Source organism: Heterocephalus glaber, unplaced genomic scaffold, assembly GCF_053883595.1.
Source record: "Heterocephalus glaber isolate CG9 unplaced genomic scaffold, H.glaber_assembly_v1.0 deba00001497, whole genome shotgun sequence".
In the NCBI taxonomy this organism is placed as follows: Eukaryota; Metazoa; Chordata; class Mammalia; order Rodentia; family Bathyergidae; genus Heterocephalus; species Heterocephalus glaber.
Window position 1 is genome coordinate 4,523,380 of NW_028258320.1, and position 131,630 is coordinate 4,655,009.

Sequence of the window (131,630 nt, forward strand, 5' to 3'; positions counted from 1 at the left end):
GGCTACACAGAGACTTCAAGGCCAGCCCGGGCTACACAGTGAGACCTTGTCTCCAAAAGCAATTTTAAAAAATCTTATCCTAGGAGTTTAAGGGATGCTGGAGAACCAGCTGAAAGACAGGAAAGACACTGCAGCTCTCTGTCCCAGCACCCCTTCCGCCAAGCCCTTCCTGGAATGGGGCCAGACACAGTTCAGACCTCCCAAGTTGAGGGCCCATCCATGACCTCGCAGAGACCAGAACTTGCTCCTGAATTCAGCTCTCAAAGGTCACCTTCGGACACAAAAGCCCGTCTTGATTGAAGTAGACCTTTCACTGGAGTGACCAGGTCAGAGGTCAAGATGCTGCCAGCCTATGTTTTAAACAGGAATCTTGACCCCTACCTCGTGGTGTAAGCAAAATCGACTCCAGATGGGTCGTGGGGCCCAGTGTGGGCTGCTGAGCACTAAAGCTTCTTGTAGACAGTGTGGACTATCTTCACAATTTCAGGGTTGGCAGTGTTTTCTTGAAAAGAGAATACAAAAATCATTTAACCAGGAAAAGACAAAAATTGCCAAGTCGGCCCCTCCTCCAGGCAGTCCTCCACCGGCAGCCAAAATGACCCTTCAAAGACATGTTTGTGGACAGGCATGGTGGCGAACTCGTGTAGTTCCAGCACTCAGGAGCCTGAGGCAGGAGGATCACAGGCATCTGAGGCCAGCCTGAACTACACAGTGAGACCCTGTCTCTAAATAGATGAATAGATTACAAAGAGTTAAACAGCAGTATGAGAGAGGCTGGTGCCGCAGAGCAGCTCTCTGGGGAGGAAGCGGTGGACAGGGACGGCCGGGCCAGGGGAGTGTTCTGAGGAGCCACCCCCTGGGTGCTGCGTCTCATCTGGGTGTCATCACCCAAGGGCGCTCATGTGTGACATCAAGCCGTATGCACACTCACATCTCATGTGCCTGTCTATACCGACAGGGGCCGAGTATTCCCTATCTAAAATACTTAGAGCTGGGCATAGTGGCACACTACTGTTATCCCAGCACTCGGGAGGCTGAGGCAGGAGGACCACTGAAAGTTCATGGCCAGCCTGGCCTGAAAGACATAGCAAGACCCTGTCTCATAACAAAACAAAAAAAGTATGAAGGAGGAGGAGGAGAAAGAGGAGGAGCAGGAGCAGGATAAGCAGTGGGAGGAGGAGGAGGAGGGGAGGAAGTGGTGTGGACTTTGGGGCCGACTGGAGCAGCAGCAGCAAGTGTCCAGAGCGAAGAGGGCCCAGGTAGGGGCTCCTGGTGACCTCTGAACCTGCCTCCTATCCCCAGCATGGTGGCTTCCCCTTGGGTCCCAGCCACAGTGTCAGTGTGGCTGGCTGTGGCAGACACAGGACCGCACACAGGGACGAGGGCGCAGCTCTGCCTTCCCTCAGACGCAGGGCGCCCGGCTGAGCCTGAGCACCACACTGGCTGGTGGGAAGGGTGAGTGGAGCCCTACTCGGAAGCCGAAAGCCAGGATCGGAGGCTCCAGCACCCCCAGAGCAGGGCTGTCCCTACTGCCCTGCGCCGCCACCACCCCCACCCTGGCTGCAGACCCGGCCACCCCTGCCCTGCAGTGGGACTGCCCTGCCACCTGTCTCCTGCTGGCCATGTGTCCCCTCGCATCTGTGTCCCACTCAGCTTTTGTCTCTGGTCCCCAGCACAGAGGCAGTTCCCCCACCCCCGGGGGCTGGCTGAGGCAGGGACCTTGCATTGTGTGACAGTGACAGTCACAACTCACAGGCGAGGAGCCCTCCATGTAGCCCTGGGCATCGTTTTTCAACAGGCAGGGCCTGTGAGGGCTTCGGTGGCAGCCATGGTGCAGTCCTGAAGGTGCAGGAGCCTTGGGGACATGAGGATGCCACCACCCCAAAGCCCCAGCCTCCGGAAGTGGGGAGCAGTGACTCTGGAGGGTGAGCAGCTCCCAGGAGACCCTGGTCAGGGCCACCCTGAGGGGACCCACTGGCCACCAGGCTGAAGAGAAAGCATGGGGGGCACTAAAGCCCAGAGGCCAGGAGCCTCTCGACTCTATGCCCTCCTGGTCTCATGGGGAAGGGGGAAAAGCCCTTTCCTCTCCCGGATTAGGTTTTCTAAAGTTTGAAGCCAGATGTGGTGGCTCATGCCTGTAATCCCAGCATCCAGGAGGCTGAGGCAGGAGGACTGCAATGAATTGGAGGCTAGCCTGGGCAACACAGGGAGACCCTGTCTCAAAAATCAAAAATGTAAATTAAAAAAATCAAAAATGTAAATAAAGTTTGAGAGCCGCTGGCTGGGACATGGAGAGGGATCTTGGGCCCTGAGCTGTCTATAACCCTGTCCCTTCTGGCTGCCACATGAATCAAGAGGCCACAAACACCCAAGACACTGCACCTCCTCCCTGGAGGTCCAAGGCCCTAAAACTTAATGATCTTTCAGTGCTGCTCCCAGGGGGCTTTTATGGCCCCTGCAGGGACAGGGTTAGGGGAGGCTGTCCCCTCGCCCCGTGCCTCGCCGGTCCTGGGAGTGGTCTTGAGGTGGGTCCGAGCTGCCCAGTGCCTGAGGAGCAGCTATTGAGAACTGGGCTCCGTCAGTGGGCAGCAGACGGGGGAGGAGGGGAAGTGACAGGGAGGGGAGGGCCACTTGTGTGTCCTGGGGCCTGGCTTCTCCTCTGCAAGTCCACGTTTGTCTGCTGTTTTCTTCCTTCCTCCTCCATTCCCTTTCTTGCCCTCAACCTTCTCCTTCCTCCAGTTTGACCCCCTTTTTTCTTTCTTCCTTTCTTCCTTTCTTTCCTGGAGATTGAACTCAGAGCCTTCACATTGAGCTCCACCCTCAGCCCTATTTTTTATTCTTTTTTTTTTGGTACCAGGGATCGAACTCGGGACCTTGCACTTGCGAGGCAGGCATTAGAAGCACTAAACTAAATCCTTGGCCCTTTATTTTTCATTCTGAGACAGGATCTTGCTAAATTGCTAAATTGCCCAGGCTGGGTTTGAACTTTCGATCCTCCTGCCTCAGCCTCCCAGAGTGCTGGGATTACAGGCGTGTGCCCTTTTGCCCAGTCTTCAGTAGGTATGGGCAGCCCCTGCAACAAGCAAAACCTAAACAGCACCAACTGAACGACCACGATCGACCTACCAATCCCCACACACACTTGTCCCAAACACACACACATCGGTGCACACACTCACCTGTACTCAGACTCGTGTGCAAACACATACACTTACATTCACACCTAGGCAGACACATGTGTGTGTAGACATAGGCGCCTGTGCACGCCTCCCCCAGACACACACATGCACACACACACATCTTTTCTGCATTACCTCCCGAACAGTCTTTTTTCCCATCTCGAGTTCACTGTCGGTTTTGTCTCTTTCGCCCTCCCCCTCTGCTTCCTCTCAATTTATTCCAGCTGTGAAAACCTTTTTCCCATCTCCTTTGTCACCCCGGCAGATAGGTGAGTGGCAGGAGAGGAGTCCACTCGGCAGCCACCGTGGGTAATGGATGCCAGATGTCGAGCTGGCCCAGGCCCAGCCCCAAGCTGGGCTCCCACGCCAGCCCCTGCATCTGGCTGCGAACAGCAGGCGGCAGTCCAGGCCGGTCTAGAGGGACCAGGAGCCAGCAAAGGGGACATCGGCGGAGAGCAGTAGCGAGGAGGAGGTTTGTGTCTGCTGCTGTTCATAAATAAGTGTATTTGAGCCTGGCGTGGTGGCACATGCCTATAATCCCAGCACTTGGAAGGCTGAGGCAGGAGGATCACCACCAATCTGAGGCCAGCCTGGGCTACGTAGTGAGTTCAAGACCAGTCTGAACTGTATAGCAAGACCCTATCTCAAAAAACAACAAAAAACCCCAGTGTATATGGTAAAATACAAAGCAACAATGACAACACTCCAGAATTCTCCATGTCTGTTCTACCACTAGTAGCAGTGAAACCGGCCAACACGTGTGCAGTATTTTAGGTGCTTTCTGAGTGTCTGGACAGGGTGCATTCATTCCCTCCAGTAATTTTCACAATAACCCTGGGAAGGAGGGACTATAATTGTCCCTGATTCACAGCTGCAAAGAAGGACAGCTAGGGCATCACATGGGGCGTCCAGAAATAGTGAGACCAAGAGTCGAGCCCAGATGGTCTGACTCCACCGAGCACCTCAGGCTGTCGGAGATGACTAAAATCCTGAAGAGCCTAAAATGTAAAAAAAATGCCGAGGGCTGGGAATGTAGCTCAGCGGTGCAGTGTCTGCCTGGCAAGTGTGAGTCCCTGAGTTCAATTCCTGGTACAAAAAAAAAAAAATGCCAGGCTTGGTGACGCACACCCTTGATCCCACCTACTTGGGAGGCTGAGGCAGGAGGATCAAAACTTAGAAGCCAGCCTAGGCAATTTAGTGAAATTCTGTCTCACAATAGAAAATAAAGAGGGCTGGGGTATAACTCAGTGGTACAATTCTCAGTACCAATCAATCAATAAGAAATAAGGAAGGGAGGGAAAGAGGGAGGAAGTGGGGGAGCGCTCACCCGGCAGACAGACACGGGAGGGGTGCGCTCCAGCACCAGTGTGCCTGGGAGTCCACTCAGAGGTAGGCTGGCAGGCTGCGTGGACCGCTCTACTGCACACCAGACACTTATACCACGAAGGAACCCAGTGACAATCTCTGTCCTCAAGAATCAAGGGCCGGGGATTTAGTTCAGTGGCACTGCATTTGCCTCCCAATCGCAAGGTCCTGAGTTCGATGCCCGGTACCAAAAAACCAAAACCAAAACCAAAACCAAAACCAAAAGAATAAAACCAAAAAAGAAAAAGAACACAGAGCTAAAGGGCCAGTGAGTGTTACAGAGAGCTATCCTATTTTTTCGTTTGTTTGTTTTGTGACAGGGTCTCACAATATAATCCAGACTGGCCTTAAACTCAAGATCTTCCTGCCTCAGCCTCCTGAGTGCTGGAATTACAAGCTTGTGCCACCATGCTCGGCTTTGTTTTTTGTTTTTATTTGGTTTTTGGGATGGGGTCTGGCTATGTAGTTCAGTCTGACCTTGAACTCACTATGTAGCTGAGGTTGGCCTGGAACCCACAGTGATCCTCCTGCCTCAGCCTCCTGAGTGCTGGGATTACAGGCATCCAGCACCATGTCCTGCTTTGCAGTTTTTGCATATGGTGGCGAGGTGATATTTGGATAGATTCCTGGAGGAAGTTAGGGGAGGAGCCCTGTGGACAATCTGGGGTACGAATGTCGGGAATGTCGGCAGAGGGAGCTGTGAGTGGGCCAGGAGTGTGTTTGGCCAGCTGATTCGGCCCGAGTCCAGGGGCAAAAGAGAGAAGAACCCTATCAGAGACAGAGCACCTCAGACCCCATGGCTATGCTCAGTGGAGCTTCCCCCCTGGGAAACAGGGAGCGCTGGGGACGGGGGCTGACACCGGCCTGGTCCCCCAGCAGCTGTGGGGAAAGCAGCTGGTGAAGCTGGGACGGGTCAGGTAAGGCTGGGACAGGAGGGTTGCAAGTTCAAGGCCAGCCTGGGCTACACAGCAACACTCTGTCTCAAATAAATAAAAAATAAATCAATAAACTATAGCATTGAAATAAGATTTCCCTTGGTGATAGATGCTGTGTCCCCCTCCCCAGCCTTAAACTGCCCGGAAGTCGAGGCCTTGAGGGTTTCAGGAAGGCAGGGGTTGGCGACCTCTCCTTTCCAGCCTCTCGGTCCACAGGGAACCTTGGTGTCTGGAGCAGGATGGGGACAAGGACGGGAGGGGAAGAGGGCCCCTGCTCGCGCCAGGGAGGCCCGTGGCAGGCGGCAGGACCTCGGCCTGAAGCAGCCCTCAGGGTGCAGGCCTTGCCTGATGGATGGCTTCTGTCCTCCAGTTTATTAAACTCACCCTTTGGTTCAGCCCTGGATTTGCAAATGGCTTAATCAGCATTTGAGGCCTGGGGGATGAGGCCAGGATTTCAGGGGGTTACGGGGCGGGGGGGGGGGGGGGGGGGGACAGGAAGCCGAGCCCCGGTGGGCCAGGGACAGAGTCAGGTGTGCAGGTGGGCGGCTGGGGGGGTCCGGTTTCACAGAGGCGTTGGGGGCCCAAGGAAGTGCCAGTGCTCCCCACACTGGGGCTCACACAGGAACCCTGCCCGGCCGCAGTGGGGGCGTCAGGCACAGCACGGGGAGCAGCCAAGTTGGGAGGGTCCGGGGCAGGAGAGGTCATGCCTCTCACTCAGGTGTCCCCAATGGCAGGGGACAGAGGGACATGCAAGGCGTCACCACCACAGACAGCCCCCACTCTGTCTCACTTGTCACTTCTGTATACAGAAATCAGTTTCTGAGCTACATACCAAGAGCCCGTCTCAATAGATCAATTTATTTATTTATTTAAAAAAATAAAAATCAGCCCCTTCCCCAAAAACCCAGGGAGCCCCTTCCGGAGTGATCCTCCTGCCCCAGCCTAGCACAGCACTGGGATCACGCCAAGCCTGGTGGAGAGGGGACTGCCTGGCTCTCACCAATAAAGACCGTGCCCATGGTGACAGGGCCTGGCAAGTGGCCCCCACTGTCTGGGCTCCAACCGACCGTGGCTCCACACCTGGTGGTTGGCTGCCAACACAGTGGTATTCGGTTGGTGCTTGACAAGCTGCTCTGAGCTGAGGTGAAACTACACTTGCACGATGCCTCGAGCAGGCTGCGCAAACCCTCAGCCATCCGTCTCCAGGCCCCCGAGGTACTAAATGCCTTCCCTGATGTGAGACCCTCAGCCACCCTCTCGGGAACATGGCTGAGGTTCCCATTTCACAGATGGGAGCACAGGGTTAAGATGAGTTAGGCCCTTTCCTCGAAGTCAAACGGTGGCAGAGCCGGAATTTGAACCCAGGGCCCCTGGGTCCAACAGCCCAGCTTGCTCACAACTGTGCCTCCAGTCTCTTCAGCACGAGGAAGGGGTGGGTGTCACACTGGGGGAAGTGGCCCTTCCTCGGTCCTCCCCATCAGGCCACCAGCAAAATCAGTGGATCTCATTTAGTTTGTTTTTCAGTGCTGGGGACTGAACCCAGGGCCTCTACACTGAGCTACAACTCCAGCCCTTTTTAAATTTTGTAACAGGATCTAAGTCGCTAAGTGGCCCAGGCTGGGCTTGAACTTTTTATCCTCCTGCCTCAGCCTCCCATAGTGCAGGGATTGCAGGTGGGTCCTCTTCCCATAGCAACCCCCCAGGCGCCTGCTCGGCCTCCCCTCCTCCGCACACGCACGTGCTGGCCCCACGGAGCTGGGGCTCCTTGCAGGGGACCCTCAGAGGGTCCTCCCGGCCAGGGTCGCCTCCACCTCTCTCCCCAGCCCCAGGGCCACACGGCGTCCCCTCCGGAGTCTCCGAACTCCTTCGGCCGGCCCGAGGCCAGGTGGCAGAGGCGGCGCGACCTCCCTGTTCAGTCTGAGCCTCCCTGCTTCCCGCTTGCTGCCTCTGCTCCACTTCCTCCTCCTCCGCGGCTGTGTCCCCCCCCCCCCCGCCTTTGTCTCTCCTGGCTCCCGCGTTGGTGCCAAGCGCACGTGCGTCTTTACCCTTCTCCGCGCCGGCTGGGTCCTCTCTGCGCCTCTCCTCCCCCCAGCATCCCGCAGCCCTTCCCGCCACTGACTCCGGGGTCCCTCTCCTCGGCGGCGGCCGCATCGGGTATCCGCTCCTCGGGGCTGCACCGGGGGCTCCGGCGGAGACCCCGCTTTCCCCTCCCAGAGTTCACGGCCTTGTCAAACGGAGCTAATCTCCCGCAGGAGGAGAAAGCCTCGTTCACGCTGGGGGAAGGGGAGGTCTCGGCAGCCTGAAAACACCCGGCCCATAATACCCGCTTTGTTCTAGGCTGGTGGGAGGGGTGCGCGGCGGAATGAAAGAGGGGGATATTAAAGGAGCAGGTGAAAGGCGTGTGTCTCCCAGCCGCAGATAAGCGCTTACCCCTCCTAATCTGACTGAGCCCTATTATCTTCCAGACGCAGTCATTACTATTAATATTAAACACTCCCAGCCCAGCCAGCGCAACCTGCAGGCCGCCTTCCGGTCCAGCCCGAAGACCTTGCCCGCCCCTCCCCCGCCCCTCCCTCCTCCTCAGAGACTTCACCTCGCTGGGCCGGGCCGGCCCCCCAGACCCCAGGCCCCTTGAACTTCCCCCTGATCTTCAGCCCCTCAGTGATCAGACAGGACCAACCTGTTCCTCGCCGGTGGTCCCCTCCTCTCCTCGGCTTTATCTCCTCCGGGAACTTCTCTGCATCCGGGTCTCTTCCCTCCCCACCTCAGTGTAGCTTGGGACAGGAGGCAGAAGCAGGCAGGTCTATCCCCCCCCAATTTGGACACCTCACACGATTCAGTGTGGAATCCCGTGCCTCCGTCTACATACTGCGTGGCCATGGGCTTCCATCCTCAGAACCTGCTTCTCATGTCTAAAATGAGGGGAAGGCCAGGTATGGTGGCGCACAGCTGTAATCCCAGCACCCGGGAGGCTGAGGCAGGAGGACCACTCCAAGTTCAAGGCCAGCCTGGACTACATAGTAAGACCTTGTCTCAGGAAAACACATACATACATACGTACATAAATAAAATAGGGGCAAGACACAGTCCCTAGGACATGGGCTTGTTTAAAGAAGTATATGCATGAATAATGAATAAATGAGCTCTAGGACAAGCCCGATGCTTTTTTTTTCAGTACTTTTTTTTAACATAAGATATATTTATTATTTTTCTGACCAAAGTGCAATGATTTTTAAAATATTTTTAAATAAATAACTATGAAAAAAGTATTCCAGAAAATAAAATACAAATGGGCACTCTAACTCTTTTTATAATTTTACCCTAACCCTGTATTAGTTTAGGGAACAAACACAAAACCTGAATCGTTACTAATGTGAGAATCGAATCCTTTCAGCATAAATCTAGCACATGCATTTCAAGGTTCTGTTGCTACGAACTTTGTTGATCAGTTTAATCATGAATAACACCATATAACAGAGCATAAGGAACACAACATTAGATGTGACCCTTGTCCCACACCCTCAGATTACGTTTTAATAAAGCTGACAATTCTGTCAGACTCTGAGTCCCTTGTGCCCCCAACCCAAACCGTGAAAGCAGACTATGGCCTATCCTACAACTTTGCCCAAGCTGTAGAAGTTTTATCTTTCTCTAGGAAATGGTCAGTTATTTGATAAATATTAAAACATTGCTAGCAATCCATTTTCTGAGTTTGTTAACTAAAAATCTTATGCAAGGACTGACTACATAAAAAGTTCCTTTGAAATTTGGTCCACAAATTCACTTAACAGGTTAGAAATTTGAAACCTGTAAGAAAAGGAAGTGGGAATCCCTAACCCTAACATGTTGTAATTTACGTAGTTGTTTTGTTTTTGTTTTTCTTTTTTTGGTATGGGGGATCGAACTCAGGTCCTTGCACTTGTGCAGCAGGTGGCGAAACCACTGAGCTAAATCCCTGGCCCTTGTTTTGTTTTTGTGAGACAGGGTCTCACTATGCAGTTCAGGCTGGCCTTGAACTTATGTGTAGCCCAGACTGGCCTCGAACTCACATAGATCTTCCTGCCTCAGCCTCCCGAGTACTGGGATTACAGGTGTGGCCGTGCTGCCCAGCTCTCATGTTGTAATTACTACAGATTTTTTTTTTTGGTACTGGGGATCGAACTTGGGTCCTTGTGCTTTCAAGGCAGGCAGCGGCACCACTGAGCTAAAGCCCCAGCTGCTCAAGTTGTAATTACTAAAGGGATATAATATGCATACTAAAAATTTTTGCTCACAGAAGGCACAAACTATAAAAGGGATAGTCTTTTTAATAAAAACAAAGAACTACCTGAAACCTTTGTTTGGTGAGCACCGTAATAATTAAGATGAAGTTAAACCTAAATTCATTGTCTACTCCTGTGACCAAAAGAATAAAATAAAATAAAAAATTTAATGTCTGACTATGTATTTTCTAGGCATTAATTGAGATGTAATTTTGAAAGATTAAAACTGCCTTAAAAAGGGGTTGGATAACAGCTATCAAAGCAATATTCAAGCATGATTTCAAGGATGCTTTCAGGTTTAGTTAGCCTTCTTTATCAAAAATCTTCACAACTTCATCAAACACTTCATCAACAGATTTAGATGCATCTATTTTCTTGACTTTCTCCATTTCTTCATATAAGTCAATAATTGGCTTTGTTGACTAAAGATAAATCCGAATCCTCTTTTCCAAGCTCTCTGTTATCATCACTTCTACCACTACTTTTCCCCCTCTCAAGACATAGTTCAATACAGCTCTCATTATTTCAGTCAAAAAAAAGAACAAAAGATACATCTGCTTTCCCATCCATGGTCTTGTTCCAGCCTTGAAGGTTGTCTTGACTTCTTGGAACCCATCAATCAAGAATTTATTCTTCTGAGCATTGGCAGCCATTGTTTGATCCATTTCCCTCTTTAATAAACTGATAGTTATCTCAACTGGCACAATCTTCCCTTCTTTAATGTACTTTTCAGTGAGTTTGCCATACTGTGACTCTGGGTTCTTCCTTCCATCACGAAGACGTTCTCCTGCAGAAAGGTGTGTGCAGCCATATTTCTCCAGGATGCGGTGCATTGGGTTCCCTTGCCAGCGAGCGGCGGGACCACCGAGGATGAACACGACCAGTGGCTTCTTGAGGCTAGGAACACAGAGAAGCAGCCAGCAGGTCAGCAGCGGGGAGCTCGGGCCCAGGCCTTGCAGTAGCCTGCAGCAGCAGCAGCTCAGCGTACACTGTGTCTGACAGCCCGCGGAAAGGGGCCGGCCGAGCGGGCTGCCCTCAGGACTTTTTTTTTCCAGGAGCACTCTACCACTGAGCTTTTTATTTTTCATTTGTATTTATCTTTAATTTAATCTACTTCATTTATTTTTGCAGTACTGGGAATTGAACCCAGGGCCTTTGCACTGAGCTACATCCCCAACCTTTATTTATTTATTTATTTATTTATGGTACTGGGGATCTAACTCAGGACTTTGTGCTTTTGAGGCAGGCACGATGCCACTGAGCTAAATCCCCAGCCCCCTTTTTATTTATTTTTAATTTTAAGACAGGATCTCTAAATCAATAAATTACCCAGGCTCGAACGTGTGATCCTCCTGCTTCAGCCTCCCAGAGTGGTGGGTTGTAGGTGTGCAGCACCACACCAACTTATTTTTTGAGACAGGGTATCACTAAGTTGCTCAGATTGCCCTCGAACTTTCCATCCTCCTGCCTCAGCCTCCTGAGTAGGCAAGATTACAGACATTTTAATGGTCCAATAAACAGTGATGCTAACAGTTTTTACCTAGGCCAAAAGCAGCCCCCTGGCAGCTGCCTGTCCTCTCCTCCTGCATTAAGCTGTCCCTGGGTGGACTTCCAGGTCCTGGGGCTCTGGGAGGACAGGACAACAACCCCTTCTCTGCACAGTGGCTGGCCTAAAGTCACAGCTGAAAAACAGCAGAGCAAGACTTCAGGCTGCAGCTTTTAGCCCCCCAACCCAAGTTACCTTTATTTCCTGGTGCATCTCAAACTTTCCAACCCCTGCTCCATCCCTGCATGGATATCCTTGGAATCAGAGTAGCAGGAACAAATACACAGGGGGGCTCAGTAAGGAAAATGCCCTGCTGCAAGGCCAAAGGCTTCTGACCTCTTTTCTTTTCTGTGGTACTGAGGATGGCACCCAAGGCCTCACACATGGCAACCAAGTGCTCAATCACTGAGCCCAGGCATCTGGTGTATTACCTTAGAAGCTATGAAATTTGAATTTTCCAAGTACAGCCAGGTGTGTTATAAAAAAAAAAATCTTCCCTGAGCCAGGCATGATGGCACTGGTAATCCCAGTGCTCAGGAGACTGAGGCAGGAGAATTGCCATGAGTTTGAGGCCAGCATGAACTACATAGTGAGACCCAGTCTCAAAAAAAGAAAAACCTTTCCTCAGAATCTCAGACTAGAGTTGAAGCTGAACTAAGTTAATTCCGTTGCCTCCTCTGCCTTCTGAGGGTACAGGGCTTGTTGTCTGTGGCCCTGTGGCCCTGTCTACTCCTGGGGACTCTCCTACCCCTTTCCTTTGCAGAAAGGCTGCTCCCTCAGGCTATGGAGCTGCCAATCACAGCTCCTCAGCTCCTCCCACCTCAGCCAGCCCTAGCCAATCATCACACATGAATTTCACCTGATTTGCCCAAGAGGCAGTCACATGACCCAAGGTCTGCCAATAGAGTCCTTCCCTAGGATTTTGTAGGTGGAAGATTCCGGGCCTGGCAAGCACACTCTTTCCTCTGAGATTTGAGCATGAGTTGATTCCATGCCTCTATCCAGCTCTTCCTGCACCCATAGCTCACACCAAAAGCCCTGACCACCCCTTTCCTCTTCCCACTGCCCACTACACTTGAGAGGAAGCTTAGCTACAGGAGGGAGAAAACGAAAGTGTTATCACAACCCAAACCAGCCCAGATATGGCTGAGATCGAGAAAGAATGTGCCAAGCGGCAAGATGCAAGCTTGTGACCCTGGCACTCAGAAGGCTGAGACAGGACCACCTCACGTTCAAGCTCAGCCTGGACAATTTAGGGACTAAGACCCTATCTCAAAATAAAAAGAGCTGGGGACATGGCTTGGTGTGAAGGTCCTGTGTTCAAGCCCCAGTACAGCCAGAAACACACACAACTATGTGTTGATTAGACAAATCGTGAGTACCGAAAGGGTGACTAGCTGAATAGTCAAAATTTAGATCCTGAATCTGTCCTCGGCCCCTAAAATGTCCCATGTTGGCAGATATCAGTTCTGCCTGTGCCTGACCTAGGGTGAGGAGCTGGCTCAGGCAGAGAGGGTCATGAAGCAGAGTAACAACAGAGCACACCCATCCCCCAGCGGTGGGCCCTTCGCTGTGTGAGGGCTCTGTCCCAGCACCGCACAGCACTGTGAGGTGGATGGGCCAAGGTTACCTGCCCCAGTTAGAGCTCTGTCACACTTGCAATGCTGGGACCCCCTCCTGGCTGGGGCCACTGCGGTACAGCGTGGTGTAGGCACAAGCAGGAGGGTCCAAGATGCAGACATCTTCCCCACCTCCTAACATTCATGCCTACAGCCTCCATTGGTCTTTCTAAGTTTATTTTTAGCTTTTTGAGACAGGGTCTCACTATGTAGCTCGGGCTGGCCTTGAACTTACTATGTAGCACAGGCCAGCCTTAAACTCACGGTGATCCTCCTGCCTCAGCCTCCTGAGGGCTGGGATCACAGGTGTGTGCCACCACACCCCACTCCTCCATTGGTTTTGCATCCTCCATTTTTTTCATCTGTTTGTTTTTTGGAGACAGGGTCTTGCCGTGTAGCTCAGGCTAGTCTTGATCTCACAGCCATCCTCCTGCCCCAGCCTCCTGAGTTACAGGTGTGCACCACCGTGCCTGGTCCACCATCTTTCTTGATGTCGATACAGCCCAGTGAGGGGTTGCTAGAAGCAGGGGATGCCCGGAGTCCACCAGCAAGGCGACTCGGAGCACACAATAGCCCATTGTGCCCGTTCCCGTGTCCCCTCCTCTCCGACTCACGAAGCACACAGTGTCCTGCTTCCCTGCCCCCAGGACCTGGCTCCGGCTCAGGTGCCACCCCAACCAGGCCCACGCACAGGTACTGCCAAGCCCTCTGCCCCCGAGCCCCGGGCCTGGCAACAGGGCACCAGCTTGGAGACTCCGGCATCTTTTGTCCCACCTCCATCCCTTCTCCCCTAACCTAGGAGCTTCCTCTTGGCTCTCAGAAGCTTCTGGTACCCTGGACATGGCTCCTGCGGACAGCAAGTGGTGCCTTGGTGACCCTGACAGCCTCTAGGAGCGGATCCTTCGTCAGCAGCTTCCGAGGTGGGGACGTCATTTGCGGGAGGCAGGCTCGGCTGCGTGTCAGGGAGGTGACAAAAGCTGCCTTTCTGTCCCCTCTGCATCTGTGTGCTCCTGAGGTGGGGAGAAGACACACCCTGCCCCTCGCTGGAGACGGAAGACCCATATTTGGCTCTCGGTTCAGCTGGGGGACTGTTCCTTCTTTCCCAGAGGTCAGAAGTCAAGAGTCAGGGCCCCTCCAGCCTTCAGGGACAGATGGAAAGGCCTGGCCCTGGGCCTGCACAGAGGAGGAAGGGACAGAGGAAGGCGGCCAAGGGCAGCAAGAAGAAAGAACGGAGGAGCAGACTGCACCCCCAAGGCTGCAAAGAAGCAGGTCCAGCCTCCTCTCTTTGCCTACGGGGAGACCGAGGCCCAGAGAGGGGCTGCATCTTGCCCAAGGACACACAGCAATTTGAGACTCAGCCCAAACCGGAGTCAGAGAACAAGACTCGAGGCCGGAAGACCATCCGTGGCTATCTACTGAGCTGCAGAAACAAGGGGGCGCTTCCTGGGTCCTGCCCTGCTTGGCTTCCAGAGATGGGAGTGGGAAGATCAGCCATTGCTGCCCGGCCAGGTGGAGCCAGGTGCTGAGGAGAGGTGATAGCACTCTCTGGAGGCTGCGGTGACATCTCTCCAGCCGCCCTTTCTGTCTGGTCTTGGAACGCACTGTGGGCCTTTCCGTGGCCCTGGCACATCTGAGGGCAGGCACGGTCCTTCATCATCTTAAGGCCCCATGCCTGGCACACGTGGCAGGTGCTTAAGGACGGCTCTGGAATGAGGGTAGAGCACGCCTGTAATCCCAGCTGTTTGGAGGCTGAGGCAAGAGGATCATTTCGAATCCAGCTAGCCCACCCAATGGGTGTTGGAACGAGAACAAGTGCTGTGGAAGGTCTGCCACCTTCACTGTCCCAGCCAGGAGGGGCTGTGCCTGGGGCTCCAGATCACCAGAGACCTGGGTGGCCTCCGCAGGGGGAAGACGGGGAGGGGAGGGGGAGGGGAGGGGAGGGAGTGCCGGGCAGGAAGTGTCCACGGGCCAGCCCTGCTCTGGCAGCTGCCCCACTGGGCCCGGGCCCAGGGGTTTATTGACTAATCCTCAATCATCCACTAGCCTGATTTATTCTCTCGACGCCTACAAGCTCACAAGATACCATTGTTTGCACACACTGCTGGCCCTGGCCACTTCCGCTGGGCACCGTGACCCTCCTCTGCCCTCTCCTGGGCCTAGGGTCAAGCTGGTTGGCCACCAGGCAGTGCCAGGTAGGTGGCTGGCCACACTTGCTCAACTCTGGGAGAAGGCGGAGGCCTCAAGGACTCTGCTCCCAGGAGCGGGGCGGGGCGGGGCTGGCCCAGGAGGGGGCGGCGCCCAGGTCCTCCCTGACCCCAGTGGGCGGGCGGTTGGTAAAAAGTCCCTTTCTTCTTGAATGGTCTTTCCCCCCATCCAGGGCCCTGGGAGGCTGCGCGGAGGGGGAGGACCGGGCGGGCAGGGCCGGCTCAGGCCTGGTGACACTTAACTCCCGGTCTGGCCTGGGCTGGCGCTCGAAAGCAGCTAAATTAGCAAAACAGAAGTCAACTGCCGATTGCCTCGTTGGAGGATTAAGTGTGATAAATGGAGCGTTTGTTCGCTCTCTGCTCCAGATGTTGTGTCTAAGTGAGAGGGTTTTTTCCAAAAAAAAAAAAAAATAAAAGTTTTTTACATTCTTGGCTCGGGGCCCATATATATTTTGGATACTGCTGGGAGTATATAATATCATTGGAAAATGATGCGGTCTGCTAACCTTTTAAATAACATTTCCTCCCTCCTCTGTTTTCTAATAGTTTGTTTTTCTTTCCATGTTTGCCTTTTATTGGGGGAAATTTTTTTTGGAAATTAATGAGGCTCAAATTTTTGGAGACCAAAATAGAGAGAAAGAGAGGGGTGCAGAGTGGAGGAGGGGCGTGGGGTGAGCCCTGCCCCCGGGTCTCTTCGGGGCGCTCCTGCGCGGCCCTGTTTCTTTTCGGTCCCCAGCTTCGCCCCGTCGGGGCGGGAAGAACCTGCCGTCCGCTGCCCGCTGCCCCCGCAGCAACCGGCCCGGCGGGAGGGGCCCGGGCGCCTCCTTCCCCAGCGCAACCTACGGAATCCGGCAGGAATTCGGGCCTCCCAGATTTAAGAAAACAAACAAAGGAAAGATTGTCAGAGCCGGGCCTCCGCTGCCCCGCGCTCCTGGCCCGGCTGGGCCCCGGGTGGTCCGGGCCCCGGTGCGAACCTGGTGCCCCGGGTGGGGGCCCGACGCACGTGGGCAGGGAGGTACGGGGTGCCTCCTCCGCGCAGTCACCCGGCCTGGCTCGGCTTCTCTGGGTCTAGGAAGAATTATCTATCCAAGCCGCGGGAATGCGGGGAGAGGATGCCTTGCCCCAAAAGAGAAGGAGGACACCCGGAGAGCAGCAGTGTTGTTTTCTCCCGGTCTCTCTCTGTCTCTCCCCTGTGCCCCTCTCGGGTAGTATTTTCTTGGAGAGAGGGGGTTGAGACAGGTTCCTGCTATGTAGCCCAGGCTGGCTTCCAAATCTCAGGGATCCTCCTGCCCTGGCCTCCCAAGAGCTGGGACTACAGGCTTGTGCCACCACGCCCAGCCTTCTGTGCTGGGGCTTGAACCCAGGCCCTTCTCAATGAGCTCCATCCCTAGCCCTTTATTTTTTATTTTGAGACAGGGTCTGACTCAGTTGCCCAGCCTGGGCTTGAACTTCTCATCCTCCTGCCTCGGCCTCCGAGGCTGGGACTCCAGGCTTCTCTCCCTGTCGTGGCTCTGCTCAGTTTGATTCTTCTCAGTGTTTCTGGCGCGCTCCGTCTCCCCCGCCCCCCCTTCCCCCGCCCTCTTCTCCTCCCCCTCCCTGGGCCGCCGGAGCTGGGCCTCGCCGGGCCTCGCCGGGCCTCGCCGCGGACCCCGCACCCCAATTAGCGCCGGGCTGGCCTCGCGCCGCTCGGCCCGGCCGGTTGTTTAGTCTGCGCGGCGGGGCGCGCGGCGGCCGCACATCTGGAGCCGCGGCCAGACTGAGCTGCTGGCGGCGGGCCGGGTGCGTGCGCGTTTTGAACTCTGGGATTTGCTGACAAGTTAAGAAGTCAGAAAGTCAGCGGCGGCGGGAACTGGGAAGGTGCGGGGGACGTCCCCAGCCATCCGCCTTCCGCCGCTGCGGCTGCCGGTACTGTAGCCCAGGCTGCTGGCTTTCGCCACCCGCTCCCGCTCCGCCCCGGCCCTCGCCCGCTTCTCCCGCTTCATTAACGGAGTGGCTGGGTGGGCCCCGTACTGGAACCTCGAGGGGCCTCCCTACCGCCCGCTCCCACGCCTGGGGGGCGCGCGGGGGCCGAGACTGCAGCTCACAGCCCAGGGCCAGGGGCCAGCTCTCTCTGGACTCTAAGAGGACTCTGGCCCAGTTCCAGGCTCCCCTGGGGCTGGTCCAGACTGATGTGCACTGGCACACTGTCCCAGTTCCTCCGGTTTTTAAAAACAAGCATTTGGCTGGGCGTGGTGTGCACGCCTGTAATCCCAGCACTCCAGCAGAGGCTGAGGCGGGAGGATCTCGAGAGTCCGAGGCCAGCCTGGTTTACATAGTGAGTTCAAGGACAACCTGGACTACACAGTGAGACCCTGAATCAGAAAAGCAAAAGAAAAACAGAAAAGAAAAGAAAGAGAAAAAAGAAAGACCTGGGCTCCTGCTTTTCACCACAACCCCAAGATTCGAACAAAATTTTGATTTTCATTTTCACACCTGAAAACCGAGGCCCGCACTGTGCTGAAACTGAGCTCAGGTTTTAAGCTCCTGTCCCAATGCTATTTCGCAGTTTCTTCTTCTTTTTTATTTTTATATTTTTAGACAGGTTCTTGATATGTAGCCCAGGCTGGCCTAGAACTTACTGGGATCCTCCTGCCTTAGTTTCCGGAGTGCTAGGTTACAGGTGTGTGCCACCACACCTGGCCCTTTCTGTTGCTTACTCAATTTGATCCGGTGTTTTCTGTGGAAAACGAACTCAGATCCTGCCTTCAGCCCCTGGGAATGGTGACTGTGTTGGGCCTTTCAGATGTTTGCCACAAGCGAGGAGGCACTGTAGTGCGCTGTGCACCCAGCCTCCTGGAAACTCAGCCAGACGGATCTAACCCAGATCCCCCACTTATTAATAAGGCGCAGGAGTGGGAAGATAAATACCCAGCCTTGGAGCTCCATGGCCAACCCTGTGGGGTGTTCTCACCTCGTCTTAGTCACTCTTATCACTGGGGCACAATACCCGACACCCACAGCTTAAAGGACCACAGGTTTATGTTGGCTCACGGTTTCAGTCCGCGGTTGATTGGCTCCAAGGTAGGACAACACAACTGAGGGCCCAGCGGAAGAGAGCTGCTCACCTCATGGTGCACAGGAAACAGTGATGGGAAGTGCTGGGGAGGAAGACAACCCCTTCCAGGCCATGCCCCCGTGACCTGCCCCTTCCAACCTGGCCACGCCTCCTGACAGTGAATTAAACCCCCATCATCCAATCACCTTGCAGAGGTTTCGCCTATGGACACGAGGCCCTGGGCGCCTCAGTGAGCTCACATTCCCCGGGGTAACTCTCTGGGCACCCCCTCTCCACAGTCCTGTCCCTCGCCTTCCCACCTCCCTGCTCTGTACCCCCTCTCCGGCTTCTGGAGTGCCCCATAACTGCCTGCACTTAAATTCTCTGTTCAGGGTCAGTTTTCAGGGGAGTGCAAACCAGGATGGGTGCGCACGCGCATGTCCACACACACACAGGTGCGCGTCTGTGAACAGATGGCGCCGACAGCGACCCCCACAAGCCATGCGGACACTTGGCGCTCTCAGCTGTGCTCCTCCCTTTGCTGAGCAGTCAACACCAACTGCATGTAACCCTGAATATGGGAGGAGGGGTGCAGCCTCCCACCCCAAGCAAAGGCCTGTCTCACCGCTGCGCCCCAGAGCGGGACACAGAGGCTGGGCCCGCGCCCCCTTTCCGGCCAAGGACCCGCACCCCTGTCACCCCGCTTCCAAGAATTCCATGCAGTGCAGAGCCTGCAGCAGAGGGGCGGAGGCCCGTGGGCCATCTGGGCCCTTGTTTGGCAATGTTTGTGCTTGCAACAAACCTGATAGACGGAGATTTATCGCCGTTTTCATTAGCTGGGCTGGGTGGGTTTGCTGCCCCCCTCCCCGCATCCATGCACCCACTGCAGAGCTGCAGATTTACAGGGGGGAGGGGAGGGAGGGCCGAGCTGAGCAAGGTGTGGCCGGAGCAGCGGGGAGGGAGCCCTGGCACCGAGAGGGGACCCACGGGGGGCCGGGGTGTGGGTCCCTGTGGGGCTTAGGGCGGAGGTGAATGATGCCTAGAGCAAAACCACACACTCGCCCACTCTTAGTCCCTGTGACCGAGAAGCTGGTGCTTCTAATATTTATTTATTTATGGTACGGGTTGTTGTTTTGTTTTTATTGTTTTACTTTGAGGCAGGGTCTCCCTCAGTCCCTAAGTTGCCCGGGCTGGTCTAGTACTTGCAGTCCTCCCGCCTCAGCCTCTGTCCTAGTTCTGTCACTTGGTGCTGAGAAGCCCTGATGGAGTTGCTCAACCTCTCTGTACCCTGCTCTTCTCCCCTAGGAAACAGCAGTGCTCCAGGTTCACTAGAAGGGCGGAATAGAGCTTGCTGGATCCTGTCCTGCCCCTGTCGTCCTGCCGTGAAAGGTCCTTAAGAACTAACAAGTAAATCTTGGCAAGACCCACAGGAAGGAGAGGCCACACACCCCCGGGCCCAGCCTAACCGAGGGTGGCCCTCTGGGAGGGGCTCTGAACGTAGGAGGAGGGAAGCCAGGCTTCTTCCCTGCAGGCCCTTGAGCTGCCCTCACCTTGGTTTAAGGGTTCCTTCCAGCCAGGCCTGGTGGCGCACGCCTGTCATCCCAGCACTCTGAGAGGCTGAGGCAGGAGGATCCCAAGTCCACAACCAGCCTGGGCAATTTAGTGACTCTTTGCAAAACCTTGTTCCAAAAACCAAAAAGAAGTTCCAAGGTGCTGTCACAGGAGGGTAGCAGAGATGCTACACCCAACTCCGCTGCGTGCCGGGCCAGGCAGCTGGGCACAGGACACAGCCTTGAAGGCAGCTGTGAGGGCCAAGGAGCTAACTGCCTGCTGCTGAGCACAGAATCCCCCGACTGGAGCGGGGCCTGCACCAGGCACCTGCCAGCTCCTCACCTGGACACCCGGCTCAGCCTTCTGCCGTGCCCAACTGATCCCCCAGGTCACCCGGTGTCCACAGCTCACTATCAGGCCGGGACCGGACGCTTTCTGGTTGGGTGGAAATTAGCAAGGCCCAGGTGGGGGAGGTGGACAGGCGAGAATGAAGCTACAATCCCGGCCCTGGAGTTTTCCACTCAACTCGCCGGACCGGGAAGAAAGGTACAGGGGAGGCCTGCATTCCATGTGTCTAAATATTTAAAAGTTATAAATCAAGGGAACACGGTTACCTAAAATATGTTCTATTCTCCTCGACGGACGCAAATTCCTTCCAAGGACTGGAGAGGCCCGGCTGCTATAGGGAGCCCAGCTGCCGCGCACGGCCCCAGCCCCAGCCCCAGCCCCAGCCCCTGCCTGCCTCCTCCTTTCCCGTCTCCAGTTTAGTTTGGTTTGGTTTGGGTTGGGGTTTTTTGAGACAGGGTCTCACTATGTAGCCCAGGTTGGCCTAGAACCCTAAGGGATCCTCCTGCCTCAGCCTCCTGAGTGCTGAGATGACAGGCGTGTGCCATCATGCCTGGCCCCATCCCCAGCTTTGAACCGAAAAGGGCATTGGGAGCACCATGCGGACCTCATTCTGCCCACCCAGCTTGGACCCTCGGAGCCGCAGCCCAGCGGAGGCTGCTCCGGCAAGCACCACAGACTCCTTGCCCAGGAGGAGGCCCGAGGTGACCAAAGTGGGCCCACTCTTTGCCCTGTTGTCCAACCCTTGTCCTCTCAGCCAGCATCAGGACAGCCGGGGACTTCCTTTTCCGAACAGGCCACCGAAGCTCCTGGGCCATGCTCAGCTGTCCCCCGGCACCAGAGCAGCTTCCCCACTGACCTGCAGCCCCCACCTCACCCCTGTCCCAGCCAGAGACCTTTCTCCAGCCCAGGGGGCCAGACGTGCCAGGCGGGGTACCCAGCACAGGCCCCTGTGTGCACAGACGCTCCAAGCCACAGACACTGGCCCTGGTGCTGCCCTCCAGGCCCCTCTGGCCTCTGCCCCACAGACCCTAGGCTCCGCATGATGTTCTGATGGCACAGCATGGTGCCACACTCCTGTCATCCCAACACTCGGGAGGCTGAGGCAGGAGGGTCATGGCAAGTTCAAGACCAGACTGTCTCAAAAAACCAAAGCATAAAAAATAAAATAAGAACCAAGATGGACTATGTAAAGGTACAAATTTCCAATGATGAATGTCATTATATTGTAGACCTAAAATGTACTGATAAAATTAATAAAAATAAAATAAATTTTAAAATTTAAAAAGCTCTAATCAGTTCACACTGCTCCCAACCCCTGACATGCAAAGCACTGCACTTGCCTCCTCTGCCTACTCTCTCACCTGCCTGGACTAATCCCTCCTCCTTTTTTGAGGGGGTGCTTGGTTGGTTTGTTGTGGTGTGGGAGATTGAACCCACGGCCATCACACTGAGCTATGTCCCAAGCTATGATTTTTTTTTTTTTTTTTTGAGACAGGGTCTCACCATGTAGCCCAGGCTGGCCTCAAACTCACATGATCCTCCTGCTTCAGCTTCCCGAGTGCTGAGATGCGACCACATCTTGAGAAAAGAAAAGATGTTTATTCCTTCCCTTCACCCTCTCCCCAGTGTCACCAGTGGCTCCCACCTCATTATAGAATCCAAACATCTTGGGAGGCCTCTGGCACCCTTGTGATCTTCCCCCTGCCCCCGCCCCCGGCCTGATTCCTCTCCTCCCCTCACTTGCTGTGTCCCTCTAGCCTCCTTGTGCCTCCCTGAACACATAGCACCCCTGCCTCAGGACCTTTGCACAAGCCGTCTACTCCACCCATTGCCTCTCCCCGCTGCTTGGTTTTCCTTCACACACTCATCTCTACCTGGTGGATTATACCCCTCTTTGCCGATGAGTTTCTGCTCATTTTTCCTTCCATCTTTTTTTTTTCCTTCGGTTCTGGGATGGAATTAGGACCTTGTGCCTGCTAGGCAAGTGCTCTACCACTGAGCTCTGCCCCAGTCCATCTCTCCTTGGGAGTGAGGACTCCATCTTTCTCCTGGCTCTGGAGTCTAAGGCTGAGAACAGGGAGTGGACAGGAATCTGACAAAGGAGTCCTCTGGCTCCCTGCTCCGGGAGACCTTGTCACCCAGGAGGAGTGGGTGTGGCTCCTCCATGGCCCCAAAAGGACAGATGGCAAGGAAGTGGGGGGCACAGAGAGGAGCTGAGGGGGACAGGGGATGCATCAAAGAAGGGCTCCAAGGCTGGGAAGAGGTGACCCAGCTGCCTTACACCAGAGAGAAGAACCCCGTGCAGTTAGGAAGAACCTGGAAGTCACAGGGCTAGAGCCGACCTTGGGGTTGGAGGCCCCTCCTGGCCAGCACGCAAGAGCCCAGGGGGATGGGGCCAGCTCTGAGTCAGGCTCTGCTCCTCCATTACTCAGCCAACTTCCTTTTGCTTTTTTTCTTCCTTTCCTTTTTTTTTTTTTTTTTTTTTGGTACCAGGGATCGAACTCGGGTTCTTGCGCTTGCACAGCAGGTGGCAAAACCACTGCGCTAAATCCCCGGCCCTCTTTTTTTTTTTTTAAAGTAGGGATTGAATCCAGTGCCTTCACACTGACCTACATCCCCAGCCTTTTTCTCCTTTTTAAAATTTTTTATTATGAGATAAGTTGTAAATCCCCTAGACTGGGCTTGATTTTTCAATCTTCCTGCCTCAGCCTCCCAGAGTGCTGGGATTAAAGGTGTAGTCTCTTGTGTTTGTTTGTTTGTTTGTATTGTTTTTTGAGACAGGGTCTCACCTTGTAGTTGAGGCTGGCCTTGAACTCACTGGGTAGCTCAGGCTGACATCAAACTCATAAAATGATCCTCCTGCCTCAGCCTCAGGAGTGCTAGGATTAGAGATGTGCCTCACCATGCCCACTAGTTTAGTCACTCTTGGCCCAACCACCCCGGAGGATGCTGGGATTTGAGGGAGAACTGTCTGGGAAGGGTTAGATGGGAGGGATTCCCTGGGGTGTGGGACTGGGGAGCAGGCAGGGAGATCAGCGGCCCTGTCCAAGGGGGGCACAGGATTGAAGGCCCCTTTGGGAATCGCGGAGGAAGGCCTGGGACCCAGGGGCAGAATCCCTCCAGCCTCCCCTCCGGCCCCCACCCCCAGGCTTTACTGGGGTCAGTTGAAGCCGGAAGTGGCTTTTAAGCAATTAGTGGCTAGTGGCAAGAGAGCCGGGCACTTGTGCGCTTCTAATTGTTTCAACAGCCCTTGAAGGGCGGGAGCCTGAGCTCTTCACATGCCAGAGAGGTGTGGGAAGCCGGGCCCCTGCTTCTCTCCCCGGCCACCCCCTCCATCTTCTGGGGCTGGGGGAGGGTCGAACGGGGGCCGAAGGGTCCCCCTCCCTGGGCTCTGTGCCCCTGTGTCCCCTCCCCTGCTCTCCCAATAGTCCCCAAGGAGCCCTTGCATCTAATGCAGCGGGGACAAACAGGGCTGGCATGGAGACTGAGCCCCTCAGCAGGCTCCAAGTACTTCGAGTCCACTGGGCCAGAAGGCACCACAACCACCAGGGCCCTGACGTAAGGAGCCCTGGGGATGGGAAGGGGGCACCGACCTGCCCCAGAGGTGCCAGGAGGCCGAGCAGGGGGAGCAGAGCCAGAGCAGGAGGGGAGCCGCAGCCCTCTCAGCCATTTTGTACACTGGATTTCAGTGTAAATTAAGTTTATCCAGCACTGTCCCCTCCGTAAAGGACAGGAGTAGGTGGCTACTGGGTTCCCTTCCATCCTAACCTCAGGGCTTCTCCTAATAGTGTACAATGGCTTCTTTCTCTGCTGAAAAGGACAGAGAAGAAAAAACGGCCAGAGCACCGCTTGCCAGTGGCCCCTCTGGAAATGCCGTCAAGGTCTGATGTCCTAGGGGCTCCTGCCCCTAGACCAAACTGGCCTACACTGATGGCCGGGCCTGAAGGGTTATCAGTAAGCACTTCCTGTCACTGGGTGTGGTGACACATGCCTGTGAACCCAGCACTTGGGAGGCTGAAGCAGGAGGATTGCCATCAGTTTGGGACCAGCCTGAGCTACATAGTGAGTTCAAGGCCAGCATGAACTACACAGCAAGAGAGTTCAGTTGTGGCCAGCACACACTGGTTTGGTCAGAGGGTGGGGCCTGGTCTCCCAAGCCTGGAAGAGGACAGCAGTCTACCTCACAGCCTGGAGCTGCCCAGCCAGGCCAGGCCATGGGTGGAGTCTCTCTAGGAGTGTCAGCAGGAACAGACAGGTAAATCAAAGAATGAATGGACAAACACCAAGCCACTGCCAAGTAGCGCCTGCCTCTTGGCCGGGTAACTTTTTTTTTTTTTTGGTACCCGAGAGTGAACTCAGGACCTTGCGCTTGAGAGGCAGGCACCGGAACCACTAAGCTAAATCCCTACCCTTGGTGGGGTAACTTTGAAAGCTGTTGTCACCATGTTTACTTTGATGTCAATGAAGCATCTTAAAGCCAAAGTTGCTCAGTGGAAGAGAAGATTTTGGAAACCCAATGTCGCTGAGTAAAGGATAACACAGAAAGATATGGGTACAAGACAGTCATCCATGGAGCTCAGCCCCGCCTGGGTGACTCCAGTGCTCCCAGCCACCCCTCAATCCCCCCCAAACCCCCCAGCCCAGGCCCTGGTTCCTCCCGGCCAGGGGAAGGCATTTGGCAGGAGCCCCAGAGGGTGTCAGGCTGTGCCATCCCCATGGGGTGTGGCCGAGATGGCAAACACAGGCAGGGAGAGCCTTCCGCCTGGGCCTCTGCAAACAGCAAGGAGTGGAAATTCCTCCTGTCCTTCTGTCCCCACCTGCCACGTGGCACTTCACAAACAACAGGAGGCAGAACCCACGGAGGCCCTGCTGCTGTGACACTGGCATCGGCCCTGCCGAGCCCCTGCCTCTGGGAGGTCCGGGGACACCCAGGACCCAGGACACCCCTCCGATCTCTCCTGGGGGAGCTTCCATCCAAGAGAACACAGGGAGGTTTGAGACCAGCCCCTTGGGCCCCAGTTCCTGGGTTACTTAGAGCTGGCACAGCTCAGGCTTCTGGAGCTCAGCGGAATCTCCCTTGTCTGAAAAGCACAACACACCCCAAGGGTCGGGAATGGACATCAGCCCAGGATGCCACTGAGAGTTCAAACCCCCCTCCAGCCCCCTCTCGGTCCCAGGCAAGAGACAGACACCTCAGTGCCTCAGACATCCTTAGACGTCCGCATACAGCATCTCGAAGCTTGGGGAGGAGGTTAAATGAGATAATGGTGTAAATCACCCACCCCAGGCTCCACGGCTCAGAGACATGAGTTCCTTGTCATTCACCTCATTGAACCTAAGACTGTAAGATGCATTCATTATTACTATTAGTGGTACCTAGGGCCTTCACACTGAGCTGCATCCCCAGGCCTCCCCTCTTTTATGAGTCAGGGACTTGATGAATTGCCCAGCCTTGGTTTAAACTTGAGATGCTCCTGCCTCAGCCTCTCAGAGTGCTAGAATGCTTCATTATTGTATTATTGTTGCTATGATTAATGTTATTACCATTATTTTACATCCCACTAAGCTCCTGCTGTGAAGTGGCTGGGACAGCCCTGGGATGTTGGAACACTGGACCATAGGGAAGACAGAGGAAGCAGAAAAGTTGACCCACGCCAAATGCTCCCCACTCTGTGTGCATCTAAGAAGCCAGCCGAACTGGGCATGGTGGCACATGCCTTTTATCTCAGCACTCGGGAGGCTGAGGCTCAAGGATTGACATGAGTTCCAGGCCAGCTTGGGCTACATAGTGAGATCCTGTCTTAAAAGAAACAAACAGACAAACAAACAAACAACAACAACAACAAAAATCAAAGGAAAGAAAAAAAAGAAACAAGAATCCAGCGGCCAGGATGCATCTCAAGTAAGTCACATCCCAGGGGCAGGCTCTGAAGTCTCTCGGTGCCTTAATTTCCCCACATGCAAAGCTGAAAGAACTATACTACCCATTTCTGGGGCCTGGTGTTTTGTTGTTAATTTTGTTTTTGTTTTGACTTTTTTTTTTGAGACAGGGTCTCTCTATGTAGTTCAGGTTGACCTTGAACTCACTATGTAGTCCAGGTTTGCCTTGAACTCAAGGCAATCCTCCTGACTCAGCCAACTGAGTGCTATGATTACAGCCATGCACCACTTCACCTGGCTGGGGCCTGGTATATTAAATGAATTAATTCATGTCAGCAATTTCAAACAAGGCCCACAGAAAGCTTAAGTCCAATGGACTCTTGACTTACGAACTTAATTCGTTCCTGAGGGCTGGTTGCAACCCAGGTTGGTCAATGAAGGCTCAGGCTCCTCTACACAGCCTTCAAAGTCTCTCTCCTGTATCAGGCAGATCTCAGTGTCCTTAGAGAGACACTGGCCCAGGATTTCTCAATGAACCCCACATAGAAAAGGATGCTGTCATGTTCCTTCCAGAACTCTTTAAGGGTTAAATCTGTATTAGACCATCTGGAAGCACAAGCGGCTGGCATTTGGGTGGTAACTCAAGACTTTGTTCATAAATTAAAACTAAAATTCTGGTCATAGCCCAAGTTGTTTGTATGTCAAGCCAGTCATAACTCGAGGGTCCACTGTAAATGCTAGCTGGGCATGTTGGCAAGCACCTGTAATCACCTGAGCAGTGACTCAGGAGGCTGAGGCAGGAGGATCACAGTGAGTTCAAAGCTAGCTTGGGTTACATAGTGAGATCAAGGCCAGCCTGTAGTTATCCATAGTGAGCTCTAGGGCTGGGGACTTAGCTCAGTGGTGCTGCTGTCTGCCTCAAGAGTGCAAGGTCCCGAGTTCGATCCCCAGTACCAAAAAAATAAATAAATAAAGTAACATAGTGAGCCCTATCTCAAAGAAAAGTTAACAATCCCTGGTCCCTGTACCCCAGGTCCCACATTCACTAGGTGCTTCCTTTGGGTGGGCAGGGCAAAGAAGGAACAGGTAGACAGTCCCAAGTGACTGTGCCCTGCCTGGTGGCCCTGGGAGAAGCTGTTCTGGTCTCTCCAGGACTGGAAGCTCCAGAGCAGGCTCCCCTGTGCCTGTGTCCAAAGTCCAGGGCATGCTCCCTCCCTGCCAGCCCCTCCCGAGCTGCAGTGGGTGCAGCCACACCCGGACCTTCTGGGCTGGAGTGGACAGGAACGGAGCCTCGGGCCTCCACCTGCCCCTTTCCCTTTCTCGCTTTTGCTGGGTTCTTTTTCATAGAGATTCCTCTGTGCTGCTCCTCTCTCAAGCCCCCGAGGACAAACCCAGTCTGGGCCAGAGAAACCCCAGGCCCGAAGGTCCTCGGCCCCAGTGCCTGGCAGCAGAAAGCCAGGGCTTTTAGGCAAGGAATGATTCAGTAAATCTCTCCTATCAGCAGAAACCTTTGAAAGAGTTTGTTTAAAGGCCGGAGAGATAAACAGCAAGGAGAAGTGTTTGTTTAAGATGTGTGTTCTGTGTGTCCACTCGGGCTGGATTGACATCTGCAGGGAGGGAGCCCCACTGGGCCGAGGGGGCTCCAGGGGCGCCGGCGGGTGTGGACTCGGCCTGAGGAGGGGAGCTGGGCCACACCTACCGGGTTGGGAGCAGAGCAAGGGGCTGTAGGCTGCAGACGGGGAGGGGACGGGGCCCCTACTGCATGGGAGAGCAGGGCACCAGGAGGATCTACCAGACGAAGTGCAGGTGGAAAGCCAGGCCGCTCCACCCTGGCACCACCACACCATCCAGGCTCAGAGCAGGGTGAGCTCGGGGGGCCCTGAACCCACTGGGCTCAGCAGCCCTTGATGCCAGGTTTGCACGTTAGCATTGCCAACTCTGCGACCTTGAGCCACCTAACTCGGAACTACAAGGAGCTATCCTAGCGCTTTTCTACTGTGAAAACAACAAGCCAGGTGTGGGGATTGAGGATTGTAATCCCAGCCCTGTGGGAGGCTGAAGCAGGAGGATCCAAAGTTTGAGCACAACCTGAGTAACTTAGCAACCCATGGAGACCCTTTCTCAAAATCAGAAAAAATTTTTATAAAACATCTGGGGATGCAACTTAGTAGGAAGGCCCTGGGTTCAATTCCCAGTATCATATGCACACACAGTGCAAGCCTTGCCAGGCCTGGTGGTACACACCTGTGATCCCAGCACTCGGGAAGGTAAGGCAAGAGGATCGCTCAAAGTTCAAGGCCAGCCTAGGCTACATAGTTCAAGACCAGCCTGCAATACATAGCGAGACCAAACCACACCAAAGACAAAACCAAAAACATGCCTGCCTCTGACGGTGAGTCAGGGAGAACCACTAGAGTTGCTGCTGGCATCCCTCAGGCAGCTTCGAGGGCCTTCAGGGAGGAGGCAGGACTCCTGAGTCTCCTCGCAGTTCCACCTGCTGCCCAGAAGAGAGCTCTGGCGATGGAGACCAGAGGCCGGGGAATGCAGCCCAGATGGGGCTCAGGCAGCCAATGCACCTGGAAGTCCCCGTGGGGAGCAGGCACCTGGGCTGCCATCCCAGCTCTGCCCCTCTGGCCCAGAGACTTGAAGCTTCTCAGGTCTCTCTCTCCTCTCCAGCAGCAGAAATAATAAATCCCTCTCACTGGCTGGGTGGGTGGGAGGATGGAAGGACAGAGGGCATTTGTGTCTGGAATGTACTAGATGCTCAATAAATGCTGGCTGTGCCTGCTGCCCTCTCTTGCCCTTTGGGGCTCTGTTTCAGCTCCTCCTTGGGGACTGAGCCAGACAGAGATAGGCCAGCCGGGTCCCAGAATCCCAGGAGACCATGTGCGACAGCTGAGCTGTCTTCAGGCAGCCAGAGGACCAGCTCATGGGATATTTGAGCAAAGGATGCACAAGGCAGATAGGAATATCAGAGAAACAGATTCTCTTTCTTCTTTCTTTCTTTCTTTCTTTTGGGGGGGGGTGGGTGCCGGGGATCAAACTCAGGACCTTGCACTTGCAAGGCAGGTGCTGCACCACTGAGCTAAATCTCTTGGCCCTTTTTCTTTCTTTTTTGAAGACAGGGTCTTATTATGTAGCCCAGGCCAGCCTCCAACTCATTGCAGTCCTCCTGCCTCAGCCTCCTGAGTGCATTACCACATCTGGCTCTTTTTATTCTTTGTTTTTGAAGACAGATTTTCCCCCATGCTCAGAAATTTCCAGTGGTCAGTGTTGTTTCAGTGCTGCTTGAGGGAGCCGAAGTCTGGGCGGGGACTCCTACTCTGGGAGGAGTCTCGCCCTGCTGGTGCCCGGGACCCCGTGCAGCCTAGAGATTCTGGGCTCCTTCCCAGGCTCTGAAGTCCACTGAACTCTCGTCCAGTACTTGGTGGAAGCCCGCCCGGCCTGTGTCCTTCAGTGCCCTCCCACATGACGGAGCGGAGCAGCACATCTGAGAGATAAGACTGTGCTAAATTTGGAAACGGTCACAGATTAGCATTCGAGTCCTGCCAGGCAACCAGGTGCAGGTAAACAGGGTCTGAGAGGCATCCACTCAAAGGCAGGAGGGACAGGACTTTCTGACACCAAGGGGCGGGTGTGCTGGGGACACAGGCCCTCCGGTTTCTCAAATCCTCCCTTATACCGTCCAAGTCTTACCTGACATGGGATTAACTTTTTTTGAGTCAGGGTCTCATTATGTAGTCCAGGCTGGTCTTGAACTCACTATGTAGACCAGTCTGGCCTCTAACTCGAAGAGAGCAATCCTCCTGCCTCAGCCTTCCAAGTGCTGGGATTAAAGGTACGGGCCACCACGCCCTGCCTATGGGATTGACTTTAGCTGTATCCATGGCTCAAAACTGTACAGGGCTGGGGTGCCACCTTGGCCCGTCCTCACCAGCAGCTGAGGTGCCGGGCACTGGGACCTTCTGCTCCGCCTGCCCCTCCTCGCCGAGGGGAGCCTGGGCCTGGCAGCTGTGAGCCACACTTCTTTTCAAAAGCCTCCATATCTCCTTTCCCTCCTCCCCCTCCCCCCAAAAAGGAGGACGCCCCTTCTGTTGCGTACACAGCCTGTAATTTCGCTGTCAAATTGCAGCCAGGAGGTCAGTGTTGTGACTGACTGTGTAAGGATCGCTCCCTTAGGGTAATTACACTCAATTCCCCCCTGAAGGACAGCTCGCTCTGGATGGTGCTCAAGAAACCACTTCCCCATGCAGGGATGCCTGATTTCCGAGCGGGTGACACTGGCAGGCAGGCCAGCTCCCGGGGTGAAGACGCAGCGTGGACCCCAGACACAGGCTGAACCTCCGGCGCCAACGGGAGAGGGGCCACCCTGGTGCTGGGGTCCCAGGGCACAGACTGGTCAGGAGCAGCTGTCCCCTGGCCACGCCTTGAATCGGAAAAATGCATCCAGCCGTGGAGGAGAGCCCGGTGTAGTTCCTCTCTTTGTTTCCCAGGTTGGCTTAGAGTTCCTGTCGCCTGCCCTGCACTGTACCAAGTGCCCAAGGGGGGCCTGAGATGGGGCAGATGCCCCCTCTAGAAAGAGCTGGACAGAGCAGGTGTGGTGGCTCACGAACGCCTGTGATCCTAGCACTTGGGAGGCTGAGGCAGGAGGATCCCTGTGAGTTCAAGGCCAGGCTGGGCCACATAGTGAGTTGAAGGCCAGCCTGAAGTGTATAGCGAGAGCCTGTCTCAAAAAGGAAGTGCCAATAAAAAATAGAATAGAAAAAAGGAAGTGGGTGAAACAAAGCCCTCAATGTGCACAGTGAATTCCGATCCAAGCCCCCCTCCATCTTCAGCCTCCGTCCTTGTTCCCTTCAACCCAGAGGCCCCAAAGGTGGCAGGGACAGGTCCCCCCTTCCAGGGTTTGCCCCCACTGTGCCCATCCTGGGGAGGCCCTGGTGAGAGTCGGGGAGTCACTTGCCCACAACAAACAGTTAAAAGCAAGAAAGCGGGTCTGGCGGTATCGATGCACTTTGATAACAATAAACTCCGCTTTTAATTTATGCTAATGTGCAGGGTTGTGGTGACAGTAAGAACTAAATTACAGAGTGGCTTTCGAGCTGGTAATTATCCCTCCATTTTTCGCTGCTCTGGAAGATGGACACACAATTATGCTCTCGTGCTGTATATTAATACACATTCTTGACATCTTCAGCGGACCTGGAGCTGTCATTGAGCTTTTTGTCTCCTTTAATTGAAAATTAATGGTTACTGGGTTGCCACGGAAACAGAGGCCACGGACGCCAGTGGTGCTGCTGTCTCACCAAGGGACTGGCGGCGTCGGGAGTCCGGAATGACCTTGAAAGTTAAAAGAAAAAAAACTTAAAAAAGAAAGGGAGAGGAGGGGAGAGGAAGACAGGAGGGTGGTGGGGGAGTGTGGGTCAGAGCCAGAGAGAGATGGAGAAGAGAGGGAGCAGTCAGTAGGGAAGAGGAGAGAAAGAAAGCAGAAGAGATGAAAAATAAAAAAGAAGAGAAAATTCAGGCGGCTGGGAGAGCAGATGGCTGAGAGGAAGAGACTAAATTAGTTAAGTTTTACCTATCCGGGCTTGCTTCCCCCTCTCTCTCCCTCTCAATAAGAATACTGAAAATCGGGTGCTGGGACTCAGCCCCCGAGTCTGGGATTCTGCGCATCCCTATTCGCCCTGGAAGAGGAGGCAGAGCGTCCTGGGTGCCGCCAGAGGCGGCAGGCAGAGCAGGGGCAGGACCAAGAGCTGCCAAAGGGCTCTCACTTTGCAGGGGCCAAGTGGCTGTGCTGTGGAAATAAGAGTCAGCGGGAAACAGTGGCCCACATCTGTGATCCCAGTACTTGGGGAGGCTGAGGCAGGAGGCTCAGAAGTTGGAGCTCAGCCTGGATAACGTAACAACTCAGGGAGACCCCCTGTCAAAATAAAAAAAATTAAAAAGGCCTGGGGATGAAGCCCAGTGCAAAGGCCCTGGGTCTGATCCTGGTGCCATGAAAGGAAGGAAGGAAGGAGGGGCCAGGGATTTAGCTCAGTGGTGCCTCAGTGCAAGGTCCTGAGTTCAATCTCCAGCACCAGAAAAAAAAAAAAAGAATAGGGAAGGAAGGAAAGGAGAAAGAAAGGGAGGGTGGGAGGGAGGAAGGAAAGAATAGAGAAAAAGAAAGAAACAGGCTAGAGAGGGGCTGCCACAAGGAAGGCCCCACCCCTCCCGCAGCGTGGAGCACGTGACAGTGAGATAGCCCTGTCTCCCAGGCCTTCGGCTTGAAGACACAACTCCAGGACTCAAGAGTCCAAGGCAGGGCTCGGAGGAGGAGGAGAGGAGAGTCCGGCAAGGGAGAAAGGGCTGGCTTCCCCGGAACATTCGAAATACAGGGTGCAGGGACTTCCCCAATGCCCAGTGGCTCTGGCCTGGGCTGCTGTCTCCTAGGAGACACCTGGGGCAGTGGGGACCCCCACCCCTGAGCTGGAAGGTGGGCTCCTCCCCCCCAGCCCCGTGCACACACTCCAGAAATGCGGTCAAATCAACAATCACGGTATGCAGGGAGTGGGACCAGGCCAAACGGGGGCCACAAAGATGAACGGATGCAGAGCGGCCCTGCCTAGGAAGGGCAGACCAGGCTTGGTAGACAGACACTCCGAGCATGGCAGAGCTGGGGGCCTCTGATTTCCCCTTGGGCTGTCCACTGTGGGGCTGTTTATCAGAGCAAAATCTAGAACAGTCTGAATCCTGAATAATTAAGATTGAGCCAGCATGGTGGCACATACCTATAATCCCAGCACTTTGGAGGCGGAGGCAGGAGGATCGCCTCAAGGTCCAGGGCAGCCTGGGCTAATAAGTGAAACTCTGTCTCAAAAAGAAAAAAAAATTAAAGATTGGTAAGTGATAAGCTTTATAATAGACCCCAAAGAAGGAGCACTACACAGTCATTTTATTTTATTTCATTTTATTTATTTTTGCTTTGTTTTCTTTTGGAGACAGGGTCTCACTATGTAGTCCAGGCTGGCCTGAAACTCAAAGTGATCCTCCTGCCTCAGCCTCCCAAGTGCTGGGATCACAGGTGTGTGTCACCACACCTGGTGGTACAGTCATTTTAAATTATATTGGAGAGGAATATTTAATGGTTGGATATTTTATCTTATCATGCTACAAAATCATGACAGATCCATGATCCCACAAGCCTGTTTCTAAATTTTTTAAATGCTATGTGCAGAAAAACAAAACAAAAAAACCGCTATGTACATTATGTGAGTTATACTATAATAAAGAGTTAAATGTAAGTGTGTGTAACTGTGAGTGTGTATGAGCCTGCGTGCAAGGTTGAACTTTGGAAAAACTAGAAGATGTAAGAAAATCTGACCATGGTTAACTCAGCATGATGTGACCGATCTTTATTTTCTTTTTGGTGCTTTTTCAGTATCTTCCAAATTTTCTACAATAAATATATTTAAAAATTAATAAATATAACTTTGATTAACAGAATAAAGGGCAAGGTATTTTTAAAACCCACTTCTCTTATAGGGCCTGGTAGTGCATGCCTGTAATCCTACCACTCAGGAGGCTGAGGCAGGAGGATCATCTTGAGTTTGAGGCCAACCTGGGCTACATAGTGAGTTCAAGGACAGCCTGGACTACATAGCGAGGCCCTGTCTCAAATAACAACAAAACTACTAAAATTCACTTCTCTAAAGATCAGTACCCTCGAGATGAAATTCCCAGCAAGGTGCTCCCCACTTCGCCAAGCCTGGACCCTGTGCTGGGCCGACACATGCCTCCGGGAAGCAAGCCAGGTGGACCTGGCCCCCAGTCCAAGACCCTCACCCCCATGCTCTCCCACTCCCACCCCAGGTGTTAGAGATGGAGGCTGCAGGCTGGGCAGGTGAGCGGGCCTTGGGACCCCTTGTCTCCAGTGCACTTCTAGGGACACCCTGCTCCCTTCAGCCACAGGAGGGCGGGCCAGGGAGGGGCTGCCCATGCGCCACCACGCCCAGCGACTAAGCCCTATTTTAGGAAGCAGCCCATGATAAACAGCTGTCTATCTTTTCACCAGACACCATGGTGCACACCTGTAATCCCAGCACTCAAGAGGCTGAGGCAGGATGATCCCCACAAATTGGAGGCCAGACAGAGCACATAGTGAATTCAAGGTCGCCCTGAACTACCTAGGGAGACCCCGTCTCTGACGGGGAGGGCCATGGCATTTGCCCCCTGGCTGACAGGGACAGGGAGGGGAAGGGTCCTGCTCGGCTGCACCAGCCTGCCCTTGTTCTTCCATCCGTCCATCCTTCTCTGCTCCCCGCCCTGCCCTCCTTCCCAGCGAGGGAACAAACAGCAGACAGAAGGCTGCACTGTGGTGGCAGCAAGGGACTCAGGAGCCGTCTTCGTCCCGGCTTCCCTGATCCCGACCTTAATCCTCGCTCGGCATCCTGTCAGCGCGGCTCCGGCTGACATTGCTGCGGGCGCCTTCTCAGCAGCCTCGCCTCAGATCTGCCTCCTCAGGGACCACTGAAGGCTGCTCCGCCACAGCCCACTTCTCACTGCCCTGGAGCAAAGCCTGGCTCCCAGGCGCAGAGCGGGAGGGGCAGTGCCAGGGGGGGTTGCCCCAGGGCTGGTGGAGGAGGTCAAGTCTCCTGCAGCCGACTGGGGGGGGGCAGGCGAAACTGAGGCCAGAGCCCCCGGCACTGCAGCTGCTCAGCTTGGCTGAGAGGAAGCAGAGGCTCGGGAGCTCACAGTGCTTCGGCAGAGGGTTTGTGAGACAGAGACCACACAGGCCCTGTCGTGTGGCCAGGGCACTCCTGCTCACCTGTGGGGGCCCTGGGAGCTGGTGGCCCAGCCCGGTGCCTGGCTCTCCTGAGCCCTCTTCTCTCCTTGGGTTTGAGTTTTTGTTTGATAGGAGCTCACTAAGGACCCCAAACTGGCTTTGAACTCACTGTATTCTCCTGCCTCAGCCTCCCAAATTCTGGGATTACAGGTGTACACCACCTTCCCTGGCTTTGTTGTTCTTCTGACCAATTCGTTTCTGCTCTGGTGGAGTCAGAGTCCCGTCCTTGTGGGGGGCGGGGGCCTCGGGGGCCCTGTTGTCTCCTGTCTTTGGGAGACCCCAAATCTCAGGAATTCCCTGTGCCTGGACACCCCTGGAGAGAGAGCCTGGGGTCCAGTCTCTAGGGCTCTCCGAATCTCACATTCATTGTTTTTTTCATAGCTGAGGATTGAAGCCAGGTCCTTCCCACTCAGCTACATCCCCGTCCTTTTTATTTAGAGACAGGGTCTCACTAAGTTCCTAAGTTGCTCAGGCTGGGTTGAACTTGCAATCCTCCTGCCTCAGCCTCCCAGAGTGCTGAGATCACACCCATGCACCACCTCACCTGACTAACACATTAAAGTGGAAACAACCTCCTTGGTACTTTCTCTCTCTTACCCTGGGTTCACGCTGCATGCTCTTCTGCTTGCTGGGCAGACAGAGCTTAAAGTCCTTGTGTTGGGACTGAGGCAGCTGCTCTGCATTTGGGGAGACTCCATGGGATGCTGCCTACAAGAAAGCCAGAGCCCAGGGGTGGGAGTCTGCCCCCCACCCTGATCCCACCTCACCTGTATGCAGCTGGCAGAGTAGGGATTTCCGCTCCCACCTTCTGTAGTGGACTCTGCATCCCTCAAAGGCGGATCAGCCCTGCTGGGGACCCGGCAGGCCACTGGGGCTCAGGTCAAAGGAAGGCACAGTTGCCTCCCTCCCCTGGGCAACAGGATGCCCACTTGGTGTAAGCTGGGGGAGGGGTTACCCCAACACTGTGATGGTCACCTCCCCCACATTGCAACTTCCCACCCTGGGCTCCCATAGCCTTCCTGAGAGTCAGGCCAGCCAGTGGCACACAGAGGAGGCATCTGGGAAGGATGGGGAGAAGATGGCAAAGAGAGAAGGATGCGGGTGATGTGCTCACTGGACCCTGAAGTTGCCTCTACCACTGGCTAGCAGAGCACGGCCAGCCCTCACTGAGAGGACCTCAGAGGGACCACAGAGAACGCTGGGCCAGAGAACCTGAGGCTGGCCTTTTTACATTCTTGTTTTGCTTTTGAATTTGCTTTGTATGTATTTCAGGCCAGCCTTGAACTCACTGTGTAGCCCAGGCTGGCCTCAAACTCACAGGATCCTCCTGCATCAGCCTCCCGAGTGCTGGGATTATGGTCATGCACCACCACGCCCAGCTTTTTATTCTTGTTTTGTACAGTGATCCCCTTTGCATCCTCCCCTGTAACAGGTGCAGGCTACCTAGGAAGCCCCTGTCCCAAGCGTCCTCAGGCGGCCCAGCCTCAAGCTGTCTGGCTCTTGAAACAGGCCCATCTGTCTGAGGTTTCTGAACCAGCGGGGAGGGGCCGTACCCCAGCTCCTTCCAGCCGCTGGAGCTGGAGCGGGAGAACCCTGATGTCTGCCCAGGGAGTGTCGGGGAGGCGGAGTCGAGCACCAGGTCCCGAAGCTCCCACGGGCAGGGGGCCAGAACCCCAAGCCCCAGCGCCCTGCCCCACCCCTCCAGCCACCGTCCGGAAAAAATAAACGATTTCCTGCAAGCAGTTCTGAAACAGCCTGTGAGTCCGAAGAAGTGACGTTACATAAATAGAAGCCGCAGAGGGGAAAAGCCTGTTTTCTCTTTCATTATTTATCACTCTCTAACCATCCCCAGCTGTGTGCGTAAACAGGCGCATTGGCCCATAATGAGGAACAGACCGGGGCCAGCCGGGCTGCCGGAGAGGCGTGGCGCTGAGTGTACGCTGAGTGTGCGCTGAGTGTGCGCCTGTCTGCCCCCCGACAGGCGAGTGTGTGGGGCTGAGGGAGGCTGTGGTGGACACCAGGCAGCGCCGCCAGGTGGAACAGAGCTCTGCAGCACGGGTGTCGGAGAGGAGGTGTTGGGGACAGGATGTGTGTGGGAGGGGCCCCCATGAGCCAAGCACCAGGCTGCGAAGGCCCCTGACTGTAAGACCAGGAGACCCCCGGTGAGGAGTGTGACGCTGGCACCGTGCAGGTGGGCGTGGCTTGGTGACTGTGGGCTGGGCCGGTCTGGGTCACCGCAGGATGGTACACGCATGAGGGGTCCCAGGGTCATAGGTGGTGTCACGGGTGGAAATCTACACCCCACAACCAGATACATACACGTGTAGTCCTAATGCTCAGCACCTCAGAATACAATCTTGTGCAGGGCGTGGTGGTGCACGCCTATCATCCCAGCACTCAGGGAGGCTGAGGCAGGAGGATCAATGTGAATTCAACCCAGCAGAGGATACATAGTACCAAAACTATGAGATATGACCCTAGGAGTGTGTAAATCTGTGTGTGAGACAGGAAGATGTGGCCATGTTTGTATGCATGTGCCAGTACACACGTCCTCGGTCCTCTGTGCCATCCTCCTGGGAAGGAACCAGTGTAGCTCCTTCACGCCTGGCTGCCTCTGCCCACCCCAGAGCCCTTCCTGACCTTGGGCAGCACTGCTGGAGGCCAGGTCAGCTCTGGAGCAGGGCTCTCCCCGGCCTGGCCAACAGGACAAAGGAGTGCTCCTCAGAGTGCCAGAGGAGGCCAGGCCTGAAGCCTGGATGCAGCATTGCTGGGTATTCTTGCCTGAAACAGTGCCCCTCATTTTTTGTTTGTTTGTTTGTTTTTTGTTTTTTGAGACAGGGTCTCACTATGTAGCCCAGGCTGGCCTCAAACTCATGGCAATCCTCCTGCCTCAGCCTCCAGAGTGCTAGGATTACAGGCATGCACCACCACACCCAGCAGGAGCATAAACTTTGAACCCCCATTAAGCAAAATGCTATCCCTTCCCCAGAGTTCTATTCTTCCTGTTAGTCAAACTGTGTTACAAAATATCAGACTCAGGCCGGGGATTTGGCTCAGTGGTTCCAGCACCTGCCTCAAAAGCGCAAGCTCCCGAGTTCAATCCCCGGTACCAAAAAAAAAAAATCAGACTCAATTATTACTGTAACTTCATCAATAAAACCATCATGGACATTTGCTTCCTCTTGTGTCTTGCAAATCCCTACATTACATCCTCCATTCTGCCTCTTGGCCTGGGGAGTCTAAAATCTTTCCTATGCATCCTATGCAGAAAATATGTGCTGCTCTCTGCCTCTGCTCCTCACGGGCCACCGCTGCCACATAAACCAAGGGGTGTGGCTGCGTCACACAGCTCCACCTACAGACACAGGGCCACCTGGTGCCGAGCCTGAGCCCCGGTGGAGCATAGGCAGCCTTGGCCTTGGGGATGTTTGGACTGGGTGAGGAAATCCTTAAGGTCCAGGTGTTTGGCAGAATAGTTCTCTGGGTGAAGGGGCAGGTCATGGGTCTGAAGCTGAAGGGATGCCTCCAAGGATGCCAGAACGAAGGAAGCCCACCTGAGAAAGCCTGCCCATCCCCACTGTTCGCAGCATCCGACTGGGTCCATGCAGTAGGTGGGCGCACATCCCCATGGCTTCCACACTCTGGCCCAGGCCATGATCTCTGATCCCCAAGACCCTGGTTCCTCTCAGTCTCTGCTTTCTGGCTTCGCCCACATTGGCCTGGTCCTTTCCTCTGCAGTCTCCTCTACTGTTGACCCCTCTCCTCCAGGGCCAGGACCTTTTGAAGCTGCTAGGCAGCAAGAAGGCCCCAGAGCCAGGCCCTGGAGGCCAAGGAGAACCACCTGTGCCCAGGCCCGGTGCCAAGCACTCTGTATGCAGAACCTGTCCCTGCCCCCACAGCACCAAGGGGTGCTCCTGGTGGTGTCACTATGCCTCTCCCGACCCCAGTGCCTGCTTTTCCTCCCTGAGCTTCCACAGGGCACCTTCTGGGGCAGCCCAACCCCTGTAATGACAGGAACTGGCATATAAATTCCCCACTCCTGGCTAGGGTGCAGCTCAGGGTAGAGAGCTTCCTAGCATGCATGAGGCCCGGTGACACCCCAGCATGAAATAAAAACCTTCTCTCAACTTAGTTCTCCTCTGTAGGGGCTGATGTACCCCTGGCACAGTCCTCTTCAGATGCAGCATTCAAGTGGCAAGAATGATTTCCCAGCCCAGGAAAGGGGAGCTTTTGGGGCAGGGGGTGTTGAATCCAGGGCCTTTGCCATGATAGCAGTGACTCCTCTCTCTCTCTCTCTCTCTCTCTCTCTCTCTCTCTCTCTCTCTCTCTCTCTCTCTCTCTCTCTCACTGTTGTGGGGAGCAGAGTTAGCCATACAATGTTTTTGGTGAACAGCCGACCATACGCAGTTGGTACTATTCCCACTGTAACTCTACTGTGGCCTCGAACTTCCTCCTTCATATCCCACTTCACCCCCAGTGCCACTGGATGGAACGCCAAGCCCCAGCACCCCAAGTTCCAGGGGAAAGACTGCTGCCCTGGCTGGGTGCGGTTCAGGAGGAGAAGGGAGCCAGGAGGAAGGAGGAGAGGAACAGACAGGGCATGATTGGAGGGGCAGGGTGGCCCAGGGAGCACCAGAACTCTCCTGTCACACTTTCTATCCAGGTCACACTCCCCTCTTCCTCCAAGATTTGGTTCTTGAAGATATTCTATGACCCCTAGCTGACACCTGCAGGTCCCCAACTTGTCCTAAGCTGTCAGGGGATTTTTATTTAACTATGCTCAACATCAAATTACAATCAAATCAAATCAGATCAACATGCATTTATTATGCATCTACCATGAGAAAAAGCAAGCTGGATATGAGGGGAAACCACAGCAAGACTGGAACCAGGGTCCCTAACTACAGGACTTGATGATCTCACTAGGGAAAGGAAACAGAACTAGCTAAACAGTCCATACTATGTGTTCAAAGTTACTAGGTGCTTCAGAAATAAGTCAGGCAATGACACGATAACAGTAACACACATGGGTAAGGGAGATAGGAGCTGCCCAGGCCACAGGAAACAATTCCAGGGGCCACAGTGTATCTGCTGCCTACAATGTATCCAGTGCCTACAATTTATGCAGTATATAGTGTATCCAATTCCTACAATGTATCTAGTACCTAGTGTAACCAGTACTTATAATGTATCCAATGGCTATAATGTATCCATGATCTACAGTGTATCCAGTTCTTACAGTGTATCCAATGCCTATAATGTATCCAGTGACTACAGTGTATCCAGTATATACAATGTATCCATTGCCTAAATGTATCCATGATCTACAGTGTAGCCAGTGCCTGTACTAAGAACCCTGCAGAAGCCATGCCCCCCAAGCTGTATGCCAGACCCTTACACAGTTGAAGGCCAGGCTCCTTGCTTCAAGATTTCAGGCTATAGGGCCAGGGATTTAGCTTAGTGGTTCTGCCCCCTGCCCCACAAGCTGAAGGACCAGAGTTCAATCCCTGGTACCAAAAAAAAAGATTTCAGGCTATAAATGACAGAACTGGGATTTATTTATTTATTGTACTGGGGATCAAACTCAGGACCTTGTGCTTGTGAGGCAGGTGGCAGCACCACTGAGCTAAATCCTCAGCCCAGAACTGGGATTTAAATCCAAGAGCCTTCACAAGGGAGGAAGATGTGGGATAGCTCACCACACGAGGAAGAACTAAGCCATATGTGGTGGTGTGTACTTATAGTCCCAGCTATTCAGGAGGCTGAGATAGGAGGATCATTTGAGCTGGGAACTTCAAGGCCAGCCTGGGAGATGTAGTGAGAGCCCTGTCTAAAAAAAAAAAAAGAAAAAAAGAAAGAAGAGGAGGGAGGGAACAACAACTAAATAAATAGGAAGAGGTTCTTTTTTCTGTCCCTGCTCCTTGGCTTTTCTGCACCCCAACCCACCTCCTCCACCCACGAACAATGGGAGGTGTAGGGGGTTCTGGGTCTACGCCTCCCCCCCCCCCCGCCCCAAGCCCTATCCTAGCTGTGTCTTCCTCTTTCCCTTCTTGAGAGATTTCATTCGACCCCAAGATGCTGTGTTCTAATTAAGGGAAAACTGCTCACTGCCTGTCAAGTCCTTGTTCATTTCCTGGTCTTTAATGACTGATTTTCTACCAATCAGCCCGAAGCCTCCATGCCCTGCACTGCATACAAAGCCAGAGTCTCCAAGTCCCTGAAAGTGATTCCAAACATCTCCCAGGGCCTGGGCATCCCACCAGCCTGGCACTAGATAGGGGAACCCAACCTGCCTGGTTCTGCAGGACTCTCCTTGCAGCCCCAAGGACAGATCCCACTGGACCAGGGTCCTTTACTTGGGGCAATATGGTAAATTGATAAGCACCCCAGGGTGGGAGGCCCCTTAAAAAGGGGTGAGCAGAAAGCTGCCTTCAAGGGTCCTGGCAGTTCCTTAAGATATCAGCCCTCCCTGAAATATTTCTTTATGAAGCCATCATTATGTTGGGGAAGGGAAAGGGCTGTTCCTCCCATTCCTCCCCTCCTCCACTCAGCACAGACCCTGGGTCTCAGAGTCAGGAAGACTGGGGAGCAGGGTAGATGGAAAGGGGAGAAGATTCCAGGGAGGAGGGACATGCAGGTGGGAAGGAGGGGAGGAAACTAGCCCAAGCAGGAGGCAAAGGGGGTTCACAAAAGGAAGCCCACTGCAGAGACCAGAGCGGCTGCCAGTGCTCATACAATCTAGGCCTCCATCCTCAGGAGGCAGAGTAGGAAATAGGGGTTTGAAGAGGGTGGACTATGCCGGCAGCCTCTTAAATAAATGACCTGGAGATGCAGTACCTGTAACAAACCTGAACTCATCTGGCAACAGGAAGTTGAGTAAAACACAAGGAGCAAAAGGACAGCTTTTACTTTTTTTTCCTTGCTGGACTGGGCCTGGGACCCAGGGCCTCAGGCACATGGGTAGAGCTCTACCCCTGAGCCACACCACCCAGTCCTTGCTTAGCATTTAAAGATGCCCAGGTGGTACTCAGTGATTAAGATTACAAAACTCACTTGGGAAGGCCAACATTAGAAAAGGAGGGAAAAGGTGGAGAAGGCACAGGATGGATATGGAAGGGGCTTCAACTGTCTCAGTGGTTTTTACATGTCTGTCGGTTTGTTGGGGATGAGGTCTCACTATGTACTTAAGGCTGGACTTGAACTCACTATAAAACCCAAATTGGCCTCAAACTCGAGGTGATCCTCCCGCCTCAGCCTCCCAAGTGCTGGGATTACAGGTGTGCACACCACCCCTGGTTGGTTTTTACATTTTTTTAAACAGAGGTGCACAACTCCTAAGTATACACACAACTTAATTAATCTTCACAAAGTGAGCACGCACATGTAACCAACTCCCAAACTGAGAAAAGACATTCTCAGACCCCCGAGAAACCTCTGCCAGCCACTCCCACACCGGAAAGGCCACTCTGTGGAGTTCTAACGCCATCCATCCACTCCACTGGTTTGTACGTTTCAGTCAGTGGAATCAACGTTCTCTTGTGTGTCTGGCTTTTACATGAGATGCCACTTTCTAAGATTCCTGCATGTCACCCAGCATGGCAATGGTCTGCGCACTCTCAGCACCAAGCACCTGTACCCATTGCTATTGGCATAGTCTTAGGACTGCAGCTGCTGTGCTTTGTTAATAAAGTTTTATTCCTTAATAACTAAACAAAGATTGTGCTTTAAAAAAAAAGATTCAAGCATTCAAATGAATGGAAACAAACAAAATATCTGGGCAAGATGTGCTGGGCCAAGGGAATAGAAGACCAGTGTCTCTGGGTCTACATCCACCTTTACCACCATCTCCTCCTCCCAAGTGGTGCCAGGCCTGGTACCGGGAACCCCACTACCACCAAACAATGCCCAACTTCCTGCCTATGACAGGCAGGCAGCCAGCCTCGGGAAAGGGCATCTGTTTCCGAGCATGGAGACTTGGGAACAACCACTTCAAGTGCTGCCTCCTTGCTGAGTGACCTGAGGCAAGTTATCTGACCTCTCTGGGTCTCACCTGTAAAATGGGTAGAAAACTAAGGTGACAAAGTGATCTTGGACCTGGTACAAGCTTATTATTAAACAAATGGCAGCTGGGGATTTAGCTCAGTGGTTCTGCCACCTGCCTCAAAAGCAAAAGGTCCTGAGTTTGATCCCTGGTACCAGAACAATAAATAAACAAATGGCAACTTATGAGACATGATGGAAAAATACGATGAGTGTTTAAATTAAAACTATGGATTACAATGGGCCAGGGATTTAGCTCAGTGGTCTTGCTGCCTGCTATGCAAGTGCAAGGACCCAAGTTCGATCCCCAGTACCAAAAATAAATAAATAAAAATAAAAATATGTATTACAGTAAAAGACATGTTGCCATGAATCCTCAGGACGCCACCCCTGGCTTCAAACACACCCATCCCACCATGAAGTAGCTCTTTAGTCCTCTTTCTTGAGTGTCTTTAGTTGTGCTGTCCTGGTTACCTCGACTTACTGAATGGGTTCAAAACATTGACCTTTCATGGTCACTGGACTTTGGGGAAGAGTGAGAGACCACAGGGTACCCGATCCAGCCAATCAGGTGGATGAGGACACAGCATCACATTTTCACGGCCCACCTTTCTGTTGGATGGCACTCAGCAGCATTCACCTTTTTTTAAAAAAAAAAAAAAATCATACCTCATAAAGACACTCAAGAAAGTGACGAGATCTTTTTGTGCCTTAGTTCCTTCCTCTTTAAAAGAGAGCTAACAAGTCAGGCATGGCGACATACACCTGTAATCCTACCACGTGGGAGGCTGAAGCAGGAGGATTGCTGCCAAGTTCAAAGCCATAGCTATGAACATAGTAAGACCCTGCCTCAAAAACAACAATGACAATAAATAAGTTAAAAAACAAAACAGAGCTAACAGAACTATCTACCTCTTAGGCCTCTTGTGAAGACAAAATGAGTCAATGTGCCCCGCACTAGCTGTCATCTGATTCTTACTGCCACTGCCGTTGCTATGCCACTAGAAAGGTCACGGTGATATCCAAATAAATGGCACTGGGCTGGGGGTGTAGCTCAGTGGCAAATCATGTGTTTACCATCCTTGAAGCCCTGGGTTTGATCACTAGCACCACACAAAAAAGAACTGAAGGGCACCAGAAGTCCTCTTGAACTTCACACCTAGATGTGGGAAAGGGTCCCGAGGGATCTGAGTGTACCCATCATGCCTGCCCAAAACAGACCTGGCCCCGGGCAGGTGTCACCACATTATGACTACCTGCGGCTGCTGTATCAACAGAGAAAGGAGGGAAGGAGAGGGAGGAAGAGACCCCCGCCCCTGGCAAGACTTTCTCTTGGAAGACCCCCTCCCTCCCAGCAACCAGGCCTCAGTCCTCCTTGGAGCCTGGTGAGGCTGCCCTGTCCACCTGCCCCAGGTGGCTTGGGGCGAAGTGGGCTTTCAAGAGCCATTGTTTTCCGGCCCCCTTGGTCATGGGGACCTGGCATCCTTTGGAAGGGCCGAGGTGTCCTTCCTCTCCCCTTACCGGGTCTCTCCTGGGGGCTTCCCCTCCCCGGCCCAGCCCCGCTCCATTCCCACCCCCTTCATCCCCGCACCCCCCCCCCCGCCGGGCAGGGCGGTGTCCACAATGCTGAGTTATGTTTGCAAAACCATTTTGGCATCTGATGCCTTGACATGGCGCTCGGGTTTGCCCTGGTGGATCAGCAGCCCCGGGTTTCCTTCTCCGACTTGGATTCCCCCTAGCTCGGCGGGGGCGGAGCGCCCCCGGGCAGGGGTGGGGCAGGTCACAGAGCCCAGAGGGACCTTCCCACCCTTATCCGGCCAGCGACCCCCCCACGCACCATACGCTGGGAGGCGGGTGAGGCAGAACCCAGATCAGACGCTGACTCGGGACTTGGCGGCCCCCTCCCTGGCCACCTCCGAACCGGGCGCGCGCTGGACGGCAGTACCTCAGGGCTCCACAGGAAGGTGGGGTTGGCACAGCGTTCCCTGGAACCGCTCCGAGGCCGGACACCCTCTGAGGTCTCTCTGCAAAGCCCCTTTCAGATCCGTAGCCCCACGGCCCGTCCCACGTGCCGGTCTGTTCTCCCCTGAAGTTCGGTCCACGTGGTCTCCCCGCGGCCCGGCAGTGGACGTGCTGCGCCAGCTTCAGGCGGATTACGGTAGCGCGGAGTTGAGCCCCGCCTGCCCGCCGCTCGGCGCGCGCCCCGGCCCCACCCCCGCCCGCGCGCCGCCTTCGCACCGGCTCAGTCGCAGCCCGCGGAGTCCGGAGCCGGCCGCCCTGCAGCCCGGAGCGAGCGGCGGCGGCCGGGACGGAGCCCAGCGCGCGAGGAGGGCGCGGCGCGGTGGGGAGGAGCCAGGGCTGAGCCGGGGGCGGAGACGCCCGGGCCCCGGAGGCCGGAGCAGCACGGAGCTGGGGCGCGCGGAGCTCCCGCCGAGGCGCCCGCGATGGCCCGGCGCGGCTAGGGCGCGCGGCGCGGGAGGACGCCAGGGCGGCGGCGGGCAGGCGGGGACCCCAGCGAGCCCCATGCCCCGCGCGGGCTGAGCCGGGCCCGACAGGTAGGTGGCGGCGCGCGGAGACGCGTGGGGGCTGGGCCGGCGGCCGCTCCAACTCTGGCTGGCTCGCGGCGCACTTTGTGTTTGCAAACTGCCCCGCGCGGCCGGGCGGAGCAGCCGGGAGCCGCCGGGCCTGGGCCCGCCGCACTTTGTTCCAGCCGGGCCGGGCTGGGCGCGCTGAATCAGGGGACCCGCGAGTCCCCAGGGACCCCGGCCCCAGCCGCCAGGGAACAGGTGGGGGCCGCGGGGGGGCAGCGCGAGGCCGGGGGGTGCTGGAGAGGCCACCCGGGCCCGCCCTCGCCGCGACGCGGGCTCCGCCCCTCCCGGCCTCGCCGCCGGGAAGGGGGTGTAGGGGGCGCGACCGCCCCCCGCCCCCACCGCCCCGAGTCAGACAAAGAATGCGTCCTGGCCCAGACTTTCCAGAGCCGCGAAGTGAGGAAGTGGGCGCCCCGCTCCCGTTGCGGGACTCTCCGAAACGCGCCGGAGACTGGCGGGGGTGGGGTGGGGGAGGACCGCAGTGCCACCCGCGCGTCGCCGAGGTGAGAAGGAACTCGGGCTGAGGTCGAGCCCAGCCGTGCGGAGAGCGGTCCATCTCTTCCCTCGCCCCGCGTTCAGCGCCGACCCGGAGCGGAAAACTTCCTGGGGCCTTGGAGCGCCGGGAAACGGCCCCGTGGTTTTCGTGCGCCTGAGCGCGAGGGTGGGGACCGACCCAGGCGCCTCTTCGCGCCCCATCTGGGGAAACCTCGCGCCCTACTACATAGCAGGGGGCACGGAGGACAGCAGCGAAGTCTGATCTCACCAGGGAAGGGGTCCCCAAGTGATCCGGCAGGACCCCCGCCTCCGAGACCGGGGGCTCCGTGTCCCTCTCGCCCCAACACTTCTCGGACCCGCGCGCAGCCGCCGGCCCCCCGCCCCCCTCCAGCGTCCCGGCCGCGCGCTCTCTGCTCCGACGCTGAACAAACTTCCTCGCGCTGCGCCGGCCCGAGCCGCGGCGCTGGAATGCGGGGCGTCCCGGGAAAGGATCGTGTGATTTCGCGGGATGCGGATTCTGAGGCCAAGGCCCTGACACCGGTGGATTCTCTCTCTCTCCCATCTGGGGCGACCTTGGGGACTCCCCCGCGCCCCACTACTGACTCCAGGTTGGGAGAAAGAAAACGGGGGTTCCCGAGGTCCAAGCGTGCCCACTCCTCCTTTGCGCCCTGGGTCCCTCTCTCGTGCCAGCCCGGCCGGCGGATTTCCTTGCTCGCTGAGCACCTGGTATTCCAGGTGACTGGGGATCCCCGGGTGTACTTGCCGGTCGTCCGCAGCGCCCGAGGTGGGGGTATAGGGATGGGCCGAGGGGCTGAGGGGCAAACCCGAGTCGGAAGCTACCTTTCGTCGGGTTCCTGAGCAAGCCCAGGAGCATTTTGGCCAATGCGGGATTTTTACCCGGAGTTCAGCATCCCGCCCTGTTCAGAGTCTTCCTGAACGCCTCCCAACCTGAGTGTGTGGGGACTGGAACTGGGGCCCCGGGCCCTGCGGGAGACGAAGTAGCGTGTTCCACGGAGTGCCCCCTTGTCCCACGAAGAAGGAGCAGCCCCAGGGTCCTTGCAGCCGCAGCTGCGCCCTGCCGCCCAGCCTGTCCCCGAAGGTCACTTTCTCCTAAGAACCCAGATCCATAGCCCCCTGGCTTCCCTGCCCTGGTGGTCTTGGCATTTTGAGCCTGGGGGACCCTCGCCTGCCCCAGCGGAAAACCAGACCACTGTGGGGAAATAGCAGGCACCTTTTAAACAAAAAACAAAAAAAAAAAAAAACCTTGAGAAACTTTGTTTTGCCCCGGGGTTCTGGAGCTCTTTGTCACCTGTAGAGCTCTGTGTAGCTGTGGACACCCACGGAGCCCTTAGGTCTGGGTGTCCCCGAAGAGTGTGTTGGGGGCTGGGCGTTTGGGGCGGCTCCCCCACTCTCCCAGGCCCTCAGGGAGATCAGAATCTCTGCTCTCTGGCCCCTGCTTTACCTTGGGGCCAGCCTCCGTGCTAAATTGGGGGACTCCACGGGAATCTGCTGTCCTGGTAGTTAAGTGCTGGCCCCTTGGTAGGGTTTTCTGTCCTAGGCAGGCTTCCCAGAGTTGTGGAGTTGGGGAGCCCCTGAAAGAAAGTGAAAAGGCAAAGGCCTGATACCAGTAGAGAAATAGCAGGGCCAGGGCTGGCCGGGCCCATCATGCCCAGGCGCCTACCTGTTGGTTCTCTGGGTGGAGGTCCCCACCTCACACCCAACACCCCCACCCTGTTCCTCTGCTGCAGCTGCAGGCAGGTAGGCCCCTTCTTGCCAGGAAGCCCTGCAGGACCCCACTCCAAAGCCACCTCTTGCTTGGGGAGAGGAAAGCAGGACAGTGTGGGGGGTGGTATTACTGACCCAGTAATTCCCCAAGTGCTTGCTGAGCCCCGACTCTGCCTGGGCAGGTTACAGGCTGGGCTCTGGGGTACCTGAGTAAGAAAAGGTGGGGCAGGAGGGACACAAGTGGGAGCAGTGTTTCACAGAAGGGGGTGTAAGGTGCGGGGGGGGGGTCAGCTCTCCAGAGATCCCCTGCTCCGAAGCTGCCCTCCCTTCCCCATGTCTTAACCCTTCCCTGCCCCACTGCCTTCGCAATTTCTCGGGGGGTCTCTTGTCTCTACAGCCCCATGCCAAGCAGACATAACAGCTCTACCTTTCTCACAGCCCAAATTATGCAAAAGACTAATTCTCCCATCCAAAGGGCTCTCCATTTCACTACCCTGAGATCGCATCCCCGTCCCAGCTTCCCCAGGCCAGTGACTGTTTTTGTCAGGGGCACTGTGGTTCAATGGTGGCTGAAATGATTTCCTCCAGTTTGGTTCTGGAACTCTGGACCCAGGGCAAGGAAGCTGGGCCTCCTGCGCAGGGCAGAACCCCAATCAGAATGGAAAAGGCTTTGGAACTTGGCAGTAGAGATGGGTGTCTCCGGGGAACTTAATTAAGCTTCTCGAACCTCAATTTTCTCTGGTTGTAAAGTAGGTCAGTAATACGCAGCATAGAGCATCAGCTTGGGAGTTGAGCAGAAGGTAGAGCCCCATCCAGGGGGGCTTTTTAAAATGAGTAGTAGATGACCAGCACTGGTAGGCCACTTCTGGGGCTGAACACTGGAGAATTAGCCTCATTCTATGAGCTAGAAAATAAGCCCAGAGAGCAGAGGTGACTGTGGTTACACAGCTGCAGCAGAGCAGAGTTAGGACTAAAATGTGGGGTCCTGAGCCCAGTAACCATTAGGGCTCAGGCTCATACCTCTGCTTTGGGAGGGAGAGAGGAAACTCAGAGGAGGAGTGTCCCTTCATCTTGTCCTCTCTCCTCCATGCACCCCACAGTGTCCATAAGAATTTCCCAGAATGTAGAGGAGGATAAATGGCTGGGACCCCCTCTCCAAAGGGGGGGCCTTCTAGTGTCCAGAAACCAGAGCCCGCACACCCTTACACCCTTACACTCTCACACAAGAGATTGTGCAGCCAGTTTCAGACCAATTCCGGACCTGCCAGTGGATGAGTTTTGGTTTCTCCTCTGCCTTGTTTCCCTCCCACGGTCCTCCCTGGAAACACACACCTTCAACCACCGCGCATTCCACCAAGCCCCCCGAGCTGGGATCTCGGCAGGATTGCGCTCCCCTCCACCTCAGTTCCCTGACTGTAGGGGTCCTGGAGATGCTGTTCCTGGGTCCTCAGGACCCTGGACCCAGCACACTGGCCAGGCTGGGAAGCAGAGCTCTTGTACACAAGGTGCAAGTCTCGGAGGCCCACGGGGTGTTAGGAGCCGAGAGATCAGGGGGCCCCCGCAGTGTTGCTGGAGCAGGCCTGGGCCTTCCTTTGCCTTGGTCCCTGGTTCCAGGACTCTCCCGGGAACCAGCATCTTTTCTTGGCTCTTTTCCTCGGTAGAAGCCCTGTACCTTCTTTGCAGCCAATCCCAGCTGCTCTGCCCACTTCCGGGGCCCCTCCTCCAAAACAGGGTCCCCGGACTTGGTTCTGGTGGCACTGCACCTGGGCTACCAGAGAGGAGCAGAGAGTGCAGAGTATGACCCCGGGGACCGGAAGTGACCCAGAACTCTGACTGGCAGGGGAGGATGGAATGATGTCCACTTGAGGGAAGGGTGTCCCAGGGAAAGGGGCCAGGGACTCCTATTTGCACCTCCTCGTTCCCCAGACAATGGAGCACCTACTGTGGGGCAGCTGGAGGGACCCAGAGAGAAGTCAGATAAGAGGTGGCTCAGTTTCAGTTTGAAATGAGGGCTCCCAGGGCTACACAGTTCCCAGCTCCCCATTTCTAGAGGGCTTCTAGGAGCCCACATGTCTAGGGGACCCAGGCCTAAAGGAAATGCTGCAAAAGAGGGGAGCAATGTCTTTCCTCCTGCCACTCAGGGCTGCCGGAAGGCAACAGTGTGGCTGAGGAGAAGTTGTGAGGGAAGAGGAACATCAAGACAGTGGGGAGCCAGACGGAGACCAGCCAGGAGCAGGGGCTCTAAACATGGGGAGCTGAGCCCAGGGCTTCTCCAGGCCTCCCCGTCTCTGGATCAGAGCCAGAGGCCTCCACAGTGAGGCTGCATTTCCCCTGGCAAACCTTCCTTCTCAAAGCCGCAGGATTTCCCCAGAGAGCCAGGGCTACCTGCCACCTCCCCATCTGCGCAGGTTGCTGACAGCCCCTTGATGCTGAGGACCCAGCCTGGGGATGCTTTTGGCCCTCACTAGAGGACGGAGAAAATGTCAGCACTGCTGGCCTGCTCTGACAGGCATCTGGGTGTCAGGGGCAGCTCAGGCACCATGGCTTTTCCCCCTATGCTACACCCTGCACTCTGGGTCTGGTTCTAAAGAGGGTCCCGACTCCTGTACACAGGTACTGTGGGGGGCTGCTAGCGCTCCGCCACTGCCATCCTGACTCTGTGGCCTTAGGTACAACTGACCCATCTCCTCCCCAGAGCCTTTCCCTGGCCTCCCCTCAGCCCACCTGTGCACCTTAGTATACTCTTGGATCCCATAGCCACCTGGGCTTCTCTAAAGGGGCGAGGCGGAGCCAGGGCCCCTGTGACCCACACGTGTCTCCTCCTTGCCAGTTAGACAGCCCAGCCTGATTAAAAGGGGTACTGTCTGCCCCCTCCCATCTGATCCCCATCAACGAGATTTCCCTTCATCAGAATCTCACATCCTCCAGAAATTAATTTGATGCCGCTTGTTATCAATTAATTGAATCTCATTGGGGGAGAGAGTGCTCCGCCAGGCGAGGTGGGCAGCAGCCTGGCCCTTACGCACTACCCTCCCCTCCCCTCCCCCAGATCTCTTCCTGCTTTGGTTCTAATTTCACGTGTTTTCCAAAATAAAACCGCTATGGGACCCTTTGCCAGTGTGACCTGGATGGATATCTGGTGGGGGGCAGGGGTCTTCCACTGCCCTGGGCCTTGCTCCTCTCTCCTTAGATAAACAAAACTTTACCCTTTGGGAATTTGTCCCTGACCCGTGTGCTCTGGGGGCTGCTGGTGAGAAACTTGGAGAAGACTGCAGGAAAGGGGCCCCAGGACAGCAACACTGCGTAAGAATGAGTTAGGCACCCACTGGGCATCTTTCATCTATTTTAGGTGTCGTGAAGGAGTTGTTGCCCTGCCAGGCCTGGTCCATTACAAGGAGGGCAGATCACTCGGGAGGCTGAGACAGAAGGGTCCTCTGCGCATTTGAGGCCAGCCTGGGCTACATAGTGGGGCCTTGTGTCAAAAAAACAAAAAATGGAAGGCTCAGACCATGCTTGTGGTCCCTCCCAGCTTCCACAGCCAGGTCCTGCATCTGTAGGAGTTCGCCCTCAGCATCCTCCAGAACCCTTGGAAGCCCTGGCTGCACCCCTCGCATGGAAGACCAGAGGAGAATGTTCTAGAAGAAACCTGGGAGGGGGTTGTGGCAGGGAAGAGCTAGGTGATCTCCAGACCCCGACTGAGGAATTGTGTTCCGGTCCTCACAGCAGTCGTGAGAGACTCCTCAGATCTTGAGAACTATGATGGTGTTTGGCAGGTGAAAGGAGCCAGGCCCAGAGAGGAGGTGTGACTTAGCCAGGGTCTCACAGTTAACCTGTCCCTCGGGAATGCGCACCTGAAAGGCTGGGGTCCTAGGGGGACTACTTTCACCTGCAGGGTTTTCTTGGTTTCCATGGTAAATTTCACATCAGAATCCCTGCTTGGGCTGCTTTTGATCAACCGGGTCCAGTCAGCCCTGAGCTGCACTTCTGTGGATGGGCTGGGGCTCCCTGCCTGGCCCCAAGGTGTTCTGGTTGGCAGCTCCCACCAGAGATTCTGCTGCCCTCGATACGCTTTCAGGAGGGGTTGGGTCTGAAAGACCACAGGGCCTGTCCCGAAAGCGCCCTGGAGACCCTAGAAGGACACCTCGACCCAAATTGAATTCCCACGCCGCTGCTTAGGCACTGATAGGGCGGAGAATTCTTTTTCCTTCCTTTCTCCCAGAGGGCAGAGGAACTTAGTCTCCAGGAGCCTGTTCCCAGCAGCCTGGCAAGCCCCTCCTCAGAAGTCGGGGCCTTTTACTCCATCCCATAGCTTGCTCATTTTTGTCAGAGGAGGGGAGGGGGAGTTTTCTCCCAAGAATGGAACCCCAGCAAGTGGGGAGCAGCCCACTGGGTACACTGCCTGGAACCTGTCTTGACACAGGGAGGATGGAGGGCCGCTGAGTCCTTGCATTGTCAAATGTGGCTGCACTTTGGGTTCCCTTGAATTGGTGTCCAAGATCCCTGTGAAGGTCACGTCTGGAGACAGCTGGGGAGCGGAATGGAGGGGACCAGGTACAGCCAGGCCCCTGGCCTGTTGCAGGCTTGCTGCAGCCCCCTCCACTGGCCGCAGGAGGCCTCGGTGTGCAGGGCACTGCCGGAAGCAGGCTCCAGATGTCCATGCAGGCCCTGAACACAGGGCCCCTGCGCCTCACCAACGGCCCCCCACACACGACATCGCGATTTAATTAGCCTTCTCTGATTAACCAAACTTGGCATTCGGCTCCTCCTGCCCTCATCTTTCCCAGCTCCAAATCAATGGCTTTGATATGCTAATTAGGGAGTAATTTAATTTCAAAAGGCCGCAATTAACAAGGGTGTTGTGGACATGCTGTAGTTAAGCGGAGTAATCTAATTTGCATTAGTAACAAGCAGGGACTAATTAGAAGCTTAATTAGACACTTAGATGGCTCTTATGTTTACTTTCTTAATGAGATGGAGTGGGATCTTTGCTCTTTCTTTCTCTCTCTCTTCTCTCTGTTCTCTCTCTCCCCCTCTCCCTCTCCCTCTCCCTCTCCCTCTCCCTCTCCCTCTCCCTCTCCCTCTCCCTCTCCCTCTCCCTCTCCCTCTCCCTCTCCCTCTCCCTCTCCCTCTCTCTCTCTCTCTCTCTCCCTCCCTCTCCCTCCCCCTCCCCCTCTCCCCCTCTCTGTCTCTCTCCTGCTTGTGGCTCCTGCTTTCAGTCCTGGCTGTGGATGCAGTATGGAGAGGCCTCAATGCTTGGCCCAGGGAAACATTTGGGGGGAGCACTGGTGTGAGGAGAGACTCAGATTCCACTGTCTACCCAGGGAGACCGCGCCTGGGCCTTGTCCGAAGTCTGGTGGGACAGGGAGATCCTGGCAACCTTGTCTGGTCACTTAGCCTCTTTGGAGAGAGAGGAGGGCCTGGGACCCGGCAAGGCTTTCTGGGAGCTGAGCGATTGCCACTGGGAGTGAAACACGTTCACAAATTGTGCCTGGCCAATCCCTCACTGCCTTGTGACCCAGCTCAGCAGCCATCTCCTCCAGGCAGCCTACCCGGATGGCCCCCATGCCCATGGGTCCCCATGGCCTGCAATGCAATGTGTGTAAAGGTGTGTGTGTGTGTGTGTGTGTGTGTGTGTGTGTGTGTTGTGTGGGGGCCAAGGTCCCCAACTCTGGCCACAAGAGGAGTTCCAAGTTCTTTGGAAAACGTTGGGCCTCCTACTGGAGTCTGATGCCCAGACCTGGGCTGTAGCTGTGGAGTTTGTCCAAGGCTCCAGGTGCTAATATGCATTAGAAAACTGGCTTTCCCACCCCTCTGTTCTGTCTTTCTCGTCCACCAAGATGTAAGTTTCCAAAAGCAAGAGTTGTGTTTTATCCATTCCTTTGGGCAGACCTTAGTACCCGCTGTGCCCAGAGGTTGCAAGTGAAGGCCACACCGGCCATGTGCCTAGGGAGCTCACAAGAATGTCACAGGATCTACAGTGTTGGCTTGGCTTTTCTTTTTCTTTTCTTTTTTTCTTCTTTTTTTTTTGCAGTACTGCAGACTGAACCCAGGGCCTTTACACTGTTACATCCCCAGCCCTTTTCATTTTTTATCTTTGAGACAGGGTCTCACTATGTAGTTCAGGCTGACCTTGAACTGTGTAGCCCAGGCTGGCCTCAGAGTCATGGTGATCCTCCTGCCTCAGCCTCCCAAGTGCTGGGATTACCAGCATGGCCACCACGCCTGGCTTAGTGTTGGGTTTTGACAGCCTATGAAAATCTGGAGAAGAAGCAGAAGAGAATGGAGGGAAATCATCACAAAGGTAAGGGATTGTACATCTTCTGAGACACAGGCTTATTGCCAGAGGGAGGGCAAAACTGGTACAAATTTTGTGGACATTAGTTAGATCAAGAGGCTTGATGGGCATGGTGACACACGCCTGTAATCCCAACATTTAGGGGCTGAGGCAAGAGGATTGCCATGAATTCAAGACCAACCTGGACTACACAGTGAGACCCTGTCTCCAAAAGCTTTAAAAAGAAAAAAAGAGGCTTAAAAGTATGTAGTTTTGCCTGCTGTGGTAATCCATACCAAACATTTAGGAAGCTGAGGCAGGAGGATTGTGAGTTCAAGGCCAACCTGGCCTACATAGCAAGGCCTGATCTCAAAACAACAGCAGATGAAGTTGCATTTTGTAAACATGTATCCCGGGCCAATAGTGACAAATGTGGGGTGTCCTGTCCTCAAAAACACTGTGGACTGCAGGGTCATAGTAAACATAGATAATGGCATACATGAGCTCCAGGAATTTTGGAACATGTAGCCAGTCAAGCAACTATGTAAACATGACTTCTTCAAATATTTGATGCCATGAGAAATGCTTATGATAGTCAGTGGTGAGTAGGAAAGTAAGGAAATTCAAACCATGTAAAACTTATAACCTCAGTTTCACTTTTTAAAGGTTTATACGCCAGCCTGGCTTGGTGGCGCACACCTGTAATCCCAGCTGCATGGGAGACTGCAGCAGGAGGATCACAAATTTGAGGCCAACCTGAGCAACCTAGTGAGGTCCTATCTCAAAATTTAAAAAAAATATTTTTGTACCAGGGATCGAACTCAGGACCTTGTACTTGCGAGGCAGGTGCAGCACCACTGAGCTACATCCCTGGCATCAAAATAAAATTTTTTATAATGGCTGGGGGTGTAGCTCAGTGGTAGAGCACTTGCCTAACATGCACAAGGTTCTGGGTTCCATTCCCCGTACCACCACCTCCCTCAAAAAAAGTTTATATCCCAAAGAGAGTGAAGAAAGTAGATTGATTAGAAGGCCATATCTCAAAAGGCTAGCTCTCTGGATGTATGATGATGGGTACTCTTTATTTTGTTCTTATACTTTTTTTTCCTCAAAAAGTTCTACTAAAATGTCTTACTGTGTGTGGGGGGGGGGGGTATTTGGGGATTGAATCTAGAGCTGTTGCCCTGGGCTACATCCTCATCCCTTTTATTTTTTAGTTTGAGACAGTCTCAGTACTGTAAGTTGGTAAACTGTCCAGATTGGACTTGAACTTTTGATCTTCCTGCCTCAGCCCCCCAGACAGCTAGGACCCTAGGCATGTGCCACCACTCCCAGCTAAGACATCCGCTGAGACTTGGGAGGGAACCTGAAACAGGTGACAGGAGGTCATCCCCCTTGCAAATCAAAGGCAGGTCTGTGACCACCCCTGAGGCCTGGACTGGTCCCTAGAGTGGGGGCAGGGAACTCCTAGGATGCCTCGTGTCATTAGGGGGAAGCTGCAGGAGAAAAGCCAGGGAGCCATCTCTGACCAAACCGGGAAGCCCTAGGGTTCAGAGAGGGCAGGGCCTTAGCGGTCAGTGACAGTTGTTGTCTTTCAAGGAGTTTCCTTTTTCTTTCTTTCTTTTTGTTTGTTTGTTTGGTTTTTGGTTTTTGTTTTTGAGACAAGGTCTCACTATGTAGTACAGGCTGACCTTGAGCTCACTAATAGCCCAGGCTGACCTGGAACTCATGACAATCCTCCTGCCTCAGCCTCCTGAGTGCTGGGATTACAAGTGCACCACCATGTCTGGCCACTTTCGGGGATTTCTGTTTGTCTGGTTTTGATTTTGGTTCTAGGGATCTCAAGAGCCTGCGCTGGGCAAGTGTCCACCACGGAGCCACAGCCCCGGCCCCAGGAGCGTTGGGGTTCTGGAGTCCAGAGACCCCCTGTGACTAGGGAGAGAAACCCCTGGCCTTATCAGAAAGCCACTTAGTCATTGCCATCGAGTGACTCACATCAGCCAGCTCTGGTTTCAGGTCCCATTTTGGAGCTATAATGGCTTTTTTTTTTTTTCTTTTTTTCTGTGCCGGGATCCAGTAGGGCACTGAGCTCCATCGCTGCCCCTGGCCCCAGCCGCCTTCTGACCCAGCATCCTGCTTCTCTGGGACAAAGGGGGCGCATCTGGAATTGAGCCCACCCAGAGTTGGGGCACAGCAGGGCTTTCTAGGCCCCATGGTGGCAGACACAGCCTTCACTGGCCGTCTTCACCGTGCAGGACGTCTGGTTCGGTTTTTGCGGCCTCCTCAGAGGGCAGGTTCATCCGCAGTGGCCCCGTATAACAGGACTCAGGCAGGTGACCTCACTGCTCCACGTGACAAAGGTCCTGGAGGCCGGGGAGGGTTAGCAGGGGGTGGCAGTGAGCAGCTGGGGAAGTCAGGCCAGGGCCCAAGGCGGGGGCCATGGAAGCCTCTCGGGGCCAGAGCCACAGGGTAGGGACAATGGAGGCAGCTGAGAAAGAGAGGGAAAAGAGAAGGAAGGAAGGGTAAGGCGCCCCTCACGGGCTGTCCTGTGTGGCCCCTCTCACAGATGACTTGGGAATGTGTCATTCAAAGGCCTGTTCTGGACAAGTCCGGAACTGAGGTGACTGCTGTCTCTGTAACATGAAGGCCTCTCCACGCGCTGTCACCAGGCCTCTGCCCTAAACACAGTTTACTCAGAAGAGAAGCCCTTCCCCGCCTCCCTCTATGTCAGGTAGATTCTTATTTATTCTCTGGACTCACCCTGGATGGAATTTGTAGAATGTATCCCATTTGAGCTGAGGTTTTTTGTTGTTGTTTTGCAGTACTGTGGCTCTGTCCCAGGGCCTTTGCACTGAGCTGCATCCCTGGCCCTCTTATTTTTTTATTTTGACACAAGGTCATGCTAAATCACTAAGGTGCCAGGGCTGGGCTCAAACTTGCAGTCCTCCTGCCTCCACTTCCCAGAGTGTGGGGATTACACGTTTGTGCCACCACACCCGCCTTGAGTGTAGCTATTTATTTGTGTCCTTTTTATCCTTTGCCTCTCCTCGGGGGAAGGAAAGCTCCAGAGGCAGGGGCCGTGTCCTGTCCTGTTCAGGCCTGTGTAGGTACAGCCCAGCACACTATAGGTGCTTAAGTACTTGTTGAACCAATGAATGGATGAAGGGTCATTGCTGGGGAAATAAGCTCCAGGCCAGCCATTAAAGGACAATGACTGCTTCTACCCAGACCAGAGGACAGATGTTGGAGTCACCTAAGAACAAGGCAGGGGCCAGGACTTCCCTTATGACTGGTTGCCCTGATCACCCTCTGTCAGCTTCTGAGCATGTAGGACCACATGTCACTTTCCTGCAGGTTGAACCTCGGTGCCTGGCTTAATCGTGCCATAAGTCCTTGCTGAGAGAATGAGTGACCTTTGGAGATTGGTCACCTACTTGTGGCTACAAGGAAGCTGGTAATCAAAGTCAGATTCAAAGCCAAGTGTGGTGGCTCATGCCTATAATCCCAGCACTCGGGAGGCTGAGGCAGGAAGATTGCCAAGCAGGAGTCCAAGGCCAGCCTGAGCTACAATAGTGAATTCAAGGCCAGCCTGAACTGCATAGCGAGACTCTGTCTCAAAACAAAACAGAAAAAACAAAGACAGTTTTCAGTATTGGAGCCCAGGTACATGGGACAACACAGAGCTCGCTGTCACCAGGCTACTTTTGAGAAATGCAAATTCTTAGGCCCCCTGCAGACCTGTTGAATTAGATACTCTGGGGGTGGCACCCAGTAACCAGCTCTCGGGGGAATTGTAGTGCTTTCAGGTTTGTGGTACTCTGGCTTATGAAAGTAATCCATTTCTTTTTTTTTTGGTACCAGGGATCGAACTCGGGACCTTGCGCTTGCAAGGCAGGCGCTGGAACCACTGAGCTAAATCCCTGGCCTATGATCCACTTTTTCCTTCCTATTCCACACTATAATATTTTAAGAGGCTTTAACAGTCTTCTATTTATTGCAATCTGCTCCCTTGTCTTAGTTTTTTGTTATTGTTTGTTTGTTTTTGTGGTACTAGAGATTGAACCCAGGGCTCCTTCCCCATGTCTTCAATTTTTAATTTTGAGATGGGGGTCTCACTAAGTTGCCCAGGCTGGACTCAATTTGCTATCCTCTTGCCTCGGCCTCCCAGAGTGCTGGAATTTCAGGCATGTGCCACCAAACCCAGCTTCTTAGAATTATAAGTTATAGCTAGCTACATCTAGTCCAGTTCTGCCCATTAGGCAGAGAAAAGTTGCAAGGTGCTGCCAGGGCTAGGACAGACCCAATTTCCCAACTTCTAGTGCCAGATTCTCAGCGTGGCCACGTGCCTCTGTCTCCCAGCTTAGATTATAGGTTCTGTAAGTGCGGGCTGTGGTACCGGGCCGGGTGCCTCCACGTGCTCCCTCAAGAACCACGGGGCGCGTCCTCTCCCCCACCCCACCCCACCCCACCCCCCCGCCTTGCGCATGCACGTGAGTACACGTGCGCGCCCCCAAGCACGCGCCGCGACGGCCCCGCCCCCTTCCTCCCCGGCGGGTAAACTCGGGGCATCCGTCAGTCTGTTAATTGCACTAATTAGAGATCGCAGAGGTGTTAATTGGAAAACCCTGGTATTGTGCCTGTTTGGGGAAGAAAACGTCAATAAAAATTAATTGATGAGTTGGCAGGGCGGGCGGCTCCGGTTCCAGGCGAGGCGCAGGGTGCAGTGGCCAATGTTACTGCTCAGATTAAGCGACGGTTAATTAAAAAGCCTCGGTAATTAATACTCCCGACGCCATATGGGCCCGCGGAGAGGCACAAAAGGCTTCTCCGCGTGTGGGGCTCTCCATCTTTCTTCCTCCCCACCCCCCCCGCCCCAAGCATTCCCAGGCGTTGGATGTCCCCTTTAGCCGAGGAAGGTGGAACTGTCCCTTCCCACCTCAGAAGGGGACAGGGGACCAGGGCATGTTCGGAGGGGTCACGCATGCAGGCTTGGTCCTCAGGGGAAGTGGCAGCACCCAGCGGCCGCAGAGTCCCCCAGAGCGGAAGAGCCGGCTGCAGCTTTGACCCAACTTCCTTCCTTTCCACTTTGTCTGCAGGAGCCTGCGGGCCTGGCCTGGCCTCCCTGGTGCCCTGTGTCCCCCAGGGGGAACCTGCCCACGTGTAGACCTGGCTCCAGACAGGAGTCCTCCCCGACCAGCTCTGCCTCCACTGGGAGCTGGGCGGGGCGAGGGGGAGGACCGATCTTAGACCTAGAAAGATCTCTGACCCTTTCCTGTGAGGAGGTGGAAGAAGCCCAGCGTCCTGAGCAAGGGCAGTGACTCACTCAAGGCCACACAGCCGAGCCTGGAACCAATGCTCAGTGCTCCTGCCTTTCCTTCTGTGGGTGAGGACGGGTGGAGAAAGCAGAGAGGGGCCTCCTGGGGCGTGCACACTGGGTGGAGTGACTCATGGACCCTCCGTGGCTCCCAGCGGCTTCCGTCTACGTCCTGGGCCTCGAGGTTGTGCCCCGGAGCCCCAGGTCCATCCCTGGATGGCGCCCACAGTGCAGGGGACACCCCGGTCCCATTGCAAGCCCTGTGGCAAGGCGACAAGAGGTGAGAGGCTGCTGGTAGGCTCAGCTCTGGAGGACAGGTGTCCAGGGCAGAGGGAGGAGTTGGAGGTGGCTGGGGAGTGGCTGCCAGGCTGGCTGGGGAGGCAGGTGTTGGTGGGTGGGCAGGAGGTGCTGAGTGTGTGTCGGCAGGGCCAGGCCCTGGGAGGGGGCAGAACGTGCCACATGGGAATTAATGCCATTCATACACCCTGCAGAAATGACTTTTCAAATGCATATAATCTCAAGCATGCAAATGAGAGTCTTGCTTCACCCTGTTTAATATGAATGATCGGCCGGTGAATAGCTATTATTACACGCCACACTGCAGCAATTATGTTGTTCCCTGGGTGTCTCCATGCCCCCCTATGGGAGACGGAGAAAAGAGGGGCACCTCTGTGTGCAACCTCCTTCCTTTCTTCTTTTTCCAAACTTGCTGTCTGATCTACAGCTTTTCCATGTTCCTGTCAACATTGGAAGGGGACACTGTCTTAGCCTAGGGAAGTAGCTGCCGAATTTTCTTTGCTTTCTCCTGAGTGCACGTACACCCCGGGGCACTGGCCTTTGTCCCCTGGGGCCCGGGAGTCCTCAGATCTCCAAGCAGCTACACTTGGATTCGGGCTAGCGGCTGCCCTGCACCCTAGCAGGGCCAGGGCTAAGGACAGGGAGCAGAGTGGCCACTGTGTTCCCATCCCCTTCTGTCCCCACAGCCCAGGTGGGAGGCTGCCCTGCAGGCGGCAAGATGGGTGGCTTTGGGGGAGGAGCCTGAGCCCCGTGCCCAGGTGGGTGGAGCATGGCACTCCTCCATCCATCAACCGCAGCCACCAGGCCCCAGGCTGACGCGGCCATTAAGGGCCCAGAGACCCAGTGCTCAATCTCTTCCAAACTGTCACCCCCATCCTGCCCTGGCTTCCCCAGGACCCAGGGACTGAGAGGCAGCGAAGGGCAGGGAGGAAGCCTGGAGATACAGAAATTCACCCGTGTGAGGCACCCAGGAGGCCACCCAGCCCCACTGGGACAGACACTGGAGCCACAGGTGGACATGGCCCCAGAGCAGTGGCCCCCTGCACTTTCGCCCTGCTGTCCACTTCCCAGTGCTGTGAAGAAAAGGAGAGACTATCGAAGCCACAGGGAAGGACTCTGGCCTCTCCGCAGCCTCTACCCTGCTGGAGACCCCCAGAAGGGAAGGGGGAACCACCTGGCTCCTGTGGGCTTTGCTAGGTGCTCACCTGGCTTTTAGCCCGTGATCCATGTGCCATCTGGACCAGGTCGGGACCTCTGTGGGCCTGGGGTCTGCACCCTAGTCAGGGAGGGGGAGAATGACTGATAGCTACTGGTATCACACCTCCTCTTCCCAGGGCCTCATATCATATGTGCTGTTTCAGTTACTCCCTAACTACCCTAGGAGTCGGGGATTAAATCCACTGAGGGACAAGGGAGCAGGATCCCGGCCATTACTGTTAGACTGGACTCCAGCTTCCTGGGGGGCGGGGCATGGCCTTGGGGATGCCAGGGGCACAATTTGGACAGCTTTGCATGCCAAAGCCTCCCCTGTTCACTGAGGCAGGGCACTCGGCTCCTCCCACTACCTTTGAGTCCGATTCTCATGGCCTCTGGGAAGTTCAAGGCCCAGTCTGGACCAGAGCTCAGGCTTGGGGCAGCCCCTCACTCTCATGGCCCTCATTTCTATTTGCCTATTTCTTTGGTGCTGGGCTTAAGCCCAGGGCTGGAGGCCCAGCAAGTGCTCTGCCTCTGAGGCTCACCCCATGTCCCTCTCCTTCCCCCATCTGCTCACCCATGGCTTTGCTGGGAGGAAGCCAGGGCCTGTCCGTTGGGAGTAAAGAGGCCGGGGTCCTGTCTGGGCCAGGTGCGGGGCCAAGGGCTGCAGAGTGGCCCGTGCTGTGCAGGTCCTTCACTGCCCCCCCACCCCGTGCTCTCCAGCATCCCACCCAGAGGCCCGAGCCACAGGCAGCCTGTTCACTGTAGAACAAGGTGGACTGGGACCTTCTGTGTCCTGGGGACCAGGCCCTGCCCTGAGGGAAGTCCCTGTTCAGGTGGGAACAAACTCGGATCTGATGTCCCCTCCCTATCCCCTAAAACCCTGGCCTGGAGGGAGAGGCCAGACAAGTTTGTTTCTTTGTTTGTTTGTTTTGAGGGACGGGATCAAACTCAGAACCTTATGCTTTCAAGGCAGGAGTAGTGCCACTGAGCTAAATCCACAGCTAGGCCAGACAAGTTTAGGAGCCTGGGGGAGTTGTATAGCCAGAGGGGAACTGCCTCTTACCCAGACCTGGGGGTGGGTGACACTGGGGGGCCACACCCCTAGGAGGGGTCCCAGGAAGTTGAGGGGAGGAAACGCCCCAGGCCTCAGGCCGTCCCTGTGTCTCCTCCTTCTTCAGGTCCTGCTGGAGCGACATGATGGTGGAATCTGCCTCAGAGACAATCAGATCTGCTCCGTCTGGGCAGAACGGCGTGGGCAGCCTCTCTGGGCAGGCGGATGGCGGTGGTGGGACTGGGGCTACTGGCACCACCTCAAGCAGCCTGGGCAGGGACAGTGCTGGCAGTAGGGAGGCAGTGGCTGGAGCGGACAGCAACGGTGAGATGAGCCCTGCAGAGCTTCTACACTTCCAGCAGCAACAGGTAGGCACTGCATCCTCCTGCCTCAGCCCACTGCTCTGGACCAATCAGTGCTGAGCTCCACCCTGAGCCTGGGGCAGTGAGAGATCAGCAGGCCTGGGGGCCTTGAGTTTAGGAGCTTGGACGGGCCCAGAAGTGTCGGAAGGACAGACAGGCGCCTCTCCCCAGGTGCCACCTCTCCCCAGGTGCCGGCTGGGAAAGCATGGATAAACGGGGCCAAGGGTACATGTGCCCGGGGGAATCTTCACTTTGTCTCAGAAAACTTTCCCGCCCCCTGGTCAGGTCAGCAGGGTCCCTCATCCAAGCTTCAAAGCGATTACACCTCCTGATTAAATTTCCCGGCACCGAGGCAAAGGCCAGGTCAGGAGGCGAAGATGGGCTTGTTTTAGACTCTGCTCCTAGAAATCATTGCTGGTGGCGCTAGCCCTTGGAGGCTCTGCTGGGACCCTGGAAGAGTGTCCTGCCTGTCCCTCCCCGCCCACTACCCCACCCCTGCTTCAGGTGTCCCCCACAGTGCCTCATGCTCCCCTCCAAGTACAGGCGTGCTGATGCAGGTCTGTGGTCCCAGCTACTCGTGAGGCTGAGGCAGGAGGATTGCCCAGAGTTTCAAGAACAGCCTGGGCAACACACCAGGACCCCATCTCAAAAACAAAACAAAACAAAAAGCCCAACCCGCTGGCTCCCGGGTCCCCACCCATCACCCCAGTCCGTAAACCTTAACACTCCCCAGAGCCAGAGGCCGGACAGCTGCTGGCTGGGCTTTAAAGTAGGAATGGGAGGAACCTGGGTTAGGTCCCAGATGGCCCGTGCCCCACAGCAGTGTGACCTTGGCCAAGCTGTGGGCCTCCCTGCACTGGGCTGGCTCAGCCCTGAAGTACTGGGTCTGTGAGGCTCAGGGCCTGGGTGGAGTCCCTGTCACTGGCTTCAGCAGCTTGGATGTTCGCGGACGGAATCTGGGATGTAAAAAATCACCTTCTCCAGCCAGCTGAGCAGTGGGAAGGGCCTGTCTCTTCCTGGAGGGAGTTTGGTGACCTCTCTCAAACCTCCCCAAGTAGGTTCTCTGGGGAAGAGACCCACAGTCTGTGCCCGCTGCTGGGGACAGAAGGTCAGAGGGCAAAATCCTTCCCTTTATCAAAATAACAACAAAACATACCCCGTCAGGAGCCCCAAGTCTATCCTGTATACGGCCAGGCCCCCCTTCCCCACCTCTGTGCAAGCAGAGCTCTGAAAAATGTCAAGTGTGGCAGGAGGTGGAGGGGAAAAGATGCCAAAACCGGCAGAGTTTCTTTCAAAAAATGACTGAAAGCAAAGTTGAACGCAGAGCTGGAGGAAGGGGCCGATGTTTGGGGTGGGGAGCGGTGGGACTGTCTGTACCGATCAGGTTTCTGGGTCCCACATTGCGCACAAGCCGAGCTCTGCCATCCACCCTGCACATTCCAGTTATTCCTGTTTGTTTTGGGGAATATCCCAAAGTCCTGGAAAATCCTATATCGGTTTCACAAATAAACCGGGGTGGGTGGGGACCTAGAGGCAGGCGCAGGGCTGTTTTATCCATTTGGGCTCGCTGTGGGCGCAGTGCCCGGGGCCAAGGAAAATATTTGAGACTTAAAAAAGGTTTTGTTGGCTTCAAACTATGAAAAGAACCCTGCAAAATTAAAATTACAAGATTTCCAATTAAAATGCAACCATCTGAGGGCCATACCTCCACCACCCCCGTATATATGAATGGGGCTTCAGGGGGACTTCACGGGTCACGCTTGTGGTACCCCAGCAACACAAGAGGTACACAAGTGTGGAAAGGAAAGAGGCCTGGCCTTGATTCTCCCTCCCTCCCAGCCCCTGCCAGGAAGTCCTTAGAGAACAACTTCATTTACGCGGAGTCACGAAATTGCCTCTCCATCCGCAGTTGGGGTTCTGATATTTTATTTCCATTTCAAAGATGAGGCAGGCACTGCCCTGTCCAGGTGACAGTAAAAGCGGCTGCCAGACTCAGTCCCTCCTCACCCCCCCAGCCATGCCGGGCCCTGTGAACACGGGAGCCATTCCTCCACCTGTAGTAGGTGCTGGAGCCCAAGTATGAGGAGTAAGAGCACTCTGTTCCCCAAAACATCTGGTTTGGGTGTGGGTGTGTGTGTGGACTGACTCCAGAGCCCTGCACTGACTGCTACCCCAGCTCTTTTGTTTTTTTTTTTTTTCCTTTTTAGTTTTTTGAGACAAGGTCACTCTATTAGTTCAAGCTAGCCTTAAACTCACTGTGTAGTCCAGGCTGGCCTCGAACTCACAGCGATCTTCCTGCCACAGCCTCCCCAGTGCTGAGATTACAGGCCTGCGCCGCCACACCCAGCTCCCAGCTCTTACTCCAGCTTCATTGTGAGTGGTTTTGCTCTGTCCCCCTGGCTGACCTCCAACTTAATAGTCTCCCTGCTTCAGGCTCCTGAGTAGCTGGAATAACAAGTTTGTGCCATCCCAGTCAGCCCTAAATTGTTTCTTAAAACAAAGAAAAACAGTGGGGAAGGTATTGTCCCAGTAGTTTGGGAGGCTGAGGCAGGAGGTTCACAGGTTTGGGCCCAGTCTGGGCAGTTTAGTGACAGTGAAACGTCTGGGCAGTTTAGTGACAGTGAAATGCTGTCTCAAAAGTTTTAAATTTGTGTGTGTGTGTGTGTGTGAAGACAGGGTCTCACTATGTAGATGTAGTTCAGTGTGGCCTTGAACTCACTATGTAGCCCAGGGTGGCCTCGAACTCATGGATCCTCCTGCCCCAGCCTCTCCAAGTACTGGGATTATAGGTGTGTGCCACCACACCTGGTTAACAAAAAATGTTTTTTAAAGGGCTGGGGTTGTAGCTCAATACAAAGGTCTTGGGTTCGGCTCTCAGTACCAAAAACAAAAAACTAAACAAAACACTGGACTTAGTGGTAGCTGCTGGTGCTCTGCAAAGCCTGAGGTGGAAGGGTCCTGACTGCAAGGCCAGCCTGGGTCTCAAAATAACAACACAAAAGCAGCCCTGGCCGCCTCAAGCCCCGGAGCTGGGGCTCAGAAGGGAAGGGAACCGTGAGTGACCGTAGTCCCTGTCCTCCTCCTGCCCTCCCTGGGGTTCTGGGCAGGTCCGTCTCCCTTCACCTTTCCGTTGGTCCCTGTCCCTCTCTCCGGGTAAACAAGCCCTGGAGATGCAGCCCTAGCCTTTGGGAGTAAGGAGTTGACAGAGAGGGAGAGGGCATCAGAAGTCAGCCAGGACCGACTCGGATGAGGCAAACAGTGCTTCTGTCACTCGGTTTCCACGTGCCTGGCACGCCCAGGGCTGCTTCACACAGAAGCCGGGGCGGCCGCTGCCTGGCCAGGGCTGGCGAGAGAGGGTCCCCGGCCCCCTATCGGTGAGCCCCCTCCTTCCAGGGCCTGTCACGGGGACCCCCTGAGAAGGGTACACATGCCGGGGCCTGGTATGGAGCTGGCGGCCTCCTGCTGCCATTACAGGGAACCATAGACAAACTCATCAGCCCCTCCTCCACCATGCCAAATGCTTCCCGCCCTGTCTCCCTCTCTTCATTTTCCTGCAGGATGTAGTTTTCTCTAGAAGTTGCCTTCAGGCCTTATGTTTCCTTTTTATTGTTGATTTTGGTTGTTGGTGGTGTGTTTGTTTTGGGAGTTGTTTTTAAAGACACCATCTCACTGCGTTGCCCAGGCTGGCCTCAAACTTTTGATCCTCCTGCCTCAGCCTCCCCAGGGGTAGGAGTCCAGAAGTAACTACCATGCCCAGGTCTTAAGCATCACTATATAACGGTGTCCCAGTGCACCGTGGGGCTTCCCCAGGGATCCCACACACATACCCTCTGGCCTCTCCAGTGACTGGGGCTGGGAGGGGCTGCCCCAGACTTGGGAGGCGGGGCCTCGGGCTGGGTGAGGAGAGCAGGGCTGAAAGGGGCTTGAGCCTCCCCACCGCACATCCCCATTGTGCACAGTTGCAGGGGGTGACAGGTCAGGGAGGGTCATGGAAGGGTTGCCCAGGGGCTAGGAACTCTCACTGCAGTTACCGTGGCAACTGGGCCAAATCCCATCCCGTTCACATCCTGTGAGGAGACTCAAAAGGCTTGGGGAGCTCTGTGCATTCCTGGGCTTTTTAGCTCTGCCCCTCAGCAGAGATGGGGGGATGTCAGGCTTGGGGGAGGGGAGGGGAGGAGTGGAAGGGGCTTCTGCTCTGCCCTGCTCTGCCTGGGCTACTTAGGGGACCAGCAGCAGGGCTGTCAGCGCCCCGGTGCTGCTGCACCCACCGCCTACAGTCGTCTGTGGGTTGGGCCTGTTTCTCCCCAGGGTGCCCAGCCACTTCCCCGCCCGCCCGCTATTCCATGTGGAGGGAGTTTGGGGACCCCACACCTGGGCCCTCTCACAAGCTCAGCAGCTGGGGGCTTGGAGCATACGGGCAGTCACCACTGAAACCACCTCCTTGCACCCCTTCCTGGTTGCCCTCCAGTTCCCCCAGCAGGGAGTTGTGTGTGAGGGAGGGGGGGGACCCAGGCCTGTGGGAGGGGTCCGAAGACCACTCTCCCAGCAGGCGCCTCCTTCGGGGGTGCTGGGACCCCTGCTTCCCCCACTTATGGCCAGGTGCTCGTCCCTGCTCACGAGGGCTTTGCGGGTAGAGGGCTGGGGGAGCTGGGGAGCCGTTTCCTCCTCTAAGGGTGAAGGACACAGTGTGAGGACTGCAGTGGGCTGGGAACCCCTGGGGTGAGCTGGTTCTGCTCTGGGGGTCCTGCAGGCCTGGACCCAGGAGGAGACCATGCCCCAAAGTCCCCAGATGAGGGTGCGCTTCGCCTGGGGGAAGAGAGCCGCTGCCCCGGCCACCACCTCTACCTCCTGGCCTAGGACCCTGTCCGGGCACGGGGCTCCCACCCACGTGGGCCCGCCTGAGTCTGCGCGGTGCTGGTTTTCATTTTAATGGTTCTAATTTGAGAATGTGCCGATGTCATTTTTACGAGGTCGGTGTAAAAAAAATTTACAGCCTTTCCCAAAAAGCTTTTTTTTTTTTCCCAAGTGAAAAAAAGTATAGAATCCCTTCGGGGGTTTTATGGTCCCTCCCCCACCCTCTTTGCCTGCTTCTCTGTGTAATTTCATTTTTATGTCCCTTCGCTGGAGGACAAAGCCTGGCTGGTCGAGAACTTGCAGCTCCCCAGTTCAGCACTTCCTCCCTCCACCCCTAACCCCCAAGGAGTTGCATTTTCCAGGATGAGTGTTGAATTCAAATCAAGGAGCATTTATTAGGCACCTGCTGTTTACTGGCCTTGGGTTGAGTATCAAAGATTCTATGGTTTTCTGCTCAGAATCCTCCAGTGCTTATTCCTCAAGTATGGAATGAAATAGAGATGACAAAAAAAACCAACAAAAAACAGTGCTCCATGCCCTCTGACCCCTGCAGACCTAGAAGCTTCACCTCAGGCTGCTCTGAGTTTTTTCTACCTCAGGGCCTTTGCACATCTGTCTGCTCTCCTTGATGGCCCTTGGAAATCCTGCCTTCTCTATACTGAAGTCTCCTCGGATAACCTCTTCTGCAAGCACCTCAGGCAGTCTCAGGCACGCACAGCCTCAGAGCCTGCCTGTGTCTTTGCTGGGAAGCCCTGCAGGGCGAGGTTAGTGCAGGTCCTCCTGCCGCTTAGTAAGGCCTCCTTGGATGACGGGGTGAAAGGGATGGCCTGGAAGTCAGCCTGGGCCTGGGGGTGAAGGTGAAGCCTTTCAGGTTGGAGCTGGGTAAGGGGGACCCTCAGGCTCCCTCCTTCCCCTCCTCCTAAATTGGCCCCACCCCCCAGCAGAAATCAATTACCAGGACGGTTTGGATTACACTAGGCCCCAGTTTTGCAGCAGACAAAAGAGCTTTGGAGTTTGTTTATTCTGGCTGTCCCTCACCACAACGCAGATTTTTACCCCCGTCCTAGCGACTGAACCAGGGCCCATTCACACTGAGCTATATTGAGCTACATACCTGGTCCTTTTTTATTTTTTATTTTAAGATGGAGTCTTGCTTGTGATACTCCTGTCGCAGCCTCCCAGGATTCTGGGATTATAGGCATGCACCACCACGTCTGACTTCCATGTTCTCATTTATAAAGTGAAGTAGATCAGTATAAATAAAATACATGTGCACGTAACGCTTATACTTTTTGCCCCAATGTGGGGTCATGACCAGTCATTTGAGCAACACTTGACCGGACACCCAGTAACCCTTGCAGCTCACCAGGGCTGTGGGCTGTGGGCATCCATATCTCTGTTCCATCCTAGCCCCCTGATCATCACAGGCCTGCAACCCATACACTCACAGAAGGAGGCTGGGGCCACGCGTCGTGGTACGCCTGCCATCCCAGCTTTCCGGGACGCTGAGGCAGGAGGGTAATTTAGTAACTTAGTGGGACCCTGTCTCTAAATAAAAAGGGTTGAGGATATAGCTTAGTGCAAAGGCCCGGGGTTCGGTCAGTAACACACGCACACACACAGAGGAGAAGGTGGGGAGCCCAGCATAGGCCCAGACTCCTCCAGGCCTGCACCTGGCTTCCGTAGAGTAAGGAGCCTCCCCAAATCCTGGGCAGCAGAAGTGGGTGTGGCGGGGCCTGGAAGGGAGACTTCTGTTTCTTTTCATAGCAGCACCCTGTTGTCCCCTGTCCCTCCTCCCAGTGCCCACCATGAATGCCATCCGTCATAAGCCATTTGTTCCTAATTGTGGAGATCCTGCTAATGACTTCGCAGCAGGCTGGGGAGGGGAGTGTGGCTTCATTAAGGAGACCAAGTTCCTGGGCTGAGGGGCGCAGCTGGAAGGGGACTTGTTCACAGGGCCCTCTGGGTAGAGTCAGGCTGCCTGGTGACACACCGTGATAGTGACAGCGGTGATCTTCGCGCGGGGCCTGAGGGTACTGGGGAGTTGGCCGGGGCTGTCCGTTTCTGCAGGGAGGAGATGCAGCGGATATGCTTTCCCATGGTCAGTCAGCATGCGGCGGAGTCAGCACTCAGGCCCAGCTCTGGCCGGGGTTGCGCAGACTGGACAGCCCCAGCTGCCCGCCAGGAGGGCAGGGCCTTTTCCCAAGCTACAGACTGGGCATCGGTTTTCAGTCCAGGCCGTGGAAGCAGGACAGTGAGGTTTAAAGGCCGAGTGGCTCCTAGTTTCCACTCCATCCTCTCTTCCTTCCCTCTGCAAGCTGTCCCCAAAGGCTTTCCCCCAAGGCCTATCAACTGAGGGAAGCGGGCGCCATGGCCTTATGGACCCTACATGAGGCTGGGGGCCGTCTCGGGAGATAAGGACAAACTGGCAGATCGAGGGTCTGATTCTTACCCCTGCCCAGCTCAGTGTTGTGAAGCTGGAGTTAAATGCTTGTTCAAGTGCTTTGAAAACTAAAGCATGCCAGGTGTGGTGGTGCACACCTGTGATCTCTGCACGCAGGAGGCTAAGGAAGATCATGGAAAGTTTGAGGCCAGCCTGGGCTGCATAGCAAGCCTGTCTCAAAGAAAAGAAAAGAAAATAGAAACCAAAAAAGGAAAACCGAAAAGCACAGAATGAATGTTCACTCCCGCTGAGGGGGCCTGTTGTGCCGCTTCCCATGCTCAGCTGGACAGAAGTGGATTTTCCAAGGACCTGAGTTGGGTCTGCTGAGCCGTGGGTGAGTGGGGACTCACAGCTACTTTTCAGAAGTCCGTGGGTTTTTTTTATGGTACCGGGGATCAAACTCAGGTCCTTGTGCTTTCATAGCAGGCAGCGAAACCACTGAGCTAAATCCCCAGCCCAAGAAGTCTGTGTTTTGAAGGAGGCTCCAATCTCCTTGGCATTGGCCAGGGAAGGGCTGGCTCTGGCTCTGCTGTGCAAGGATAGAGCCTGCTCTCCAGCATGCTGGGCAGTGGGCAGCTCTGTGATTTTTCAGACCCCAGCATCAGCAGACAGCGTAGACACTGACACTTGGTGCATTAGTGTGATGGATCAGCTCAGACAGGGCTACAGGAAGCCCGAGGGAGGCCCGCCTGGCGCCGGGCGACACACTGGAGGAGGCACCCTAGGCCACAGGGACCCTGGGCTCCCAGCACTGTGCTGGGCTGGGGTTGATGTGGAGCCCAGGATCTGCCCGTCCACCCGCAGTTACAGCACAGCTTGAGCCTCAGGTGGCACTTGGTCAGGGCTGGGCAGCGGGCAGATGGCCGGGATCACCTTCCAGCTTCCAGGCCCCTCCTGCCGCTGCCACTGCCCCTCCGGGAAGCCCACTGGGACCTCCCCGCAGCGAGGACACAGCCACGCTCTGCCCCCCGCAGTCCCACTGTTCCTGCATCGTGGCACCCGGCAGGTCCCTGCACACAGCAGGCTTGTCACAAATGTGCACTGGGAAGGAGAGGCTATCGTGGGTGGTCGGGGGAGGGCCCCAGGCAGATAGTGCAGGAGGACGGGAGGGAGCTGGGGGCCACAGAGCGCCTGTCGCTGCCGCCATCTTCTCACAGTGAGACTGCAAGGCCCTGTCGTTCTCCCTGTAAATCTTGTAATTTCATGCTCCAGGGGACCGAAAAGTAAGAGAATGTAGCCCCTGGCCACCCATGCCCCAGCCTCCTGGGACCTTGTCCCTTCTGCCCACCAGGATCCAGGGTCCTTCATCTGCCAGTGTCCCTCTTGGGTGTCCTTGAGCCATGCTCTCCCCACCTCTGCCTCACCCCCTGGGCTCTGACCGACCCTGTGCCCCTCCGCACTGTCTTCATCTTCCAAGGCCGAACATTTGTCCTTAGACCTGGGAGAGGTCAGGAAAAGCCATGCCATGGAGGCCACGCTCCTTCCTGTGCACACCGGCCTCCGCCCACAGCCTCTCCAAGCCCTTAGACTCAGAAAGGTTGGCTTCCTGCTTTCCCAAGTGACCCCTGAGGACAGAAGCACCTGCCTCCCTTTGGGAGCCCAGGACTCGTCCTTGGGTGGGGACCTGGAGGGCAGGCGGGGGCCTTGGGTCTCCAGACCCCACCTGGAAGGCTTCTGCCCTGCAGGTGATGGTGGTGAGGTCACGTGAGGGTGGGGACAGACGCAGGAGGAGCCGGGGGTAGCAGATGGTCACCCAGGCCGTGTGGGAGAAGAGGCACTGCCTTGAACCCCCAGTTTTAGGGGTGAGGACAGTGCAGAGAGACGGTGACCTGCCCAGGGTCACAACTGGGAGGCCGCACACAGGGACCCCAGCCTGGGCCGGCCTCGTGCCAGGCCCTGTGTGGGGCTCCCTGGGGGTCTTGGAGGACCCCGGAGGCACAGGGTGTTACAGTCTCACTGCTCGCCACCCAGCACCCACACCCGATCAGAACCCTGTGGCTCAGAGCCCCGTCCCCAGCTCCACAGCCCCCAGCTCCACAGCCCCGAATCTCTGAAGATCTATCAGAATGAGCCCCAGGTCTTGACCTGCTTTTCCAGCCTGGTTCTCCCGGTGTCAGGAGCCTTGAATCCACACTCCCAGAGCTCAGAAAGCCAGGTGCTGCTCAGACCCTGAGGTCCCCTGTCGCCCCCTCCTGGGTGCTCCCCTCCCACACTGACTCTCCCCAAAGTGAGGCACACGGGCCTGGGAGCCAGGCTTCCTGCGCTCAAATCCTCGCTGTCGATCCTGGGCAAGTAACTAAACCAGAGGCTCGGTTTATTCATCTGTAAAATGGGACCGCTAAATCCCTACCTCATGGCCATTAGGGAAGATTGAGATCTTGCCTGTTAAGTGCCTGACACATAGATGCTCACTTAAAAAGTACTCTTTTCCTCTGAATACTGAGGATTGAGCCCCAGGGCCTTTACACTGAGCTACATCATTAACCCCTTTTTAAAAATTTTATTTTGAGACAGGGTCTTGCTAAGTTCCCAGAGTTGGAACTTGCAGTCTCCCTGCCTCAGCCTCCCAGAGTGCTAGGATTACAGGTGTGATTAGTGCCCTGCACTCTCTGAAATCCTCTTTGACCCTCGGCCCTCCCATTTGCTGTTCCCACGGTGCCTAAGGGAATCGCTAGCCCAAGGGCACATCCCTAGGCAGTGAGCCCATAGTGACAGTGAGTGACTCCTACCTCAGTCCTTACCCCAGCCCAAGACCTTCCTTCTTCCTCTGCACTCCTCCCTCTTGCTGCCCAAACTCTCCATGCCCGCCAGCCCAGGGCTGTTGCTGGGACTGCTTACTGACTCAGTCCCTGTCTTCCAGGCTCTCCAGGTGGCCCGCCAGTTCCTGCTGCAGCAGGCCTCAGGCCTGAGCTCCCCGGGGAACAATGACAGCAAGCAGGCCGCCTCTGCAGTGCAGGTGAGGGACGGCAGGGCCGGGGTGGCTGGCCCGGAGGGAGGTCGGGGACCCCAGAGGGAAGCCCTCTGCTGCTCCCAAAAAGCGGGCGTCTATCCAGCAGGAAGCGCAGGCGCTGCGGCAGGGTGCGGCCAGAAACTTCCACTTTCTCTTGTCTCCCCATCTGCCAGGCCCGCTCCGGCTCCGCCTCCGTCTCCGTCTCTGTCACTCAAATGGCCGGGCATCTGTCTGCCACTCTGTCTCCTACCTGTCAGGGTCTTTCTCGGTCATTTCTCAGGTTTCTGCGCCTCCTCCCTGTGGGTCACTGTGTCATCGTCCCTCTGTTCCCAGGGCCTGGGAGGGGCGCCTGCTGCCTGCGCTACAAGGTCCCGGGCCCTCCCCTCCCCTCCCCCACCCCCCACGACTCTCGCTGGTCTCGAGTCTCTCCTGGTTTCCTGTCTCTGAGTGTCTCTAGGTCTCTTTTGTTTTCCTTCGCACAATCTGCCCTTTTTCCCCTCTTCCCTTCCCCCAGCTCCCTGCCCATCTGGCCAGGCCAGGGGAGGGGGGTCGGTGGGAGGTGGAGGAGCCGGGCCTTCTGTTTACCTTTTGTGTCACAAAGAACTTGGGAGAATTGCAGTCTGAGTCCTGCCTGGGTCACAACTGGGGCAGCAGCGCCCCCTCCCCCCTCCCCCCTCCCGCCAGCCGGCAGCCCCTCCCCCAGCAGCAGGGGTGGCTGGGGATAGGGAGAGGATTAAGGGGGCTTTGAAAGGAAGTTTATCTAAGGGAGGAAGAGTGAGGGACAGAGCTGATCCCAGCCTGAGCCGGCCTGCTGTGGAGTCTGGGGGCTCTGGGGGCTGGGAAGGGGGCAGGGAAGCAGGGGGCTGGGAGGGACCGGGGTGGGGTTCTCCTGGGGAGATTCCAGCGCTCCGACAGAGTATCTGGGCTTTATAAAAACACGCACATGTTTGGAAAGTGCTTTGAAACGGTGCAAGGTGCTGGGCAGCTGTGGGGCCCCAGCAGTCAGTAGCCTTTGAGCAACCTGGGGCCCAGGGAGGCCCCAAAGGGGGAGCTGGCAAAGAGGGGCGTGGCCGGCAGCAGGGAGCACCGGAGGGAGGGGGAGCCCTGCCCAGGGCGGCAGGACTGGGCCTCTGAGTGGGGGCCCATGTCGCACACACAGGGGTGCTGGGCTGCAGGCAGGGGTGTCCCCGACCCAGGGCCAGAGAGAAGGAGCGCCCAGTGCTTTGGGGCCCAGAGCAGGCGTCAGGAAAGACGTCCCGGCTGGGCCTGAGGAAGGGAGGCCCCTCCAGAGTGAGAGCGGTCTCGGGCCTGGAGGGAGAAAGACAGAAGTGGCCCTTGTACCGTCCTCCCTCTCTCCTTCCTTCCTGACCTCCCTGTCATCCTCGAGTCCCGACAGCAGATACGGAGCTCTTCCTGAGCCACGGCTGACGTTGCAGACAGCTCACCATGCGGCAGCCACGGGCAGCCACAGGCAGGCCATTCTGTCCTGCGTCCCACGGACAGGCGTGGAAGCTGGGGTTAAATGAGTCACCCCCTGGCAGAGACCAGACTAGAAGCCAAACAAGTCGCTTCAGAATCACTCCCGGCCAGCGCGGCAATCGAGCAGGCTGCCTCGTGCCTGGCGTCCCTGGAGCCTGGGGTTTGGCTGTTGGCCGCTTTCTCCTCCAGCCTCGTGTCCCTTCAGGCCTCCCACTCCCACCAGAGCTCCGAGTCTCCAAGGAGGTGGGGTCTGTGCCCAAGCTGGGCCCAGCTTTGTGGTGAGCTCCAGGCTGTCAGCGGGAGAGGAGAGGAGAGGAGAGGAGGGCTGGGCTGGCCAGAGCCTCAGTGGAGCAAGGCAGGGAGGCTCATGGGATCGCCTGGCACGCAGCTCTGTGGCAGGAGGCAGTGCAGACAGCTGGGCCAGGCCCGGTGCTTCTGCCTGCTCCCCAGAGTCCTGCTGCCCCACCACTCCTCTTTCCTGCTCTGGGTGGCACTGTCCCTGCCACTGTCCCCGTGGGGATCCTGGGCCTGGCCCCTGGAGCCCACTCGGACACAGCCCAGCCTGTCAGGGTCCACAGGAAGGCCAGGAGGGTCACCTTGGGACACATGCACATGGGATGGGGGTGTGGATCCCAGCCACCGGGCAGGAATCTCAGGGCCGGAGAGGCCACAAGGCCGTCTCCATCCTCCTGCCTCCAAGTAGGAAAGGCTGTGTCCTTCCCTGCTGGCCACTGTCCATGTTGGGTGTGGGCTCAGCCATCCCGCTAGCCTGTGCTCTGGTCCCAAGTGACCCTGGCCATGCCATGCCCTTCGCTCGCCCCCTCCTCTTGTGCTTTCAGGGGTGGGGCATGCACAGGAAGCTGGGAGAGCCAGTGTGTCCAAGATCCCAGTAGGCAGATGGGGAAACAGGCCTGGTGATTTCAAAGACACCCCTGGCCATCACTACCGAAATAACCCGCCTTGCTGGGTGCTCCCACGGGAGGAGGGTGGCAGGATAGTTAGGCTCAGCAATGGGGGCTCCTAGCCAGGGTTCTCCCTAACCCATGTCCCCTGCACAGCCACCCCAGCTGCCACCCCAGGAGCCACGGGCCTCAGGGTCCCTGGGAGCCTTCATGCTTGAGGCATTTCCACACCTAGAAAGCTCAGCCACTACCCCTCCCTCCAGGTGACAGTGGCACAGAGACCGCTGCGGGGCGGGCAGAGCCAGTTCTGGGGTGTCAAGCAGACCTGGGTGCCCTGGGACTTCCCCATGCGCCTGGTCCTCCTGCTTCCTCCCATCCTGGGGATTTCCTAATCCAAGGCTTACAGCCCTCCCCTCCTGGGTAAGTCCTGCCCCATGGGGACCTAACCTGTTCCTGCCCCGACAAGTCCCTGCAGGACACCCCTCCCTGGCATGGGGGCTCTGCTCGCTGGGGAAGGCGGCAGCAGCGAGGTCAGCTAAGGCTCAGTGCCTGCTGTGCACCCAGCCCTCTGCAGAGCATGGAGTGAGGGGGAAGCCTGGGCCCCACGGGGTGCAGGGGAGGCAGACAGCTCCATGGGGCACCTGTCCTGCCGTGGCACAGCTTGGCCCTGCCTGGTGGGCACTGCAAAGGCCTCAGAGAGTTGGGGAAGGTGGGGCTGGGAAAGACAGATGCTGCTACTTTTCACAGAGCCTTTGTCTGGTAGCTGGACCCTCTGGGCATTCCAGAGCAGCCTGGCCCAAGAGAGCCAGGTAGAGAGCAGCTCCACTTTGAGAATCCCAGATGCTCCAGCTAAGAGGCATCTCTCGTGATCCAACCCCACGCTTTATGTTTGAGGAAACTGACAGCCCAGAGAAGCCAAGTGACTTGCTCACAGTTGCACAGCAAGTTGTGTGTAGAGCTAGGAGGAAAAGCCTGCTGTCCTAACTCCCTGCCGACTGTCCCTCCCACCCCACTGAAGACACAGCAGCGTTTCCATGCACTCACCAAGATGATGCCTGCGGGGCTCCCAGGCCTGGGGTATGAGCCACTGTGTGCACCAGACACCAGGGCTGGACTCCAGGTCCCCATGTGAGGAGGGCCACTTTTCAGTCCTTCCTGTAGCTGCAGACGCCTTTGGCCAGCAGTCTCAGATGGAGCATAGAGCACTCCCCCTCCTCTTTACTGCAGGAGACCCCTCCATCCCTGGGTTCCACCAGCCCTGTCACTCGGGTCTCATCTTCCCACTGCAAGAACTGCATGCTACAATGACAGCCAACCTTATAAGCACTCCTTGCTGCTGGGCTCTGTCCTACTGTTAGCTTCTCAGTCCTCACTGGACCTTTCAGGGCAGGCACCATCGCTGTTCCCATTGATTGATTGATGTGGGTCTCACTGTGTAGTTCAGGCTGGCCTCAGACTTGTGGTGATCCTCCTGCCTCGGCCTCCCAACTGCTGGGATTACAGGCATGCACCACCACACCCAGTTGCTCTTCTGAGTTAGAGACAAGAAAAACAGAATAGGGATCCATCCCTTGTCTAGAAAGACACACTTAGAGCCTCGCTGCCACACTGTGGGTGGCCCGGGCACTGCCCCTCGCTAACAGAGCAAACCCCTCAGGTGCCCGTGTCCGTGGCCATGATGTCGCCGCAGATGCTCACCCCGCAGCAGATGCAGCAGATCCTGTCACCGCCCCAGCTCCAGGCACTGCTCCAGCAGCAGCAGGCTCTCATGCTGCAGCAGGTGGGTCTGGCCCCCGGCAGTGGCGTCCCCACCTCCCTCCCTGTTTACCACAGGGCTGTGGCAGAAACCAGCGAGGCTGCTCAGGCCCGGCCGATCTGCATTCCTCCAGGGCTGCTGAGAGGCCAAAGGTCCAGCTCAGCAGCCGCCAGCCCCCACACTCCCCCAGGCAGGCCCCACTTCCATCTCTGGAACTCCAGGGTAGGGCAAAGTACTGGGACATCTGACCCCGTGCCTGGGACCCAGGCAGGTGTGCCCCTGAGAGGCAGGGAGGGTCAGGGCTGTGGGGCGCTCTCCCCTCCTTCCTGTCCACCCCCAGGTCCTGCTCAGGCTGACGGGGCCCCCCCGGCCGGACACAGAAGGAGTTGCAGTCGGCAGCCCCCACCGGCTAACTGTCCTCCACCTTGTCCCCCACAGCTTCAGGAATATTACAAGAAACAACAAGAGCAGCTTCACCTGCAGCTCCTCACCCAGCAGCAGGCTGGGAAACAGCAGCCCAAAGAGGTGAGAGGCTGCAGAGGCCTGGCCCAAGGCGCCAGATGGCCCCGGGGACCCCCATCCCAACACCTGCCTCGCCAGCCCTGCCCTGGCCAGGGGCCGGCGGTCTGGAAGTGCTCAGGGCAGAACTGCCCTGTGGGGATAGAAAAGAACTGGATGGAGCTGTGCGCTGGGGTCACAGGGACTGTGGAGCGTTCCTTCTCCCCTTGCCCCCATGTGCACATCCTTGGTATGGGGGAGGCTCGTCCAGCTGCCTTGTGGTTGTGACGTCCTCCTGCCTGCATGGCTCTCAGGGACCCAGCCCCTCAGCCCTGCGTCCCCAGGTGCACCTCCCCTGCCCCATCCCCCATATCACAGCCCCGTGCCTCCCTCCTGCTGGCCAAACCAAAGCCCCTGTTCTAAGTGCCTCTTCCCAGAGGCTGCCCGAGGACATCCAGGCATTCTAACCCAGCCCTTCAGTCCTCTGCTTTCTGCATTGAGTAGCCAGCAACCCCCACCACCGCCGCCTGCCACCTCCTGCAGGCGGTAGATAGGCTCCATTCCTGGGCTTAGAAACCCTGCTGACAGCCAGCTTGTCAGTGCCTGAGTGAAGAAGTGAGAGGCGGGCGGGAGGCGAGGCATGGTGCTGCCTAGCAGCGTGATGTATCCTTTCCCGGCCCTGGTCCCATCCCACCCCTTGGTTCTCTGTCTAGAACGCAGGATTTGGGAGGAGGAAGAAAGCACCCCCTCCCATGGGGCAGAAGGGGGTCCCGGGCATGTGGGAGGGGTACCCTGTGGGCGGGGGTGGCCCCTGGTTCTGACGGGGTCATTGATCACAGAGACGTGCGGCCCCCCCAGGCACATAGCTGCGGTGCGGGAGCCAGCACGGCAGAGGGGGAGGGCTGGCGTCGTGCTGCGTGTCTGGGTCTCGCTGCGTGCGTTTGCGTGCGTGCGTGCGTGCGTGCGTGCGTGCGTGCCTGTGTGCCTGTGTGCCTGTGTGCCCGTGTGCCTGTGTTTACTGCGAGGAGGCATGCAGCCCTATGGAAGCTGGGTCGGGAGCAGAGAGGCTGCATCCGCGGACGCCGCCACGACAGCTCCGGGCGCTGACAGGGCCTGGGAGGGGGTGGCCTCGGGGTGGGGGCCAGATGGCACGGCTGAGGCCGACGGCGTCCCTCTCTGCCCGCCCCCTCGGGCCGCCCCACAGGCTCTGGGGAACAAGCAGCTGGCCTTCCAGCAGCAGCTCCTGCAGATGCAACAATTGCAACAGCAGCACCTGCTCAGCCTGCAGCGGCAGGGCCTGGTCAGCCTGCAGCCCAGCCAGGCCTCGGGGCCCCTGCAGACCCTCCCACAAGGTGAGCTCCGCCCCACTGTGTAGTGCGGTGTGTGTGGTGTGTCCCCCCTCCCCCGCATGCACACCAAGGCCAGGAGGCCAGAAAGAAGCCCCCACACCCTCAGCCCGGCCCAGCCAGCCTCCCCTGTCCCCGCAGCGGCTGTGTGCCCCACGGACCTGCCCCAGCTATGGAAGGGCGAGGGTGCCCCCGGGCAGCCCGCCGAGGACAGTGTCAAGCAGGAGGGGCTGGACCTCACCGGCACGGCCGCCACTGCTACCTCGTTCGCTGCCCCCCCGAAGGTCTCGCCCCCGCTCTCCCACCACCCCCTGCCCAACGGACAGCCCGCTGTGCACACATCTCGCAGAGACAGGTACAGCGGGTGCGGGCAGGTGGTGGGGTTGGGAGCACCAGCTGCAGGGCAAACCTGGGTGCCGGGGTGGCACTGTGGCAGAGAGGGGGCTCTGGGCCACTGCGGTCCTTGGGGTCTCTGACCAGTTCCTGCCCTCCCAGCTCCTCCCATGAGGAGACCCCCGGCTCCCACCCCCTGTACGGACACGGAGAGTGCAAGTGGCCGGGCTGCGAAGCCCTGTGCGAAGACTTGGGCCAGTTCATCAAGTAGGTGCCACGCCCACCCCTGTCCCATCCAGTCTGTGCCTTTGGTCAGCAGCGGGCCTGTGTCCTCGCTCCAGAGAGCCCGAGTTGCACCTCTGTCCCTCAGCTCCCCATCAGCGCCCCCCGCCCCGCACATTCCCGTGCTTGCACCTCCCGCCCCCTTGCAGCACAGGGTGGGTGTGAGATGTAGCGCCCCCCCGAAGCCTGGAGTGTGACAGCCTGAGCCGGCGGACAAGCTGGACAGGAGGTGGCCGGGTGGCTGGCAGCAGGCGGCCAGCTGCCACCACCGTGCCAGGCTCTGTCACTGACTGATTAACTCTGCTGTCTCCCAGACCCGTGCAGCATCAGGGGTCAAACAAATTGTTTTCACGCTTCGTCAGAGGTTGACTTAATTAGTTCATTTGCAATTAGGTCTCTCCGTAGAAGGGGTTTTAGCAAAGACATCAGAGGAGGCGGCCCAGAGAAGGCGCCTTCTTCCCCTGCCCCCTTTCGGCCCTTTCTCTCCTTTGTATCTCTGGTCTGTCTGGTTCCCAGGCACCTCAACACGGAGCATGCCCTGGACGACCGCAGCACGGCGCAGTGCCGGGTGCAGATGCAGGTGGTCCAGCAGCTGGAGATCCAGGTGCTGCCACAGGAGGGGCCGGGGGGGGGGCGCAGACAGGCTGTCCCGTGGGAGGGTCCTGAGGACCCCAAGATAGGTGAGGAAGGCTGGGGAGCTGAGGGGTACACCCGTGTTGGGCATCTCTGCTGCCACCTGCAGAAGAGACTCACACTACTTAGCAAAAATAAGCCAGACCGGGGGGGGGGGGGCACAGGCCTGTCACCCCAGCCCTCTGGAAGGCTGAGGCAGGAGTATCAAAAGTTACAAAAAGGACCTGGGATTTAGCTCAGTGGTGCCGCCGCCTGCCTCGCAAATACAAGGTCCTGAGTTCGATCCCGGATACCAAAAAAAAAACCTGACAGATATATTGGCTTTTCCTCGAAAGAGCCTACCTTGCCAGCCAAGCACAGCACAACTGAGCTAAATCCCCAGCCTTGACTTTTAACTCTTTTACTCGGCCCAAGCTCACTCTTCAGAGCCAATTTCTCCCCCACTCTTCGCTTTTCCTTTCTCAAATAAACGTGGTCACTGCTAAAAAAAAAGAAAAGAAAGTTGCAGACCAGCCTGGGCAATTTAGCAAGACCCTGTCTCAAAATAAAAAATAAAGTTCTGGGGGTAGAGCTCAGTGCAAGGGCCCTGGGTTCAATCCCCAGTACTGCAAAAACAAAACAAAACAAATGATCAGGTGGCACTTTGAGTGCCTACCTTTACCTAAATAGCTTGAGGAGCCCTCTCCATGTCTCTGCATGCCAGGTGCTGTTGTCCTTCCTGTTTTGCACAGGAGGCACACCAGCCCCGGTGACCTGCTGGCCGCCATTGAGCTGCCAGTGCAGAGCTGGGGTTAAAACCTCGTCAGAGCTTTGGAGGCAACTCCGGGCGAGTCCATCCATCAGCCAGTCGATATTTGCCCATTTCCCTCGGGCTCCTAGCAGCACGCTCTGCACTCGAGGGTGGTCAGGAAAGATCCCTGGAGTTGGAGAGTGGGCACCTGCTTCATCACCCTCACCAGTGTCCCCAGTGCAGTCACAACCCCCGCCTCCCTGGGGACGAAGACCCTGTGTGTAGGGGCAGTCGGTGGTGAGGACACAGAGATGTAGAGGGGCTGGGGGCCTGTGGAGGGGGACAGAGCCCCTGCCCTGCTCACCCCACCCACCCCTGCAGCTGGCCAAGGAGAGCGAGCGGCTGCAGGCCATGATGGCCCACCTGCACATGCGGCCCTCGGAGCCCAAGCCCTTCAGCCAGCCTGTGAGTCACACCCAGCCCTGCCGCCCCTCCCCACCACAGGGCCCTCGGGACCCCGGCCCACACCTCCAGGCTCACAGCAGAACCCGGGCCCTGGCCCCTGCTCCTTCCCCAAGGTGACCGTCTCTGCAGACCCTTTTCCCGATGGCCTTGTGCACCCCCCGACCTCCGCTGCCGCTCCTGTCACCCCCCTGCGGCCCCCCGGCCTGGGCTCCGCTGCACTGCATGGGGGGGGCCCCACCCGACGGAGAAGCAGTGACAAGTTCTGCTCCCCCATCTCCTCAGGTGAGGCGGGGGCAGGGGCCACCACAGAGGCCTTGCCCAGGTCACGCCCACAGGCGCCTCACCTTCCCCCTGTCCTCCCAGAACTGGCCCAAAACCATGAGTTCTACAAGAACGCGGACGTCCGGCCCCCTTTCACCTATGCCTCCCTCATCCGCCAGGTGAGCTGGGCTGGGGCACAGGCTGCTCAGGGTCCTCACGGAGGGGGACGTCCCTCACCTCTGCCTGCTTAGTGCCCCCCCCCCCCCGCCGCTGTGGCCTGGTGGGGCTGCTGCTCACAGGGCTCACACTCGCTATTCTGCTCACACCCATGTGCCCTTCCCTGCACACATGCCTGCGATGGACCGCTGAGCACTCTGATTTCTTCTCTTTGTGTCCCCACCCCTGTCACCTCCCTGGTGCCCATAATCCTCCCGTCCTGATGTTGTTGGGGATCCCCAGATCCACCCACCCCTTACCCCCAGCCCACCAGTCGCTGTGGGGGCCTGCAGTCTCCTCTGGGTGTGGGTGAGGTAGGGCCCAGCGGGAGAGCAAGTCCACGGGCAGGGACTTGGAGGTCCAGCCTGAGGGTCCCCTCGGCCCATCCTCGCCCCAGGCCATCCTGGAAACCCCTGACCGGCAGCTGACCCTGAATGAGATCTACAACTGGTTCACCAGGATGTTCGCCTACTTCCGCAGGAACACTGCCACCTGGAAGGTGAGCTGTGTGTGCCCAGGGCCCCGCACACCCTGGGCATCCACATCCTTTCAGACCAGGGCTGCCTGACAGTCAGGTGGTCCCCATTGGCTAGTCCTGTCCAGATGGCCCACCAGGGCCCAGCTCCCAGAGTGCTGGGGTGACGCCTGTAATCCCAGAACTTGGGAGGCTGAGGCAGGAGGATCATCATGAGCTCAAAGCCAGCCTGAACTACATAGTGAGACCCTGCCTCAAAAAAAAACCTTTTGCCGTAACTGCCCTTTAATCACCCCTTCCTTCCAGCCTTGTGCACCCTCTTTTCTGGGGTGCTCTCCCATGGGCCCCAAAGGCTCCAGCTCCACAAGGCAGGGCCTCAGGGTCAGCTAGGCCCTTGTACACTTGGTAGGGAGGCCTGGACTAAAGGCCCGGGAGGAGACACATGGGCTTGGACACACGAGTGCCCCCCCCCCCGGCCACGGCCCACGTGCTGGGGTACAAGGCACTTGCAGTCTCCCCAGGGACGAGGAGGTAATTGTCTCATCCAATTAGTCATTTCACAGAGTTTTCCTAGGGGACCAAAGGAAGGAGAGAGGGGGACCCTAGAAAAATAGGACATGGAGATGTGGGCCAGGACACTAAGCTGTATATTTTTCCATAGTCAAGTTAGAGAGACAGAGAGAGTGTGTGTGTGTGTGTGCATGTGTGTGCATGTGCATGCGCACTCTTATGGGGTGGGAAGGTGGCCTCTAAATCGTGCCGGGCCCTGTGGGAGGAGGAAGGAGGCTGGTCCTGTGGGGAAGGTAGATCCCTGGGTTTTGAGTCCCCCTGCTGACCAGTGCAGGAGTTGCAGTTAAACGGGCCCCTCCCCTAGTGCCACCTGGTTTCAACAAGTGTCCGGGAGGCCCGCCTCCCTGCACTGCTAGGGACTTCCGGGACCGGCCTTGTCCGCCCTGGGTATACGCTGGGTGCCCAGAAGGGACTGCCCATGACCTCCACGCCTCTGAGCCTAACTCCCAGCACTTGGAGACAGACTGTGAGGCTGGGGCAGCTGCTGTGATTGGCTGTGTATGATGTCATTTCCTGCCAACCACAACCCTGCCCTCTTTCTGAGCCAGCATGGCCTTCCTGGCGCCACCTGCACCAGCCTGCAGACTCTAGGGTGGGCCAGATACCAGGTGTTGGAAACAGTCGAATACCGATGTAGGAGATGATTGTGATCTCTGCCTACTCTTCGCTGTAATGCTGCACATTCATCCCTGGCCCCAGGGCTCGCAGTGGGGAGCGTCCCCTTGGGGACCAAGTTCCTGCCCACCTGCCCTCCTTTCCTCCTCTCCCCCCTGCACCGCCGGACCGCAGCGTCCTACTTCTGTCTTCTCGTGATAAGAAGCCACTGGTGCCTTCATCTTCCTCTGCCTCCCCTAAACTGTCGGCTTCCTTCACCCTTTTCTGGGCCCCACCCTGAGATGCTGTTTCCTTCCGACCAAGGGTCGGTGTGGGCCAGGCCAGCTGCTGTTCAGTGGGGGCAGAGTGGCCATCTGCCAAGCTGCCAGTCCTCACTGGCCTCCCCACGTCCGTCCCCTCCTAGGGCCTGTCCTTTGTTTACGCAGCCCCCGCCAGACCCCTCAAATTGCCGGTAATGTTTCAGCGTAACGAATTAGTCTCTCATCACGAATCAGGCTTCGAAATGAGGGAGAAAAGCCCCAGTGAGGCCATCCTCGGAAATTGGGGTCATTCTCATTTGCAAAGCAGAGGATCGGAGCCCCGTAATGCGGGCAAATTTATTCCAAAGCAGGAGCCCCGGCGTGATTAGGCCCTTTGTAATTATCGCTCCAAGAGATTCCACTCCAGCCGCCCGCCTCCCTCGTGGATTAGCGGGCGAGTCGGAAAAATACACAGGATTTAATTAGAGGCAAATTAAAATTGGTAATGAAATCGGGCCATTTGCAAGTGGTAAGGGTTGGAAGGCAGAGAGGGAGAGGGGTCTCCGGGGGCACAGGCTGCCCGCCCTGCCCGCTTTCCTCCCCATTTAGAAATATAAAGAGACAAGGATCGGGGAGGCCAAGGGAGGACAGGTAACAGGGACAGGGACACAGGCAGGTGGGGATGACACCCGGCAGCTGGCAGTGGGGGACAGGAAATCTGAGAGCAGAGTTCAGGGCAGGACAGGGATGAGAAGGGATCTGGGTGGGTCAGGGCCATCACCCAAGGGTCCTGCAGACCAGGTGACCTCAGCTCCTGAAGTTACCGTGCTGGGTGGGGGAGGCGTGACAAGGTGACTTAGCCTCCTTCCTGCCTGCCTATGGCTGCATGGTCACATCTCCTTCCGGTTTATTTCCATGAGTGTGTATTAGGCCCTTGCTGTATGCCTCCTGCCCTCAGAGAGGAAGGCGTCTGTCCAGGCCCAGGCTCCTAGGGGCTGGGAAGGTAACAGTGAGGGTACTTGATTTGTCCCCAGCTTAGTGGCCACTCTGCGTGTGCCCGAGATAAGGTGCCAGGGCCCAGATCCAACCTCCTGCTGCTCAGAAGCCCAGGGAGCAGCTCCCTGTATCTTTGACCAGAGCCAGCAGGAAGTGTGTGATTCCCACCTGGGGCCACCATCACATGGGGAACCAGCGGGGAGGGGGCCCTGCTTCCCTGCCGAGCTGGCCTGGGGACATGGAACAGCATGAGGGTGCTGCCGTACCTATTCCTTAGCACCTGTCCCCCGCATCCCCAGAATGCTGTGCGCCACAATCTCAGCCTGCACAAGTGCTTCGTGCGCGTGGAGAACGTGAAGGGAGCGGTGTGGACAGTGGACGAGAGGGAGTATCAGAAGCGCAGGCCGCCAAAGATGACGGGGTACGTGGTGTGTGGCCAGGGATGTGCCATCCCGGGCCCTGTGCTCCCCTGGCTCCTGATAGGCGGATCAGGCCTCTGAGGCCCTTGGGCCCCCCTTCCTTTCCAGGGGAGTGGGACAGGCCAGGGGCCAGGGAATGGAGGAGAAGCTCCAGGCTCTACGTCAGGTGTTGTCACACCTCATGCCAACCGAGTGCAAATTGCACCTCTGCTTCCCCCAGCCCTGTGATCTCAGGCCTGGTCCTTGTCCTCTGAGAGGCTCTTGTCAAGGGGACCATCTCTGAGGTGGACAGCCCTGGGCCGTGGCTTTTCCCCAGCACCTTTGGGTACAGAAAAAGCCCTTTGTCTGGGACACCTGGGGACATGGCTAATCACGTGTCCCCGAGTTCAGGATGGCAAGAAAGTGTGGGTCTTGCAGATGTGGAACTATCAAGGCTAGAGCTCGGGTTTTGCTGAATGACAGAAAGTCCAGACCAGCGAGGGAAGAGGCTGGGGTGGCCTGATGTGCAGATGGACGTGGGGAGGGGACCTGCTGCCACCTCCCAGCTTTAAGACCAGACTGGTCCCCAAGCCCCAGCCCTGGCCACCTGCTGGGCAGGTCCTTCGGGGATTGAATACGCCCTGGGCACACAGGTGGCCGGTCCCGCCTGGGCCTCCAGGAGAGGAAAGGGGACAGGCCCTGGCTCTGCATGGGCCCCTGGTCGAGGTCAGGAGGAAATGGGTTGGAGAACTGACCCCTGCTTCTGTCCCCAGGAGCCCCACCCTGGTGAAGAACATGATCTCGGGCCTCAGCTACGGAGCACTTAATGCCAGCTACCAGGTGACCGGCCACCCAAGCCCCAACCCAGGCCTGCCCACCTCAGGCAGGGCTCTACCTGGATTTCACAGCCAGCTTGGGGAATGGGCAGAGAACAAGGGAGCTGGCATAACCTACAGCATCCAGCATCCCCTGGGTTCCCCTGGGGGCAGGGGCAGCCAAGCCTGGGTTCCCAGAGAAGGTGGGAGGTTGGAAGTTGGGCAGAGCCCAGCCCCGGGGTGTTGCATTCCCAAGGCCGAGCCTGGGCCTGAAGCTGCCGAGAGGGACTGGCCAGGGCTCAGGAGGCCCCCTCTGACCAGCTGTAACCCCTGTGCTGCAGGCCGCGCTGGCCGAGAGCAGCTTCCCCCTCCTCAATAGCCCCGGCATGCTGAACCCCGGCTCCGCAAGCAGCCTTCTGTCCCTCAGCCACGAGGACATGGGCACCCCCGGGGAACCGCTGCCCAGTAATGGCAGCAGCAGCCCCCCTCGGCTCTCCCCGCCCCAGTACAGGTGAGCACGGGCCCCCACAGCCCACCGCATATTCCCCAGACTGCGGCCCCTGTCCTTGGCACCCCCACCTCCTCTTCTCTTTGTAATATTGGGGATTGAACCCAGGGCCTTGGCAGGGAGCTGCATCCCTAGCTGTTTTTAAATTTATCTTGACAAGAGTCTTGCTAAGTTGCCCGGGCTGGGCTCAAGCTTGCCATCCTGCTGCCTCAGCCGCCTAGGCATGCACCGCCAGGCCTGGCTTCCACCATTGTTCTTCCTCCTCCTCTCCTTCCAGCTCTCCCTCCTCTCCCCTCCTCTCTCCATCCTTTTCAGCCCTCGTCCCCCCTCTGTCCACTCTGTCCCAGAATCATCTTCTGTGCAGAAGGTCTTGGGGGAGGTGGGGTCCTGGGGAGGGCGCTGTGGGCACCCCACTGTGCAAAGTCTGGGGCAGGGGCTTCAGGAGGCCCCCGGTGCCCACCTTGTCCCTTCTGCTGCAGCCACCAGGTGCAGGTGAAGGAGGAGCCCGCAGAGGCGGAAGAAGACCGGCGGCCGGGACCCCCTCTAGGCCACCCCAACCCCAGCTCTTTGGGGCCTCCGCCTCCGGAGGACAGGGAGCTGGAGGAGGAGCTGCCTGGGGAGGAGCTGTCCTAAGGGCCCTGGGGCAGAGGCGGGGTGAGACCCTGGGCCCAGAACCAGGCCTGCCCACCCCCACTCCACAGCCCTGAACCTCAAGGCACTTCCGGACTCTGACTGGATGGGGGCGGCCTGGGCCAGCAGCTCCCCTGAGGCGGCGGACTGACACACGCTTCGGGGCAGGAACCGGACCCCTGGTCTGGGACCAGCAGAAGACAAGGAGGGCCCAGACCCCTCCCAGACCCCCTTCATCCGAACGCGTCTCCCCGACCACCAGCAGCAGGCCCCCACCGCTGTCCCCCCGGAAAGGGCCCTGTCTTCCGCAGAAGACCCACAGGCGGGGCACCCACCTCCCAGGGCCTCCCGATTTGTACATCCCCCTCTTTCTGTACTGTGAAGCAAGCGCTGTCCGCCCCTGGCTCCTCACCCTGTCCTGCCCTGCCTTCCCCTGCCTGGCAGGAATGGAGCGGGGCTGGCCGGCTGTCAGGTTGTCACCACCTCCGCTGTCATGGGTGGGACACAGCATTTTGTGCCCTGTGGGGTTCCCCGCAAGCAGGACCCAGGCTGAACTGAACGGGGCCTCCTGTGTCCGCCACAGTGGGGAGCACAGGAAGAGGCCGGTGCCCGCCCCTCACGGATGTCCACAGGTGCGGCCGCGCCCCCTGCCGGAAGAAGGGCAAGGCGAGGCTGGAACCCAGCCTCCCCACACCCCCTGGCCACCGAAGTCCTCTGACCCTCCCTGTACCCCTTCCCCAAGTTCCCAGTTACACGGATGACCAAAGACCTTTCTTATGCCGGAAGCAAAAACCAAAACTTTCTGTTGGCTTTTTCCTTTGTCGCCTCCTGAACTCCCAGCTGTCCCAGGCCCCAGGCTGGAAGCCCCCCTCCACTTAAGTTATTGTTTTAAACCAAAGTTTACAGTGTCTGTTGGTGGCAAGACCCTCTCCCTCTACCCCTTCTCTGCCCGAGGACCCTGGGACTGGCCCTGCCTGGGGACAAGGAGGCAGGCACACAGGAGACACAGTCCCCAGGCCCGGGCTGCCCTGGGGGCTCCCTGACCTCTCTCTAGGACCAAGTCCCTGGCACGCTGGGAGTGTGGATCCCTGGATTCCAGCACTGGAGCTGGAAAAGTGAGACTCTGAAGACCCCCTATGGGGGACCCCAACCCGAGGCCAAGGAGGGGGTGCGAATGCTCAGAGCACCCCACCAGGCCCCATTGCTGAGAAGACCCCTTGGATATCTCCTGAGACCCCCACGTATGCCCCTTCACAAGCTGCCCCCCAGAGGCGGGGCCCCCGTGTACCCTCACCTGTGTCCGTCTGACCAGCACAGAAATATTAAACGTCCTCTACTCACCGGGCCCCGTGTGTGTCACCCGGGGGAGGGTGGCTGTGGGCAGGGGCTCAGCGGGACCCTGGCTCCTGCGTGGTGGCTCTCAGGTTGCAGGGTCAGGTGTGTCAGGCCCTCTGCTCCCGTCCCCTCCTACTTTCCCTTGCCCTGTTGCCTCCCAGTTTGTAATCCAGGTGCCCCCCCCCCTCCAGCACTCCCAGCAGTGAGGCAGGTGGCTGCAGGACTTGGTCACTTGTCTGGGGACCCCAGCAGGCAACTGCACACGTGTGACCCTGGCCATCACAGTAGGGTCAGTATGGGGACACATGCACATCTGGAGAGCACCCGTGTGTGCAGTGACCGCCATGCCAGTAGCTTGGTGTTGTGTAAAGGACTATTCACACCCATGCGGGGGACCCCAACAGTCAGTGGGGAAAGAGGGAGGCCAAGCTGCTAGGCAGAGGCAGGGCCTGACCCCTCCCCAGTGCCCCCACATCAGACCCCTGTCCTGCCCCACTGGCCCAGCCTCCAGGACCCTTGTTCCTGAGCCAAGGTCACCTTCCAGACAACCCCTCCCCAGGGCTGCAGGGCCCAGGCAGGGGTGGGAAAGGGGGGGGGCTGGAACCACCCACCCTGCTCTGGCTTCTCAGGCAGCCAGAACTTCCGGGGCTGGGGCTGGACAAGGAGGCTGCCTGGCTTCTCTCTGCTCTTGCCTGGCCTGTCCTTCCTGCTGCCATGACTGCTCCTGTCTCCCCCACTCCCAGTGCCCACCTTAGATGGGCGGAGGTGCTCACTTCAGAGTCTCAGTGCCCAGATGCCATGAGGAAGGAATGCATGTTGCTATCCTGCCCTCCTACAGCAATTCCAGCCGCCACTCTCCCACTTCTCTCTCCCAGCCAGAAATTGAGGGGTGGCTGCCAGGTGCCAGCTCCTTGCTCCACCCCTGGAAGAGAAGGGTCTGCTCTTGGGCCGGCCCCGGGGATGCCCCTGGTCTGCTCAAGACAGCACGTAGGTCCTTCCCGAGGTCTTGCTGCAGCATCTCCTGTCTCCATGGCCCATGGCGAGGTCCATGCAGTTTACTGGGAGGTGAAGTGAAGATATACCTCGGGCCATGGCCAGGGAGAAGGCCTCACGGAAAAAGAAACAGGCTGCGGCAGCCCACCACCACCTGGACGCAGACGCTTTCATTTATTTTGGTCTTCTGAGACTAGTTCAGGCTGGCCTCGAACTCGAGGTGAGCCTCCTGCCTCAGCCTCCCGCCTCAGCCTCCCGAGTGCTGGGATTGCAGGTGTGCGCCACCCCGCCCAGCTGTACAGTGAGCTTTTAGGCTCGCCCCCCACCTCATCATTTAGTGTTCCTGCCCCGGTGGTGAAGCTATCTTTGGAATGTGTTCTTAGACTAGCAGAAAGAGAAATGGTGTGGTGGCACACAAGTAATCCCAGCACTCTGAGAGGCTGAGGCAGGAGGATTGCAAGTTCAAGCCAAGCCCGGGCAATTTAGCAATGTAACAAGGCCCTGCCTCCCATTTTTAAAAAATAAAAAGGCTGGAGGTGTGAAGACCCTGGGTCCTGCAGGGCCGAAGCTCCCTCCCTTCACACTCCCTGCCACCCCGCCATGAGGCTTTTTGCCGAAAGAGGGCGCTTGGACCAAGCGGACCGCTGCTCCTGGGTCCCGCCCCCTGGAAGACACACACACACACACACACTCTCACGCACTCACGCACGCACGCACGCGCGCTCCACAGCCCCAGGCCCAGCCCAAGCCAGAGCAGGGTCTGGTGTGAGGCTGGTTGGGGCTGCCCAGGCCCTTCCAACCCGGGATCTGCGAGATGGTTTTTTGTCTTTTGTTGAACCCAGGGGTGCTCTACCGCTGAGCCCTAGCCCCTTTGTATTTTTTGAGACAACTTCTCACTAAGTGGCCCAGACTGGTCTGGAACTTTTGATCCTCCTGTCTCAGCTAGAAAAGATCTTAAGTAGAAACAGGAGAAGCCAAGAGGGAGGGAGAAGAGCGAGCAGGAAGGAGCTCCCTGGAGCCTGGCACACAGCAGCCACAAGGGGTTCAGCTTTGTTATTTCCTCCCTCCCTCCCTCCTTTGCTTCCATCCCTGGTTATTAAACCCAGGGCCTCCACACTGAACTACATCCTCCACCTTTTTTTTTTTGGTACCGGGGATCAAACTCTGGACCTTGCACGGCGGAACCACTGAGCTACATCCCCAGCCCCATCCTCAACCATTTTTGATTTTTTTTTCAAGGTCTCTCTAAATCAGTGGGCTTGGACTCTTGATCCGCATCCCTCAGCCTCCCCGAGTGCTGGGATGCCAGGCCCATACCACCACTCCTCGCTTCACCTATTTGTAACAGTAATAATAATCATTAGCGTTGAAGGGGCTCTTATGACCATTCTTCAAGAAGCTTTGCCTTTCACTTACTCCTCACACAAGTCCTACTTGGCCTCTGCCAATGCCCTGTTTCACAGATAAGGAAGCTGAGGCTGGCAGCAGAGAGTGGGAGGCGGGCACTCTGTAATCCCAACTTCCTGGTAACGCTGCTCATTCTGACATCTTCGCCTCCTCAGGCAGCTCCGGAGAGGAAACAGGTACAGAAGGCCTCTGAGCTGAGACTTAGGCGCTGGCATCAGCCGTGTCTTCTGGGTGGGGTGAGGAGGACTGGGGCTTGGGACAGTTGCAGGAGGACAGTGAACTTGAGAAAAGCCCGGAACACCTAGCCGGGCCTGGTGGCACAAGCCTGTAATCCCAGCACTAGGGAGGGTGAGGCAGGAGGATTGCTGTGAGTTCAAGGTCAGCCTGGACTACATAGAGGGACCTTGTCTCAAAAAAAGAGAAAAGCCTGGAACACCCTACAAAAATAATCATGTGGGGCTGCCCAGGGGCAGGGACCTCGGGGGGTGCTGGAGACAAAGAGGCCCTTGTCTATGGGCTTCCTGAGGCCCCCACACTCACATACCCGCTGCTCTCTCACGCCAGGAGGCCCCTTCCGGCTTTATTGCCTTGTGGGGATCAGCACATAGCCACCCTGGCCGAGGTCACGGTGACCACCAGGCTCTGGGCCCCGACCAGCCTGTGGTCTTCATCCATCTCGGGATCAAAAGCTTAGACAAACAGCCGCATCCTACTCGATGGTCCTCGTGGCATCCAGGGCTGAAGGCCACCTGTCACAGCCAGGGAGGCTGGGCAGGGGGCCTGGAATTCACAGCGAGGAGCTTCAGGAGCAGAAGGGGCCATGGTCACTGGGGACATGGGACGGGGCTCTGCAGGCAGAGAGCAGGGAGGTGAGCGAGTCTGGGCCCCCAGCTCCCAACCTGGCTCTGCCTCGGGGAGGACCCCATGGGTTTAGATGCCAGTTCCTATAGAGACGGAAGGTGCAAGTGACCCACTGGGGACCCAAGTGACCAGGAGACTCCAGAGAAAAGCCCCGGAGTAAGCCAAGGTGCGTGCCAGGAATCCCAGCACTTGGGGAGGCTGAGCTAGGAGATCACAAATTCAACCCCAGCCTGGGTAGCGACTTAGGGAGATCCTGTCAAAAAATAATTTATTAGAAAGGGCTGGGGATAGCTCCAAGAAGTGGCACATACCTGCAACCCCAGCACTCGAGACGCTGAGGCAGGAGGATGGCTGTGAGTTCAAGTTCGAGGCCAGCCTGAACTATATGGTGAGACCCTGTCTCAAAAAACAAAACAAACAAAAGAGCTGAGGATTTGACTCAGAGTGAAGACCCTAGGTTTAATCCCCAATGCCACAAAAAACCGGCTGAACAGATTCGGGGGAGGTGGCAGGGGGGAGGTCTGTGAGCTGTCAGGATGTGGTGTCACAGCCTCTACAACACGATTTCCATCCTGGTCTGCAACGAACATCTCCATCCTAGGCTGAGTGGGAGCAATGGTAAGGGTCTCTGACTGCCCCCAAGGACCAGGGGGAGTGAGGAAGCCTGCCCACAGACTCACACCCAGGAGGGAGGCTGAGGCAGGAGGATCTGTTAGTGAACAAAGTGGCCCAGGTCACTGAGGAGCCAGCACCCAGAGGGGCTGGCAGGGGCTTCCCCTGGGGGCGGCTGAACAAGGAGGCGCAATGTTAGACAGGGCCCGCAGGAGTGGGGGCCAGCAAGCAGCAGAGGCCTGGACGCTGCTGGGCCCACAGCTGGTGGTGGGGCAGGGGTGTGGCCGAGAAGGGAGACAGATACGGCACCAGGGGACAGTGTGGGCCCCAGGCCAGCAGGGACAGAGCACAGATGCTGGAGACTCAGGGCCTGGGACTGGGCGGCTAGAAGATTCAGGCCCCTGGGGGCAGAACAACTTCGGGAGATCAAGGCTGAGGACAGTGGACCGGGAGCAGCAGGCGCAGGCCTCGCGCTCTGTCCCTGAGAGTTTAGTAGCCAAGGGCAGAGCGGGAGGGGCAGCAGCAGGGGAATGTCCGGAACAGGGTTTAGTATCAGGCTCCCAGCTGGGGTGACTCCGGATTTCCAAGGAGAGTGGGAAGGTAGAGAACACATGAACGGCCCTCCCTCCCGCTCTGAGCAGAGCGGTGCTGCTCACACGTTCCCTGACCTTGACCCAGGGGGACAGCGGAGCCCCTGGGTGTGGGCTGCCAGGGAATTAGGAGGAGGGGTGGTGAAGACCTGGGCGGGGGGACCTGGTGCTCGTGTGGGTGGCGGGAGGGAAGGCAGCCATCAGCTCCTGAATTCACCAGGGGCTCCCGCCGGAACCCCGGCCGCCACCACCCCACCACCTGCCATTGCCTGCCTTCACCCACGCTAGGCAAGTGCTCTACAACTGAGCTATAGCCACAGACCTTTCAAATGCAATGTTTTAAGGCCAGTCGTGGTGGTGCACACCAGTAACCCCAGCACTGGGGAGGCTGAGGCAGGAGGATCGTAGCAGAGTTCAAGGCCAGCCTATGCTGGACTACAAAACGAGACCTTTCTCAAAAAAAACTAACAGACACAGAAGTTTCTTTTTGGTTATACTTTCACTTCAGTCCCTTTTTTTCTTTCCTGCCTTTGCAGGCTCTTTTTCCCTCAGACTAAAACACACTTCTGTCTCCTGCCTTCTAAACACAAACAAGCAGAAATGCTCTCTCTGCCCTGCCCGGAGCTCCTTCGCTCTGCCCATTTCCTCTCCTGCCAGAGGTCCTCAAAGAGCCTCTGTGCCTGGCACCCTCCGCCCCCGCCTCCATCTCCACCTCCTCGCCCTGCGCCTGCTGCCTGCTGTGCCAGGTGCTCTCTCCAGAACCAGCACCTTCTCCCCAGGGGAACGCACCCTGCTCTGCTCGGCCTCCCTGGAGAGGCACCCAGGACCTTCACACTGAGCTGCATCCCCAGCCCCTTTACTTTTTCCCTGGAGTCAGGGTCTCCTTTAGTTGCTAAATTCCCAGGCTGGGCTTGAATTTGGAATCCTCCTGCCTCAGCCTCCCAGAATGCTGGGGTTATAGGCGCACTGCCATGCCCAGCCTATTTTTGTTGTCTTGTTCTTTTTTTTCGGGGCTGGGCACACACTGGGCAAGGGCCCTACCACTGGGCCACACCTCAGCCCCTCTCTGACGTGAGGGGGCTCTTTTGGAAACAGCTAATTGAGATCGGACCAAACACCCTACAGTCTAACTGTGTGAGTCAGTGGTTTTTCATACATTCACAGAGTTGTGCCACCATCACCAGAATCAATCTTAGATCATATTTAGGGCCCCCAAAGGAATCCTGTACCCCTTAGCGTTCCCTTCCCTCGCCTCCCCCCAGCCCTGACCACCACGAGTCTCCTTCCTTTCCTTCTCCTCCTCTTGATACTTTAAGAACTATTCGTATTTTGTGTATAGTCTGAAGGGCTGGACGTAGGCTTACACGCATGATGTCACCACAGTCGAGGTAATAAACGGAGTCATCGCCTCCCACAGGTCTTGGGGCTCCTCTGTCTACTTTTGAGCAGAACTGCAGGGCCTGCCCAGGCCTCTGGGCGATCGGATCCACAGCTGTTGGCCGGCAGGGCTGGGATCCCAAGCTGGACCCTGACACCGGCATTGGGGCAGAGGCAGCCGTGCATGTGGAGTCCCTGGCCCCCCAAGTGTCGGGGTCCCTGGGCTGCTTCCACCTCCTTGGCACAACTCCTGGCTTCCAGACACCCCCACGGCACCTTCTGCATCTTGGGAGGAGCTCCCAGGATGTCCTCAGTGGTGTCCCCAGTGCACAGCTGGCTCCCCATGCCTGCACCCTGCCAGGCCTGCCCAAGCAGACGAGGAAAAGTCAGAAAAGGGGCAGCACTCTGGGCCAGGCCAGGGGTACTCCAGGGGCAGCAGCCTGCGCGGCCCTCGGGGTCCTTTCCGAAGAGCAGGGAAGGAGAGGACGGGCTCGGGAAGGTGCCTGGTGAGGAGAGAGAGAACCCCTGCCCAGCTGCCCCTCCTCAGCCTGCAGAGGGTCCTTGTTCCTGCCTGGGAGCCCGAGCCATCGGCCCGTGAGGGGAAGCCTGCCTGTACCTAGGCACACCTCAGACATCACCTCAGGAAGCCTCCCTGGATTCCCCAGCCCGGCAGCTCCAGGCCGATTCCTGGCCTGCCAGGGTCTCGCTGGTCCTACATACCCTGTACTCTCCATGGAACCCAGCCTCCGAAGTGCTGGGATTATAGGCATCCACCACCACACCCTGCAAGTCTGAGTTTTGTTTTTTAGTTTTAGTTTTGTTTTGTTTTGTTTTGTTTTGTTTTGTTTTGTTTTGTTTTGTTTGGAGACAGGGTCTCACTATGTAGGTCAGGCTGGCCTTGACCTCACTGTGTAGCCCAGGGTGGCCTCAAACTCAGCAGTCCTCCTGCCTCAGCCTCCTGAGTTCTGGCATGACAATCATGCATCACCATGCCTGGCCTGAACTTTTGTTTTATTTTGTTTGCAGTACTGTGAATTGAGCCCAGGTCTTCATGCTGAGCTACGTCTCCAGCCCTTTTTATTTTTTATTTGGAGACAAGATCTCACTAAGTCGATAAATTGCCTGGGCGGGGGTTGAATTTGCGATCCTCCTGCCTCAGCCCCCCAGAGTGCTGGGAGTGTATGCTACCATACCCAGTGAGTCTGAGCATCTTGAGAGCCAGGGCTCTGTAGCTGGTGCTTGAATGAGTGAGTGAATGAGCTACAGCAGGACACTGCAGCTGCTCCGGCAACCAGAAAAACCTACAAGAGCTGTTTTTTGGGGGCCCCCAAATTGCAAACACTTCCTCCCACTAAAGCTGTGGATGTGCGAGGACCCCAAGTCCATCCCAGAGGAACCGAGTTCGTCTTGTCACTCTGGGCGGGAGAAGGGCGGGCAGACGCCTCTGTCTGTGCTGCAGTCGGGACAGGCAGCTCGGTGTGGGGTGAAAGGGCACCATGTCCGAAAGCCCTGGCAGTGAGCCTGGTGCCAAGGTGGCCTGAGAAACAGCAGAATCCCCCGGGGGCCGCTGACTCACGGCAGCAGGGAGTGGTGATTCCTGCTTGGGGACTCTGTTTCCCCTTCCGCCCGGGCTTGTCCACGCCCTGTGTGCCTCCCCTGTGCTGTGACTGCCGTCACATCAGGGCTTCCGGTGGTGCCAGTGTGGGCCTCACGGGGCCTGCCTGGAGCTGTGGGCCGGCCAGGCTCCACTCTGGGTCAGTCCTCCCACAGCTTCGGCTCTGCCCTCTGCCTTCCTGTTGGACTCTGACCACAGCCAGGAAAGACTTCTTTTTTTTTCAGTAATGGGGATTGAACTCACGGCCTTCATACTGAGCTACATCTCCAGTCCTTTTTAAAATTTTTATTTTTAAGACAAAATTGTTGGTAAGTCACTAAATTCCCCAGGCTGGCCTCAAACAAGTGATCCTCCTGTCTCAGCCTCTCAGAATGCTAAACTTATTGGCACATGCTTCCACACCTGACGTAGGCTCCCTGCTTTTAGAACTGAAGCCATTACATTGGCCCAGCTGGAAAATCCAGGCTAACCTTCCCCTTTCAAGGCTTGTCTTAGTCACTTTCCTTGTTTCTAGGACAAAATACCTGACACCCGCAACTTAAAGGAGAGGTTTACTCTTGCTTCTGTTTGTTTGCTTGCTTGCTTTTTTGTTCCTATTGTTCTGATTTGGTTTGGGGTGTTTTGTTTGTTTTTTTTAGTACCAGGAATAGAACTCGGGACCTTGCGCTTTTGAAGCAGGTGGCAGAACCACTGAGCTAAATCCCCAGCCCAGGTTTGGTGTATGGAGACCAGGTCTCTCTATGCAGTTCAAGCTAGCCTTGAACTCAGTATGTAGCCCAGACTGGCCTTGAACTCACAGTGATCCTCCCGCCTCAGCCTCTTGAATGCTGGCATTACAGGTGTGTGCCACCATGTCCCGCTAGAAAGGCTTATTTTAGCATACAACTGAGAAACTTCGGTCGGCAGGTTTGAACAGAAATGTCTTGGTGGAAGAGCCTGGGCAGAGGAAAGCCGCTCTCGGCATGGTGGACAGGAAGCAGAGGGAGAAGGGAGCCTCGGGGAAGGAAACACACCCTTCCCGGCCACATCCCCAGTGACCTGCCTGCCCCCAGGAGCCCCCTCTGAACAGTGAGTCAGCTGTGTCCATCCTCCTCACGAGCCCAGCATGAGCATGAGAGTTTTGGCTGGCATTCTCCATCGAAACCAAACAGGCCGCTGGTCCTTAGTCACACCTCAAAGTCCTTTTTGCTAGTTAGGCCGCACATTCTCACGTGTCTGGGACCTCTTTGGGGCCCGCTGTCCTATCTCGCCTGTCCCAAGTGCGTTTGCTATCTGTGGGCGTCCACCCTCCGCTCCCCATGGCCCCTGCCATCACCACAGCAAAGCATTCTGTTTTGTAGGGTTTGCCACCTGCCAGGCTCTGTCGCAAGGACTTGACGTTTCTTAGCTTATTTCTTCTTCACAGGAGCCCTGGGAAGGGTGGGCCGCACTCGGACGCAGAGGGGAGCTTGGCCTGGAGAAAGGTGACAGCCCAGCTCCGCCGTGAGGGAGCCAGCACGGACCGTGATTGGTCCCGTCCCCACCGTGTGCTCCTGATGGGAGGAGGATTGTACCTTACCTTTGAGGTCCCCCTGCCCTGAGCCGAGAACCCCGGCATGGCCCTATTGCTCCTGCTCGCTGTGTCCCTCATAAGGGACAACCTCACAGAGGAGCCGGGACTGACCAGACTCGCACCCCGTGTCCCTGTCCCGGCCTCAGTTGCTAGACTCTGAAATTCTTTTGGCAGAGCCACCTACGTGCCCTATTTCCTGGGGAGCCCTGGGGAGGTCACAGTTGAGTCAGCCCTTCTTGGCCTCAGCTCCTGGAGCTCCTGGAAACACCAAAGCAACATCCATGTCATGGCCCAGAGCCATGGCACCGGTTGCGGCTCTCAGTGCCCAGTCAGCCCCATCCTTGCCCAGAGTCTCCCGGGGCTGGCACGCAGGCAAGAGGTGGCCGCTCTCTGGACCCTGGGTTCTTTGCATGTTAAAGATGGAAAGCAAGTGCTTCCCCTCTCTTTTGGAGAGTGGATCAGTAATCAGGGGGACGCTGTCACTGGCCACTGACCCGGCACCTATTCTAGGAACAGGAGGAAGCACGGTGGCCCAGACAGACAGCACTCTGTCCTCAGGGGGGCCATGTTCTAAGTGAAGGGACACCAGACACACTTGGAAATAAAGGATTCTTTCTACGGCATCCGGGAAGCAGGCATGCTCAACAGGACAATGTTCGGTGGGAGAGAAAGAGGCCAGGATCCGCCCAGTTTCTGCGGCTTGCTGTGATGCATTCTCCATCCCTCTCTTGCGTGCCCTCAGGGGCTAGAAGCCTGAGAACTACCTTTGCCACACTGCAGGTAGGTTGAGCATCGGGAGGCCCTGGGGCAGATGGGTGAGGAAGGGGAAGCATTGCTCTCTGCTTCTGGGGTGACTTCTAAAGCACCCACACCAGTGGGGGCACAGGGCAGGTGTTCAGTGTTCGGACATGGCAGCCAGAATGCAGGCTTGTGTCTTTGTGGCCCCGTCCAAGCCCAGAAGCAGCAATAAAAGTAGCAGCAGTGGTGCCGGCTGCTTCCCAGAGGCTGTGGGCCTGGCTTCCGGGGTCCAAAGCGGCTCCCTCTCACTCCTTCCTCCTCCCAGGACACTTGCAACAATTCCCTGCAGCAAGCAGCCTTCCCTGTGAGCTACTAAGGCTGGTTTCTGGTCTCCTGGCTGGACATTAATGGACACAGAAGCCAATAAATGAGCTGATAGATATTAAAATGCTTTTTTATTACAGCTAGGGTCAAAGCAGAAAGGAAACTCCAACCCAAACTCAGTGATTTCCCCCTTAGTGGGACTCCAACATCCTCCATCCAGACCATCTGTCATCCCAACTAGAGCCCACGGGCCTCTGCAGAGCCACGATGCAGAGCCCCCATCTGTGTCCCCACTGCCACCCACACCCACGGCCCTGTCCTCTTCGCTTGGCTACTAAGGGCCACTTTCTCAGCATGGCGCTCGGCCCACCCTCCTACTTCCCATCTACTCTGCTTTGCTTAGTCTCATCCATAATGTCACGTTGCTTTCAAAACGGACAGTACCTGGGAACGAGATCACAGACGTGGATCCAATTCCCTCTTCTAGCCACAAATGCCATGCCACCGAGACATGAGCATGTCCGTCCCGGTATCCTGCAGCATTCCGGGACCTGGAAATCTCCCAAACTAGTACTGCAAATGCTGTTTCCTTGAGGCAGGGGTGGAGAGGGGACCTATAGTTTTTAGCAGACTGTCAAAGAAATATGGGACCCGCGAAAAGCTGCAGCTTCTTTAGGCTTCACAGGGAGCACAGGGAGAAATCCCTGTTTCTATTTACCTCAGCTATTTAGATTGCAGACATTTATGCTTACTTTTTTGGCAATTTTTTCTTTGTTTGTTTTAAGAGAGGGTCTCACTATGTAACCCAGGCTGACCTTGAACTAGTGGCGATCCTCCTGCCTCAGCCTCCCGAGTGCTAGCCTTACAGGCATGTGCCAGGCCTGAGCTCCCTCACCATCCCAAGCTCTGTCCTTCAGGATCCCACTTCTTGCCATCAGAGAGGGGCCTAGGAATGGAGGAGGCTGACTCCCAATCCCTAGCCAGTGCTCTCCCTCCACCACACACAAACCATACCTCGCCAGGCCCTGTGCACATGCCTGTCATCTCAGCTACACAGGGGGCTGAGGCAGGAGGATTGACAGAGCACAGGAGTTCGAGGCCAGCCTAGACCATGGAGTGAGACCCTGTCTCAAGAAAACAAACCCCAGGGCTGGGGATTTAGCTCAGTGGTTTCGCCGCCTGCTGTGCAAGCGCAAGGACCGGAGTTCGATCCCCGGTACCAAAAAAAAAAAAAAGGTAAGAAAACAAACCCCAAGCAAAACAAAACAAAACCCAGCTGCTTTTCCCAGCCCTCTTGTGGAAGGACTCTGCTTCCCAGACTGACCATCCTGTCCCCCTTCTCCAGGTGCTAAGACCACAGCTGTGGCCCCAGCCCAGCCACTGGCCTGTGCTGGGGACAGGAAGTGAGGGGGATCTGTGCATGCAGGTGGCAGTGGCCAGGGCGGCTTGGGGGGCCAACTAGAGCAGAGCTGGGCTTGTGAGCTCACTGAGGGGCAACTGAGGGACCAAGCACGTGGGACGGAGCCTATGCAAGGGGTTACTTGGCTACCAGGAGGGCACTGGGGGCAGTTTGCAGGGAGCAGGAGAGAGCGCTGAGCTGGGGGTCTGGACACCGTGGTCCTGGTTGGTTTGCGGCTCACTTGCTGCAGACTCTCATTAGTGCCTTCCAGTCTCTGGCCTGTTTCCCCACCTGGAAACCTGGAAACATGCACCAAGCTCTCCACGGCAGCCACAGTTCGGGCCAGTGCACTGTAGCTGTTAACAAGCAGGTATGTAGTCAGGAGGCAGAAAGGTCTATGGAGGGCAATGGAGTGGTGCGCCGGCGGAGAGGGATGGGTCTCGCAAGGCCTCACTTAGACGGAGACTCAAGCAGAGGAAGCGAGAGAAGGCACCCTAGAAGGGCATTCTGGACAGAGGAAGAGCAAGTGCAAAGGCCCTGAGTGAGAACACGCTTGATAAGTTAAAAATAATACAAGACGGAAGCAGCCTGGCTAGGAGGGAAGAAAGGAGGGGACGTGGAGCCCGGGGCGCTGGAGCCCCGCACAGGAGGCTGCTGGTCACACTGGAGGTGCATTTGGCTCTAATCTGAGCAGTGGGCCCTGGGAAGCTCGGCCGGGCTCCTGATAGCCCCCTGGTGCTGAGGCAGGGTTGCACCTGCTGTCCCCTCACCATCCAGGAGTCTGGCCAGGCCCTGCAAGGAGAGACAGCAACAGGCCAGGCACAAGAGTGAGGCACTTGGCCCAGGTGCAAAACTTAACAGGGGCATCCAATACCTCAGTCATTAAGAAAAAAACTTTTTCCTTGCAATCTATTTAAAATCAAAATTTATGTCAAAAAAGCGCATGGGAAGCAAAATACCAACATTTGGCTTCGAAGTTGTGGTCTTCCTGTCTCAGCTTCCTGAGTGCTGGGATTACAGGCCTGCACTACCATGCCTGGCTGCCAATAAAACTTTATTTACAGGGCCGGGGATGTAGTTCAGTGGCACTGTGCCTGCCTCCCAAGCATAAGGTCCTAAGTTCAATCCCTGGTACCCAAAGCAAAACAAAACAAAACTTTATTTACAAAACAGGCAGCTGGTCCACAGAACTAGTTTGCTTACTTGCTTCTTAAAAATATTGCCTTAAGCCAGATGCAAGGGCACACACCTGTAATGCTAGCCCCTTGGGAGGCTGAGGCAGGATTTTGAATTCCAGGCCAGCCTGCGCACCTTAGTATGTAAAAAGGCTTGAGGATATAGCTCAGTGGTAGAGCATTTGCCTACCTACCATATGTGAGGTCCTGGGTTTGATTCTCAAAAAAAAAATTTTGGCCTTAAAATATTATTACCTGGGTGCCCTCTAAAGTTACACAGTCAAGTGCTTCGATGAACCCTTTGGGGTACACATTGAGCACCTCAATGCTCATCTCTCTGAGGCTCAGAGGCAGCAAAGAGTTCCCCAAAGAAACACAGACTGGGGGGGAGGGGCTCCACGCAAGGACCACAGCCCTGTTGTTCCTGTCCTGAAATGCAGACTCTAAAGCGTTGGTTTTTTAAACACTTTCATCCAAGTATGATCATCACCCCAAAACGTGCGTGTACCTTATACATTCAGCTGCTGAATCCTTGCAAACCAGCACACCTATGTAACCCGCGCAGAGTCAAACTGTAAGCAGACTTTAGTCCTGGGCCAGATCCAAGGGCTTTTGAGATTCCGCGGGCAAGTTGGGACCGTAAGGGGTCTCCCAGAGTTTAGGGGCCCAGAGCTGAGACTGAGAGGCTAAGGGGAGAGGGCGCAGAGCGGAGGTCTGAGACCCGGGCAAGGGCTCCTGAGAGGACAGAGACCCCGCCCTTGGAGGCGCGAGGCCCTGCCCCAGGCCCAGGTAAGAATGCGGCGGCCGCCTGGCCCGTGCAGGCGCGTCCGGGTGACTCAGCCCGGCAGGGAAGGGTGCGCGAGTCGGCTCCCTAGCGTGCCCACACCTCGGCCCGGTCCCGGGCGGGCTCCTGGGCACCAGGCCAGACCCCCGCGGTGCGCAGCCCAGCCTCGAGGGCGGTACCCCTCCTCTCCGCAAGCTCCCCTCCTCGGGACGCAGGCATCGCAGGTACGGGGACGCGGGCGCCGAGGGGACAGTGCGCCGGGTACCGTGGGGGCCACGCCGGGCCGGGCCCCAGCGGTGCCCCGGGACCTGCGATCGCCGTAAGTAGTGACTTCAAGGACGGAGTGGGGGGAGCCCCGAGTCCCTGCCCGGTCCCGCCCCCTCCACCTCGGCTATGCTATAGCTCGGACCGGAGAGGTGGCCAGGCGTCGCCGCCCGCCCCTCGGTGGAGTCCAGACGCCACTGCGGCTGCCCCGAGGCGAGGGTGGCTGAGGCGCTGTCACCCCACCGGGCACCGCCTGTCACCCCACCTGAACATCCATGGGCCCACCCAGCCCGCTCGGCAGCCACAGCTCCGCGTCCTCCTCCGTTCTCCAGGACTGGGTCTCGAGGTCACCCGAGGGTCCCCGAGTCCCCGGAGCTCCAGTCCAAGCGTGGGCCCCCTCGTCGCCTTCTGCCCGCGCTTCCATTCTAGGAGACCCGGGACTCCGGGCTGAGCTCAGGGCGCAGAGCCCTCGCGGCTCCAAAGTCGGGGCGCGACCCGCCTTCCCACGCCGTGGGTGGGTAGAGACCGGGGCGCTCTCAGGACGGGGTGCTGGGGAGTCGAGGCTCGGGTTTCCCAGAGCCAGGACTTCTGCGGGCTGGGCTCCGGGGGTTGCCCAGATTACCCAGATTAGGACGCGAGGGAGTCGGAAGATGGGCAAAACGTGCCTGAGGACCCCTACTGCCCCTTCTTTGGAGCGAGATTTGGGGGCTGGCGGTTTCTCTCTTTGCTCTGATTCTTTGCAAACTTTTACAGAGTTGAGGACAAAGGGAACCGCGCAGTCCTCGAGGCTCGGGCCTGGGGCGGGGACTTGGGGAGCCCGGGCCCCGCTCGGAGCTCTCGGAGGAAACGCGCCGGGCCGGCTTCCTGTGGGGGCGCGGGCCGCGGCGCCCCGCGGACAGACGTGTCCGGCCCGGGGGAGGGGACGTGGGGGCGGGGAGGCGAAGAGGGGCGGGGACAGGGTGGGGGGTGGGAGGGGAGGAGCCGGGGCGCGGGGACGAGGAAGGGGCGCGCGGCGGGTGAGCGGAGGAGGGGGCGCGGGCTGCAGCCCTCGGCGGGGCGCGCGGCGAGGGAGCCCAGCCGGGCACAGCGCACGACGCCGCAGCCCTCTGAGCCCTGTCCCCCGCAGGCCCCGGGCAGATGTCCCAAGTGAGCGGCCAAAGCCCCTCTCGCCACGACGCGCCCCATGGAGCCCCTGGCGCAGCCGTGGAGCCAGGTAGGAGCGGGAAGGAGCGCGAGGGGGCGGCTGGTTCCGTCCCTGCCACCCGAGGAGACGGCCCGCGAGCGCAGTGGGGAGGGGGTGGGGAGTCTGGGATTCGGGGACCCGGTCCAAGGATAGTGGAGGGCCGGGTGGGGAGGCCTGGCCAGAACGGAGGCGGCCGCGCCAAGTTGGCTCGACTCGCCCCAGCCCATAGGCGCACACGCAGCAGACACAGGCGCGCGCGCGCGCACACACACACACACACACACACGCACACACAGAGAACAGCACACGCACACCAGACAAAGCGGACACACACGTATAGCACGCACACAGCACACACACACCAGACACCAGACCCACACCCCCTGAGGCATCAGTCTGCCCCGGGACGGGTGTCCTCACCGTTTCTGCCCAGTGTGTAAATATTTACGGGGCCTCTGGCGGGCTGGAGGGAGTGGGGGTGCCCGAGTCCTCTTCCCTTCCCTCAGCGCAGGCAGAGCCCAGCGCTTCCCGAAAACTTTTGTCTGCCCGGGGCTGCTGCAGGGCGGCCCCTCCCCTCCCGCTGCCTTCTCCTTGCTGTCTCTGTCCTCCTGCGGTCCCCACAGCAGGCCCAGACATAAGCGTAGACCACACCTTCCCCTCATCGGAACCAAGGCAGGTTGCCATCCCGCAGGGACCCTGTCCTGGGGTCGCCACCCCTCCCTGTCCACAGGCTCAGCTTGGGTGCCCCGGGAAAGTGGGAGCGATGGGATTCGTGCAGGGCACGGGTGCCCCAAGTGCAGGCCCCGGTCACTCAGGCTCTGCCTCCCTGGGGCTCCTTTCTCCTCTCTGCCTCCACCTCACTCCCTGCCCTCCCTCAGCCTCCAAGTCTGGGGTCCTGTCTCCCCGGATGGACCCCCTGGGCTGTGGAGCGGGGGTCTCTACACCAGGGTGGGTCAGGGGAAGCCACCTGGCTGGTGGCCAGCACACACTCCCCCTGGGGTCTCTGCTGCTTCTGCAGAAGGAGCTTCTCGATGGGAGGGGGGCGTCGGGCTGCAGGGAAGAGCTGTGCAGGGGCTGCCAGCCTCACCCCTCCTGTCTCCCTTGCTCCCTTTCTCTTCCACCCCTCACACTTTCTTCCTCCCTTAGCCGCTTTCTCTGTCCCCTCCACGACCACCCCCTTGTCCAAGACCCACTCCATCTCTCCCTCACCCAGCCCCGCTGCAGAGCAGGGGCTCAGAATGCGCCGGGCAGAGCCACTTCCTGGTCAGTACCCCAGCACACCCCCTGCCCAGGGTGGCCCAGGCCAGACAGTGCGGCTTTCATAACACAGGCCTCTTTCTGCCTTGCTGCTGTGGCCTTGGGAGACTGAGCCTGCTGCCCAGGAAGCCCAAACCGCAGGCGACCCAGCCAAAACCCCACAGACGCCTGAAGCTGAGACCGAGTCCCCCACGCTCCTGCAGGCCAAGACAGGACAGCAAAGCCCCGGGGCCCTTCCTTGGCCACCCAAGACGACCACCGAGGGGACGCAGCAGACTCAGAGCAGCACTGGCCGGGCCAGGTGGCCAGGCCCACGCCCTGGGCTCCCCCAGTGGCCTCCTCCTTCCCTGCCTTCAGAGCCCCAGACTTCTGCCCAGCACTGCGGACTCGCATTCCGGCACCAGGTTCTAAATTGAATTTCCTGGGGAATCAGAGCCTTAGGACCTAAAATCAAATTAAGGCAACCCCACCTAGTTGACAGCTTAGCTTGGTGCCCTAGGACCACGTGTACATCAAAGGAGTCCACTGTTTCCAGCCTCCTGGGGGTTCATCCCCATCTCTTTCCTTCTCCTGACCCCGGCCCCCGAACTCCAGGGCTCGGCACTCACCCACACGTGGGCTGAGCACCGTCTGGGGTTACTACAAATCCAGCCCCTGCCCCAGTGGTGGGAAAGAGGAGGGCTGCAGTCCTTGTGAATAGCAGGCCTCCGGGACTGGTTATGACCAACAGGCACCAAGTTCCCAGCAGCTGCACTGTGCAGAGAAGGCACTGCCCAGCCCCGGGTCAGGGAAGGCATTTGGGAGGAAGAGCGGTTCCAGCTGGGTCAGGAAGGATGGGCTGGGCTTGGGCAGTGGTCAGGAGGCACCATGTAGCCTGAGCAGACTGATCAGCAGGCCTGGTGGTGGCCGAGAGCCACGGAGAGGCTTGTCTGCCTGGAGCCCAGGACTTTTGTCCGCTGAATCCATTGAAGATGTTGGCAGAGGGGCTAGGGATTTAGCTCAGTGGTTTCATTGCCTGCCTCACAAGTGCAAGGTCCTGAGTTCGATCCCCGCTACCAAAAAAAAAAAGTCTATGAAGATGTTGGCAGAGGGCACGGATGCCGGGCCAAGCAGAACAAAGTGCAGGGTTCCAGATCAGAAGAGGGCCTGGTCTTCTCTTAGAGATGATCGGCACTCCAAGGAAAAGCCCAGGCTGCTGTCCACAGAGGCAGGAGGGGCTGGATTTGAGGGACACAGGCACTGTCCAGGCTTGGAGGGAAGCAGACCCACGGGGACGAGATCCACAGGGCCTGCCCCCAGCTGCAGGGCCGGGCCACGGGCATGCTGGTGCCGCCCCAGTCAGGTGAGCACATGGCACCTGTGGGGACAGCAGGGCTCTGGCTGGGGACTCCAGCCCTGCCCACTCAGCCCTAGCACCTCGCCGGCCTGTGCTCTGCCCTCCAGGAGATGCTCTTCATAGACCCTCTGCTGGATGGTGCTGTCCCTTGGTCACAAAGGACAGCTGGCTCTGGGCCTCTGGATGTGTGTGCAGGTCACCCTGCCTCCTGTCTGACCCTCCTGCCCCTCCTGCACCTAGGGCTCTTCTCCACATTGAGGTCTGCTGGGGCAGGGGCAATGGCAGGGCTTTGCAAGCTGGGAATTCTCTACTGCTGCTTCTTTTCTTCTTTGTGGTCCTTTTATTTCTTTCGGGGTTTTTGTTTGTTTGTTTGTTTGTTTTTTAGACAGGGTCCCACTATGTAGTCCAGGCTGGCCTTGAACTCACTATGTAGCTCAGGCTGGCCTCCAACTCTTGATGAGCCTCCTGCCTCAGCCTCCTGAGTGTCAGGATTACAGGTGTGCGCCACCACGCCCAGCTTTCCCTCTGATTCTGATGCCTGCCCCTGGCTGTGTGATTCAGTCCTGTCTTGCTCATGTGCTGAGTCCCCGTTGTGACCTCTCCTGAGTCAGGTCCAGACCACAGACTGGTTTCTGCCCTTCCTCATTTTCCCCAGGTCTGAGGCTCAGTCCAGAACGGCTGGCTGCTGCAGGACTGGCCTCATCCTGCTCTCCAGAGCTTCCTAGTGGAGGCTCAAGGTCGCCAGCCCTGCAGGTGGTGGTGGGGAGTGGTGGAGAGAATGGGCATGGAGGGACGTGGGGACTCCAGGCTCCTTCACTGTCTTTCTCGCCTTCCTCTCTCTAACCCTTGCGACCCAGAGAGCAGAAACCTGGGCTCCGTCTACTACAGCACCAACATTGTCACCGTGTGCACCCTGGTGACTCAGGACAAAGCCTGGGATGTGGCCACCAGGCCGGCCTGCTGTGGTCCTTGAAACCCGAAGGGCTAAGCCTTAGAATTCCCTTTACACACAAGCTGATGGATTGTGGCAACCTGCCCCAGCTGCTGGCTGGTGAGGACCAGGACGTGGACCTCCCTGCTCCTTTCTGTCTTTCCTTATACCCTGTGGGAGAATCGGGACCCTGGGTCAGGGCCTGGACCAGGGCCAGGGGCTAGAAGACCCCTCTGTCCCTGGAGATTCGGACCCAGGCCCTGAGCCTCCCAGGATGTGTCTCCACATGCCTGGCCCCCTTCATCCCTGCTGTGATCTTCCGAAAGCCATCTGACCTCTCTGGTAATGTGATGGCAAGGGTGGCTCTGGACAGGCCCGAAGAGAGGATGGGCTGGGACAGAAGCAGCCGTGGACAGGGAGGGCCCCAGTGGAGACTCAGGCGCCAGGCCCTCCCCACCCTGTCCCAGCTCCCGGCTCCCGGCTCCAGCAGGGCCTGTGGTTTACCCTGGTCGAGTCACAGCCTGCCCGCCTGGGCTGCTGTCCTCTGTGCCACCCACATAGGCCCCAGGACCTCTGTCCCCAGGGCCATGAAGGACCAGAGTCTGGGGGGACGTGGGCACTCAGGCGGCACCCTCAGCCTGTGTCCACCCACCGAGTCCTGGAGTCCCTTGCAGGCAGCCCAGGGTGACCCCGGCCATCACCTCCCTGTCCTCCCCTGCCCTCCGGCTGGTGATGGGTGCTCACGGGAGCCCTACCTGCTCCCTGTTCCATCTCCAAGGCAGTTCTGCCTCCATCCGGGCCCGGTCCCTGCACCCCTTGCACACTGTGGCAGGTGTTTGTCTCTCACTCTGGGGCTGCACTGTTGTCCTCCGTCTTCCTCCACCTCTCTGTGACCACACCCCCTCAGGACCCTTGGGTGTCTCAGGCCCCATTCCCTGCGTGGTGGGTGGGGGGCAGGGGCTCACTTGAGGCCTGGGGTCACCCCGTGGCTGCCCTGTGCGGCCTAGGCCAGGCTGTGACCACAGATGCTTCCTCCCCCTTCCCCCAGGGCCCCGGCACTGCTGCCCTGGAGATGTGGGTTTGAAGGTGGCCCCAGGCCTGCATCCTGCCGGCCCTGCTCGGACACTGTAATTACCCAGGAGGCTGCGGTTCGCCTCTCCCCCGCTGCACCCTGGCTGCCCTGATTCTCCCCTGGGCTCCTCCTGCCAGGCCAGGGTCCTGCTCTCTGACCCAGTTCCTGCCGTCCCTCTGCTGCCTGTTTTCACCCTGTCCCTGGCCCCGCTCCCCCTGTGTCCCCGTGGCCCTCACCTTCCGTGCAGTCACCTCGCCCTGAGGTGCTCTTTGCTCCTCTCCCTGTCACCCTGCCGCCTGTCCCTGTCTCCTGGTCCTCCCCCTTGCCTCTCTGCTGGGTCCCCGGCCCCTCCTGATACCATATCCATGCACACCACGAACACACGGCACACACATCCTGGCTCACACACCGTTGGGGATTAGGCACTCTTTGAGTCCACGCCGGTGCCAGGCGGAATGGGCTGGGGACCCGGTGTAGGGCCAAGAATGCGGCTCAGTGGCCCCCGAGCTGTGGGACGGGCCAGGCTGGGCAATCGGGAGGGCACCCTGGAATACATGGCCCTCTGCTTTCTCCCCAGCCCAGACTGTGTCACTCCTGCCTGGGCCTCAGGTAGGAGCAGGACCTGCTCATCCTGCAGAGGCAGCATCGCAGGAGGGCTCCCCGGAGGAGGCTGCACCTCCCATGCCCCAAGGCAGCAGCCCTGGGGCTCTGCAGGCCCTGGACAGCACTGACCGAGATGTCCCCATAGAAGCTGTGACGTGTGAGTCCCGGGGGAGTGCAGGCTGGGGCGGCGACATGTAGGGGTGGGATCCCACCCAGGTGAATCATCAGGAATGCGGGGAGCACCTGGCTCTCCACTTGGCCAGGCCCTCAAGTGTGGGCAGGAGCAGGGCTCAGGCGGGAGGGAAGGCCGGGGTGGGTGAGGCCGGACCTGGGATTGCTGCAGCCCATCTCCCAGGGGACCCAGAGTGCAGGGAAAAAGAAGAGCTGGGGTGGGGGGTTGTTGTATAATAACTAACGAAGATCCACCAAATCCACAGACACATGTTTTTTTTTCTTTGAGGCAGGGTCGAACTGTGTAGCCCAGGCTGGCCTTGACCTCACTGTGTAGACCAGGCTGGCCTCAAACTCACAGCGATCCTCCTGCCTCAGCCCTCCGAGTGCTGGGATTACAGCCGTGCACTACTACACCTGGCTACAGATACATCTGTACTTGCTAAATTGCCCTCCTGGCATGAGCATCTGTGCTTTAGGATCCACCTGTAGTGGGCAGAAGGGCACCTATGGCCAAGCCCATCTTACAGACAGGAGACGGAAGCACGGAGACCGCTCGCCCTGGTCCCAGGCCGGGGCACCCAGGCCTCCGGGCTGTGTGCTCTGTGTCCTGCTGCCTGCCCGGCCGACTGGGGCACTGGGAGCCACCTCCAGCCAGGACATCTGCAGCCAGGCCAGCTTCCTGGAAGCTGGGCACCGAGTCCAGCTAGCACTGTGCCCTTGGCCACTGCCAGAGACACCCGCTGCTGCAGCACTGAGAGGAAGTCAGCGCAGCGGCCGCAGAGCAGGGCCCCGGTGGGCATGGGACAGACACTGCTGGGTCTCTGGCCCAGTGTTTGCTCTGTGACTCAGCCCCACACCACGGCCAAGGCCGCAGGTGAGCTGTGTGTGCCCACACCTCCTGGGCCAGCTGACCGCTCGCCCCGCCTGGCCACCCACTGGACCCACGTTTAGGCTGCAGGGTGAGGGGCACAGCAGATGGCCAAGGCCCAGCCCCCGGTGGTGCTGGGAGGCAGGCAGGATGGTTCAGGCCTGGCCACTTCCCCTGGCCTGGGCCCTGTTTACCCGCATGGGCCCAGCCACACCTCTGGCCAGAGCCCCCTCCTTTTCCCCAGCTTCCAGACTCTGTCTTCTCCACTTCTGGGCTGATGGACCTTTGCCAGTTTTTGCCCTCTTTTGGTCTGGATTTTCTCATCGGTGAAATGAGACCTTGGAGAGATCTCTTTCAATCCTCAAAGAAGCAACGATGTGAAAAGCTCTTGATGCTGCTCCTAGTACAGAATAATTGCTCAAACTTGTGAATACTCCAGTGATCCCAGCTGCTTGGGAGGCTGAGGCAGGAGGATCGAAAGTTCAAGTCCTCCCTGGGCAGCTTAGCAAGACCCTGTCTCAAAAAATGAAAAGGAGGGTGTGTGGTAGTGACCTGCTGAGACTTGATCCTCTGTCCCCCGCTGGCCTAGCTGCCTGCTAAGCCCCAGCTCTTAATCTCTAGGCTGGTCCCCCCTGGTACTGTTTCCTCATCAGTAAAAAGGGGCACTCTCCTGTTGAGGGTTTAGTGGCTAGGTCAGTGCCCGTATGCAGCAGGTACTCAGTACGTGCTCCATGTTGACCACTGCCATTGCTAGAAGGCCAGGCCCCCTTCACCCTCCGCCATCTGCCTCCTGTGCATTCCAGCCTGGGTGTCTGGGACCCAGGTCCCAGCCTCAGGGGATGGAAGTACCTGGCATTCACAGAGGGCCTGGCCAGGACTCTGGCGGGGGGTACCAAGCTCCCATGGCCCCTTCTGCACCCCCAGGAACCTGTGCCTGCCCTCACCGCCACCCTGGCTGGTAGGGTCCAGGAAGAGGCTGGGCACTGGCTAGGGGTCAGCTTTCCTGTGCCCCACTGATAAAGCTGGGGTTCAGTGCCTCCGCCTGGGAGGGAGCTGCGAGTCTCCCCACCAGCTTCCTCTTCCTTCTCTCCCAGGCCCCATGGCCCCCACCCCACTCTTTCTGCCACCTGCCACAGAGGTGGGGCCTGAGGCTTGAGTGGAGGGTTGTGGGCAAGGAGCGGGAGACAGGGGCTACCTGAGGAGACCCTGGGTTCCAGGCCTGGCCTGTGTCTCCAAACATGTTTCCAATAAATCACCCAGCGCACCAAGGGCAAAAACAGCTGGGGGCTTGGCAGCAGCCAAGGGGAAGGTTAACTGCTTCGCTGCTGTCCCTGTCCCCCCATCCTCCATAGCCGAAGTCCCAGGACCCAAGAACAGGAGAGTGGATTCCAGGTGGGGGAAGAAATTGGAGTCCTAAACCAGGTGTGGTGGTGCATGCCTGTCATCCCAGCACTTGGGAGGCTGATGCAGGAGGATCATTGCTATTTGGAGGCCAGCCTGGACTACATTCTGATTTCAAAGCCAGCAAGAACTTACACCTAGCGAGACCTTGTCTCAACGAAACAGGAAATGGGGTTCAGGCTCTGAGCACCTGATTCACCTTGTACCTCTGTCTTTGTGAGATGAGCACTGGACTAGGAGTCAGGACCTGGCCCCCAGCCTGCTGCTATTTCATGGCTTGGCCCTGAGCCTCAGTTTCCTCTCTGCAGAAGATAATCTAGGGCATCTAAGAATGAATAGAGCAGAACGGGGGGGCTTTGGGGGCCCCACGCTTCCCCCAGCCTCCTTTCTCTTCACCTCTCCAGGCCAGCCTCAGGGGAACCCCTTGGGCTACACCCCATTACTGCCGAATGGCTCCAGCCACCCCTCAGAGCCGGGCAGTGCCAGGCGGGCTGGGAACGGTGCTCTCGGGGGCCCCAAGGCCCACCGGAAGCTGCAGTCTCACCCGTCCCTGGCCAGCCAGGGCAGCAAGAAGAGCAAGGGCAGCACGAAGTCAGCCTCCTCCCAGATCCCCCTGCAGGCACAGGAAGGTAGGTACCCCATGCCCAGCCTCTCTCACTGCCCGGACTTTGGCCAGCGCAGCAGCATGGTCTCTGGGTTCGGGCTAGAAATGCAGAACCCCAGGCCTGAACCTCTGCGTGGGCCCCGAGAGCAAGGGTCTCAGTACCCTGCACGCCCACTCAGATCTGCCAGCCTTGCAGAGCACACCTGTTGGGTAAACTGAGGACGCTCAAATTCTTCAGGCTGAGCCCTCCCACCCCTGCTCTCTCAGAATCCCTCTGACATGGCCCGGGGCCCCAGGGCAGATCCCGAGGAAACCACTCCATTTCTGGAATCAGGAATTTTCCTGGAGGGTCTGGGGGTGCAGCTCAGTGGTTGAGCACATGCTTGCCATGCGCCAGACCCTGGGTTCCTAGAGTCTGGTCCCCAGCACCAGAAACAAAAAGAAAGAAATGTTCCTGGAGGCGTGGACCATATGGCTAGTGAAGGCAGAGTACTTGGCAAGAAGAAAATGGGGCTTACCTGGGGCTGGGGGTCAGAGGACCCAAAAGCACCACCTGCTGTTGCTCCTGCGACACAAAGATCCTCCACCACCGGGGGGCCAGTGCCCATTCCACCTGGACACAGCTGCCTGTGCTCAGGGCCTCCTGATCCCTGCCCAGTCCATGTTGGGCACGCATGACTGTAGGAGATGGGTCCAGATGCTGGGTCCCGGAGTGAGGAGCAGGTTCTGCCCGAGGCCTCATCCCTAACTGTGACAAGTGCAGGGAGAGGACCAGATTAACCGGGGGACACCCATGCCACCCACACTGGGCAGGAGCGGCCATAGGCTCAGGGGAGGGCCCAGCCAGGGAGGTGCCAGGTGCCACTGCAGGCAGTCAGGGGCTAGGGAGGGGCTGGGTGGCCCCACACTGTACCTACAAAGCAACAGGGAGACACACAGTAGTGACTCACCAGGGTGCATGTGGGGTGCAGGACCCCAGCCAGTTCTAGATGGGGCAGGATGGCAAGAGGACCTTCCCCCTTCAGCCAGAGGCAGGGGGACAGGAGAGACCCTCAGGGCTACCTGTCAGGAGGTGCTTAACAAGGAGGTGCCCATCTGGGCAAGGCCAAGTGTAGAAGGAGGGCAGGTGATGAGGAGGAGGTTCATGGGTTTGCATTTCCCCAGGGTTAAAGAACCCACTGTAGGGTTCTAGGTGTCACCCACAGTTCCTGAACTGCATGCCTCAGCTTCTGCACCTGTAGAGTGGGCTCGCTGCAGCCCGATCTTGCTGTCTCAGAGGACCTACTTGAGTTTACTCCCAAACAGTAGGACAGTGGGTGCTGGGGACCTGTCACCCCCAGGGTGTTTCTTAAACAAGTAGAGGGAGGTCAAGTCCGGGGCTCCCCACCCGCTGCCTGGTGTGAACCCTGCTCTGCTGGGCTTGGATCGCCGAGCCTGTGGTCATCGCCTGCCCCAAAGATGCTGCCTGGGTGCCGTCCCCGCCTCCCTGGGCTCTGCCACCCTGGGGTCCCCACTGTGACCTGTCCTGCCCCTGCCCCCAGACTGCTGCGTGCACTGCGTGCTGTCCTGCCTGTTCTGTGAGTTCCTGACTCTCTGCAACCTGGTTCTGGACTGCGCCGCCTGCGGCTCCTGCGGCTCAGAGGCCTCCTGCCTGTGCTGCTGCTGCTGCTGCTGCGGCCCCGGCGAGGGCGCCGACTGTGACCTGCCCTGCGGCCTGGACTGCGGCATCCTGGACGCCTGCTGCGAGTCTGCCGACTGCCTGGAGATCTGCATGGAGTGCTGCGGCCTCTGCTTCTCCTCCTGACCAGCGAGGGACGAAGGGGTGGGCGCACGCACCCCTGTCCGCACGCCACTCGGCCTCTCCCGGCCGGCCGGGGACTGTCAGGGTGGGGCGGGGCGGGGTCCCAGGGCTGCAGAGCACTGTGAACGCCGGGGAGGGGAGGGACAGGGTCCTCATTCCCGGGGTCCCCTCCCCTGTGCCTCAGCGGGAGGACAGCGAAATGTGAAAAGAGCCCCTTCTGGGCCTGCCCTGTCCCGAGGGTCCTTCCCTGACCCACACAGTGGCCTGGGGTGGGATGGGATGGGGCGGCACAGCCAAGACTGGAAGGGCAGAGGGGCTCGGAGGGAGGGTCTGTGCTATTTGTCGCTGTAAATAAAGACATTTGTCCATCTCTGCATCCTCCCACCCGGTGCCAATGCTCAAGCGAACTCTGCACCCATGAGGCCACCCTGCCCTCGGGGTCCTGTCCCCTCACCTTCTGCTCCCTTACACAAGGGCACCCAGAGCCGGAACAGTTACCCTCGGCACAGGATTCATCAAGACCAGATGTGTTCCGGCTTTGATTAATTAATCTGCCTCTGACTCGTCCTCCAGTTGGCCCCCGTGAAGTCACTCCAAGGCACAGGGTGACGCCCATGTCGGCAGCACAGGCCCCAGCGTGCACCGGGCCTTCTGGGAGGTGGGCGGGGCCTGACTGGGGCGTCACACGCCATCCTCCGTCGCCCCATCACCAGGGCCTGAGAAAGGAGGACCCCGTGCCGGGACTGTGGAGCCCCACCGGCCGTCTGTCTCGTGCCTTTGCAGAGAGGAGGAGAGACCTGGGTACTGCAAAGCTATTGGGGGCAGCATGGACCTGGATGGGGAGCAGGAGTGACACCACCCTGGGCCTCGATGTCCCAGGGCAGGCCATGTGGGTGGCTCTAGGAGGGCCTTGAAAAGTGGGTGCGAGGGGACATGGGTGGGTGCTGCTCCCAGGGGCAATGTTGGGAGTGGATCAGGCAATTCTGAAGGAAGAGGGGCCCTGGGGAAGCGGCCTCATGGAATGCAGACTGCTCAGAATGTCACATACCGTGGGCCTCAGTTTGCCCACTTCCAGCTTTTCTGACCTCTGCGACCTGACCAAAACTGCGAGGACATGAAGGGACCTGCCCCGGTCGGGACCCCACATTCACTCACCTGTGTTCATTTGTTCCTGGCTTTTATTCCGCTATTGCACACTCACGGTGCAGAAGGTCCCCAGCCCCGTCTCTGTCTGGCACTTACACACGTTTTCTTTTTTTTTGGTACCGGGGATCGAACTCAGGACCTTGCACTTGCGAGGTAGGCGACAGAACCACCGAACTACATCCCTGCCCTGCATTTTCTATCTCTATAAAGTGTGAGGACAGCACGCACACCGTGCCAGACCTTAGCTTTGTGACCTGCCTGTGCTTCTGGGAAACCTGGTTATCACAGGTGCGGGGCCAGGTGCTTGGCTGGGTGGCCGGGCCACTGCTCAGTGATGAGCTGACCCTGTCCCTCCCCGGCCCCTCTGTTGTGACACGGACATGCGGACATTCCTTGTCATGACAGAGCTGCTTGGAGAACACTGCTGAAGGTGGTGTTGCTGGGCTCCAGGGGACTGCCCAGTTGTGCTCCCTGGGGTGCACAGGGCCCGGGATGTCTACCTGTCCCATGGCATTTCCCTTCCTTCTGGGGACCCGGGAAGGAGGGAGGCTGGGATGACAGGGAGGAGGAAGTGCCTGGCACAGGTGGGCAGGAAGGCCCCTCCTGGCCCCTCGTGGCTATCCAGAAGGAAGAGGCGCCCAAGCAGTCCAAACACTGGCTTCCGGCTGTGGCTGCCTCGGGGTGTTTGCTTTAGGACAGTGGGTGAAACCCGAGAGCTGAGCCAGCCCCCAGACACACATGCACGCACGCTCACACTCACACGCACACGCACACGCACACAGACGCGCGCTCCATACAGTCATACACGTGCATTCCGCAGCCGCTCTACACCACGTGCGTGCGCACACCCCGAACACGTCCGCTCACTCACTGCACATTTCAGAGCCCGGGCTGGGCCACAGAGGCCAGGTCCGCCCCTGCACCCCATGCCCGCCCTGTCTCCCCCACTTCCCCGTTTGCACCCAGCCACCTCATCCCTGCTAGCCGCAGATGGCGTTTGTGTACCAGCCACCACCCACCTCACCCACCTCCTCACAGTGCTCACGCGCAGCCTCCAGGGAAAACCAGGAACCCCTCCCCTCTCCTACAGGTGGGCCCCATCCTGCTTTTCCGTGGGGTGGGCCTGCCACTCTCTGGGCCTTAGCTTCCTGTGGACCCCTGGGGCCATAAGGTGCCTCTGGTGCCTCTGATGTTGGCACAGTCGTCTGCCGTGCTGTGCCCAGGAGGCTGAGGGCCACCCTCACCTAGCTGTCCTTGCCGAGCTGGGCATTCCCAGCATGGAGAGACAGGGCTGGGGTGAGGCCAAGCCGGGGAAGCGTTGCGTGGACAGCAAGGCACTGAGCCAGGAGCCAGTGTGCGAGGGGGGTCAGACCCACTTCTTCCCTAATCTCCATTGGCCCCCATATTCGGGGGCATCCCCTATTCTGGCACCCAGAGCACACAGAGCCCTCAGGATGCCACCTTTCTGACCACAGGTGCCAGCTTGGGGAAACTAAGCAGCCTGCTCTTCCTACAGCCAGTCATGTTCCAGACCTCTGCCATCTCCAGGGGAGAGGAGACAAAGTCGGGGGCCAGGCTGGTCCCTGAGGCTCAGGACAACTGCAGAGACCTTGTTGCTGGGCAAGGGCACTAAAGCCCCCCAACAGCTGGGGAAGCAGTGTGGAGCCCTCAGGACGGCTCTATGCAGAGGGACAGTGGGCCCAGCTCCTGTCCTCTCAGGATGACTCTCCTCTCCACGTGCTGCCTTCCTACCTGACGAGGGCCATTAGCTAACATAATAAAGACCAGGGAAAGATTCTGACTGGCCCAGTCTGTGTTACAGTCCCGCCACTGGGCCAATCACTGTGCCAGGGAATGGAGGACTGTGACTGGTCAGACCAAAGTCAGATGGCATCTCTATGGCCAGAGGGTGGGTTACTTGGTCACCCCTCCCCTCCAGAACCAGAATGCAAATTACAAAAAGGGAGAATTACAAAAGGGGGAAGCTTGGCAGATTAAAACAGGAGAAGTTGCCGGGCATGGTGGCACACATGCTTGTAATCCCAGCACTCTGGGAGGCTGAGGCAGGAGGATGTCAAGTTCCAGCCTAAGGATGGCTGGAGAGAAGGGACTGCCACAGCTAGGGTATAAATGGGGTCCTTGCCTGGATGTGACAGGTGGCCTCATGACTCCTTCTAACTCAGATCTTCCTGCCTCAGTGGCATCTGATGACAGAGGGACACCAGGGCTGAGTAGACCAGGTGCTGGAGTGAAACGGAGAAAGGAGCCAGAGGCAGCAACATCAAAAGGACAGTACGGACACAGTGAGGCCTGAGAGACAGGACATGAGCTTGTCCCCTGCTCCTCCCAAGGTCGCCCGCTGTGGGCTGTGGGGGCAGTGGTGCCCTCGGCCTGGGTCCCTCCCGAACATGGAGCCCAGGCAGAGCTGGGCAGCTCGGCGTTAATTAGGGGTCCAGCTAATGGCTCAGAAGATTGGCCGGTTCCAGGGATGCTGATGGATAGAGACCTCGGTGAGATTTATTCCTAATTATCTCATTTGTCTCTCCCCATTACTCTTTATGGCCGGGATTTATGGGACCATTAGGGGGGGCCTGGTCAGGCCAACATGAGTGCCAGCCTTGAGACGCTGCATAATAATAACAATAATAACGCACACCTTGCCTGGATTGATGGGGGACTCACCTTCCTCTGCTCTGTCCTTGGGACCTGGATACCCAAATCTCCCTGTCCCTTCCCTTCCTAGCACCTCTGCCCGCACACACACACACACACACACACACACACACACACACACACACACACACACACGTCCAGCCTCTCTTTCCCTCTCCTGTGCCACCAACTTGAGGCTCAGGGTAACAATGAGAGGAGCCGATTCCAAAGAGCACAAGGGCCAGTGGGGGGGGGGGGGTGGCACACTCCTGTCATCCCAGCACTCAAGAGGCTGAGGCAGGAAGATCACCAGGAGTTCAAGGGCAGCCTGGGCTACATAAAGAGTTCAAGGCCAATCTGGACTACATAACAAGACTCTTGTCTCAAAATAAAAAAAAAAATCAAACCAAAGAGGGCAAGGGCCACAGGGATAATAATAGATATGCTTAACAAGCAAAAGCCCCAAGCACATGTGGCCTAACCCATAAGGGCATTATTGGCCCCTTACCTAGAAATGCAGAGGAGGTGACACCCAAGCTGATCAGAAGGCTCAGGTGCCATCAGGGAGCCTGGCTTCCATCCTTCTGCTCTGCCCAGGATGTGGTCCATGTCTCCCCTCCTTATCACAAAACAGCTACTGCAGCCCCAGGCACCGCATGCTCATATAGCTTCCCACAAGGAACCACAGGGCAGGTGGGAAAGAGGAGCTTTTTCCTCCCAAACCTTCTACCAGGGCAGGGAGGGGACTGTTTCTGGAAGAGGCCTAGTGGGCATCTATATACAGCTCTGCCCAGGCTGCCAGGTTGGGCCTAACTCCCTCTTGGGTTAGGCTGTCTTAGAAGCAGCCCCCAGACTTCGAGCGTGGGTCATTTGTGCAGGATGGGATCCGGGGACCCTGGACCCTGAAGGAAGCACTCCCTCACCCAAGGCTAAGCACTGGTGTGCCAAATCCACTGCCTCCAGTGAGCCCCGCGCCCAGCAGTGTGTCCTGGTCCTTGGCCTTCCCAGGCTGAGAGGAAGCCCCAGAGGCAGAAGGCAGCAGGGCAACCCTCCTGAGAAGGAGGCGGAAGGTGGCCAGACCAACCTCTGGTGGGCAGGGAGAGAGAGCAGAGCTCGCTGTGCAGGGCCTGCCAGACTCTCACCTCCTCTCCAGGGTGCCCCTCATGTTCTGCCCCACAGGCTGGCCGGGGTGCCCAATTTCCACTTCCTTGGGAGGGGGACACGGTAATGCCCCCACACCGGGAAGGTGAATGTCAGCCCCAATGCCATGAGAGGTGCCTGCATCAAGCAGCACCTCAGGAGGAAAGCAGGGGAGCCCCTTGCAGACCCACAGGGTCACCAGCACTCAGGAGCCCCCCTAACCCAGGCCCCAGCCCTCGGCAGCACCCTGCCACCTTCTGCCCCTACCCGGGACAGGGAGTCCGGCCTCTGCCGTCCAGTGCCAGCAGCCCACCCAGCAGCCCACCGAGGGAGCTGCCTGCCCCAGGAGGGGATCTTGCCCCTGGACCTCACACATCACCACCAGGGGTGTAACCTGGTCCATGCACCGAAGTGACACATGCCGCGTGACTCAAGGGCTCCCAGCCAGGTTCCTACAAAAAGAAGCCCGAAGGGAGGGGCAGGCAAGAGCCCAGGGGCAGCACAGGTCAGAGCCTGCACAAGGCTTCGGGTCCCAGAAGGCAAAGCGGCACAGAATGTGCCTGGGAACATGCACCGCCGCACTCTGCTCCACAGCCCCAGATGCAGAACCCGCCTGCCCGCCAACAGAGGACAGACACACAGACGGCAGCGTGGCACCAGGGTCCCACACCAAAGTGCGGGCAAGTGATCTGTAACCACACAGCATCACAGGTGGACCTTACAGACCCATAGACGGGGACACGAGGACAAGCGACACTCACCTGTGCTGTCAGAGCTCAGTGTCAATGTCAGCCACAATGAAGGGCCCTGGAATGGGGCTGGGAGGGGCATGAAGGGTTTCTGGTGGGCTGTGAATGTTTGTTCTCTCTCTCTCTCTCTCTCTCCCTCTCTCTCTCATTTATTCATTTAGTTAGTTAATGTTTTGAGACAGGGTCTCACTATGTACTCCAGGCTTCCAGGCTGGGCATTCACATGGCCACAAGTTGGTCCCTGGCATGTGCTCCTTGACACTGTTGGAGCGGCCTTGCATACTGTAGCTCCCTGAAGCAGCATGATCAGGGACAGCAAGAAAAGAGCCCATGGGCCTGGGATTTGGCTCAGTGGTTCCACCGCCTGCCTCACAAGCTAAGGACCCGAGTTCAATCCCCGGTACCAAAAAAAAAAAAAGAAGAAGAAGAAAGGAGCCCCTGTGTCCACTCTGACCTGGCCTCAGGTTCCATGCCAGGCAGCCCCGGTCAGTGTGGAAGAGACACAAGCGTGTGAGTCCCTCAGCAGGAAGTCAGAATCAATGGGGTCCATCCTGCACTCTGGCTGCCATATTTATTTCAGACCAGGTCCATTGCCTATGTCTATTCTTTTCTTTTTCTCCTTTCCAGTAGTGGAGATTAAGCCCAGGGCCCCTGTACGGAGCTATATCCTCAGCCCTTTTTAAACTTTTGAGACAGAGTCTCACTAAGTCACTGTGTAGCTGGGCCCAGACTTGGGGCCCTGTTGCCTCAGCCTCTCTGTGTCCTGGGATCGCAGGTGTGGCCATCACACCCGGCCCCATAGCCGATTTCAGCAATTTCATCTTCACTCCTTGGCTGTTAGAAATTTGCATTAAATTCTAAAATATGCTGTGCACACCCAGGCAGCTGGGTGGTGGGAGTCATTATCCACATTTGCCAGATGAGGAAATCCACTTGGAGACCTTGACTAACTTTGTCCAGTGGCATTTACAGTGGCTACTGTGCCAAGCCTGGCCCCAACTGCCTGGCTTCCCCTGGGTCCTGATCTAGGCTTTTGCTAACTTGCTATGGCCTCCAAACGGTCACTTCCTGTGACTCTTGGTGGCCTGGCTGCACCCATTAGGGTCAGGTCTACCCTAGGTCAGGTTGGAAGTATGGACGCAAGGGGACAGGGTCCTGCCCCTTACATCCCAGAGTCTCAGGTTGCTTGCAGCACAGCCCAGCCCTCATTCTCATGGTCCAGTGTGGGCCATCCACATTCCAGACAGCAAATGAAAGCAGACTGCTCCTGCTAGATGTCATTAAAGAAGATTCCAGAAGTGGCTGACACATCACTGACTTCCATTGCCCAGAACCTAGGCTGCTAAGGAGACTGGGGAGGATGATCTTCATTCTGGGTGGCCATGTGCTCAGCCAAGACTTCTATTATTATGGAAGAAATGAAGAATGGATACTGGGGGACAGCTAACCTACCCAAGAGCTACTCACCTCTTCCTTTTTCTTAAGGGAGCTCAGTTTAGTCCGCACCCCTCCAGGCAGCCATTAGCTCAAGGGGACCAACAGGCCCCAGCTCCAGGGCATGAATTATGATTAGTCTGAGCCAGTCACATGGCCCCATACACCTCGACAGTGATTGGTTTAGTGAATGATCATGTGACACCATCCTGGCCATTGAGGAATGAGGGCAAGTCTCCAGCGCTTCTGGAAGAAGAGATAGGCATTCTCATTTCCTCCCTTTGTAGTTGTCTACCAGTAACTTAGAATGAGCTGCCTTGGGACTATGAAGGCCCCATCTAGGACATTAAGAGACATCCCCAAGGCTTCCAGAGCAGAAAATATATATAGATAGATAGATAGATCTGCTTCTTATGACATTTCCACCAGTGGACTAACCAACCCTGGAACCAATCTGTTATGTGATCATTCTTAAGTCACCTGAATTAGGTTTTCTACTACTTGTAGCTAAAACCATCTGGCCGGTCTTGCTTGGCCTTCATTTCTCTGTGAGAGGGACAGATGTGAAGCCTGAAAGCCTCACTCTCCTGATGAGGAATGCAGAGAACTCTGCACCTATGATGCTAGTGACAGAAATCCTGTGCAAACCAATTTAAGCAAAGAGGAATGTATAGGCTCCCACAGCTGGAAGGAACACAACGGTATTTGAAAAATTAAAGGAAGAGCTTCTATAATCAGGTTGGGAGCTGGGGAGCCAGTGCCACCAGGATTCTCTTTCCTTCCTTGTTTCTCTGAACCTCCCCCCCCGCCCCATCTCAGCCTCCATGTCTGCTACCACTGACAAATCTTTCCATGTAGGCAGATGAGAGGGCTGGGAGGGAGAGCAATCAGATGTGGCTGGAGACCACTGGGAAGAGGGTCCTGTGCATAGTTTATCAATCTCAGAGCAGGGAAGAGGAGCAGCTCCCCAAAAAGCAGGGGGTGCGCTTTCAAAAGAAGCACAGGACAAAAAACAAGCAAACAAACCCAGATGCTTAAGATGCACACCATCCTGCAGAGAGGCTCCATTGACTCTTTCCATTTTTTAAATTTATTTATTTATTTATTTATTTATTGGTACCGGGGATTGAACTCGGGACCTTGCACTTGCACGGCAGGTGCCTGAACCACTGAGCTAAATCCAGCCCAACTCTTTCCATTTTAAATCACCAGGCACAGGGTGGTGTAGCTCAGTGGTAGACCACATGCCTAGCATGAGTGAGGCCTGGGTTCCTTGCTATGGGTTTCATGCCCTGGGTTCCACTGCAACCAATCAATCAATCATCAATCATCAATCAATGCCACACATCTTCCCAGGGCATTAAGTGAAACCAACCCAGCTACCTAGAGCATGGTGGGGTTTTGCATGGAAAACCTCAGGGGTCCCAGGGGTTGCTGTCCTTAGAAGTTGGACAACATGGCTGCTCTGAACCTGATCATGCCCTGCGCTTGGTCCAAAGACAGGTGGCTTAGCTATGAAAGAAGCCAGATCCCTCTTGGGCATTTTGTCTTAAAACCGTCCCTGGGGCTGGGGATTTAGCTCAGTGGTTTTGCCACCTGCCCTGCAAGCGAAAGGACCCGAGTTCGATTCCTAGTACCAAAAAAAACCCCAAACCCTCCCTGAGCCGTGCTCCATGGCACACGCCTGTAGTCCCAGTGCTCTGGGCAGGTAAGGCTGGAGAATTATAAATTCAAGCCCAGCATGGGCAACTCAGTGGCTTAGGAAGACTCTGTCTCAAAATAAAGAATAACAAGTGGGCTGGGGCTATAGCTCAGTGTGAAGGGCCTGGATTCAATTCCCAGCGCCACACACACACACACAAACACACACACACACACACACACAAGGTCTAGCCTAGGAGTGCACTCTATTAGAGGTAATGACTCTGTCAGTAGGGCTCAGTTAGGAAAATTCAGAATATTCCAAATTATGGGGAGAGGATGGGAAGTCAATACAAGGAAGGGCTTCACAGTGATGGAAGGGCTAAGAAGCCGGTGGAATGCACTGGTGGGAAGAGGAGTCCAGCTGGTGGTTATGTCATAGGCAGAGCCCCGGAAGGGTTGGTGTCCGTATGAGAGAGGAAAACAGCTTGCTATCCCTGCTGTCCACCATGTGAGGGCAGGAGTGGTGACTGCAGCTCCCAGGGCGTCTTCCCCAGAGCCTGATCCTGAGCTCTGGCGCACACATCCGGTCCACCCAAGTCCCCAGTCTGCGATGATTTGTCACAGAGTCCAAAGTCTTGGAGACTCAGACCATCAGACCTCCTCCTTGGGGAGAAAGAAGCCACCAGTGCCAGGTTCACACAGCCCGCTAAATCCCAGCTCCAGAAGCTTGGGGTCTTGAGTGACGAACAACCCAATCGGGTCTGCACATTGCTGAGTCCTATGGTGACCTCGAAAGGTCCTCACCATTCACCCTCTCGGTCCTCCAGCTCTGGGCATCTGAGCTGCTGCTCCCTGCAGACCCAAGGGTAGTGACCAGGGCAGAGCGTCAGGCTATGTGGACTGGGAGGAGGATGTGCAGGAGGCGGGGGCACGGGCAGAACTGGGTGCAGGGCAGGAGGGAGGAAGCCCTGTATGGCTTCACACACACAGGCCTGGGGATATTTTGGATATAGAGAAAATGAAAACACAACTTATCAAAGTCTGTAGAATGAGCCAGGCATGGTGGTGCATACATGTAATCCCAAAATTTGGGAATCTGAGGCAGGAGGATCAGTGCAAGTTCGAGGCCAGCCTGAGCTACATAGTTAAGACCCTGTGTCAAAACAAACAAACAAACAAAAAATAAAATCCGTGGGATGCTGCTAAAAGATTACTTAGAGGGAAATTTATACCACTAACACCTTTATTAGAAAAGAAGAAAAGTTTCAAGTAAATGATCAAAACCGCTCCTAATGGAACTAGAAAAGCAAAGCAAAGAGCAAGCAGAAGAAAAGATGAAGCCGGAAACTGATGAAACAGACAAAGAGAGACAATAGAGAGCATGAGTGAAGCTGAAACGTGATTCTTTGAGGAAAACTAATAAAACTGAGAAACCTCTATTCAGCCCCAATTACCAGTAAAGTTTTACAATAGCATTGGAAACTGTATGATAAATCTGCTAAGATGTGTGAGACTGATTCCCGGAAAAGATCAGAAGTCATCGCTGAGAGAAATTAAAGACGAAATGGAAAGGTGCTCATGGACGAGAAGACTCGACATTATTAAAATGTCAGTCCTCTCCAAACTGATCCGTGCATCACTAATTCAGTGGAGTCCTGGTCAGAATTCCCACCAGCCTGCATGTGGAAGTCAGCCTGGTTCTATAATTCCTAGAGAGGCACAAAAGATAAAATAGCCCAAATAACTGAAAACGAAGAACACATTTGGAAAATGTGTCCTGGCTGAGTAATAAAGCTACAGGAGTCAAGATAAATGCGTCACCAGACTGGACAGTCCAGAAATAGGCACACACAGAAGCCATGAACTATCTCCAACAGGACCAGGGTAATTCCAAGAGCAAGGACTCTCTTTACAACAAAAGGTGCTGGAACAATTGGCTACCCATCTACCAAAACAATTAACTTCAAACCATAACCTGTACCATATGCAAAGATTAACTCAAATGGGATACCAAGTCGGGCGTGGTGACCTGTAGTCACAGCACCTGGGAGGCCGAGGCAGGAGGATCACCCTAAGTTTGAGGCCAGCCTGGGCTACATAATGAATTCAAGACCAGCCTGAGCTACATAGGATCAGCAAAACACTTTGTCAAAAAATAGAAAAAAGAAAAAAAGATTTTAAAATGTTGAATGGATAAACAAATTGGTACATCCATACGATAGAATATTACTTGGCCACGAAAAAGGATGAACTGCTGATACATACAACCATGTGAATGACTCTCAATACTGAATCTCATTTGGGTTGTGGATTCATCTAATGATGCATACTGAAAGAAGCCAGAGAGAGAGGGTACTCGTGCTCTGATTCCATTTATACAAAATTCAAGAGACGGCTGGGAGCAATCAGAGGACCTAAGTGTCACCCGAGGGACATGCAGCAGGAACTCAGAGATCACAGAGGGGTCTTGGAGGTGCGGCTCAATCTATTCACCCTCTCGGTTGTGTCAATAGCTTCATGGTGGACACATATAGCAAACAGTAACAAATTGCACACTCGAAATAAGTGTTAGCTGTTTCTCAAAGAGTCATTTTTTAAAATGGAGATGATTTCCCAGAGGGAAACTGAGGCAGGCAACGCAACTTTATAATAAGGTACAGGATAGGGTAGCTCCTGCCTGGTATCCTTCCCTGGCCCGCCACTCACTGGTCACACTGGGCATCCTGAACGCAGGGTCCCCGGCATCTCTGCATACTTGCACTGGGTGAATTCCTGTCTGTTAACCACTCCACACTTCAGTTTCCCCATCTGTCAAATTGGATGGCGGCGATATCCATACCACCGGGTTTTGGGTTGTATAGATCCTATGCCTGCATTACCTGGGATCAGGAGGTAAAAACCACAGATGTCCCTGTCCTGGCTGTGTTGACCAATTTCCATGGAGACACCAACTCCTGGTGCTTGGGGTGAGCAGGGGGCTGCAGAGCAGAGCAGGATGGGGAGCAGCAGGCTGGGCGGGGTGCTGGCCAAGGACCCAGTTTCTTTGGTTTCTTTTCAGGGCAAAGCTTCCCTTGCCCCCACCCCCAAAGACAAACCCTAAATATTGTGATAGTGCAGTTCTTCCCCAAGTTCCATGCTGGTAGAATTCCTGGCCAGTAATTACCTAGCAAATTAGAAAATCTACCAGGACCCCAATTAGGTACCTGAGGACATAATTGGTCCCTAATTAGAAAAAGTTGTCAAACGGGAACAATTATCTCCGCTTCCATTCCATCTCCTCCCCTCCTCAAGCCCAGTGTCTCTGCTTCCCCTCCCCCACCGCACCTCCTGCTCCCCCTGCTGGGGGAGGGGAGCTCAGGGCTGCGGTTGTCACCAGTGCTGGGGTGGAATCCTGGAATCTGGGCCCCGCCACTTCCCAGAATCCCCTGCACCCTGGTGTTTCCAAGGAGCCCGTGGACTGAACAAGAGGCCAGGTTTGTCCTTGTCTCTCTGTCTTTGGATGTACGCCAGGGCCTGGAATCCCAAAATGATTGCCCTGCAGGGACAACTAGAGATGCCTACCTCCTACTGGGCTGTGTGTCCTGGAGTGAATCACTGAACCTCTCTGGTCCAGTTTCCCCCCTCCCACAGGAAGAACAACCAAAAGTTACCTGAAGGCAGGTGTAGGAAGCAGGGTGCAGTGACTTCCAGGTGCCCTCTGGTGGCTGGGAAGCCTCAGGGGGCCCCAAGTCTCCAAGTCCAGGGCCCCTGGTAGGATGTAGAGGGGACAAATCACTGACTCCAGAGGGGAGGGGCAGAGAGGACCCCACCCGACCTCGCTCCTCCCATTCGGGCAGCTTCCGGCATGAGGGTCTTCCAGGCTTCTCTGAAGAGGGCACTAATTAAACCTTAATTGACACGGCACTAATTAACTTCTTAATTACACAGAACCACATGATTAGCCACACTGCAGACCCTAACGTGCATTAGGAAGCAGCTCCTCTCTCCTCCCTTTCCCAGGACCCACCGGCTAAGGGACTGGTGGGTCCATGGGGACAGCAGGGGACAGTGGGGGTCTACAACACTGCCTGGCTCGGGGACTTTGCCACCTGGGGCAGTCGGGTGAACACAGCCAGCCCGGCTCTGTGTCCACTTAGGACATCTTTGTTTTGAAGTAGCTCAAAAGCAGTATGCACCCAGGAGAAACAGTCTTGAATTTTGAATCGGACTCAATCTCCTCTCTGGCCAGGGACAGCACCACACCACACTCTGCACGGCACAGGGCCACGTTCTGTGCTTTCACGCTCGTCTTGGTACAAAACAGCCATCCATGTGCAGCTTCAACTTAGGTGATTTCCAGGGCACGAAGGGTGTCCCAGGAGGGGCCCATGCCAAGTCGGGGAGGCTCCGTGAGAACAGTCTTGGCCACTGGAGCACCTACATCCGGGACCCCGCAGCTCCCTCCTCCCAGCCCTGCCTGAGCCAGGGCCACAGTGTGGGCTCTGGAGTCTCTGCCTCCCTGGGGTGCGGGGACCAGGGCAGGCCCTCCTTCCACAGAGACAGGGACACTGCCCTCCCAGAGACCACCGAGTGCCACCCTCTGCCCACACCCAACGGAACAGGCCCTTTCCAGAGCGGAGCCTGAGGCCCAGGAGGCTGGGAGATATACCCAGGAAGTCCACACGGCTCTGACTCAGAAACTGAGCTGCACCTCACTGCCCAGCCACCTCCTGCAGAATCCCCAGCCACCCAGGGCTGCAGTCTGGGGCCTGGGCTAGAAGGAGACTTGCCACTTCCTGGGGACCCACTTGCCCCCCAGCATCACAGCTTGACTTAGCTGCAGAGCCTAGAGCAAGACCCTCAGGGAAGCAGGGAGGCTGCCCCAGATCAGCTTCTCCTGGGTCTCCTGCAGTCCCCTGCATACTCCCACCCCATCCTCTTCTGGTTCCTTTGCAGAGCGCCAGGCTGGGCTCCGGAGCCCCCAGGGGGGCGGGAAACCCACTCTGGGTGTGGGGGGCAGAGCAGGCCGCAGGCTGTGCCAGCCACCTCGCCCACAGGCTCCTGGTGTCCCTCAAGAGCCGAGGCTGGGAAGCCCTCTGGATGCTCGGCTGACAGCATGGAGGGAGCCCCAGCACCTTCTGGCCAACGCTGCTCCTCCAGCGGAAGTTCCCGCCTTTGTCTCCTGCTCCATCTCAGCCTTTCCTGTCCTTGACCAAGGCACTGGTCTCCGCGCCCTCTCTCCTCAGCTGTCCCACAGACACCACAGTCCCCTCCTGGGGTGGCAATGGCCCTCTGGCGAGATTCCCTTAGCACGGGGGCTGCACACAGCAAATAGTGTTCCAGAGCAGATGGCTCCCTGAGTCCGCACACCGATCTGGGCCAGGTACACTTTACTGTCCCCCTTTACAGAGGGGAAAACTGAGGCAGGCAGTTCAGGACAGCAAACAGTGATGGACCTACGACCAAGAACCTAGGAGTCAAACCCTAGCGCCCCTGCTTTTAGCCTGTCTGAGCAGCAAGGTAGATTCGTGCTGCTGGCAGGCAGCGGGCCCAGGGCACAAGTGCCCACGGCTCTGTGGGGTTTCGAACCTCACTGGGGCTCTGCACCAGTGCCGCAGTGTGTGTGCAAAGCGTGTGCATGGTGTCTGTGCAGAGAGTCCTCACACCGGCATGCCCTCATGGAGAGCTTCAGCACCACGTGTGCAGTGTGCAATGCACTGGGCATGGGTGTGTGCCTGATGCAACTCTGCAGGGCCCTGGGGAGCACACATCGCCCTCCTCAGCACAGCTGTGACTACCTCAACCACAGTGAGGATGGCTAGGCTCGGTGGCGAGCGCTGGCCTAGTGTGTGCCAGGCCTGGGGCCCGCCCAGCACCCAGAGAAGGGTTTTCCTGCAGGGCTCCGAGCCGGCCCCATGTGCTGCCCAGGCCTCCTTCTGCCTCACTGACCAAAGCATGGAATGGTGTGTGACCCGGGCGTGTACAGCTCTGTGGGTGTGTAGTGCCCACATGTGCACCGACGCCATGCAAGTAAATATCTGTACAGTGCATCTGTGTGCATCTTCAGGGGCACAGAGGACACAGGAGCCGTGCGGGACCAGCCCTGCGATCCAGGGCAGGGTGTAGAGTGAGGTCGCCCATCTCAGGAGTGGGCAGGCAGAGCTGGCGGGAGTGACGCACATGCACACCACGGGGCCTACCGCACACGTAGGCTTTGAGAACGCACAGTGTGCGCGCATGTGAGCATAGCAGGCAGTGTGCACACGAAGCCGTGTGTGTTCACGGGCATGTGGTGAGGAGCACACGTGTGCTTGTGTGAGTCTGCACATGTAGTGTGTGTGCAGGCCGGGCACCCAACAGCGTCACTATGTGTGCACCCCGTGAGGAGGGCTGTGCCCCAGACCCCCACCCTAGGCCGGCCCTGGTCCAGAGCCCCAGCTTCAGGGAGGCGCTGGGGGTCCTGTCAGGCCCTCAGCGAGTGGGGGGCGCCCCTGCCTGCAGCGATGGAGCCCCGGCTCCCCCACCAGGGCTGCCAAAATACAGAGAGACAGGGTGTAATTACCGGCACTTACCGCGGCCATTACCCCCTCGTCGGCGCGCGTGACACACGACCCGTCAGCTTGGCATTCACACCATTAAGGGGCCTCATTAGCATCCCGGCTCAGAAGCAAAATTACCCTCACTGCTCATTTCAAGATGTCATCAATTTTAATTTAGGGCCCAAAGATAGTACAATGGGAAGGCCCTGCCTGAGGCCGTGGCACACAGAGAGCAGGGGGTGGGGAGGCCAGGCGAGTGCAAGAGGAACAGAGGTAGCAGGGGGAGAGGAGGGAGTGCCCAGCCCGAGGACGCTTAACCCCAGCACCCTGGAGGTCCATATGGCCATCCCCCTTTCAGATGAGGAAACTGAGGCAGCAGGGCTCTGGCACACAGCAAGCCCACATTAAGGGCAGGGCTGGCTGGCTTCGCTGCTCTCTGCTTTCCTGGACCCAGAGCCCTGGCCCTGGGGAAGGAAGGGTCTCCTGCACGCCCGGCCTTGCACACCAAGACCCAGCTGAACAAGCCCTCCAGGCTCGGGCCAGCCCGAAGTGGGTGCTTCCAGACTGGCCAGCGCTGCTACCCTCAGGTTGAAGACTCTGTCCCAGCTCAAAGTGACCCCAGAAGGCTCCCACCCTTCCTCTCACTGTTCAAAAGAGCAGCTTCTGCTACAGTGGGGCTGTACAGGGCTTGAGTTGGCCATTTCAGTCTGTCTCCAAGAGCAAAAGAGTGAGCGTGCCATGCATGTTTGTTGAATGACTGCATGACCGAGTACATAAACAAATGAGCTGCGCCCGGTCCCTCCAGGAACAGAAACCCTGGTTAGTTAGTCATCCCCGGGCTTTGCAGCTGCTGGCACATCAATATGCCTGGCTGGAGCAGAGCCTGGCACACCCCACACCCTCACCCTGACAGTGGAGTCTCACTGGCCTCTGGCCAGGAGGAGTTTTCAGACTTGGGGGCAGGGGGTGCCCCTGCTCCAGCAGTGGGTTGGATGGTCCTCGTCATCTCAGTGTTTGCAGCCAGCCCAGCCAGTCTGTCCTAACTCACAGTGGGCCTCAGTTTCTCCCGGGTAAAGGAGGAGGCCTGTGTCGGGCAGCAGGAAGAAGGCCAGGCCTGGGGCACAGGCTGAGCAAGAGGGCACTGCCAACCACTGAGCCCCCTCAGCCTCCTGTCCAGTCCCCCAGCCCCAGGCAAGGGGAGAGGGGACCCCATGCTGAGGCCGGGACAAGGGACAGGCACGACAGGCATCACTCGGCCTCACCAAAGACGGATCGCTCCCTTAATCACTCTGGAAAAGAACCCCAAGCCGATATAATATTATAATTAATTAATTCACTAAAAAGGTATTAAATTTCTCTCCCCCCTGTGGATATTATCTGAATTCATTGACCTTTAGAAAAATCACGCTCTAATTGTAACCAGGTCCAAAAGCATTCGCAGCCCGTCCCTTTTACATTAATAATATCTTCCCAGACTCGGCTCTGGCTGCTTAAATATTGTATAAATTCCACTGGCCCTGTGGAACGGAGAGAGCAAAGAAAGCAGACGGGGCTGGAGAAGCCGAGAAGGGGTCTTGGGAGGGGGCAGGGGCTTCGCGGGCTCTGAGCTGCCTGTGACCCGCAGGTGGCCGGGGAGGATTGGGGGACAGGGTGTTGGGTTGGGGTTGGCTCTCAGGGCTGGTGTGTGGAGAGAGGCCCCGTGTGCGTTAATGGCCCCAAATAATAAAGGAAGAATCTGATTTTAAAGAACCCTGAGACAGAGAGAGAGAGAGAGAGGGAGAGAGAGACTGAGAGAGGGAGAGAGACAGGGAGAGAGAGAGAGAGGGAGGGAGGGAGAGGAAAGGGATGGAAAAAGAACTAAGATGTGCGAGGTAGGCGTACCAACTCCTGCAATGAATGCAGGAACTATATACTGCAAACACGGACTAATAAAAATCAAAAAAATTTCTATCTCAAAAATGAACAAAAAAAGAAAAGAACCAGGGTGGTGGAAACCAGCGGAGTTCCAAGCAGGGCCTTCTGAGGTCTCCTGCGCCCGTGGGGCAGAGGCAGGGGGACCAGAGCCCCTGCCAGGAGGTGGGCCCAAGGTGTGCGGACAGAAGGACAGACACAGGGCCCAGAGCTGAGGACAGTGCAGCCGAGGGCCAGGACACGGGCTGTGTCCTCCACTTCCCCCCCAGGGCCCTGGCTCCCACACTGGGGCCCACATGGGCCTGGCCTGCCCCATCTAGGCTGGACCCTTGGACCCATCCCAATCCGCCCACTCCTACCTCGTGCCTCAGTCTGTCCTGGGGGCTGCGGGAGAGGTTTCCTCACAGAAAGAAGGGGCCCAGCAGGACCCCCTGCTTCTCAGCCCGCCTCCCCACTCTACCTTTTTAAAAGGAATTCTCAGCTGGACGGGTGGTGGATGCCTGTAATTCCAGGACTCTGGGAGGCTGAGGCAGGAGGATTGCCAGTTGGAGGCCAGGTTGGGGAATTTATCACGACTGTCTCAAAATAAAAAATACAAGAGGTCTGGAAGTGCAGTTCAGTATGAAGGCCCTGGGTTCAATCCCCTGTGCAAGAAAGAAAGAAAAGGGGAAGGAGAGAGGGAGGAAGGAAGAAAGGAAGGAAGGGAGGGAGGGAGGGAGGGAGGGAGGAAGGGAGGGAGGGAGGTAAGGAAGTCTCCCTGTGGATCTGTCTAGAAAGGCGCTGCCCCCAAAGCACAGCAAGGCTGAGGATGGGTCCCCCATTATAATGACTTCTCTCCAGCCAGGTGAGGGTCATGCAGCCAGCCACCAACACACCTCTGGTCCCAAATGTTAGGAGCCCCAGGGCCGTCCTGGCCCTGAAGGACAGGACCCAGGACCCAAAGGGTGGACACCACCAGGCTCAGCCAAAGATTCCGGGAAGCCGCCCCTCCACCCCTCCAGCCATCCTGGCCCTGGTCCGGGGCGCCCTCTTGTGGACAGGACTCTACTCATACCCTGCCTTGAGGCCACTGCAGATCCCACTGAGGACCAGAAAGCCAGTGGGCGAGTTGGGGGAATAGAGGCCTTGGGGAACCCCGGGGTGAAGAAGCCCCGCACGACAGGGAGAGATCTCAGCGTAGCTGGAAGACCCCACCCTCCAGGGCTGGGGGCCCAGCCCAGACCCAGGGCTGATCAGTGGGCAGGGGGTGGGGCCTGCAGCCGGAAGGAGGAGCTGCTCCCGTGCTGGCTCCGCGCCTGCAAGGTCATCCACGACTCCCTCTGACCTTGAGACTAATCCTGAGTCCTTGCCAGCCCGGCCGCTCTGGCGCCCACCCCCAGCCCCGTTCCTCCTCTCCCCTCGCTTGTTAATTGCTCCGCGTTTGATTTGATCTCTCGCGCTGCACGGAGGAAATTGCCCTCTTAGCCATTTTCATCTGGGCTTTTTTTCTTTTTAAAATTAGGCTCCTTCGGCCTCCCAGGGCCCTGTGAGATGAAGCCATTTTGGAGGAAGTCAGGGGGAAGAGGTGAAGTCCGAAAGCCCCCTTCCTCTGTCCTCCTGGGGCTCAGGTGGCCCTGGGGGACCCTTCCCTGCCCCAAGGTCGTGTCCCTATCCTGGGTGAGGTCCTGTCCCCCTATGACCGAGCAAAGGCTCCCGGCAGATG

General features: G+C 57.0%; 2 protein-coding genes, 2 long non-coding RNA genes and 1 pseudogene across 7 annotated transcripts; 3 read left to right on the forward strand and 2 right to left on the reverse strand.

The window, feature by feature from the left end:
• Positions 1 to 9,905: 9,905 nt before the first annotated feature.
• LOC101703125 (UMP-CMP kinase pseudogene) lies at positions 9,906 to 10,829 on the reverse strand (annotated as a pseudogene).
• A 20,094-nt stretch (positions 10,830 to 30,923) lies between these two features.
• LOC106009521 (uncharacterized) lies at positions 30,924 to 44,988 on the reverse strand. Its single transcript, XR_001183584.3, has 4 exons — positions 44,727 to 44,988; positions 35,339 to 35,449; positions 32,688 to 32,766; positions 30,924 to 31,260 (listed from the first exon to the last, which is right to left on the reverse strand). It is a non-coding gene; the product is annotated as an uncharacterized LOC106009521 (long non-coding RNA).
• A 60-nt stretch (positions 44,989 to 45,048) lies between these two features.
• Foxp4 (forkhead box P4) lies at positions 45,049 to 87,818 on the forward strand. 4 transcript variants are annotated; one of them, XM_021259851.2, is made up of 18 exons: positions 58,421 to 58,636; positions 58,960 to 59,457; positions 61,850 to 62,090; positions 72,242 to 72,337; positions 76,370 to 76,492; positions 76,907 to 76,993; positions 78,171 to 78,318; positions 78,454 to 78,667; positions 78,808 to 78,912; positions 79,444 to 79,531; positions 80,672 to 80,755; positions 80,869 to 81,037; positions 81,119 to 81,195; positions 81,630 to 81,731; positions 84,427 to 84,548; positions 85,299 to 85,365; positions 85,682 to 85,851; positions 86,328 to 87,818. In XM_021259851.2, the coding sequence occupies exons 2-18, from the start codon at positions 59,216 to 59,218 to the stop codon at positions 86,479 to 86,481; spliced, it is 2,289 nt and encodes a 762-aa protein (XP_021115510.2). In that variant the 5' UTR covers positions 58,421 to 58,636; positions 58,960 to 59,215; the 3' UTR covers positions 86,482 to 87,818. The 4 variants fall into 4 exon arrangements, with proteins under 4 accessions (XP_004846660.1, XP_087040638.1, XP_021115510.2 ...); XM_004846603.4 differs by lacking the exons at positions 58,421 to 58,636; positions 58,960 to 59,457 and adding an exon at positions 45,049 to 45,336; XM_087184512.1 differs by lacking the exon at positions 72,242 to 72,337 and having other exon boundaries at positions 58,420 to 59,457.
• Positions 87,819 to 96,535: 8,717 nt separating this feature from the next.
• Positions 96,536 to 98,087, forward strand: LOC147825528 (uncharacterized). Its single transcript, XR_015440207.1, has 3 exons — positions 96,536 to 96,731; positions 97,331 to 97,600; positions 97,884 to 98,087. It is a non-coding gene; the product is annotated as an uncharacterized LOC147825528 (long non-coding RNA).
• A 4,400-nt stretch (positions 98,088 to 102,487) lies between these two features.
• On the forward strand, positions 102,488 to 113,107 carry Mdfi (MyoD family inhibitor). The gene is made up of 4 exons (XM_021259850.2): positions 102,488 to 102,717; positions 107,861 to 108,043; positions 110,734 to 110,958; positions 112,475 to 113,107. Exons 1-4 carry the CDS (start codon positions 102,642 to 102,644, stop codon positions 112,735 to 112,737), a joined length of 747 nt encoding a protein of 248 aa, XP_021115509.1. The 5' UTR covers positions 102,488 to 102,641; the 3' UTR covers positions 112,738 to 113,107.
• The last annotated feature ends 18,523 nt before the right edge of the window (positions 113,108 to 131,630 follow it).

Bases quoted from the DNA above. Each gene is read 5' to 3' on its own strand.
- Foxp4 (XM_021259851.2), top strand. From the start codon at position 59,216: ATGCTCAGTGCTCCTGCCTTTCCTTCTGTGGGTGAGGACGGGTGGAGA. The intron at 76,994-78,170 runs GTGAGAGGCTGC...GCCGCCCCACAG, and splicing joins GGAAACAGCAGCCCAAAGAG to GCTCTGGGGAACAAGCAGCT. The intron at 80,756-80,868 runs GTGAGTCACACC...TCCTTCCCCAAG, and splicing joins CCAAGCCCTTCAGCCAGCCT to GTGACCGTCTCTGCAGACCC.
- Mdfi (XM_021259850.2), top strand. From the start codon at position 102,642: ATGTCCCAAGTGAGCGGCCAAAGCCCCTCTCGCCACGACGCGCCCCAT. The intron at 102,718-107,860 runs GTAGGAGCGGGA...CTTTCTCCCCAG, and splicing joins TGGCGCAGCCGTGGAGCCAG to CCCAGACTGTGTCACTCCTG. The intron at 110,959-112,474 runs GTAGGTACCCCA...CCCTGCCCCCAG, and splicing joins CCCCCTGCAGGCACAGGAAG to ACTGCTGCGTGCACTGCGTG.